General features: G+C 37.1%; 4 protein-coding genes across 4 annotated transcripts; all 4 read left to right on the plus strand.

The window, feature by feature from the left end:
* Positions 1-29,035: 29,035 nt before the first annotated feature.
* On the plus strand, positions 29,036-31,890 carry LOC105439118. The gene is made up of 3 exons (XM_011667713.2): positions 29,036-29,335; positions 31,231-31,329; positions 31,817-31,890. Exons 1-3 carry the CDS (start codon positions 29,053-29,055, stop codon positions 31,888-31,890), a joined length of 456 nt encoding a protein of 151 aa, XP_011666015.1. The 5' UTR covers positions 29,036-29,052.
* A 16,304-nt stretch (positions 31,891-48,194) lies between these two features.
* Positions 48,195-50,992, plus strand: LOC105441999. Its single transcript, XM_030976451.1, has 3 exons — positions 48,195-48,483; positions 49,768-49,860; positions 50,860-50,992. The coding sequence occupies exons 1-3, from the start codon at positions 48,198-48,200 to the stop codon at positions 50,958-50,960; spliced, it is 480 nt and encodes a 159-aa protein (XP_030832311.1). The 5' UTR covers positions 48,195-48,197; the 3' UTR covers positions 50,961-50,992.
* A 1,815-nt stretch (positions 50,993-52,807) lies between these two features.
* Positions 52,808-71,018, plus strand: LOC115920761. The gene is made up of 4 exons (XM_030977350.1): positions 52,808-53,018; positions 66,149-66,465; positions 68,819-68,911; positions 69,857-71,018. The coding sequence occupies exons 2-4, from the start codon at positions 66,171-66,173 to the stop codon at positions 69,967-69,969; spliced, it is 501 nt and encodes a 166-aa protein (XP_030833210.1). The 5' UTR covers positions 52,808-53,018; positions 66,149-66,170; the 3' UTR covers positions 69,970-71,018.
* A 16,455-nt stretch (positions 71,019-87,473) lies between these two features.
* LOC115920709 lies at positions 87,474-96,433 on the plus strand. Its single transcript, XM_030977189.1, has 7 exons — positions 87,474-87,577; positions 91,389-91,585; positions 92,369-92,429; positions 93,344-93,448; positions 94,117-94,254; positions 95,152-95,208; positions 95,711-96,433. Exons 2-7 carry the CDS (start codon positions 91,497-91,499, stop codon positions 95,987-95,989), a joined length of 729 nt encoding a protein of 242 aa, XP_030833049.1. The 5' UTR covers positions 87,474-87,577; positions 91,389-91,496; the 3' UTR covers positions 95,990-96,433.
* Positions 96,434-133,135: the final 36,702 nt, after the last annotated feature.

Below are 133,135 nucleotides of genomic sequence, written 5' to 3' on the forward strand. Positions count from 1 at the left end.
CCCCGCATATTACATTATGTTCTTTGTATACTTCCTTGTTTCATGTCTCCTTGAAAATATCATTATCATGATAATGTAGCAGTACGTGTAGGTGTCAATTCAAAACTTAGTTTGTTCTATATGATTAGCAAATATACATTTCTGCCCGGTTAATTCACATCTTGTGTATTTAAAAGGGAAACTGAGATATCTTGACGTGATAATTTAAGGTTGCTAGAAAATATCTGGAGAGCATAAAAGTGTTTTAGCGCGAACGTATCGCATAGTTTATTTTTAATGTTATAAGTAGTTTAAGTTCAGCTTAGTACAGTTCAATTCAATTCATCGATTTCATACAATACAAATTTGCCTTGTAAATTGCTTTACAATCATCGTAATGAAAACGGCAAATACAGAATACAAACAATACACGAATTTACAAAGCTAAAATCATTTTAACATTTCAAATATTAAACAAGTAAATAACCGAGGAAAACATAAAAGGAAAAGATTCATATATTTTGTCAAATACGGATTTTTAAAATAAAAAAGTCGAAAAGTGAAGCTGGTACATATTCATCAGGGTATGTTCAAACTTAGACTAAAAGGCATTTCTGGAGTGTCTGATTGTAAAATAAGATTTTATTTACATTTTAAATACATTTATAAACTACAGACTTACATTATGTTAAATTCAAACGACAGTATGGCAAGAAAATAATATGTACATTGTGTATGAATTAAAACGATTTAACATGCCTAAATTGCAGGTAGTATAAAATGCGTTGACGTGTTCGACCATTAAAAGTGTCAATTCTAATTTAAAATCAACAACAAATTTTAAGGCATTTAATCCCTAAAATGGCGACGTGGTGTGGGCAAGTTAGTGGGAATAAGTGAAAAGTCAAACAGCTTTCTTTTGTAATAGATATAAACATTTTCAATTGTTTGAACTGGTTCCTGCTCAAACAAGACTACAATAATTGAGATGTTGTAAGATAAATGGGTTATATTCCATAAATACATTTTTGCAAGGTATAACTGAACGTAGCTTAGGCTGCGTTCATGCTTGATTTTGAAGGCAGAATGAGCGATTTGTAACGCTCATCGTAAACGCTCATCGTAATCGCAGTTCCACGGTGCACTGTTCATGCTCACTTCTCCAGGCAATTCTCCTTGGGTGGCCTTCAGCTGGATTCGCAAACCTGTGTGCGCATGCTACGTAGACCCACTAGAGGTCAGTGCGTTGACCACATTTAAACGCGTTTACAAATTGTAAACGCATCTTTTTGTGAGTTTACGATGGGCGATCGTGATCGCCGTCTTTCGGTGATTCTACAAAAGTGAGCATGAACGCAATCGTGTTTTAAACTAAACGCGTAACAGATGCCTGATTCTGGCCGTCAAAATCAAGCATGAACGCGCCCTTAAACACTATGCCGATATATATACATATTTTTCCATGAATAATATTAACATGTTTTGTCCAATTTGGACTTTCGTCGATTATGACGCCAAGGAAGTTTATACTATGAAACTTTTCAATTTCAAATATTGATCATTTCAATTGATTTTTTGATAGTGTCGGGTATTTTAGCTAAACGAAATATTATATATTTTGTTAAATTCATATTAATTGTTTACCTATTGACCTTCAGCCAATCGGAAACATGTCACACAGACATGTACACAACAATCATTTCGTTACCTGGGAAATGATTGTCAAATACATTGTGCACGCATGTACTTTCGAATTTTAGAGTCGTTTGATTAATTATACCATTGTTTGTATAATACTGAAATTGGATAATCAAACCCTTTGTAATTCAGTCTGTATTTTTTGGTTTCATCCGTTAGATATTTACACAGGGTAGCCAATGTGTATGTGCACTGCGACCCATATATATTTTTCGTGATATTTATAAAGAGTTCAGTTTATATTGAGTCAAATGAACCCATGAACAAATGCATGAATAGTTGATATTGAAGGGAAATTCAATCAATGAATTCTAAATAGTCGATTCTTTCGAATCATTCACAAATTAATAGTCATGTATAACTGGTTCTATGATTAATTAGATTGCTTTAATATTATTGGTCATGTTTTTTTATGGACAGTGCAGTATGGCATTGGGACAACCATTGAGTTGATTCCTGAAAGTCATTCGCAATCGTGTTATACATTGTTGGCAGATTACTATAACATGAGAGGTCACAGAGATCACGTATACAACTTGAACAAAGGAACAGATGCCTCTATTACTAATACTTCATTATGAACTGTATGACATTATCTGTGCTAAAGATGAATCGGAACCATCTTATCCTCACTATCAAGTTGGCGTCATAAAGAACTCGGGGTTTCCCACATGATTGTTCTGTATTCAGCTATTGATGATAGCAAACACATCAAAGCAGTCACTCGTAAATGGTTTACAAAAAAGTGTATTATATGTTCTTTTAGATTCATTAGCTATTATACTTTATTAGATAAATAAAAATGTTCCTATATAAGACTCACCAGTTTCCTATACCAATATTGAAATTGTTGTATCTAAGGCGTTGGCCTTTCTCTGTTATCCTGTAAGAAATTCATAAAATAGAATAGCGCATTTTACTTCCAATAATATAAATGTCTATTTGTAATTTTGTTTGTATTTTCTTACCCGTTCATTGTGTATATAATGTGCTTTCATTGTCATCTGTTGTTTATTGAAATCACGTTTATTTCAGTAATATTTTGCGAGTGATCCATGTATACTTAATCAATGTCTCGGAAATTATTGTTTTTATTCAATTATAAATCACACTTTCTGCGAGGGTAGATTATTAACAATGACTGTAAATATTTACGTATATTCAAATAAATGTTATGTATTACAGTTTATAAATGATGCCTACATGTTTCGTCAGGAAAGGTAAAATTGTGTTGAGATTAAAAACCAGATGAAATATTAAATCAAACAATTTTGTTTCAAAGCTTTATATTTTCTACAATTTTAAGTTTTTTTTATTGAAGAGAACTCCAGTCACTAATATTTTGCTCCTTTCTTGTTTATTACAAAGACTTTTGAGAAAATCAAAAACCAAAGTAAGGCAACTGTAATAGCCCTATCCTTCAGCTTTTCCTTGATGCAAACATTACAATTAGAAATTACGTCATCCGATAATGGGTTTTATGGGCAGTGCTGTATAGCATTGGTACTTTACTTCAATTGATTTCTTTAAAGTCTTTTGCAATCGTAATATACCTTGTTAGCAAATTTGTGTTTCAACATTTTTCGACTGAAACAAGAGAAGTCACAGAAATCTCGTATGAAAAAACGTTTAAAAAGAGAAAAGTTCATTCTATTATCCATGCTTCGGTGTGAACTGTAAGACGAGATCTGCGCTAAAGGTGAATAGGGACCATTTTATCTTCACTATCTATTTGGCGCCATAAAGAACTCAGTGTTTCCCACATGATTGTTCTGTATTGAGCTATTGATGATAGCAAACACATCAAAGCAGCCATCCATGCATGGTTTACAACAAAGTTTATTATGCTCTTGTAGATTTGTTTGCTATTATACTATAGTGAAAAATCCCCTTTTCACAAATATTTGAATAAACAACATTTATAATGGCACACTGATATCAAGGTTAGTTATTATTGGGTCAAAGTACATTGAATATTAGTTTATTAATACAAGTCAATAAGCAATAACTCCAGATGCCATGCAAAGTCCGAATAGCAAATCGTCTACATTCTAAACAGCTTTGCTGACATTTTCAACACTCCTTTTTAAACTTATTGTGAGTATGTGATGTGTTTGTTTATAGATTATTATTCTATAATGTAGGCAGGAGTAATGTAAAATAGTCATGTAGCCAGGAAAGTTTTTTATCAATTTACATTGACATGAGCCTGAAAAAACAAAGCGTAGTTAGCGAGCAAGTTAACGTTTCATATGCACGTTTTTATTATGCTCGGGACGTATTTAGAAGTGTGTGTGTTTGCTGGAAGTGTTGCACGGCAAAGGGTATACTATATATTATTGTTTATTTCATCAACAACATATTTGGAATTATTACGCCAGTTTTGCTCGGATAGTTTTTTCTATGCAACCAGTTTGCTACTCGGTTCGATTGCTTAATATTGCCCACGAGGCTTACAGAACACGAGAACGACAGCTCTAAAGATCGGCGGTTATGGCGCGCCATATGCCCAATAACCCCGAAAAACAAGGTTTATCGAGCGAAAAACAAGGTTTATCGAGCGATAAACCTTGTTTATCGTGAGAAACTCTGTATATCGACTGATAAACACAGTTTCCCTCGATAAACAAGGTTTATCGACGATAAACAAGGTTTATCGATAAACAAGGTTTATCGATAAACAAGGTTTATCGAAAAACAAGGTTTATCGAAAAACACGGTTATTCGTATTCGTCAGGAGAGGGCGCTTTTTAAAGTTGCACCCAGCTCAGAGCACTGCTCCGCACGTGCGCTTTACACCGTAGAATATACCAACACTTGCTCGCGCTCATGACCACGATCGACATTTTCTGAGTGGAGGTATGGCGATCGAAGTATTCTTAATTCCAGGCTTTTTCCCCAATTTGTGAAATGTTATGTTTGTATAGAGAGAGAGGAGATATAAATGAGAGATGGAGGAGATAGAGGAGAGATAGAGCAGGGATAGATGGATGGATACAGATGGAGAGATATATAAAGGAGAGATAGAGGAGAGATAGAGCGGGGATAGATCGATATCTCTCCTCTATCTCTCCTCTATCTCTCCTTTATCTCTCCTCTCTCTCCATCCATCTACCCTGCTCTATATCTCCTTTATCTCCATCTATCTATCCCTGCTCTATCTCTCCTCTATCTCTCATTCATCTCTCCTCTCGCTCCTTTATCTCTCCTCTCTCTCTCTCTCTCTCTCTCTCCATTCATTACCCTGCTCTATATCTCCTTTATCTCCATATATCTATCCCTGCTCTATCTCTCCTCTATCTCTCATTCATCTCTCCTCTCTCTCTCTCTCTCTCCATCCATCTACCCTGCTCTATATCTCCTTTATTTCCATATATCTATCCCTACTCTATCTCTCCTCTATCTCTCATTCATCTCTCCTCTCTCTCCTTTATCTCTCCTCTCTCTCTCTCTCTCTCCATCCATCTACCCTGCTCTATATCTCCTTTATTTCCATCTATCTATCCCTGCTCTATCTCTCCTCTATCTCTCATTCATCTCTCCTCTCTCTCCTTTATCTCTCCTCTCTCTCTCTCTCTCTCTCCATCCATCTACCCTGCTCTATATCTCCTTTATTTCCATCTATCAATCCCTGCTCTATCTCTCCTCTATCTCTCATTCATCTCTCCTCTCTCTCCTTTATCTCTCCTCTCTCTCTCTCTCTCTCTCCATCCATCTACCCTGCTCTATATCTCCTTTATCTCCATCTATCTATCCCTGCTCTATATCTCCTTTATCTCCATCTATCTATCCCTGCTCTATCTCTCCTTTATTTCTCATTCATCTCTCCTCTATCTCTCCATCCATCTATCTCTACCCTAACTCTCCTCTATCTCTCAATCTATCTCCATCCATCTATTCCTGATCTATCTCTCCTCTATCTCCCCTCTATCTGTCCTCTATCTCCATCTATCCATCTCTACCCTATCTGTGCTTTATCTGATTGTATCTCTCCTCTCTCTCCAACCATCTATCTCTACCCTATTTCTCATACCGGGGGAAATAGATAAAAGGGGAGTAGGCAGAGAAAGAAAAAGGAAAGAGAACGGGGAAAGAGAGAATTAGAAGAAAGAGAGGGAGAGACAGAAGGGTTATATTGAGAGGGTAGGAGAAAGAGAGAGTGAGAGAAAGAATGGGGGAGAGTGAGAGAGAAGAGAAGGGGAATACCTTGAAAGTTTGAAAGAAAGAGAGGGCTAGAGAGAGATATATAAACATAACATTTCACAAATTGGGGAAAAAGCCTGGAATTAAGAATACTTCGCCATACCTCCACTCAGAAAATGTCGATCGTGGTCATGAGCGCGAGCAAGTGTTACGGTGTTGGTATATTCTACGGTGTAAAGTGCACGTGCGGAGCAGTGCTCTGAGCTGGGTGCAACTTTAAAAAGCGCCCTCTCCTTACGAAATACGAATAACCGTGTTTTTCGATAAACCTTGTTTTTCGATAAACCTTGTTTTTCGTCGATAAACCTTGTTTATCGAGGGAAACTGTGTTTATCAGTCGATATACAGAGTTTCTCACGATAAACAAGATTTATCGCTCGATAAACCTTGTTTATCGGCGATAAACAATGTTTTTCGGGGTTATTGGGCATATGGCGCGCCATAGGCGGTCCCACAAAACCATTACATCATGTACGGTTCTAACGTAATAAACAAAGTAAATTACGTTTCATAGAAAGGATAACATGGTTAAGGTTTCTTGTTATATATGAACTGATGATTTCGGGAGGGAAAGTTCAATATTGATATATTTTGTATTTAAAATATTTTGATAACGCATTATACTGTAACCTGGAAGAAATTTCTGCCCCAGGCATTGTAGGGGTGCGATGAAGTGAGCATCACTACGTACGGGTACCAAAGGTGATATACAAGGCTACTGAATTCACCTAAAAATTGATTTCTAGAAATCCTTTGTGATTATCTTCCCAGCTTACCATACTTTGAAATATAAGTTATTTGCATAATTGTTTTAAATGTTTTTTCTAAAATGATAACTTACTAAAATTCAACATAAAACAGTTGGTTACCTTGTACATTTATCATGGGGACGTCAATTCGGAAAAATATTGAAAACATACATTTTTCAACAAGATATAACACGATTGCAAATTACTCTTACGAAATCAACTCAAGGCAAGGCCCAATGCTATACTGTACTCCCCATAAAAACCATGATCAGATAAGGGAATGTCCTATAGTAATATTCGGATATATGAAAAGGTGAAGTACACAACTATTGAAGTTGACTTACTTTGATTTTTTTCTTTCAAAAGAAACTGGGGTTTTAATATGATATTGATGATAGTAAACACATCAAAGCAGCCGCTCTTAAATGGTCTACAACAAAGTATATTATGCTGTTGTAGTATCTTTAGCTATTATACTTTTAGAAAAAAGGTTCCCCTATTCACAAATGTTGAAATGAACAAGATCTATAATGGCACACTCATATCAGGGTTGTCGGGGCAAAGTACATCAAATATTAGTTTATCGATACATTGTCAAGTCAATATTTACAATAGCTTTAGGTACGAAAATCTGAAGAGGTAAAATCTTTTCCAAAGTCATGTTGATAGCAGGATCGGAATTGAGAAGAAGTAATCATAATGACCACAGACTAGTGCACTGCAGTGACAAGACTCACACTGATGTGTAGCTAATTGTTTCCCCTCTGACTTGAATGCCCCACTTTAAGGCACGTGATTATTGGAACCTCAATCAAGAAGATTATCAAGACTTGGATTCATATTCAATAATGTTGCGAAATTCTTCAAAAATCGGATCGTAGACGGATGGCATAGTTAGCAGTGGGTTGTACTTTCTACATTTACCAAACTTCCCCCAAAAAAGCATTATGGCGAGAAAGAGAGAGAGAGAGAGAGAGAGAGAAAAGAGAGATAGAGACAGACATAGAGAGAGACAGAGAGAGAGGGAGAGAGAGAAAGATATATATATATATATATATATATATATATATATATATAGATAGAGAGAGAGAGAGAGAGAGAGAGAGATAATAAGGGGAGGGGAAGGGGGAGGGGCTAGGTCACATCGCCCTTAAGCTACGCTGGTAGCGATCTTGAGCAAAACTAAACACTCTAGAAAGCATAGATTTTGTCAATCACTTCCAATCCGGACTTTATTGATTGCTTGGTTTATATGAATTCATTTATTTAAAAGCACCCCCCCCCGATTGTGCAACCGCCGCCCCTAAAAATCAACTAGATTCCAGACCCTACCGAATCTGACAGTCTTTCCTGTGATATCACAAGCATATTTCTAGAATTCCGCAAAGCTGAGGGCGGTTGCACAACCCCATCCTACAATAGACGATGATTATTATGACCATGCCTTTAAACTCTTGCTCAAAATAGATTTCACGAAATACCACATTTCAGATAACATTATGTGTTGCTATGTCAGACATATTCTAGCAAACGATTCTCATATCGATATAACAATTCCCTGTTTGGGACCGGAAGAGTGTTAACTCTGTGTTTAAGTATATTAATTAACGCCCTTTTTGTTCTAAACATAATGATAATGTTAGAGTGAAAATGCATCAATTCGTTCGTTTATTCAAATCATTACGTTATTCTGTTATTACATTTTTAAATATGTATATTTCTTTTCTAGCGTCAGTACTTCGCAAGTTGTGATGGCAGACATTTTGACTGACAGAATTGTGCAGAAATTGTCAAAACTGATTGATCCCGGGCTTCTCAGCCCAGAAAACTTTAGCGTAGAGCTGGGATTCAGCAAAGCCGATGGCAATGCCGCAGCGATAGGGGCCCATCTCACCATGAATCAACATGGCGCATTCGACAAACTCCTCTCCAAGTATGTTATGAAACATGGACGGCAGAGTGAAAGTGCACTGAATCTGAGAGGGCTCTTTCTAGAGAGTGGAATGAAGGACTGTGCTAATTTCGTCAAAGATGGTTTGTATATTATTTTGTTTAGCATGTTAATTTATAACTGAAGCAACCACATAGTGATGATAAAAATTTACTGAGCTCAAAAATAAGGTCAATCATTCATTTCATATAATCAATTTTCAACACACTGGTCAAGATGTGACAGAACTCTTAAAAAATAACGAGTCAACATTTAGCCTTCAATACTGGTTAATAAGGTACCTCTTTATTTTTTTCTTAAATTATCGTCTGCATGCATAATGCTTGTTTGGAGGACATGACGTAAAATCACTGTAAAGTATTATGTAAAAGGGAAACAGAGGTTAGACCAATTTGCAGAAATATTTTCCAAAACAAATCTCGAAAAAGAGTCGAGAGAGTCATTTTCCAGTATACATGATCCGACAAGAATGGACAAAGTGCATGATTTGAAATGTGTGTAATTTCTCAACATGAAAGAACAAAATGCAGACAAATGTTTAAATACAGTCCTCTTGCAAATAAAATTATGAATATTTTTTTTTCCGATCAAAAGTTTGAAGTTGTTTGCAAAGTATGTCCAGCTGCTTTTGGAGAAACGATGCAGAAAAGTGAGAAAATGGCAGTAGAATAAACAAAAAACCGATCGATATCAATTTTCTTCAAATTTCAAGTCATTCGATAGCAGGATGTTATTAATTATAGTTCAATGACAGTCAATTGCGTAGCGTGGGCTCAGTCATTGGGGCCACCAGCTTTTAGTCTGCTAACTAGATCATCTTTTGTCTACCTTTAATTTAGTCACTGTAGCCTTTTAGGGGTTAAACAGTTATGTGTCATCCCAATCCGAAACTCATCAAAGAAAATTTGTATCTATCCCTCGTAAACAGAAACGTACTAGCACATTTTCGAGTTTTCATTTTCAAGGACATCTTGCCCGAAGTCATACAATCCGGACCCCAAATATTGCTAGCGAGCGAGCAAACAATGACACTTTTATTATGGCAAAAATTATATCTTTTACACAGCAGATAAAATGAAATATTATATATATTCAGTCATCTCGTTGCCAGGAATCATCCTGATTCATCAATTTTGGGAGAAGTGAAGCGAACGAGGGGGGGGGGGGGGACACGTTGTTGTTACTTTTCTGCTGTACGATACATCAAGAACGCAGATCGGATCACCTCTACACATTTTTCGATAATCATGTATTCATTTAAGACTTATCATGTTGTCCAAACGTTACACATCGACATAACACATGCAGTAATATCTTGAAGAGCAATTTCGAGAAATATATATCCTTAAATTATCCTGCTATTTAACATTTTTCCCTTTTCCTTCATCATTCCCTTCGCTCTCACTTTTTTTTTTGCTATTAGATGGGGGGACACGTGCCCCGTGCACCCTTGTTGCTACGCCACTGTTGACAATACCGTTTTAATTAACAAAAATTAAATCTGTATTTGTCATCGTTCTCAAAGTGGATGAACACAATATTAAAACCAAAAAAATGGAGGATAGAGAAAAAGACAGAGAGAATGCGAGGGGGCGAACGCAGAATGCGAAAGAAAAATATTATAGATCGAGGGAGAGAGACGGGAGAGAAAGAAAATCATTTTTTGTTTGTTTTTTGTTCCTCTAATGAGGTGTTTATTTACATTCAAACATCAAAATAGAGTTGTGAGAACAAATACAATTGACGCACAATGTTATCAATAGAAATCACATATTTTTTCTCAACTATACAATATTTTGCTTCTTTTCATCTAAAGTGCTCGTAACAGTTTCTTTGGCAACCTCTGGTCTGGCTTTTCATGCTCCTGATTAACAACAATTATGATTTTGATTTCTCTTTCAAATACGTATCTTAATTTGAAACGGTAAATCCATACTTATACCGGATGACTAACATTTAGTATATACACCAGAATGCGATCGTTGTTACAACGTCTATCTCTCTGTCAATATTAATCTTAAGTAAACAAGATATATCCATGACAAAATCAATATTAAAAGTGTACTTCACAACATGTTTGATATAATCATGGACCTATTACGGATGGACATTCATCGTTTTCTTAACGAATTCATTTATTATTATTATTATTGTGATTGTCTCCGTCAATGTCGTCTCAATAACATTCCGAACATGTTTCTTCACTTTGATCTCATGATGGTCGCCGCCAAAAAGCCGGGACAGAATCAAGATAGTGATTTTACACATGTTAATCTACATGCGCAGAAGATAATTACTCGCCTAAATCATGGAAAATCGATGTGCAGTTCTGGCTTATAATCGGAAATTGTTGTTCCGTGTACTGTATTTTATTTTGAAAAACATGTTGATATATTAGATAGAATTTATTGTTGGATTAGTTGTGATTTAAAATCCCGTTTTCCCCTATTTCCTCATAATATTCCAGAGTTACAACACACAGGGTTTATAAAGATCATGGCCTTCTAACTGTTTTATAAGGTCATAGGTGTGTGCGAAAGTTTGCGAATCAGTAATAATACATTTTTTATCACCAAAATCGTCTGCTTTTCAACTTTGCTGCTCCCCATTGAGGATGCTTTTATTTAAGACACACTCTTACAGAGCACACCATCCAAACAAAACCCAAGAGAGGGAAACTGCTCCTTTGTCAATGACCGAAAATTCTTACGCAGTCGTTATTGTTAAAACAGCTGAATGTTCTCATTAAGATGCACATAATCAGAAGGCGGCGACTATCATTGGATCAAAGAAAGAATCACGTTGAATGTCCATCCGTAATAGGTCCATGATATAATCAAAGACATTCTTAATCTGTTCACATTCGATAAACACATGCACTGCGTCCTCTATGACATGGCACTGGGGACAGTATCTGTCGTCTGCTAATCCCCATTAATTTTGTAAAGATTGTTTCTAACAGGTAGTATATTGTACAGCAGTTTAAAATTGAACTCCCTTAAGGCACTGGTTTTTTTAACTTATACCAAATGTGTCCACAAATGGGTCCAAAATGAAATTATGTTTACTCACTTCAAACTTGTATTTTTAGGATCAGGACTAATCATATTTTTGAGAAATGCAAATTCTGGACCTTAATCTATCTCCTTATTTATTCACCAGATATGAATACTTTGAGTTTTTACAATTTTATTGTGAACTATAGCATATCTAATAACTGTGATATAAAATTCATTTGCTATTAACTACACCTTTAAATATGTTGGGTCTTTAAGAATATGTTTCAGAGATTATTCATGCAAATTGTTGAGTTTCTATCTTGAAAAATACAGATTTTGTATCCCTTGAAAGTGAAAAATAGCTCTAAATTAGGGTTTTGACAATAACAAGTTTTTATTTCAATAGGTAAAATGCTTATTTCTTAGGTCAAACTTATTTTATTATAACAACTGATGATATAAGGTAAATACATGCAAACAAATTGGGAACCAGTGCATTGCCTAATAATTTTCATATGGCACACCACTGATGTTTCGGACGTTACACACTGTTAACATTATAACTTTATTCAAGTTAATTGCTTTTCTTTAGGTATTATTGACCTCAGTTACATTAATTGTTTGCAGAAAAATACTTCTGTAACATTTATGGAAAAAAATTGTGCAGTTTTAATTAGTTTAGCACATATATGTATACCAAGTTTGTCTTCATCGACCACTCAATTTATGTAAGGTATATTATTCATTTCAAGAACGTGTACCGGTAGTTAAAAATGCTTATGTGATCTAACAGAGTGAAATATGAAGCTAATAGCAATTGTAGTCATCAAAACTCCTTAGAAAATTCACTTAGAAACATACTCTTTATTGCATGTTATGAACAACAGTGTGAAATGTATACTATGGCTTGTTTCGGATGTTACACGATGTTAACATTTCAATGAGATCATCAATTTCTACAAACTCTACAATATAGATGTTTAATCAGCTTGCTAATGTTCTTTGCCTTCAACTATATAGTGTGTCATTCAATAATATCACTAACACATACATGTATGTAAGCACTGAAACATTGACAAATCTTTTAAAAAATAAAACTATAAAACAGTACCCCCAGTCATGTAAGTACGGTAATAAGAAATAAGTGAATCCTAATGTATGTACATCTCGAGAATGAGACATTTTTGATGTATTTTAAAATTGTGTATGTTTTAGGTTATAATACTACTATAGTAACAATCATCCTTTACCACTATTTGTATTAGGAGGCTGTTTCAAACGACAATATGTTTTAATGCTCTTAAATAAGTATTTATTTATTTATTTAATTGATGACCGATTGATGAATGGATGGATTGATTGGTTGGTCGGTTGGTTGGTTGACAGATCTTAACTCTTGCTTGCCTATATTACAGGTGACAAACAATATACAGTGTAGGTTAAACATGTACCGTATTTGCCGGCGATAAGGCCGCAGCGCCGCACCCCCAACTTTGACATTTCGTAGAGGAAAAAAAAACAAAAACGGACAGCCCATTTATATTTCACACTAGTGTAGGGTTGCGGTTCTAACAGATAATTCCTAGCACTTTTAACACAAAGGCAGCCCAGCAGACATGTTGTAGGATTGATAACTACTAGCTAACTGACCAGGTTTTAATGTGTAAAAGCATTACAGCATTCTATGTAGCATTCCGCATACATTCCATGCAAAGTAGAATAAACAATAAATATTCATATAGTCCCATACAAGTATAAATCAACATCACAAAGTATTCTTGAATTATCAAACATAAACAAAGGGTATATATTGAATATTCATAGTATATGTAAATTATACTATATAAGCTTGACTGCATCAGGTGAACATTGAAACCAATGAGAGAGAGAGAGAGAGATAGACAGATGAAAGGATGGTGGATGAAAAGGGTGAATGTGAATGAGGGATGACCGATTAATATGAAAGGGATGAATCATGGATATGAAGGGGAGTTTCAGAAGTTCAAAATAAATCCCTACACTAGCTTATACATTTTGTATGTATGCATACATTTGAGGAAGACACTACATGTATATGTTTAGGATCATTAAATAAGGTATTACTGGTAATGCCCTTTTCTTTTATACATGTAAGTACTTTCTACACAGATTAGTTACATGTACTGAGTGCCCTTTTTAAAAGGTATTTTCAAATGAAAATCCATATTTCCCATAAATTAAAAAAAAAACATTTTAATTTGCTTGATTTTATCAACTTTATATACCTGTATCATACCCGTGTCATGTACATGTACACTGGGTATTGCTTAAGTGGGTGATTTTGAGCTTTTGTAACCTACTAAATAGTTTAGATTGACCATACAATCTTTGGTTATATGACATAATTTGGAACAACCTCTGTAAAAATGAAAATGTGATGATTTGCAAACACACAGCAGTGTAAATAGCAAGAGGAGAGGTTGAAAAATTGAAATTTGCTATTCTCACATCTATCTTTGCCCCTCATTTGAACTAGTTAAAGTATGAACATGTCTGTTAACAGTTTAATGTAACATCCGAAACGTGCTAACAGCATAACAGAAAGTGCTGTTAAAATGGCTGAATAATTTTTATGAGTCACTTTTATTGAGATTTTTTCTGATAAATTACAATTAAGGATATACTAAAGCAGCCAGGAATGCCTTGCACCACAAAGTGTGGCTTCAATATTTATGTTTTATAAGTTAATTTTGCAGAAAATTTAGATATTTTACGGAAAATTTAATTTGTTTGCATCATATTTCTTCATATTTTTATATTTAGATCTAAATGAAATTATCAAAATAGTGTTTTTAACAGGAGTGTGCATTGTGAAATCGTAACTTGCACATATGATCGAAAATTAGTTGAAATTTGCAAACTATGTCTTAACAATCAAATAGTGTAACGTCCGAAACACCCTTCTTGAGTTTACACAAAATTATTGTATTTGAAAGACCTGATTTGTGTTTTGACTTGTGTTAAGACTTATAACAACTTATTTCATAATGATTTATTCACTCCAGATACCCTCAAATATGGATTATCATCATTTATTTGCTATTTTTTTGTTTCGGACGTTACATTTGTTTCGGACGTTACAACTGTTAACGGAAAATTGGTTTTAACTATAAAATAGTATTGTTATGATGTATTGCAAATTTCTTTTTTTTGGTGGGTAGCCGCCATGAAATGTTTAAAAAATGTTACGAACGATAGGTCCTGCAGTTCATATATTTTCTGCTACTTCAAATTGAAAGTTGTTTCGGACGTTACAAAATTGTTTACGGAAAATGAGACAACTTTTTCAAATTTTGAATATATTTATAATATAAGCGCTACTACAATTAAATTATATTTTCTTTTAATTTAATGACTTGGAGTAACTAATAAGCTTATTCAAACCATAAACAATCTCATTAAATGATTGTTCTAGTGGGTTAAATGAGGGCCTACATTGTTTACGGAAAATGTAACGTCCGAAACACCTTTTTCAATTGCACTGTTCTATCAAAATACAGGAGTTAATTCAGATTACTGTTAACTTTCTTTAAGATCCACCCATGCTCATTAATCATCAATAGAAAAAAAAACATATTGCTTGTGGGTATATATTTTTTCGGCTCCAACCAAAAAGGTATGTGAATTTTGTTACAAAATTCCGTAAACAATTGGCTGTTCAGGGATACCTCATGCACATAAAGCAACGCTGAATGTTTTTCGTTAAGCTATGGGAGGTTAACCTAGGTCCATGCTACAATAAAAAGTTGTAACTGATTTCTAATTCTTTATCTTTGTAAAGTTTCAGGCTGTCAAAGGGTCATTAAGCTATTTGGTCATAGTTAAAAAAAAACAGTGCCTTAAGCGATGTTCCCTTGTATATGTTAAATTTCTTTTGAACACTGAGGACCAGTCAATATTTCTTGGTAGTATATTTTCCCCAAAAAGACAGCATCTGTTGTTGTTGAATGTATGTTTAAAAGATATCTGATTGTAGAAACGTTTGCTGCTTACGTCACTGATAGGTAAGGACACTCTTCCAAATTTAAATAAGGAATTCCAAGAGAGCGAGTATTATATACTGGTTCAGTTTCTTCCTTTGTAAGATCACTGAACCATATCTATGGAATAGCTTTCTTCAATTTAGTATAATCGAATAAAAGATTTTGCTTGTTTGTTTTTTTGTCTCAAGGCGTAATGACAGGTCTTTAATAGACAAAAAAATTCTTCTTCAAAGAGGTCCTTTAGATAAATTATTCCACAACCAAACCAAACTGCGTAAAACAAAGACTTCGTATTAAAAACAATATCCTTGTTATGCCATACTATTTGCCTTTGAACAAAATATATCTTGCTAAATAAATTACTAATTGCGGATATAGTATCGAAAATAATATCGCTAGTGATATTCGTTTGTCTCGCAATGTGGTCAATAAGGAATCTAAAAGATCACGACGTTTCGTATGCTACTGCGATACTTCGCAGTACGAAGTAACGCAGTAGCATACGAAACGTCGTGATCTTTTAGATTCCTTATTGACCACATTGCGAGACAAACGAATATCACTAGCGATATTATTTTCAAAATATATCTTGTACAGAATAATTTTCACTACAAGTAAAACCTTTCACATAATTCCAGGCTTGTAATATTTCTAGATAGAAATCAGTGAGTTGCGATTTCTGGACAGCGAATAATTTATGGTCATAGTTACAGTTTAACAGAAGATTTACGCCACCGAGCAAATCAAACCAATAATTACACATATTTTTCCATGGACCTTTACTGTCATCCGAAAATCAATATTTGGTTCTTAAACCATTACAAATATTTTTGTATTTTTATCTCCAGAATTAGTGAAGTTTAAAATTCCTTTCCTGTCAGACGAAGAAACACTCATGGAAAGGGAAAAACATGCATCCCTCCCGAACGCTCCTTGCGGCACACCAGGTAATCGTATTGACAACTTTTTATTTCTCTCACAAGCTTCATGAGATAACCACAAATTTCCACTATCACAAAAAAGGCGATTTGCCACTATCATGCAGCCGAGCACAGCAACAGGGAGTACCTAGGCTACGCACCACCCATTACACAATGTGGTGGCAATATGGGCTATGAGGAAACAACATGTTTGTTCAGGGAATGTAACAGCTTATTTGTCTTATCATCAATAGTTTAGAAAAACGGACTTCTCGAGGAAAAATGTGTTTTGTTTTTGTTAGTACAGATCAAATCGGAAGGGACCTCACAAAATATATGTCACAGAGTTGCCAATAGGGTTTGATTGATCGCAACTTTAACAATAAATAGTTTTCTTATTTTTAATCGGAATTTGCTCAAACTTTTACTTACCTGTTCCTGTAATGTTCTGCCTCTTTACAAACCAACTCAATATCAGAGTGGACGTCTCCTTTATATTACTTATTTATAAATGTTCTATACATTTTTGTGGATTGTAGATGAGGGAGCAGAGGCCGTTGGTGGTTCTAAAACTGGTGCAAAGACGAAGATAGCATGTAAGGATCCAGCTTAAATGCCTGATGACGGTACTGACGAGAAAGTGGAAACATAAACGTCCAACATTTTGCTATTTTTCATTTACTTTTTTGTATTACATAGTGTAGATAACTATGGGGTGGAGGTGAAGTACGCCAATAAAACGGCCTACTGCGGCAAGCCCCCAGATTCAAATCATTACATTTAACTCGACATACTTTTCAAGTGATTGTAAGATTATTAATTACCTTGAAGCTATTAATGGACAAGCTATTCAAAATTAATGAAATAAAATGAAAGAAATTATAGTCAAGGAGTGTTATGAGTATTATGGTACAGGGAAAGAATGTCAAATATCCAAATAACTTTTTTTAAGCAGTATACAAACTACAGAATACTAAAAGGGAATGGGGCTGGTGCAGACCCTTATTTTAATGGGTTTTTTTAATGGTCGTAGGCACCAAATTTGGAAAATAATGTCAGTCTATAGGGTACATCTCTACCCCACACTAAAAACTTTGGAGTCGGTGTACATTTTTTTTGTCATTGCTAAACCAGTCCTTTTCTATGTAATTCAGACGTAGTTAACGTTATTTATGTGGTTTACAGTGTAAAAAGAAAACACAGACAGACATGTAGTCATCTGTACAAATAAAATTTGAGGACTTATATAATTTGCCAACTTGCGTGGTGTCGTGGCATATTTTTAGTTTTACCTTGTTTTATTAGTACACATTGAAATTTACTTTCTACATCTTCTCCACCTTCTTCTTCTTTCTTCGTCTTCTTCTACTTCTATTTCTTTTTCTTCATCTTCTTCTTCGTTTTCTTCTTTATCCTCTTCTACTTCTTTATCTTCTTCTTCTTCTTCTTCTTCTTCTTCTTCTTCTTTTTCTTCTTCTTCTTAATTATTTTTCTTCTTGGTGTGTACATGTGTGTGTATATGTGTTAATGTGTGCGTGCGTATGGGTGCGTGAGTGCGCGTGCGTGCGTGCGTGTGTGTATGTGTGTGGGTGTTTTTCTCTTTGAGTGTGTGTGGGGATTATTGGGTATATTACAACTATACGGTAAAGAAATAAGCAAACATTTTGTCAGAGCAAGGAGCACAGCACTTATCAGGAAACACCCTTCTCAACAGGACGAAAATCAGACGACATTTGTTAACTCTTTTTTTAGAAGGGGAGGGGGCTGTGAGGGTGTTGAAATGTTTTAGCTAACCGACACAAATTGAGGCACTTGACATGCTTTATGTCTCTTCTGTGGGATGGGGAGAAAAAAAGTCAATGTTATCTTTTTCAAATATTGTGTGGGTAAATATTGTGTGTATTAAAGTAAGGATTATCATAATAATACCTATAAATGATGAATGTGACCATGGTAACCTCACCGTGACATGAAACAGTCCTCCTATCTTCGTCTTCTTCTGTGTGGATTCTGAATAAGCACTGTAACGAGGCGTGCTCCTGTCTACATCATCAGTCTCATGCATTCTGCAGAATCCAGGCTCTTAGTATTGGTGGTGCAGTGTCTGTGTTTCCGTTCATTCATCGCTTCTGCAATTATATTTGACCTATAATAGCGTCCAATTTTTTTGGATAAAGATCATTGTTTCAATGTGACATTAAAATATGAAATATGTGGGACTGTATCCCCCAAAAATTTATTCCGCGCCATTGCTCGTAAACACATCACAACATATGACATACCCCCTGCAACGCAGTGGAACATTCTAAGAAATGGAGAATTTACTATCTGCAAAATGCATCTCGTGAATAATATAAGATGTAACTTATCCTATCCTTAGGACTTCAATACATTTGTAGATCATAATTTGTTGCATTCTCATTCAAAAAGAAAACTAGTTTACGAGTATAAATAGTACTTTTTTTCTCGATAATTCAACAAAATATACTTGCCGCCGCATACAATATGACGTCATTGCCAGCTGATTGGCTAGTTTAGTAGTAACGCCAACCGAGCTACCAATGCGCTGTAGCAGATCTAGCGAGCGAAAATGCGACTACCGGAGCTATGTGCACTATTAGTATACGTTGGCGCCATTTTCTTTACACAGTGAACGATCTGGTAACAAGACTTCAGAATATTTCTCGTATTCTGCTATCATAAGGTGTCTTTCTCGCTTATTTCCGCAGTTTACATCATTCTGCATCAGGGTAAGTCTTAAATTTGCTCAGCGTTCAAGAAATTAGAAACTAAATAATTAAGTAATCGAGGGAAATGAAAATTTTCTAATTGGGCGTTTTCCCCATTACAAACTGTTTTATGCATTTGGCCTTTTATCATAATTCACGTTCAAGTAGAAAGCGTGTCATTGTTATAACATGCAAACACAAAATCGATATTTTACAAGTTATTAGTATGCGCCCTGTGTTAAATGTTATTCGCATAGATAGCATACCGTCTGTTGAATGCCAGAAGGGTGATAACTCTTTATTAAAAAAAATATAGGTCTTACATCCCCCTGGTTATAAGCCTATGCTATTAGGTTGCTGTAATACGAGTAATCGATGAATTAAACACATACTACCTTATTTCAATTCGAGAACCAAGAAAGACGCCGGATTTTAAATATGATATGTTAAAAAGCTATTACATTGCTCTTAAAATGTGATTTAATCCACGATAATTTGAGCCATAGACTGCTCTGTGCCATGCAGAACTGTAGCAAATCGGCCATTGATTTGTGTAGACCCCCCAAGTTCGATTCACAAGCATCAGTGAGTGTTATATTCAAAATTTCAAATTTGAACACTTTTATAAGACTTTGGACCCATTTCGAAAATCCCCCGATACTTTTACAATGACTTTTTGTTTGTATTATCTGTCAGATTTCCATAGCAGACGTTCATACCAACATAACAATGAGCGTCACACATTTATTAAAAGTAGGGTTCATATAAAAACGGCGCTCAAACTTTAACGGTTGAAAATACGTTCGAATTGTTTTGCAACTTCTCTACTTGCCAAGGATGATGTTCTGATTGCATTAAATGCATTAAAATAATGTTTGAAATTGATAATTTCTGCTAATGTGAATAGAGATAAAAAATTAAGGGAGAAAGAGAAAGAAAGAAAGAAAGGGAAAAGAGGGAGAGAGAAGGAAGAGAGAGAGAGAGAGAAAGAGATAGAGGTAAGAAAAAAGAACGAAAGGCAAAGAGAGGGAAAGAAAAACGAGAGAGAGAGAGTTGAGATAGAGAAAGAGGGAAAGAAATAGAAGGAAAGAAGGGGAAAGAAAGAGAAAGAGAGAGAAAGAGAAATAACTTGAGAAATACGTTTTCATAGCTTCTATAATTAATGTGACAAAATGACAAAATATCTTAGTCTATCCTCAAAGAAATCAACAAGCCACTCATATCTTGGCCTTAATATATTGTTCAGACCGATTAAGAAATTGCGAGGGGCCTTTATCCCCTGAAGATTGGTTTTTCAACACCAAGTCATAATTGCCATTAGAAGTTCTATGCCACTGGCAATGCCACGTCGGAAAAAAGGGGCACATGTTGTAAAAATCTACATTGGTTACCTTCAAATTCCTCATTGAAATTTCACATTAATTTTTCCAAATAATTTGATTTTAATCTTTTAAACTAGAATGTACATATACATAGCACAGTTCAAGGTACAGGATTCCATCATAAATGCGTTGATAAATGCTGTCCAGACTTTAAAGTCTTAACAGCATTTATCTCCTTACTGTACCCTGAACTCTATTCAGACTTGTCTCTGGAAACTGGCAGCTGGGCAGACGGAGAGAAACAAAGTGATTAGCGTAGCGTAAAATGGCGCCAAAAGACCTTGTTATCTACGGCATGGGGAATCCCCGGAATTATTGTGATTTGCAATGCCTATACAATGCCTATATTATAGGGCACCTCAAAGCAATCGTTCCAAAGCAGATATTCCTCCTGTGAATATAAAATACCGTGAACAATGACAGCGATGAAATAAGTCCCCGTGCTCATGAAATTTAGCTCAAACTTTAATCTTCTCATGTCGATGGCAATGTTATCATACTGATGGAGGTAATACAATCTTATGATTCAATGATTATGTGTGAGAAGAGGACGAATTGTCAATCACTGAAAAGCACAATCCTCTTATTTAAAAAATGGTCATTGATGTCAAATCAGAGCGATGAAAATTAAGAAAATGCGCGGATTGATTAAGACTACAGTAACTTCGCTGATTATGACAGCCTGTTCGGAGAAATATTCTTAAATTTAGACAGAGCAATGTCGCGTCATCCAGAATGTGGAATTCCCCATGACCCACGCACATCTGCTCCGATGAGCAAACACCACACAAAAGGGCATTGATCAATATTGTTTTTTAACAATAAAAAGATTCTACTCCATGCTTTGTTGTGTTCCATTGCACTGTTATCTGGAGTATTTATCAAGAACAAACAATATTCCCATTAGAAATAGAAACTGACGTCATTTTATACATAGTTCTGGTTTTGCTGGTCATGTTACATTATCAAGTGGCATGTTATATTACCTGCATAAATACATATTTATATCGACTCTGCTAGCAATTTTCAACACTTTTTCATGAGTAACTTTTATACCATCCTTTATATCATATATTAAATAGCGCTTGATTTTTTAAACAGAGGATATTCTTTTCCTTAAATGTGAGGGTACTACGTTTAATGATATCACTGTTGTGTATGACGATGTTATCTTTCCCTTCGTCATTCAACGAACATATCAAATTTGAGTTTTTCCTCAACGATTGCACAGTATAGTGTTGTCCTATAATTTTTAAAAGGTATTCAGATGGAAAAAATCCTGGCTAGAATTTTTTTTTATTTCTTTTTTGTTTACCCCATCCACTTAATAGGAAGCAATGGCGGGTTTCATGGATGAAAACATTCTAAATGACGGGCTATTGATAAAGATATCCTCAGAAATTAACGGCGTCACATCAGCACAGCTAAGCGTTTTTATGGGGTTCAATTCTACGCAGGGTAACAACGATCAAATTGTGAGTTTTCTTCAACTCAATCCTCAGTCGGCGTACGAGAGCTTATTTTATCAATTTGTAAACAAGCATGGCATTGATAGAACGAGCGCGCTGAAACTGCAGCTTATTTTCCGGGAGAATGACATGGGCCTTTGCGCTGAAATCTTTAGAGAAGGTATGTGAAGTCCTATCATTTCGGTAGGAAGGAATTCCTTAAATGCTGTGAGCGTCAAAATCGGCAGCCTAACATATAGCCGGATAATGTTGGAGCGCCTTGAGGACCTTGCAAAGTCGATACGTGCGCTATATAAGAATCCAATATTATTATCATTATTATTATTATAATTTAAAACACAACCTTATTCCTTGATTGCTTTTCCATTGCTTTCTAAATAATTAATTCATAGGTTTGATACAATGTTCAGATCTTCTACAGTCATATAAGACTTTCATCTTTCGATGTCAGTTTTTCGATAATACACAGGCCTTAAAAAGCGTGGATGTATGTCTAATATTTGAACTGGAAGGCAAAGCGATCAATAATCCTGTCATTTAGGACTATACTTAGAATCATATTGACACTTTAGTAATGTGATGTAAATCAAATCAAGGGAAAATAACTTTCCTGAAATTTGGAAGTAGAGATAGCTTGATAAGAGAATGCATGTTGAGAGGATAATCTCGGGAGAGACAATTAATAATTGTAAAAGTTTTTTAAATATCTAATTTCTCTAGAGTTAACGAGGATGAATATTGATTTCCCTGACCATGTTGATGCAGCTAGTTAACCTTCTGCCCACTGGATTTTCGTGGTTCTTGGATTACGTCTATTGGAATGAGAGAATTTTGTAGTCACCGAGTTAATGAACTTTGACACGACTGAAACTAAAAGATCCCCACATGTTATTCATCTTCTTTATACTTCCTTCTTTCATGTCTTCTAAAAAATATCATTATCATAAAAGTACGTGAATGTGCCAATTTAAAAGACTTTAAGCCTATGTCATTAATCTTTTTCTATATGATTAGCAAATAAACATTTCTTCTTAGTTATTTCACATTTCCTGTGTTTAGAAGGAAAGTTGAGATCTCTTTAGGCGATACTTTTAGGTTGCGAGAAAATATCTTGAGAGCACGAAATTATCACACAGTTTATTATTTATGTCATTAGTATTTTGAAGTTCATTTTTAGTTCAGTTCAATTTAAATATTTCATAATATACAAAGATATAATGATATATAATAAAATTTGTCTGAGAAATCCCATTAGAGGGCCAGTGGCCTGCAATAAAGACAGCGATTCCCCTTACAATCATAAATGGAAACAGCAAATATAAAATTCAAACAAAGCACAAAACGAAACGATAAGCATATTACATTTCAAACATTAAACAAGTTAAAATAAAGAAACAGAAGAAAAAAAAAATTATATATATTGCTAACGATTGTATAGAAAAATAGAAGTGTGAAGCTAAAAGATATATATAAGGGTTTGTTTAAACTTAGACTCAATGGCATTTTTGGCTAATATAATTTTAAAATAAGACTCAAGAGCATTCCATAGTTTAATATATTTATAAAATACAGAGTTACATTGTGTTAGATTTATGCGGCGATATGGCAAGAAAATATTAGGTTTATTTCATTTGTTAAATAAATGTTTAAACATGCTATTGCATAATATATTGTCTCAAACTGCAAGTAGTAAAACTTTGACGTGTTCGAACATTAAAAAGTCTAAATTTCAATTAAATATTATCAAAAGGTTTTAAGGTATTTAATTCCTTTAATTAATTATTAAATTTTAAACAGCGACTTGGTGTGGGCAAGATAGTGGGAATTAGTGCAAAGTCGAACAGGTACAATAATTGAGATATTGCAAGATAAAGGGGTTATATAACATAAATACATTTTTTGCAAGGTATAACTGAACGTAACCTACAAATTATACCGATATATATATAGTTATATGACGCGAAGGAAGTTTATGCTATGAACCTTTTCAATTCAAATATTGAATTGGATAATAAAAATATCCAAATATATTCAAATATTGTCCATTTTAATTGATGTTTTGATAATGTCAGGTATTTTGGCTGAACGAGATATTAATTAAGCTATAAAACAATGTTTCTTGACTAAAATCGACCAATTGGCTATTCTCGTTTGAAATTTATATATCACAACTACATATTCTGAGATTTTCATGGTGACCGTCGCAGCTGCCACTGTATGGCCGTAGGCGCTATTTGAAAATTATCGAAATATACCGGGAGCACCGGTAAATTTTGATATTCAATTTTTCTCGAAAGCAGAAGTCTCTTAGGGGCTAACTTTTTTTTAGTGCTTAAAACACATCCACAGGGGCATCTAAATATTTCAAAACTGTGAAGAATCTTTATCCAGCCATTTTTCCAAAATTTTCCAAAACTTTGTATTACCTTTAAATGTTGACCTCGAGACTAACAGCACACGGGGCCGACAGCTCTAAAGATCGACGGCACCGCGAAACAATGACATCGTCCGTGTAAAAAAACGTTTCATAGAAGTTATAACATGGTAAAGGTTCCGTGTTTGTTTATGACCTGATGATGTTAGGGGTAAAGTGCAATATTGATATTTTTTAAAATTTATATCTAAAATGTACCGATAACGCATTATTCTAGGAACCTGGAAGTAATTTCTGCACCAGGCATTGTATAGGGTTCGATGTAGGGCGCGTACGGGTCCCATATGTGATTGACAAGGCTTACTAATTCACCTAATGTTGATTTCTTTCAAGACTTTGTGATCATCTTCCCAGCTTACCATACTTTGAAATATAAGTTCTTTGCATACATTATTTGAACACTTTTTTAATGTGAAAAACAAATACTGCAATAAAGCCAAGTGAAAGCCATTATGGAAATAATACATGATTTTGACCTGCTTGATATGGCGTCATACCCACCTATCGGAAATGAATACATGAATGTCAAAAGATATGAAAATCAGAAGTAGGATTGATTTTTTTCTTTAATATCTCTGAAAGTCTTTCATCCTCTGTTGTTACGAGTGGCAGTTAGTTTTAATAAAATCTATTACTAAAAGAGGGCCCGGCTTCTGTAAACTGAATACCTCGCTTTTATTCGATACAAATTAATATAGTTAAAGAGATCAAATATTACATAAATTTTATTATGAAAGGAAATGTTAACTTAGACCTTTTTCAATGTTGGGAGTTCCTAAAATATAAAATAATTAAAAAGTTTATGCAAATTTCAAAAGAAAAGAAAAACGAAAACCAGAAGGAAATGCAAAATTTAGAAAAAGAAATAAACGATTTAAATAATAAGATTCCGAACAGGTTGGATGATGAATTAGTTAGTGAATTGCAGGATGATAAGAAAGAATTCGAAGTGTTACATGAAGGAGTTGTACGTGGTGCAATGTTGCGATCAAAAGTAAGATGGATTGCAGAAGGAGGGAGAAAAACTAAATATTTTACAACTTTAGAAAAAGAAATTATCAACAAAAATATATATTACGGCTCCAATCTGATAAAAGTATCATCTGTGAATCGAAGTATCATCTTTGAATCGAAGAAACTTATTGAAGAAGAAAGGACTTTTTATGCCAATTTATATTTATCTAAAGAAAATATGTTCTATAACAATGATGTACTATTGAATAACTTAGATATACCATGTGCAAATAACAATAAAAACAATGTTTTGGGGTCAATGATCTCAGAAAAGGAGTGTTATGATTCTATTAGTTCTTTTTCAAATGACAAGTCACTAGGTAGTGACGGGTTACCAATTGAATTTTACAAGACCTTTTGGAATGAAATCCAATCTTTATTATGTTCAGTTTTTAATGATTGCTCTGAAAGAAATATATTACCCCACTCAGAATGAGAATAAGTATTATTACGTTGTTACTGTAACGGCCCTCCATCTTAGAACGGGTCCTGGATGCTGGAGGGCTGGCCTGTCCCTTGCCTCTATCACCGTCATCTGACGAAGAGTTTGCCATCCTGACTAATGCGAGCGGTTTCTATATGGCTTGTAGTTTAGAGGCCCGGACGTGGCTCCGTTTTCCCAAAGTATATGGGGGTGGAGATGAGAGGTGTTTTGGATAGCTGGATGTGTATTCTCTATGAGAGGGTTATATTACGTTAGTCTATGGAGACTCAACTAATTACACGTTACGAAACGATGGATTGTTTAACTGTATACTTTAATAATACAAACATAAGTCAACATCTCCAACACGTTATCATAGTTAACACCGACACCGATTACCTTGATTAATCTCAACAAGTAGTAAAGGCAGGGATTGCCTTTTGTAGGAACTCTATTTCTCGTTTCCAATCCTTTTCCTTATTTTAGCTCAGTTGGAGCGGAGCGGAGAGTTCGCTATCTGACTACGACGAGAGCCAGCGTCGAAGTGAAGAAATCATCGTTAAAAACCGCTATTTATAGGCTCCGAGAGCTGCTTTACGCATGGTGCGTCCGTAATCGCGCTCTGAACTCTTACGCCCCAAAAGCTTACTACGCCCTCTACGTTTTCTGCAAGATAACTATCTGTAACGAGTAACGAGACTACAATGATAGTGGTCCAAAAATGCCACATTTGTTATGTTGCAATCGAGCAATGAAAATGTCATGGATCAAACGATTCTTAGATGAAGAAAATAACGGGAAATGGAAGTATCATTGAAGAAAAATATGTATTTATTTGAGATTATCTTTTGTGACAATGTGATTTGCAAATAAAACTTATCAACAAAAAAAAAAAAAAAACAAAAAAGCCAAATGCCTTCAAAGTGCATGGTTTAATGTTCTTATTCTTATTTAAGACATAGTCTAGTGCTCTATTAGGACCAAAAATTGCTAGGAAGGTAATTTTAGACCCCAAAATGTGTGAAATTTTGCCAATACGATCATACCAATTCAGCTCCACCTTATACAAAATACAGTGGTGTGCGGCTGGTGTGCGTATTATTACCAACACGAACAAGCCAATATCGGCATTGGCTGGAATAAATTGTTCAAGGCGTTATCTCGTTTTTTCAACGGCTGGTTCAAATTATTGAATATTTGTGGGGCACCACAAATATTGGAAATCGTTATTTTATGGATATTTCAGCCGTCTCTGAATCTATTATGATCAAACAAAGATTATTTTGCCACTTAAATTGTATGTTTTTTTCAAATATGACACACATTTTTTTAATTATCTCACACAAAATATTTTGTGTAGCGCCCTCTGCAAAAAAAACTCAACTAGATCGATCCCTTTAAGTCAGTCACAAATCATGGATTTAGACTTTTAGCCGATCTAGGAAGGTATTTACAATATATTTAGGTACGAAAATCTGAAAGGTAAGTTCTTTTCCAAAAGTCATGTGGATAGCAGGATCAAACATACAAGGGTAGCCTACTTTGAACCTTGAGAAGAAGTAATCATAATGACGTCAGACTAGGGCATTGCAATGGCAAGACTAACTCTGATTTGTAGCTGATTTTGACATCCTCCCCCCCCCCCCCTCTGACTTTAGTTCTTCCAAAATCGGGTCGTAGAATGATGGCATAGTGTGCAGTGGGCAGTACTTCTACACTTACCAAAATTCCCCCAAAAGCATTATGGAGAGAGAGAGAGAGAGATAGACAGACATACAAACAGAGCGAGGGGAGAGGAGGAGGGGCTGGGTCACATCGCCCTTATTAGCTACGCTGGTGGCGATTTGGAGCAAGAGCATACTCGACAAAGGGTGCATCAAGTTTAGATCGTTGTTTTGTCAATCATTTCCAATCCGATCTTTATTGATTGCTTGATCTATATGAATTCATTTATTTAGAAACATCCCCCGATTGTGCAATAGCCGCCCCATAGAATCATCTAGATTCCAGACCCTACCTAACAGGGGCGGCGATCCCGGGGTGATGGGGGACACGTACGTCCCCCCTCAATTTTGTTAGGGGGGGGGGGATTGTCCCCCCTCAAAATTAGAAAAAGTGCCAAAAAATGTATAGCAAATACTGACTAAAGATGGCAACACACTTTTAAGCTTTCGAGGGCCCAAGTGTGCAGCGTTTAGACAAATCAAAACGCAACAAATCTTCCCACTCGGTAGCTACGCTCCCTTGCATAATATCCTTCAAAATTTACAAGTAAATACCGAGACAATTGAAGTGTGAATAAAGTATATTGCTTGTCGTTATACTATAGTTTTTCAAAGGAATGTGATTTTTTAATACAACAAAACTTGTGAGGGGGTAGTCATTTCCGTCACCTTCACCCCTCTCATTCACTATGCTCCCTCACACTTGTGTACTGAATGGGGGGGCGGGGCGGGGGGGGGGGGTTGGGAGCAGTTCCCCCAAATGAAATTCAAACGTGGTTTATTTCTAATTCGATACCAGTGATTTACTAATGTTGTTGAAAGGTCATATAAGATTGCAGTTTTTTTTTCTGCCCCCCCCCCGTTTTTACTCATTATGCCACTGCTCCCTCGTCCCTTGCATTTCGCCCCCCCCCCGGTCATGAAAAGAAATCGCCGTCCCTGCTACCTAATATGACAGTGTTTCCTGTGAAATTACACCCTGCAGATGAATTAAGCATAATTCTAGGATTCAGTAGAGTTGAGGGCGGTTGCGCAACCACATGCTACACTAGACGATGATTAAAATGACCATGCCTTCGAGCTCTTGTTCAAAGCAGATTTCATAAATTATCACATTTCAAATTACAGTAACTGTAGCTGTAACATATTCTAGCAAATGATTTTCACAGCCCAGAAGGGTGTTAACTCAGTGTTATTATTAGTATATTAGTTAACGCTCTTCTTGTTCTAAACAAAAAGATATCTTAGAGTGAAATTGTATCTATTCATGCGTTTATTTAAATCATAACATTAGTCTATTATTACATTTTAAATATGTATATTTCTTTTCTAGCGTCAGTACTTGGCAACTCGTGATGGCAAAAATTTTGACTGACAAATTTGTGCTGGCATTGTCAAAACAGCTTGATCTAGCGAATGTCAGCCCGAGACAGCTTAGCGTATTTCTGGGATTCAGCAAAGCCGCGGGCACTAACGCAATGGTTGCGGGCAATCTCACCATGAATCCAGCTAGCTCATTCGACGACCTCTTTTCCAAGTATGTTATGAAACATGGACGGGGGAGTGTAAGTGCTCTGAATCTGAGAGGGATCTTTCTAGAAAATGAAATGAAGGACTGTGCTGATTTCGTCAAAGCAGGTTCGTAGATAATTTTTTTCAGTATGTTAATTTACAACGGAAGCAACCAAGTGATGATAAAATTTACTGAGCTCAAAAACAAAGCTAATCGTGTACTTCATATAATCAATTGTCAACAAACTGGTCAAGATGTGGCAGAATTCTTGAAAAAAATAACGAATCAACATTCAGCCTTAAATAATGATATCATTAACTGCTTAATAAGATATTTTCCTCTTTATTTTGTTTTTCTTCAATTATTATTTGGAGGCTATGACGTAAAAACACTGTAAATTAATACGGAAAAGGGAAACAAGACAAATTTGAAGAAATATTTTCCCGAACAAAACGAGTACAGGGAGTTATTATCCTTTATACTTTTTTGTCAAGATTGAATAGATTGCATGATTTGAAAATGCATATAATTTAAAGATGAATAAATTCTCAAAATGGGAGAATTTATGATCAAACTTTTGACTTGCAGACAAACGTTCAAATGAAATTATGAGCAATTATTTGCCGATCAAAAGTTTGAAATTGTTGTCAAAGTATGTTCAGCTGCTTTTGGAGAAATGATGCTAAAGGGTGAAAAACAGCAGTAGAAGAAACACAAAACCGATCGATGTTAATTTTCTTCAAAATTTAAATTCATTTGATAGCATGATTATTTTAATTTGAGTAGAATGACATTCAGTGGCGTAGCTTGGGCTCAGTCATCAGGGGGCCACCAGTCTTCAGTCTTTAATCTGCTTCTAGTTAGCTCCTCTTTTCTCGTGCCTTTATTATTAAATTTGTCTTGTTTCATTGTTTATTTTTGTACTGTACTTGTATTAGATTGCAAATAACATTGCAATTTTATTGTATTATATTTTCCATGGGAAATAAAATCATTTGAATCTCATTTGAACTAGATCATCTTTTGTCTACCTTTTCTTTAGTCACTGTAACCTTTTAGGGGTTAACACGTTTACTGTCACCCCCATCCAAAATTCATTTAAGAAAATGTGTATCTATCCTTCGTAAACAGAGACGTACTGGCACATTTTCGAGTGAGGGCCGTGCCGAAGTCATACAATCAGGATTCCAAATATTGCTCGCTCACTTCGCTCGCGGGCAAACAATGATACTTTTATTATGGCAAAGATGTTTTGTTTACACACCAGATAAAATGTAATATTATATATTCAGTTATCTTGTTGCAAGGAATCATCCTGGTTCATACATTTTGGGAAAAGTAAAGCGAATGAGGGGGAGAGGGGACTCTTTGTTGTGGCATAAATGATATATATGAGGTTATATTTTGGCACCATACTGCCTGAATCATGACGATATTAAGGCAGTGAGGTGTCCAAAATTGTCTCTTTCCCCCGAATCGATTTATCTTTCCTGCTCTACGATACATCAAGAACGCATGCCGGATCACCCCAACGCATTTTTCGATAATCATGTAATGCACCTCTTACAATAGATTTCAATTAAGACTTATTATTTTTTCCCCAACGTTCACGTAATTGATACAATAATTTCTTGAAGAGCAATTTTTAGAAACCTCTCTCCCCTCGCTATCACTTGTTTTGCTATTAAATTGGGGGACACGTGTCCCTGTGCCCCATTGTAGCAACACCACTGATGACAGAACAGTTTTAACAATTATTATTTCATTTTGTTTAATAATTAACAAATCTTAAAACTGTATGTCATCAAACTCAAAGTGGGTAAACAATATTAAAACAATTATGTACCCTAAGATAATTGGAGGAAAGAGAAAAAGAAAGAGAGAGAGAGAGAGAGAGAGAGAGAGAGGGGGTGAAAGCGAATTGCGAAAGACAAATATTATAGTTCGAGGGAGAGAGACGGGAGAGAAAACAATCAGTATTTTGTTCTTAAACTATTACAATTTTTTTTTTTGTCTCCAGAATTAGAGAAGTTTAATATTCCTGTCCCGTCAGACGAAGACACACTCATGGAAAGGGACAAACCTGTATCCCTCCCGAACCTTCCTTCCGGCACACCAGGTAATCGTACAACTTTTTATTTCTCTCACAAGCTTTATGAGATAACCACAAATTTTCACTATCACAAAAAAGGCGATATGCCACTATCATGCAGCCGAGCACAGCAGCAGGGAGTACCTAGGCTACGCACCACCTATTACACAATGTGGTGACACTATGGGCTATGAGGAAACAACATGCACTTTCAGGGAATGTAACAGCTAATTTGTCTTATCATCAATAGTTTCGAAAAGCTGAATTCTTGAGGGAAAATGTTTTGTGTTTATAAGTACAGATCAAATGGGAAGGGACCTCGCAAGATATGTCACGGAGTTGCCAATTAGGTTTCGATTGATCGCAACTTCAAAAGTACATAACTTTTTTTTTAAAATCGGAATTTGCTCAAACTTGTTTTTCTTCTATAAAAAAAACAACTTAATACCATGGTGAACTTCTCCTTTAGTTTACCTATTCTCTAAATTTTCTTTACATTATTTGTGGATTGTAGGTGAGGGAACAGAGGCCGCTGGTGTGGCTCAGACTGATCCAGCTGACCATCTTTATGAGGAAATAGAAACATGAACGTCCATACAGACCATACTTCTTTTATACGATTACTTTTTGTTAAAATAGTGTAGATAACTTCATTAGTTTCACTTTCCAAATCTAATGATTGATAAAAATACAAAGCTTTCAGGACTTTTGAACAGTACTTTATCACCATAATAATGCACTGAACTGTGTAAAAGATCTGTTGATATTTGTGGATCATTAGGTACCAACTCCAAAGTGCCTTATTATGACCTTGGTCCTCACTTAAGTTTTGTGAGAGCAACCAACAATGATGGCTCCTTTTCTCCATTACATGATTTCATGGATCACATCTGTATTTATTCTGTCAGGATCTGTACGGCTTTATATACCAAAATCAATTCATGATCAACTATTAATATTTTCAGGTGATTTGAAATCATCACAGTTATAAACCTGTGAAATTTAAAAGTTAGCAGTGTCCTCATATTCAAATTATGCAAGGAAACCCGTTTACCTGCTAGACTTCACTGTCAGACACTATTGAGTGACTGACTGGCTTTTTTTTCTTCTTTGGTAATAACATACATGAAAAGAGTTGTAAAGAGTACATGAGCATTTGTCTACATCAATAACCCACTTCTTGTGATGGCCAAGATTAAACTGATTGAATCTTTGCGCAGCATAAAACGTATGACCATTCAGTACAATTGTCTGAAAATCAAGACTATTACTTTTGGGCTCTATAGCCCTAAACTCGATTTGACAACTAATAGTCGTTATTTTCCCACTTGAAGACATTTTCAAGCCCCACCTTTTTAGGGAAGTTATAAATTAGTATTATCTTTCAAATGCAGTTTGAATTTAACTTTTTCATTTTTTGCGCCTGCAAATGGGACATAGTACCTTTAATGGACAAGCTAATCAAAATGTATTTTTAAAAATGAAATAGATTAAAGTAAAGAAGTGTAACAAGCAAAATAGTACAGGCAAAGATTTTCAAACATCCAACAATTTTTTTTTCAGCAGGCTGTATTAAAAAAACGGAATGCTAAAAGGGAATGGGGCTAATGCAGACCCTTATTGTAATGTTGTGTTGTTGTTGCTATGATCATAGGCTCCAAATTCCGTACATTTTATCGGTTTAGGGTACATGTCTGCCCAAATGTAAAAGCTTTGGAGCCGGAGTACATTCTTTTTGTCATTGCTAAACCAGTCTTTACCCATGTCATTCAGACGTAGTTCACTTTAATGTGCTTTACAGTGTAAAAAACAAAAAAACATGTAGTCATCTGTAGAAATTAAATTTGAGAATTTACATAATTTGCATGGTGTCGTTGCATATTTCTTGTTTTACCTTGTTAAGTACACATTGAAATTTACATTCTTCATCTTCTCCACCTTCTCCTTCTTTCTTCATCATCATCTTCTTCTTCTTTGTCTTCTTTTCTATTTGTTTTCTTCTTCTTCTTCTTCTTCTTCTTCATCTTCTTCTTCTTCTTCTTCTTCTTCTTCTTCTTCTGTGTGTGTGTGTGTGTGTGGGGGGGGAGTTATTGGGGATATTACAAATGTAAAGATAAACAAATAAGCATAAACTTTTGTCAGAGCAAGGATCACAACACTTATCAGGAAACACAAAGACTTTCAAAATAATTTCATCCGTCCAAACTCAGACAACAATAGCATATGAATGCCGTCTGTTCTTTGTCCGGCTAACCCAAACGCAAAAGAATGGATCGTTCGTTTAATTTTCAAAGCTCCCTGTTTACAATGAGCTGCCTAACAGATTTACTATCTTTCCGGATTGCACAATATTTTTCATCGTCCCTGCTATAAAGGGATCATAGGCCTATATGCAAGTTTTTATTGTGTTGCATTCCAAATTCATTGTGGTCTCTCCATCTCTCTCTTTTTTTCCTCTTTCTCTCTCTCTCCCCCTCTCTCTCTCTCTCCCTCTCTCTCCTCCCCCCTCTCTCTCTCTCTCTCATCTTTCTTCCTTTCTCTATATGTTTCCCAAGTTCTCTGCTTCGTCTTCCTCATACATGTATCATGTATAAATCTGTATGTGTGTGTGCGTGTTTTTTTTTTAGGGGGATGGTAGTGCGTTTTGTTTGGGTTTGGTAGTAAGGCAGTGGCGTAATGAGCAAAAACGTTTATTTATTTTTTATTTTTTTATTTTTTTTGGGGGGAGACAAAAACTCCTCATCACCCTTACTCTTACATGCAGGCCCTGCTGAACGTTTTTCAAAGTGGGGTCTAGGGGCAAAGCCACGGCGGGGGTCAAGGGACGGAGCCCCCGAAGCTCAAGGGGTATGGGCATCAGTGGCGGATCCAGAAATTTCTTCCCGGGGGGGGGGGGGTGGCACAAAATGGCAGGGGTGAAATATATGTACAACGATGAAGCGACAGAGCGAGGCTTTTAGCGGCGAGGGATCGGAGCGACCAAGCGGGGGTGGGTCTTGGAGGGGGTTCTGACCGCCTCCCCGAGTAGGAAGCATTTGCAATTTTAGAACCACATTAGACACATTTTCAGGCACTTCCTGGAATAATAATTATGACGTAAAATTGCTTTCTCCTACCCCCTCCAAGAGAAGGGATCTTTTGCAATTTGAGAACCACATTTGGCGCATTAATGTCCACCGGCACTTTCTGGGGGAAAACGAGGCCTTCTGATTGGTTAGAAGTTAGAGAAAGTGATCTGTAACATCGTGCTTCGTTACTGCATAATGCACAAAGACGGTGGTCCGGTACTTCACCAATAGTACTTGCAAAAAATATATCGTGTGTATAAACTGTGTTGTTATCAGGGGCGTCGCTAGACCTTTTTCAGTGGGGAAGGGGGGGGGGGGTGTAGACTGTTGAGGCTACCGATTACCGACAAAACTAGCCACCAATCATGATTACCGACAAATATATTAATGCCAATATCCCAATGTACATAAATTTAACCCTAAACCCCGGAGCCAGGAACTAAGTTTTTTCAGTTTTCCCCCTCCCGCGCGAAGCGCGGAAGCTTTGACACTTCATTAAATTATTAGAGAAAGAAGACGATCCGTTGTACCGTTTTCGACTCTTAATTCTTGTTTCGCCCCTCCCGCGCGAAACGCAGAAGCTATGACATTTCATTCAATTATTACTCTTAATCCTTGTCTGGATCCATTTTCGCCCAAATCAGCGCGAGGCGCGGAAGCTTTCACGTTTCATTTAATTATTCATATTGCTCCGGTTGTCTCATTTTCGCCAGCACAAACGTAGCTAGTTCGCCGTCTATAGAACGTATATAGCAGACGGCAATCGGCGGATCAGACGACACTTGATAGTGATTTTGTATGTGAGATTGCTTTGCTAAATATAATATACAAGAACCTTTTCCATATCTTTAAATTATCATTGATATCTAATAATTAAACAGTTAGTAAAATAAACCTACCAAACTACATAAAACAATGAAATACTTGACTGAAAGTAGGGGAGTTTGATGTGGTGCACAATTGCACCCCTCTGTTAATAATCGAATAGTCATGGTGTGTCATGAATATTTATGTTTTTGCTTACCTTGGCAAAATGTTTGCCTATACTAAATGGAAAAATTACGGTGGGGGGTTGGCTGAAGTGGACATAATGAACCAAGCAGAACTGATCTATGATAATTCATGCTCCTTATCCTTCGTGTGCTTGACCTGTAATCTTACAATTGCGTGGTAAATTGCGTCCAAAGTTCGACTTGTTACACATGCGTTATATATGCAATGGCGGGGTTACAAAAACGCTCAAAATCGGCAAGGCGACTGCACGGTCACCGTACGATTTACGTGCGGAGTCTGCGGAGACTGTACGGCTACTGCACTGAAATTGCACGATTTCCGTACAATCTCCGAGCAGCCTTTGTACGGATTGCCCCAGCCTGCCACACAGAATACAGGAAAATGTAAACATAATGTCCATAATGTAAACACAAACATCGTAGCCCGTAGCCTCTTACGATTCCCCCCAAATCGCACGAAAAATCGTAGACTAATTTAACATAGGGCACCCGGGTCAAATGTAATCCAGGCATAATGCCTAAGTCACATTTGCTCTAGGGCTAGGATACAGCGACCGTAGGCCCCCGAAACTGAGAGATACCTGCGGCGACCGCAGAGGATCTTCGTTGGCCTCAGTGTCACTTTAGGGCGTTTCCCTATCTTTACAGGCCGTACGGGTCGCCGTGGGATTATAACCGGGAGTTATAACCTTTTTCAGTTGTATGTTTACCGTAGGAATTAGATAATAAGACACACCGTAGCCATGCCGTAGAACGGTTCCACGGCGACCATACGTCGGGCGTACGGTGGCATTGCGGCTACCTTTCGTCTGCCTTGGTATTTGTCAAAAACTGTACGGCCGCCGCAGGGACGCTCTAAGGCGACCGTGCGTCATCACGTCAATGGCCGTACGGCAGGCGCAGGTTTTCTGTCTCTTCAAATTCAAAATACGCCGTGCGTCTACCCTAACATATGCGACTGCAGCATGCTACCGTATGTAACCGTGGGAATGTTGCGGTTGCCCTATAAATGCTATAGAGTACCGAAGCTGTGACGTCATATAAATCTATTTTTAGAATTTCTCAATTTTTTCTTCATATTCCGAAAAAGCATCAAAAATAATGTCCAAATGTCGAAAACCAATTGAATATGTTAAGTATAGGCTGAGATATGACCATCTGAATGAATATATTTCCTATAGGAACTCAGTGTTATATGCTCTGGCTCCTAACGGTTAGGAGCCAGAGCATAAAACACTGAGTTCCCATAGGCAAACTTTTTATTCAGATGGCCATATCTCAGCCAATACTTAACATATTCAATTGGTTTTCGACATTTGGACATTATTTTTGATGCTCTTTCGGAAAATGAAGAAAAAATTGAGAAATTCTAAAAATAGATTTTTTGATGACGTCACACTTCACCACTCTATTGGCCGTAGATATTTAGACCCCACGGCCGCCGTGGCTAGGCATTAGGGATATCGTTTGGGTTATAATAATGATGCAAACCCATCTTTTATCAACCCATCGTTGGCTCATGGACCTACTACAAATGGACACTGATCCATTCTATAATACATTCATGCACCTGACTCTGTCAAAAGTATCATAATGACATTCCAAACATGCTTCAAAGCTTTGATCTCATCACGACCGCTGCCAGTCAGCCATACAAAAAATACGAACTGTACCTTGAAGAATCTACAAAATGCCTGCGCAAAAGAAACTGAATCGCTTAAAATCACGGAAATGCATGTGCAGTTGTGGCGTACATATGAATATTGACGTATATGAAGTTTTCAATAGGAAATTAGAAGTAGTTTACAAGAGAACCTGTAAATTTTGCTGTAACAAAATGATTTTAACTTCATATTAAAACTTATCCTATCCATTTCCAAGCAATAGAAGGTAATAGGTTAGTAAATAATATCTATTTTTTAAAGTTTGGCAAGTTCAGATGTATGTCCACCAGTGTCCAATTCTTTAATAATCAATCTAATATCACACAAATTGTCATAATTTGGGGTTCACTGCTCCTCTTACTGGTCTTAAATCACGATACTTTTCCTGAAACTACACTCTGGGCCCTGGCCCAGCGAAAAGAATCTGAAGAAATGTAAAAGTTCTTTTGTCTGTGATGATGCGTGTTTACATAATGAACATTGTCGCGTCAAATGAATGTCCTCATCAACATACACATTAGGGACTTTTAGATTTGCGTGGACTAATAAGTATGAATTCCATTCAAGGCAGTGCATTAAAAGGACGTCGACCGTAGCAATCCACATTGTCTTAAGTTCGTGCGAATCTAAAAGTCCCTGATATCAGGTGGCGGTGGTCATGATGTGATCAAAGAAAGACTCTCATTATTAGTCCGTCTGTAGCAGAGGCTATGGTTGGCTCACTCGGTAAGGTCTGGGTAAGATAACCGGGCAGATAATCCAAGATAAGATGAGTAGTGGGGTCGAATCCCAGTTATCATTTCTTCCCATTTGTTTGCCTTTAGAAAAGTGAGGCAAAGCAACAACAACAAAAATTGATTGTGACCTCCTTGCAAGCCGCTTTGATTAATTAATATGATGGCTTCTGTAATTTTTATAATCGTACAAGCTGATTTTGAGGTAAGTTGAACAAAAGAGCATTTCCAAAATTAAGACGGGGTGAAATGGGTATTTTTGCAAGCTTTTTCAGTCTTTTTAAAATAATAATAATAATAATAATGGTGGCTTCTTATATAGCGCACATGTCCGTCACGTTGTGACGCTCCTGGCGCTGCCCCGATTATTACCCTGGCTTTAGCAAGGCAGCCACTGCGGCGCTCTAGCATTTCAAGGAATTAATTCCTGCCAGGTACCCATTTACATCACCTGGGTTGAATGTGGCAAATGTAGATCAATGTCTTGCAAAAGTATCATAGAAAAAAAATGTCCTTTGAAAAGGATGGCTATTCAAATGCCCTCATAATTCGAAATATGACAAGTAATAGGTATACGTTGTTGGATCAGACTCATGCCACGTTTAGTGTAATCCCATATACACATTTGTATAAACACAGTGCATGACTGTGACTTACAGCCTGAACGAGTCAATTTCTTATAATTTTAATGATTCCAAATCCCATGGTATTTTATGTGCTACATGTCTAATCTTTTCGAACTGCTTCCACAATTTTTTTTCGCAATGCAAAAGCCTGACCAGGACTCAACCTTACCTTAATTATCATCATTTAAGCACGGCAGGTTTGTATTTGGTATTGCTGTATAGGTTTAAAGGTAAAGACCAGTAATGGTCATGCGATTGCATTGTGAAAGAAACGTTGTGGAATCGATCAGAAAAGGTTGATCATCTAGCATATAAGTATTGGTGTGTACTGCAAGGTTCTGGAATCATCAAAATGATAAGAAATTTGGCCCATTCTTCGTAAAGTTACAAGCACTATACACATAAATATGTATATGGGACTACCCTATATCTCTCACACACCAATAGATATACTAATTTACCAAATATATCAATTAGTAGGCGGTTTCCCGGCAAAATTTGTATCATCATGTATTAATCAAAACATATTCTTTCACATGATTGGTAATAAGAGCTTCCATTTCATTTTTAGAAATTGGGGCGTTTCCAATACTGGTCTTTACCTTTAACAGCTATTTCATACGCAACAGACTAGCCTAATAAGGGAACAATGAGCTGAATCCCCGTTGATATTGGGGTACCGTGGAACGAAAAATATTTCACCAGGATAAAAGATGACGTAAAATGTGACATAGAAATAACATTGAATATGATTGGAATGTAGGGCGTTGAATACATAACCTACTTTTAAAAGTTAATTAGACTGGCTTGCATTGATAATGTTTTTCAACATGCAAGTAGGTAGTTTCCGGCAACTAGAAGAGCGCTTACCCTAGTCAAAATAAAAAAGTGTAGAACTATTTGCGGGAAAAAAACCCACAGAAAATATATTTAAAAAAACAACTCTGAATACATATTTTTTCATCTATCTTCTATTCCAGATCATAGCCTATTAAATGTATATACATGTATTTTAAAACATACTTTCCGTTCTTTAGAAGAAGAAAACAGTCTTGTTTTGTAATAAATTCTATAAAATATAGGGAAATATAGAGAAAATAGCCAACAAAATATGTTCGCACGTTTAAAACGACTAGGGAATTAACGTACGGACAACGCATTCCATACAGATGAGAATATGCTATATGTACCGAACAGATGTATACCGTCCATCGTCCGAATCTTTAATTTAGCAATGGCTCACCCCCTCGTCCTCCTCCTCCTCCTCGTCCTCCTACCACTTCAACTGCTGCTACTGTTACTACTTATAGTACTACTATCACTACTACCACTACTATCAGTGTTACTACTACTACTACTACAACTGCTACTTCTACTACTACTACTACTACTACTACTACTACTACTATTACTACTACTACTAATACTGCTACAACAACAACAACAACAAAAACAACAACTACTGCTACTACTGCTGCTGCTACTACTACTACTACTACTACTAATTCAGATTCTGCTTCCTGTATTTTTTTCTTTTATACAAAATATTCTTGAACCAAACAAATTTATAACACGCTTATGACCACCAAAAACATAAATTGAATGATGAAATATTAGCTGGAACTTAGAGCAACTGGGGCATGTCCGAGTGAAGGTTGAAGCCTTTGTGTTTCGCCATGTTCCCTATAATACAGTCAATATTCAACAGGATGCATTGCTGTTTATAAGGCAATGAATAGTATGATATCGGTTTATTGTATTCGTATGGAGCTCGCTGTATAGTTGTCGAGCTCTCCAATATACTTTGTTCTTCTCGTGCAGGGTGTAGAGAAGGTAAATATGGCTCGGTGTAAAAATGTCAGTGGAAAAAATGTCAGAGGTAAAAATGTCAAAGGAAAAAATGTCAGAGGTAAAAATGTCAGAGGTAAAAATGTCAGAGTTTAAAATGTCAGAGGTAAAAATGTCAGAGGAAAAAATGTCAGAGGTAAAAATGTCACAAGAAAAAATGTCAGAGGTAAAAATGTCAGAGTTTAAAATGTCAGAGGTAAAAATGTCAGAGGTAAAATGTCAGAGGTAAAAATGTCAGAGGTAAAAATGTCAGAGGAAAAAATGTTAGAGGTAAAAATGTCAGAGGTAAAAATGTCAGAGGTAAAAATGTCAGAGGTAAAAATGTCAGAGGTAAAAATGTCAGAGGAAAAAATGTCAGAGGTAAAAATGTCAGAGGAAAAAATGTCAGAGGTAAAAATGTTAGAGGTATAAAATAAAAACAAAAGCATGTGACAAGTTTGTTATGTTTACACCCGGGTTATATATCAGGCTTATCGAAAAAGAACAGCGAGGGATATTCTGCAGTCGTTATTTCACCGCTGTCTTATTGTATTGTATTAGTTAAGTCTTATTTTGAGCGTATACCAAGGTTGTAGTCTTTGTAGAGGAATCTTGTACTTTGAAGAATGCTATCAGTTGTCTGATGACCGCTGGCAATGCGTGAAAGTCGGAGTACACCATCCATGTCCCATTAGTCTGCCTTATTCAATATTTATATACCGGTATATTATGTTTTTGTATAAGCAAATGGTACTGGTACACTGAGCAAACTTCTGGGGAAAAAGATTTCTAAAATCGAGAAGTTTGACCATGTTTTATAGGCTGAGTTGTCGCTCCATGGTGTAATCATTAAAAAAAAAACAAGGTTATTTAATAAAAGGATCATGCGACAAATAATCAGATATCTATGAACCTTTCCCCTCCTACTTCTCCTTCATATTTGAAGATTGTTGGACATTTTAACTGCGTGGCAATGTCTACTATTATATGTAATTTCCAATAAATGCATATTTCCGACAATTCCACTTTCTTGAGGGCTTGGTATTTTGATACTCTGAAACAAGCAGAAAGCCATGTTATCAATGCTAACCGCACCATCACATTCCCGAAGTGCGCGCGTTGCAATAAAATATTGTCGATTACTATTGCGGTATTACGGAAGCGTTAAAGTGCCATTTTACTTGACGACATGACGAGATATTCTATCTTGTCAAGTTGACTTAATATTCATATCATGTCGACATGTAAAAATATTTAACTTACCATGTAGACTTATCAACTTTTATTAGTCGACATGGCGAAATAAATTATGTTGCCAAGTCGACTTCACAAAAAGTTCATGTCGTCATGGCGACATAAATTATCTTACCAAGTCGACTTCCCAAAAAGTATCTGTCGTCATGGCGAAATAAATTATCTTGCCAAGTCGACTTCTCAGAAAGTATGTCGTCATGATGACATGAATTATCTTACCAAGTCGACTTCACAAAAAGTTCATGTCATCATGGCGACATAAGTTATCTTGCCAAGTCGACTTCCCAAAAAGTATATGTCGTCATGGCGAAATAAAAATATCTTGCCAAGTCGACTTCGTAAGAAGTACATGTTGTCATGGCGAGATAAAATATGTTACCGAGTCGACTTAATAACAGTAGATGTCGTCTTGGCGACATAAATGATCACGTGGAGACAGTTTTAAGAAGTCACTAGACCTAGACTAGTCGACTGTGAATGAACTACACGTACGAACGCTGCATGAAATAGTCGTCACACTACATATCTCGCATGACGACATATACTTTTTGGGAAGTCGACTTGGTGAGATAATTTATGTCGCTATTACGAGATGAACTTTTTTGTGAAGTCGACTTGGTAAGATAATACATGTCGCCATGACGACATGAACGTTTTGTGAAGTCGACTTGGCAAGATAATTTATTTCGCCATGTCGACATTACTTTTTGGGTAGTCGACTTGGTAAGATAATATATGTCGCCATGACGACATGTAATTTTTTAGAAGTCGACTTGGTAAGATAACTTATGTCGCCATGACGACATGAACTTTTTGTGAAGTCGACTTGGCAAGATAATTTATTTCGCCACGTCGACTAATACAAGTTGATAAGTCGACATGCTAGGTTAAATATCTTTACATGTCGACATAATATATACATTAAGTCGACTTGACAAGATGAAATATCTCGTCATGTCGTCAAGTAGAATGGCACTTTAACGCTTCCGTACGGTATAAAATAGTCTGGGAGAAAATCAATAAGCAGCTTTGTTACTCCGATACAAAGCAGAAAGCCGCCCATGTTACATCAATTAAAGAGAAAGTTGAGTTCTGGGGAAAGGTAAAAAAAAATATTTGTGAGCGTTCAATGCAAGTGTGATAGAACATCAAAGAAAAAAGTTATTCCCTGAAAATCTATTTCAAATGACTTCATATCCCAGATATAACAAGTAACATCTTTGTATGCCTGCCCGATTTGTATGCCATATGTTTGTGTAGTCCCATATCAATATCTTTCTGTGTACAGTGCTTGTTACTTTACCAAGACTGGGCCAATTTTTTTTATCATTTTGATGACTCCAAAACCTTGCACTACACACCAATACTTACATGTTTATGCTAGATGATTAACCTTCTCTGATTGCTTCCACAAAAAAATCAATTTCAAAATCTATTTTCCACATTATATTATCCTCAGGACATGTACGATATACGACACATACATTTAGAAAGGAATATAATAGACTAGCCCATGCAGTAGCTGTACGTCTCGACATTCTGAGTGATAAAAGTGCTGAGATATTATGACGGCACTCATATGTTTTGCTTGTACCTCTGACATTTTTACCTCTGACATTTTTTCCTCTGACATTTTTACTTCTGACATTTTTACCTCTGACATTTTTACCTCTGACATTTTTTCCTCTGACATTTTTTCCTCTGACATTTTTACCTCTGATATTTTTTCCTCTGACATTTTTACCTCTGACATTTTTACCTCTGACATTTTTACCTCTGACATTTTTACCTCTGACATTTTTTCCTCTGACATTTTTACCTCTGACATTTTTTTCTCTGACATTTTTACCTGGCACCGGTAAATATATCTAGGCAATGTGATTTGAATTTAATTTTGATCTTATCTCTGATATTGTAAATGGATTGTATTAACATTTAAAGCGGTCATATTTACATGGACTTATTTTATATAATCCTCTCAATATATAATAATAATAATAATAATAATAATATTTTAGTCCACTCCAAATTTTATTAAACCGAAATTGGAAATTCTTTTTGTCCAATTGATCGTGAGCCCGGCAGCCAAACGCCAAACAAGGTAGCAGCAACTCCCGTCTTTTAACGTCTTTTAGTATGACGCGGCCGGGGTTCGAACCCATGACCTCCCGGTTGTGAGGCAGATGCTCTACTGACTGAACCAATATATATATGTATTTTATGTATGTGTTTGATTGGAAATGTCAATATATTGTATATCATTTTTTATATGATTCGCATTTGTGAAATATAGTTGAATTGAATTGTTCAACTGCATTCTACAGTAATGTTAATTAATTCATGCATTCCAAGATTGATATTTACGAAGAACCATCGTTGAAACCAGAGGATGCAATTTGGGACAATGCCCCCGGTCATTTTTTTCAGCAGCATCGCCACTAATTATTTTTTCTCTCAAAAGGAACTGCACATAATATAAACAGACACAATATCTGAATAAAGAGGTAGAGAGACAGGGAGACAGAGAGATAGAGTAACAGAGATATTCGAAATGGGTGGTATACTTTGATGCTGCATCAAATAATTGTTTTTGATTGCGATTTTTTTTTCTTTTCGGGCACGAATGGTGAACCATGGCTTATCATGTGGAAACGAAACTTAAACAGTACAACCTGAATAGCTAATAAACGGTGGAAGAAATAGACCAACATATGAATTATCCTATCAACCCCTGTAAACAAAAATGTTTTTAAATCACGACCTTATTACTACACCTAGCACAATAATTTAACAATGACAAAAACTGGCAACCCCCCCCCCCCCGCCAACAATGTTTGTTATGAAAATTTACATCAGTGACTATGATATCTATGCACTGACCCTGCAGCGGAAACAATTGAAAATAGACTATGTGCACACCCTGTGGTTGGTTTATATATACATATTCATTTCAATGACGTCAGGTTGAAAAGTAACTGCGAGGCTTAGGAATTATCTTCTACCTACATGTATCATGCCCAAAGCTTTTGTTGGAAAGATTCTCTCATACACTTTAGTGGGGAATCTTGTAGATTTATGGGCAAGACTTGAATAAATCTCTCAGGATCAATAATTTATTAGGTATGTGTGTCTATAAATTGAGCAGTTTATAATGAAATTGATAATAATGGATTTAAAATAAAAGAAAACACAGATCACAAATATAAAATAGATTCAAAATATTCTAAAAAAGATTGTTGAAAATATCAGCAAATCTGTTTAGTAATTAGACGATATGCTTTTCAAATTTTGCATGACATCTAGAATTATTGCTCATTGCCTCATTGACTTGTATTGATATACTAATATTTAATGTACTTTGCCCCGACAAACGTGTTATCAGTGTGCCATTATACATCTGTTTTATTTCAACATTGTGAATAGGGGATTTTCCCCACTAAAGTATAATAGCTAAAGATTCTACAAGAGCATATTGTAAGAGCACAATACACTTTGTTGTAAACCATTCATGAGTGGATGCTTTGATGTGTTTGCTATCATCAATAGCTGAATAAAGGGCAATCATGTTGGAAATCCAAGTTCTTTTGAAAAAAAATTAAAGGAAGGCAACTTCAATAGCCGTGTCGGTCACCTTTTCAGATCTGCCAATACAGTGTATTACAATTATGGAAAAAATTCCGTCATCCGATCGTGGTTTTTATGGGCGGTGCAGTATGGCATTGAGACTTCCCTTGAGTTATTTTATTGTTGGAAAATGTATGTTTTCAATATTTGTCGAATTGACGTCTCCATGATATATGGGCTAAACTACTCTTTTATGTTAAATTCCAGTAATTTATCACGTTAAAAAAAAAATGTATGCAAAGAACTTAAATTTCAAAGCTTGGTAAGCTGGGAAAATGATCGCAAAGGCTTTTGGGAAATCAACCCTAGAACTTCAGTAGCCTTGCCCTTCACATTAGGAAACCGTACGCGCACTACATCGCATCCCTACCATGTCTGGTGCAGAAATCGCTTCCAGGTTCCTAGCAGTGGCGTAATGACCAAAAACTTGTGGGGGGTCAGAACAAAATCCTTATCACCACCAAGTAGAATAACGCAGGGGCGGCGGAGCGCCTTCCAAAATAGGGAGGTGGCAACAAAAAGGGCACTTTCTGGAAGAAAAAAGGGCACCTACAAAGGAAAACATCAACAAAACCTACATAATTTTTAAACATTGGTATATACTCTTACATCGTCATGATTGTGATTACACTTCCAGGGATGATATCAATATTTGTTTCTTTCTTTACGTGGTACAAGATACTGTCTAATTAGGGAGCATACTTTGCAGTTAGGTGTAAATATCTAAATATTAATTTTCGAGCGAGTGAAGCGAGCTAGCAAACAAATTAAGAATTGTGAGGTCCCAGTGCAAAAAAATTACATCTTATAAAGAACACCAGAAAAAAAAACCCTGATGAGTATTAAACACAATCTAATGAAGACAGACTGAAAAGTTCTTTTATAAGTAACATAATTATAACATCTATAAATGCGATTGAGCTGTAGGGGAAATTAAAGAAAAAGGGGCTCTAAAGCCGCTTGAATTAGGGGTGTATGTTATGGAGAAAAGAAAAGTAGGCAATTATCGAAAGGGAAAAGGGCAATATTAGAAAAAGAAAAGGTGCTCGTGTCAAAGTAAAAAGGGCGATTGTCAGAGCCTTCAGAGGTGAAAATGGCACTCCTTGCACCTGAAAAGGGACTCAACAGAAATGAAAAGAGGCATTTGAGAGAAAGTAAATGGGGAATCTTTTGGAGGATAAAGGCACCTATCCAATTTTAATAGGGGCATTTATGAGATGTTAAAAGGGGCATTTTGAAAAGGGGAAGGGGCTCAAAAAAAAAAAGGGGAGGGGGGGGGCACGTGTCGAAGTAAAAAAAAAAAAAAGGGGGGGGCAAACATAGGAAAGGTGAAAAGAGGAATTACTCGCACCTGAAAAGACGTACTTACCAGAGAGGAAAAGAGAGGAAAAGGGTACCTGCAAAAAGTGGGTGGCACAGTGCCCCCCCCCCCACGGTGGCCGAGCGACGTCCAAAGTGGGGGGGGGGGGGGGCACCAAGATCACTTTCTGGAAAAAAGGGCACCTACAAAGGGAAATCTCAACCGAAAATAGCTTTGGGGGAAATTGCTGTTAGTCGCTTGAAACTAGGGCGCGTTTAATGATGAGAGGAAAAGGGGACACTGATCAGAAAAGAAAAAGAGCATGTGCCAAAGTACAAAGAGTAATTATCAGAGGTGAAAATAGGGCACTTCTTACACCCTCAAAAAGAGGCACTCACCAGGGATGAAAAAAAGTCAGTCCGGAGAATAGGAAATGGGCATTTCATAATCGACGGGAAAAGGGGCCCCCATCAGTTTTTGATAGGGGTATTTATAAGATATTATTATATATTGTTAAAAGGGATATGTTCAGAGGTGAAAAGAGGCATTTATCGCAACTGAAAGGGGGCAATGACAAGATAAGAAAAGGGACACTTATGTGAATGAAAAAGGGGTACTTGTAAAAAAGGAAAATATGCATCAGTTTAAAGAAATGGGCACCGATCAAATTTTAAAGGGGCATTTATCGGAGGTGAAGGAGGCACTTATAGGAAGTGAAAAGAGTAACTTCTCGTGCCTGAAAAGGGTAATTTACCAGAGAAGGGGTACTTTAATATGGGAAGTGGAAGTGGCTCTTTTTAATGGAGCACTTATCATTAAGAAAAGGAGCACTTATTAGAAAGGAGAAAGAGCACATTTGATAATATAAGGTGCGCTTATCCGAGTTAAAATGGGGGTAGTTATTAAAAGGGGAAGGGGAAATTCTTACAAAGGAAAAGGGGCACTTGTCAAAGTAAAAGAGGCACATACCTCTCAGATAAAATAGGACAATTATCAGAGGTTAAGGGGCACTTATCAAATGTGAAAAGAGGCACTTCTCGTACCTAACTTGGAGCACCTACTTTAGATTAAAAGGGCACTTATGAGAAAGGAAAATGGACACTTATTGCAAAGGAAAATGGGAACTTGTCTAAGGAAAAGGGGCACGTGTCCATGTAAAAGGGGCACTATTCCTATGTAAAAAGGGGCACTTTTCGGGTGCTTTAAAAATTGGGGGGTACTGTGCCCCCTTGCTTCCTGCGGGAGGGCCGCCTTTTTTCCCCCAGCCCCACTGGGAGTGCCGCCTCTGGCATAATGGGCACAAATGAGAGAAAAAAAACGGAAATTCATTTCATTTTAGCAACATTTGTAAATCACTTGTTTTCGAATTAGAAATAAACCACATTTGAATTTTATTGGGGGGGGGGCGGGGTCAACTGTCCCCAAGTCCCCCCTCCATCAGTACGCCAGTGGCACCTAGTATAATGTGTTATCAGTACATCAGTACAAAATATATCAATATTGCAGTTTGCCCCAAACATCAACAGGTCATAAACAAAACGAACTGTTTAGCATTTTATCATTTCTATGAAAGCCTTTATTGATTGCTTGATCTACATGAAATCATTTATTCAAAAGCATTCCCTCGATTGCGCAATCGCCGCCCTTGGGTTCCAAACCCTACCTTTTGTTCTAAACATAATGTTATGTTAGAGTGAAAATGTATCCATTCATTCGTTTATTTAAATCATAATGTTATTACATTACGTATATTTCTTGTCTAGCGTTAGAACTTCGCAACTTGTGATGTCAGACATTTTGACAGACAGAGTTGTGCAGAGATTGTCAAAACTGATTAATCCTGGGAATATCCGTGCAGATGACTTTAGCGTAGAACTGGGATTCACCAAAGTCAAGGGCAATGCCGCAGCGATAGGGGCCAATCTCACCATGAATCAACCTGGCGCATTCGACAAACTCCTCTCCAAGTATGTTATGAAACATGGACGGAAGAGCGAAAGTGCTCTGCAACTGAGACAGATCTTTCTAGAGAGTGAAGAATTGAAGCCCTGCGCTGATTTCGTCAAAGCAGGTTTGTAGATTTTTTTTTTTAGTATGTTAATTTATAACGGAGACAGCCACATAGTGATGATGACAATTTAATGAGCTCAAAAATCAAAGACAACCATGCATTTCATATAATCAAATGTCATCACACTGGTCAAGATGTGACAGGACTCTTGAAAAATAACGAATCATCACCCAGCCTCCAATATGATATTATTTAACTGGTAAGAAGGTCTTCCCTCTTTAATTTTTCTTCAATTTTTTTATTTAAAAATGTGTGCAATTTAGCGATGAATACTAATTATCAAGTGAGGACGTCTTGCCCGAAGTCATACAACCCGGATCCCAAATACTGCTTGTGAGCGAGTAAACAATGACACCTTGATTATTGCAAAAATTATATTTCTTACACCAGATGAAATGTATATTTTATATTCAGTCGTATCGTTGCCATGAATTATCCTGATTTATACATTTTGAGAGTAGTAAAGCAAACAAGGGGGGGGGGGGGGGGGGAGAGAAGACACTTTGACGTGGTATAAACTTCATTTAGATTGAAGAAAAACACAATGTATAATGTTATATTCAGGCACCATACTGCCCGAATCATGACGATCAAATTACATGTTAAAGTGAAACGAGCACATAGTTTTACTCTGTCTCTATTCCCTTATTTATTTATCTCTCCTGCTGTACGATACATCAAGAACGCAGATCAGATCAACTCAACGCATTTTTCAAAAATCATATAATGCACTTCTTACAATAAATTTCAATTAAGCCTTATCTTGTGGTCTCCTACGATACACGTTTACCAAATACATGCGGTAATATTTGGAAGAGCAAGTTTGAGAATTCTATATCCTTAAATTATCGTACTATTTTACGTGTAACCACTTTTCCATCATATCTTCCCTCGCTCTTATTCTTTTTGCTATTATATTGAGGGGGCACATGCCTCGTTCCCCCTTGTAGCTACGCCACTAAAAATGAATTATTAATGTGTTTCTTTTTTAATTTTTTAATTTTTTAATTTTTATAATTAACATTTCTAAAACTATATTGTTATTGTACTCAAAGTGGGTAAACACAATTTTACAAAAAAATATGTACCCTAAATGAAAATGGAGGAAAAAGAGAGAGAAAGAGAGAGAGAGAGAGAGAGAGAGAGAGAAATAATGAGAGGGGCGAAAGCGGAGAGCGAAAGTAATGAAATTGTAATTCGAGAGAGAGAGAGAGAGACGGGAAAAAAAGAAAATCAGTATTTTGTTCCTAACCCATTACAAATATTTATGTTTTCTGTCTCCAGAATTAGAGAAGTTTAAAATTCCTGTCCCGTCAGACGCAGAAACACTCGTGGACACATCTGTACCCCTCCCGTCCCCTCATTGTGGCACACCGGGTAATCATATTCACAACTTTCTATTCTACCCACAAGCTTTATGAGACAACCACAACTTTCCACTATTAAAAAAAAAAGGCGATTTGTCGCTATCAGCCGAGCACTGCAACAAGGAGTACCTAGGCTACGCACCATCCATTACACAATGTGGTGGCAATATGGGCAATGAGGAAACAAAATGCTTTTTTTATGGGATGTAACAGCTAATAAGCAAATACTTGCCGTTGGCGAAGGTGATGGGACAAACTATAAATTCTGAGGCGATCTGGATGTAGCTATCTTTCCGAAGCGAAGCTGAGGATAGATAGCGTATACATTCAGATCGCCGAGGAAGTGATAGTTTGCCATCGCCTGAAACCTAAAGGTGAATATTTGCTTTTATATTCCACATCGGAAACATTTCACTTCTTCCGTCATTGTAGAGCTAAGCAACAAGTCATCAATTAACATCTAGCAAACGGTGTACGAAACGTACAGTGTATGCAATATGGTGGTGTGACCCTAGTTCGCGCGTGACCAAAGTTCGCGTACTAACACTAAAAGCGCTTAAAGAGGATAGCAATACGCAGCGTTTACAATTAGAGTGCGTTGCACTGTGTAGATAGTACTACTATCTACACAATGCAACGAACTTTTCTTCTTCCATCAATGGTGGGCGAATTATCTTTCATCACTTGACTTACTTCTGACCAATCGTAGAGCAAGATTCTTATTAGGTGGAATATAATTTATCTTATCATCAATAGTTAGGCAAAACGGACTTCATGAGGAAAATTGTTTCGTGTTTGTTAGTACAGATCAAATGGGATGGGACCTTGCAAGATATGTTACAGAGTTGCCAATTTAGGGTTGATCGCAACTTCAAAAGTACACTCTCTTATTTTGTTCGGAATTTGCTCAAACTTTTTCAGTTTCTACAAAATTCTACAAAACAAAATTATTACCTTTAGTTTACCTTTTAATTTTCTAAATAGTTTATACATTATTTATGAATTGTAGGTGAGGTAGCAGAGGCCGCTGGTGGGACTAAAACTGGTGCAAAAACGAAGAAAGTATGTCAGGATCCAGCTTACAAGCCTGACGAGGAAATGGAAACATGAACGTCCATCCTTTTGTTATTTTTGAATTACTTTTTGTTTGCATAGTGTAGATAACTTGTCGTGAAATCAAATACCACTTAATTGCAATGCTTGTTTACTTAGTCACACGGTATTACAGGAGGAAGATTGTCTACATAAATTTGTAATTGTTTGGAGCCATAACTATTCATGCTATTCATCTAGTATTTATATGTATGAATATGAATGTATTTGTCGTATGAAAACGAAATTAAGATTTGTATTTGTATGGAATTATTTACATTGATGTGTATGTAACTATCTATTTTGAATAAAAATCTGTAATGAAAAAATATGGTTAACAAAAAATTTCTGCGTTTGTGTGTGTAAGAGTGTGTGTGTGGGTGGTGGGTGTTATATATTACAATATACGAATAGAAATTAGCGGGCTTTTTGTAAGAGCTAAAATGAGACGAATTAGAAGTGAATATGACTGTGAGCAGGTATTACCTTGCTGTGTATGGTGTGTGTGTGTGTGTGTGTGTGTGTGGGTGGGGGCGGGGGGCTGTTGGGGGTGTGCGAGGGTGTTCTTTGCCTGTGACTTTATGTTATTGTGGTGTGTACACGTATATGTGAGTTCGTTCGTTCGTTCGTGCGAAGAATATCAGGGAGTACATCATCTAGATAGGAAGATCCTTATTAAGCCAACATATTGTCTCATCATCGAGCTCGCGAAGTCCGGAAGCGCCGTGGGGGGATTTGTAGATCGGACAAACATCGATGACATGGTCCATAGTTTGTGCATGTGAGAAGATGTGTGAGTTGCAGATGGTAGTGGTTTGATTTTTTTTTTATATTATAACTGATTTCATTCAAATTTTTCGATCGTTTTTTAGGAATTGTACATGTATTGAGTTATTTAATTAATGTTATTATAATTACAAAGAAAATTATTTGTATTGTTTATATATTGAATATAATGCAAACAAAAATTACGGGAACAAATATTACCCTTGTATCTTCTTTGTAGTTAATCTTGGGGATGGGCGTTGTTGAGATTGGAATAACGCCATTCAGGGATAGACACACTCCTGCCTAATAATTGAGTTATGAAACAATGTGACTATTTACCCCTGAGCAGTTCTCAAGTAGCCTAATTATGATTTAATTGGAATGTCTATTACTTATAAGGGGTGGGATGCAATTCTCTCATAGTAAATTTTCTTCAGGTATGCCCTACAATTTTTAAGCTTGTCGGCAGATCGCAGAATGAGTGAACTTTTATTTTATATTTATTTATTTAAACTTTTTGTGGGGGGGGGGGGGAGTAATAAAAAAAAGAAATTGAAACTCTGACGATCAGTTTCACCCTTCTCAGCTGGACGAGAATCAGACGATCTTTTTAATTCTTTTTTAGAAGGGGGTTGGAGGCTGTGAGGGTGTTGAAATGTTTTAGCTAACCGACAAAAAATTGAGGCACTTGACATGCTTTATGTCTCTTCTGTGGGATGGGGAGAAAAAAAGTCAATGTTATCTTTTTCAAATATTGTGTGTGTAAGTAAGGATAATGATAATAATACCTATACATGATGAATGTGATCATGGTAACCTCATTGTGACATGAAACAGTTCTCCTATCTACGCCTTCTTCTGTGTGGATTCTGAATAAAAATTGCAACGAGGCGTGCTACTGCCTACATCATCAGTCTCATGCAGTCTGCAGAATCCAGATTCATTGTATTGGTCGTGCACTGTCTGTGTTCCATTCATTCATGCTTCTGCAAATATATTTGACATACAATAGCGTCCAAAAGAAAACTAGCAAAATATACTTGCTGCCGCATACAATATGACGTCATTGCAAGCTGATTGGCTAGTTTGGAAGTGACGTCGACCGAGCTACTTTTGCGCTGTAGCAGATCCAGCGAGCGAAAATGAGACTACCGGAGCTACATGCACTATTAGTAAACGGTTGCGCCATTTTCTTTACACAGTGAACGATCTGGTTTATACCAAAGACTTCAGAACATTTCTCATAGTCTGCTATCATAAGGTGTCTTTCTTGATTATATCCGCAGTTTACATCGATTCTGCATTTCGGTAAGTCTTAAAATTTGCTCATCGTTCAAGAAATTAGAAACTAGTAATTAAGAAATCGAGGGAAATTATAAATTTGTAATGGGCGTTTCACCCATTAAGAACTAAGAGATTTCCTGTTTTTATTGTTTATGCATTTGGCCTTTTATCATAATGCATATTCAAGTAGAAAGCGTGTCATTGTTATAACATGCAAAAACAAAATCAGTAGTATACAAGTTATCAGTATACGCCCTGTGCTAAATGTTATTCGCATAAATATCATACCGTCTGTTGAATGCCGGAAGGGTGGTAACTCTTTAAAAAAAATAAAAGAACTACATCCCTCTGGTTCTGAGCCTATGCTATTAGGTTGATGTAATACGACTAATCAATGAATTAAGCACATACTACCATATTTCAATTCGAGAACCAAGAAAAACGCCGGATTTGATATATGATATGTTAAAAAGCTATTACATTGCTCTTAAAATGTGATATAATCCACGATAATTCGATCCATAGCCTGCTCTGTGCCATGCAGAACTGTAGCAAATCGGCCATTGAATTATGTTGACCCCCCCCCCCCCCATGTTCGATTCACAAGCAACAGTGAGTGTTATATTCAAAATTTCAAATTTGAGCACTGTTATAAGACTTTGGACCCATTTCGAAAATCCCCCGATACTTTTACAATGACTATTTGTTGGTATTATCTGTCAGATTTCTATAGCAGACGTTTACACCAACATAACAATAAGCGTCACAAATTTATTAAAAGTAGGGTTCATATAAAAACGGCGCTAAAACTTTAACGGTTGAAAATACGTTCTATTTTTTTTTGCAACTTCTTTACTTGCCAAGTACGATGTTCTGATTGCATTAAATGCATTAAAATAATGTTTGAAATTGATAATTTCTGCTAATGTGAATAGAGATAACAAATTAAGGGAGAAAGAGAAAGAAAGAAAGAAAGGGAAAACAGGGAGAAAGAAAGAAAGGGAAAAGAGGGAGAAAGAAAGAAAGAAGAGAGAGAGAGAGAGATAGGGAAAGAAACAGAGGGAAAGAAGGGGAAAGAAAGAGAAAGAGAGAGAGAGAGAGAGAGCGATAGCTTGAGAGATGCGTAATCATGGCTTCTATAATTAATGTGACAAAATGACAAAATATATTCGTCTATCCTCAAAGAAATGAATAAGTGACTCATATCTTGGCCTTACATATATTGTTCAGACCGATTAAGAAATGTTTAACTAGAATATACATATATATGCAACGTTCAAGGTACAGGGTTCCATCATAAATGCGTGAATAAATGCTGTCCAGACTTTAAAGTCCAAACAGCATTTATCTCCTTACTGTACCCTGAACTCTATTCAGACATGTCTCTGGAAACTGGCAACTAGACAGACGGAGAGAAACAAAGTGATTAGCGTAACGTAAAATGGCGCCAAAAGACCTTGTTATCTACGTCATGGGGAATCCCCGGAATTATTGTGATTTGCAATGCCTATACAATGCCTATATTATAGATCACCTCAAAGCAATCGTTCCAAAGCAGATATTCCTCTTGTGAATATAAAATACCGTGAACAACGACAGCGATGAAATAAGTCCCCGTGCTCATGAAATTTAGCTCAAACTTAACTATTCTCATGTCGATGCCAATGTTATTATACTGATGGAGGTAATACAGTCTTATGATTCAATGATTATGTGTGAGTAGAGGACGAATTGTTAAACACTGAGAACCGTCATCCCCCTTTAAAAAATGGCCATTGATGTCAAATCAGGGCGATGAAAATTTTAAAAAATGTGCGGATTGATTTTGACTACAGATTGAAGTGCATCACATAATATTAGTTTATCAATTAAACAAAATGAACCAATACAGTATCTGCAGTAACTTCCCTGATTATGATAGCCTACTGTATTCGAACTAATGGCGTTAACTTAAGACAGAGCATTTTGGCGTCATCTAGAATGCGGAATTGCCCGTGACCACAGCACATCTGATTCGGTGAGCGACACTACAAAAAAGGGCATCGATCATTTTTTTTTAAACAATAAAATATTCTACTCCATGCTCTTTTGTGTTTCATTTCAGTGTTATCTGGAGTATCTATCAATAAAAAAGATCTCCATTGAAAACAGAAACTAACGTCATTTAATACATAGTTGTGGTTTCGCGGGTCATGTTACATTATCAAGTGGCACGCTACATTACCTGCATAATTATAAAATACACACATTTCATGAGTAAGTCCTGGATGCGTTTTACGTTCTCATTCGATTCTTGTGTGATTTCATACCGTCTTTGCTGAGTAATCTTTATACCATCCTTTAAATAGCGCTTGATTTTTTAAACGAAGGATTTTTTTCCTTAACTGTAATTGTACTACTGGTATTGATATTCCCTTTGTGTTTTACGATGGTATTTTTTCATTCAATTAACACACTACATCAACTTAGAGTACTTCCTCATAGATTGCACTGTACAGTGTTGTTCTATGATTATACCAGGGCAACCCTGATTATACACATATTCCGATAAAAATATTCTTGCGAGAGATTTTTTATATATATATATTTTTTTTTTACAGCATCCACTTAATAGGAAGCGATGGCGGGTTTCATAGATGAAAACATTCTAAATGACGGGCTATTGATACAGAAATTAACGGCGTCACCCCAGCACAGCTAAACGTTTATATGGGGTTCAATCATAGGCGCCAGAAGTGGGGGGAGGGGGGGGGGGGCAAAACGCATTTTTGCCCCCCCCCCCCCCAAAAAAAAAAAAAAAAAAAAACAAAAACAAAAAAAAACGCCCCCCCCCCTCAAAAAAAAAAAAAAACAGTAAAGGAGTAAACATGGTTTGTATTTTTAATCCAAAAGAACGTAACAATCATAAAAACCTGAATTAAATCACATGTACAATTCCATTCAAAGAAAAAGGAAAGTTCACAGGAATTAAATTTCATAAAAATTGCGCATGCCACCTATACGGTATTTTAAATGGGGATATCTATAATAGCGATACGCGCGTATCGTGGACATATTGTGCGAGAATGGGAAAGCGTGTCCGTTTTTTTGTTATAGGGGTGAGAAGACATGAGCCCCTGAACGCTGGCGTACTGATGGGGGGGGGGGGGGGGAGATGTATTTCTTATTCGAAACCAGTGATTTACAAATGTTGATGTTGTGACATGATTTTCCGGCATTTTTCTCCATTTTTTTTCGTAAGTCATACCTTTTTATGCGTTTGTTGGAAAAAAGGAAATTCCCAAATTACAGTCAGGCAAAATACGCTTATTTGGAAGCCTTTATGTCATGGTCTGCAAAGTGGCTGGGCTCGAACCCCCCCCCCCTCCTTTTTTAAAGAGTATGTTAAAGAGAAAAAGAAAGAAAGACGGAGAAACAAATAAATGACCTGCCAATGTCACAACTTAAGGTAAAAAAAATGCTCATCTGACCGTAATTAAATGCTTAAAACCCCAGAGCTTATGGGGGCTTCGCCCCCGGACCCCACCAAGGGACCTAAGGCAAGCGCGTAGCCAGGATTTCATTTTAAGGGGGGGCGGTAGTGAGCACGCGAAGCGTGCGCATCACTTACAGAGCGCGCTCCCTAGGGCCGCGGGTGCAGGGAGGGGGGGGGAAGCTTTTCATTGCATTATTAGAGAAAGAAGACGATTCGTTGGACCGTTCTCGACTCTTAATCCTTGTTTGCAACAAGTTCCCCTTCCTCCGCGCATAGGTCTGACGTTTCATTAGATTATTAATACAAGAAGACGATTCAATGTACCATTCTCAAACGACTCTTAATCCTTGTCTGAATTCAGTTTCCCCGAATCTCCCGCGCGAAGCGAAGAAGCTTTGACGTTTCATGAAATATCAGAGAAAGAAGACGATTCGTTGTACCTTTCTCGACTTTTAATCCTTATCTGAATTCAATTCCCCCCTTCCGCGCGAAGCGCGGAAGCTTTGACGTTTCATTAAATTATTAGAGAAAGAAGACAATTCGTTATACCGTTCTCGACTCTTAACCCTTTTTCTTCCTACGTCCGCTTCCTTTCTTCTTTTTATTTCTCTCTTCTTTTTTTTTGGCCGGCGTTTTTTTGGGGGACGACCGCCCTCACCGCCCCCCTGTCTACCCGCCTGAGTCCTAAGGCGGGCCCCTGGATGCTCATCTGACCGTAATTAAATACCTAAAACCCCTGAGCTTCCGGGGGCTCTGCCCCTGGACTCAACCAAGGGCCCTAAGGCGGGCCCCTGGATGCTCTTCTGACCGTAGTTAAATATTAAAACCTCTGAGCTTCTGGGGGCTTCCCCCTTGAAACAAGTCAATTGCCTTACAGAGGGCCCCTGGATGCTCATCTAACAGTAATTAAATACCTAAAACCCCTGAGCTTCCGGGGGCTCAGCCCCTTGACCCCCTGCCGAGGCTCATGCCCTGCACCCCACGCCAATTTACGCTCTACCTGATCGATGTGACGTGTAAGACGTGGTGGTAATGCAGCTTTTTCGTCTGCCCCCCCCCCCTTCCGGACTTTTTTTCTCATTACGTCACTGCCCCTTGAATGTGAGCCCCTGGAATGTTTGCCCCCTGGAATGTTTGCCCCCCCCCCCAATCCCAAACTGCTTCCGGCGCGCCTGGGTTCAATGCTACGCAGGGTGACAACGCTCAAATTGTGAGTTTTCTTCAACTCAATCCTCAGTCGGCGTACGAGAGCTTACTTCATCAATTTGTCAGCAAGCATAGCACAGATAGAACGAGCGCGCTGAAATTGCGGCTTATTTTCCGGGAGAATGACATGGGTCTTTGTGCTGAAATCATTGAAGAAGGTATATGAAGTCCTATCACTTCTACTTTAAATACAATTTTAGGTTTTTAAGAAAAATTACTACGTTATTCCATTCTACGATTGCTTTACCATTCTCTTAAAAAAATTAATTGATAGGTTTGTTACATTGTTCAGATCTTCTACAGTCATATTATGAGACTTTTATCTTTCGATCTCAGTTTTTCGATAATACACAGGCCTTTAAAAGCGTGGATGTATGTCAAATATTCCTCTAGACAGTTATAGACTGGAAGGTAAAGCGAGCATTTAGGACTATACGATACTATACTACTATACTATATCTTAGTATTGATGTTAATAAAGGGAAAACAAATTTTCTGAAATGTTGAAGTTGGGACAGTTTGATAAGGGAATGCATGTTGAGAGGAAAATCTTGGGAGAGACAATTAATAATTGTATAATTCATTTTTATATCTAATTTCTCTAGAGTTAACGAGGATGAATATTGACCCCCCTTACCATGCATGTTGATGCAGCTAGTTAACCTCCTGCCCACTGGATTTTCGTGGTTCTTGGATAACGTCTATTGGAATGAGAAAATTTTGTAGTCACCGAGTTACTGAACTTTGACACGACTGAAACTAAAAAATCCCCACATGTCATTCATCTTCTTTATACTTCCTTGTTTCATGTCTTCTTGAAAATATCATTATCATGATAATGAAGCAGTACGTGTATGTGCCAATTTAAAAGACTTTAAGCCTATGTCATTATTCTTTTTCTGTATGATTAGCAAATAAACATTTCTTCTTAGTTATTTCACATTTCCTGTGTTTAGAAGGAAAGTTGAGATCTCTTTAGGCGATACTTTTAGGTTGCGAGAAAATATCTTGAGAGCACGAAATTATCACACAGTTTATTATTTATGTCATTAGTATTTTGAAGTTCATTTTTAGTTCAGTTCAATTTAAATATTTCATAATATACAAAGATATAATGATATATAATAAAATTTGCCTGAGAAATCCCGATAGAAGGCCAGTGGCCTGCAATAAACACAGCGATTCCCCCTTACAATCATAAATGGAAACAGCAAATATAAAATACAAACGAAGCACAATACGAAACGATAAGCATATTACATTTCAAACATTAAACAAGTTAAAATAAAGAAACAGAAGAAATCTTTTAAAAATATATATTGCTAACGATTGTATAGAAAAATAGAAGTGTGAAGCTAATAGATATTTATGATGGTTTGTTTAAACTTAGACTCAAAGGCATTTTTGGATTGTATACTTTTAAAATAAGATTCAAGAGCATTCCATAGTTTAATATATTTATAAAGTATAGAGTTACATTGTGTTAGATTTATACGGCAGTATGGCAAGAAAATATTAGGTTTATTTCATTTGTTAAATAAATGTGTTAACATGCTTTGGCATAATATATTGTTTAAAACTGCAGGTAGTACAACTTTGACGTGTTCGAACATTAACAAGTCTAAATTTTAATTTAATATTATCAAAAGGTTTTAAGGTATTTAATTCCTTTAATTTATTATTAAATTTTAAACAGCGACTTGGTGTGGGCAAGATAGTGGGAATTAGTGCAAAGTCGAACAGGTACAATAACTGAGATATTGCAAGATACAGGGGTTATATAACATTAATACATTTTTGCAAGGTATAACTGAACGTAACCTACAAATTATACCAATATATATAGTTATTTTTCATGAACATTGTAAACATGTTCTGTCCAATTTAGCCTTTCGTCGATTATGACGCCAAGGAAGTTTATGCTATGAAACTTTTCAATTTCAAACATTTTAATTGATGTTTTGATAATGTCAGGTATTTTGGCTGAACGAAATATCATATATTATGTTATATTCATATTAATTTGTAACCTATTGGCCTTCACATGTCACAAAATACACGTAAACAAAAATCATCTCGTTTAAAACTAGGGGATGATTGTCAAATACATTGTGCATGCATGTATTTTCGATATTAAGAGTCGATTAATTAATTATACCAATGTTTGTATAATACTGAAATTGGATATTAAAAACTGGTGTAATTCAGTCTGCACTTTTTGTTTGATCCGTTAGATATTCATGGAGTTATGGGTTAAGTTAATATTGAGTCAAGTGAACTCATGATTAAATGGATGAATAATTTATGTTAAGGGAAATCAATCAATGAATTCTAAGTAGTCGAATCATTCGAATCGTTCTCAAATTAATAGTCATATGATGATGATGATGATGATGATGATGAACAGCATTTGTATGGCCAGGCGCGCCGGAAGCAGTTTGGGATTGGGGGGGGGGGGCAAACATTCCAGGGGGCTCACCTTCCGAGGGCAGTGACGTAATGAGAAAAAACGTTCGGAAGGGGGGGGGGGGGCAGACGAAAAATCTGCATCACCACCAGTCTTACATGTTACATGCAGGTCCCGCGGAACGTTTTTCAAAGTGAAGTATTAACGATCAGGTAGAGCGTAAATTGGCGTGGGGTCCAGCCTCGGCAGGGTGTCAAGGGGCTGAGCCCCCGGAAGCTTAGGGATTTTAGGTATTTAATTACGGTTAGATGAGCATCCAGGGGCCTCTTTAAGGCCATTGACGTGTTCCAGAGGGGGGGGGGGGGGAGCCCCCAGAAGCTCAGAGGTTTTAATATTTAACTACGGTCAGATGAGCAACCCGGGGCCGCCCTAGGGCACTTGGTGGGGTCCAGGGGGCAGGGCCCCCGGAAGCTCAGGGGTTTTAGGTATTGAATAATGGTCAGATGAGCATCCAGGGGCCCGCCTTATAGGGCCCTTGGTGGGGTCCAGGGGGCAGAGCCCCCGGAAGCTCAGGGGTTTTAGGTATTTAATAATGGTCAGATGAGCATCCAGGGGCCCGCCTTATAGGGCCCTTGGTGGGGTCCAGGGGGCAGAGCCCCCGGAAGCTCAGGGGTTTTAGGTATTTAACTACGGTCAGATGAGCAACCAGGGGCCGCCCTAGGGCACTTGGTGGGGTCCAGGGGGCAGGGCCCCCGGAAGCTCAGGGGTTTTAGGTATTGAATAATGGTCAGATGAGCATCCAGGGGCCCGCCTTATAGGGCCCTTGGTGGGGTCCAGGGGGCAGAGCCCCCGGAAGCTCAGGGGTTTTAGGTATTTAATAATGGTCAGATGAGCATCCAGGGGCCCGCCTTATAGGGCCCTTGGTGGGGTCCAGGGGGCAGAGCCCCCGGAAGCTCAGGGGTTTTAGGTATTTAATTACGGTCAGATGAGCATCCAGGGGCCCGCCTTAGAGCCCTTGGTGGGGTCCAGGGGGCAGAGCCCCCGGAAGCTCAGGGGTTTTAGGTATTAATTACGGTCAGATGAGCATCCAGGGGCCCGCCTTAGGGCCCTTGGTGGGGTCCGGGGGTGGAGCACCCGTAAGCTCTGGGGTTTTAGGCATTTAATTACGGTCAGATGAGCATTTTTTATGCCTTATTTGTGACATTGGCAGGTCACTTATTTTTTCTCTCCGTCTTTCTTTCTTTTTCTCTTTAACATACTTTTTCAAAAAGTGAGGGGGGAGGGGCTCGAGCCCAGCCACTTTGCAGACCATGTCATAAAGGCTTCTAAATAAGCGTATTTTTCGCCCGACTGTAATTTGGGAATTTCTTATTTTCCAACAAACGCATAAAAAGGTATGACTTAAAAAAAAATGGAGAAAAAATACCGGAAAATCATGTCATAACAGCAACATGTGTAAATCACTGGTATCGTATAGATATACCCCCCCCCCCCCATCAGTACGCCAGCGTTCAGGGGCTCATGTCTTCTCACCCCTATAACAAAACCAAAAAAACAGACACGTTTTCCCATTCTCGCACAATATGTCCACGATATGCGCGTATCGCTATATCGCTATTATAAACCGTATAGGTAGCATGCGCAATGTTTATAAAAATTTAATTCCTGTGAACTTTCCTTTTCTTTGAATGGAATGGTATATGTGCTTTAATTCAGGTTTTTATTATTGTTATGTTCTTTTGGGTTAAAAATACAAACCATGTTTATTCCTTTACTGCTTTTTTTTTTTTTTTTTGGAGGGGGGGGGGGGGGCGTTTTGGGGGGGCAAAAATGCGTTTTGCCCCCCCACTTTTTTGACTGGGGGGGCAACTGCCCCCCCTGCCCCCCCACTTCCGGCGCCTATGTGTATGGCGCCATATATCTCTTAAAAAGAACATTCAAAGGCGCGAGCTCCTCCAATAAAATTAGCATTTAAATGTCTGAAGGAAGATGTGAGTTTTGAGTGAAGCTTTGAAGTGGTCCAGGTTGTCAACTTCGCGAATAGATGATGGGAGGGAATTCCACAGGCGAAGAGCAATAGAGGAAAATGCCCGGTCTCCATATCCCTTGAGATGAGTAATGGGCATCTGGAGAGTAAGGCCAGGTTAGCGAAGTCCAGGGCGAAGATGACGCCGCTCGATTAAAGATGACACACATATAACTGTTGCTATGATTTATTAGATTGCTTGAATATTGTCGGTCATGTTTTATAATGGACAGTGCAGTAAGGCATTGGGACAACTCTTGAGTTAACTTCTTGAAAGTAATTTGCAATCATGTTATACCTTGTTGGCAAATTGCTTTTTCAATATTTGTCGACTATAACATAACAGGCCACATAAATCACGTATAAAATCTGAAAAATAGAAATGTAGATTCTAATATCGATACTTCATTATGAGGTGCATAACATGATCTGCGCTAACAAACAAATCCACTGTGCACAAATATTTCAATAAACAAGATCTATACAGGCACAGGCTGATATCACGGTTGTTTATTATTGGATCAAAGTACATTGACTATAATTATATCAATACAATTCTATAAGCAATAACTCCAGATGTCATGCAGAGTCCGAATAGCATATCGGCTAATTTCTAAACAGCTTTGGTGACATTTTCAACACTTTAAGAAAATAATTGTGAGTATGTAATGGGTTTGTTAATAGCTTATTACCCTATAATTTAGGCAGGAGCCATGGCAAACACAACACGTTGTTAGCGTCCAAATTAGCGTTTCATATACACTTTTTTATTGTCTTCGGGACGTTTTAAGAACGTTATGGCCCGAATTCACAAAGGAGGTTTGTCGACAAACCTCCTTTTGTTTCGACAAACCTCCTTTTGTTTTTTACAAACCAAGGTTTGTAAAAACGCGTCGAAACGCGTCGAAACGCGTCGTATGACGTACATAACCTCCTTTGTGAATTCGGGCCTGTGTGTTTGCTGGATTGTTGCACGGCGAAGCGTGACGTGTGTCTGCTCGATGTCATCATATTTATGTTTGGAAGTATTACGTCAGGTTTGACCGAATTTTTCTTTCTATGCAACCGATTTGCTTGTCGGTTGGAATGCTTAATATTACCATTAAGACTTAAAGCCCCACTGCACTACTTGTAGCTACTTGCGCCTTCTATATAATAAACAATGCATAATCGGTGACCTTTACGTCCCCCATGATCCTCTTTTCTTATGTTAATTGAGAGGTGATTTGATGAGATAACCACCCGTCCAGTGACCTTCACTATGAACATGTCTGACAAAGAAAGCGGACAAAAGGGTGATATAATCCCTCCTGTACACTAGTACAGATGGGCTTTAAAGGACACGAGGCCGAGAGCTCTAAAGATCGACGGCGCTGTGGAACCATGACATCATGACTGTATGGTTCTAACATCCATGTGAAATACGTTTCATAGAAATAATAAAATGGTAAAGGTTTTGTGCTGTTTATGAACTGATGATGTGAGGGGTAAAGTGCAATATTAATATATTTTGTATTCAAAATGTACTGATGACGCATTATACTAGGAACCTGGAAGCAACTTCTGCACCAAGCATCGTATGGGTGCCATGTAGTGCGCGTACGGGTTCCAAATGTAATGGACAAGGCTACTGAATTCGCCTAGGATTTATATCTCGAAAGCCTTTGCGATCATCTTTCCAGCCAGAGGCGGCGGAGTGACTTCCAAAGTGAAGGGGGGGGGGGGACACCAACAAAAAGGGCACTTTCTTGAAAAAAAGGGTACCTTTAAAGGGAAATCTCAAAGCGAAAATATACAATTTTTTAGACATTGGTATATACCCTTATATTGTGATTACATTATCAGAGACAGTTTAAATATTTGTTTCTCTTTATACATCATAATGAAATATAGCTTAAGCATCATACTTTGCAGTTGGGTGCGATGGTCTGAAAATTCATTTGCGAGCGAGGAAAATTTTAAAGATTTGTGAGGTGGCAGTGCGAAAAATAACATCTTATAAAGAGGGGGAAAAAACAATCCCTATGGGGTTATACGCACATTCTCATAACGGAAGACTGAATAAACCTTTGATAAGTTACATAATTATAACATCTATAAGTACAAGCGAATGTGGCGAGCGAGCTTTGGGGGAAATTGCTTCTAGTCGCTTGAAATTAGGGGCACGTTTTAATGATGAGAGGAAAAGGGGACACTTATCAGAAAAGAAGCACTTACATGTCACAGTACAAAGGCTAATTATGAGAGGTGAAAATGGGGCACTTCTTACACCTTAAAAAAAGAGGCGCGCATCTGGAATGAAAAGGGATTTTATGAGAATAGGAAATGGGCAATTGTCGACGGGAAAAAGACACCCATCAGATTTTGATAGGAGCATTTAGCATTTAGGAAAGGGGGCACATGTGAAAATATAAGGTGCGCTTATCCACAATAAACACGGGTAGTTTTAAAAGAGGAAGGGGCACTTTTTGCAAAGGAAAAGGGGACCTTATAAAAGCAAAAGGGGAACCTCTCAGATTTGAGTAGGGCAATTGTCAGAGGTGAAGGGGGCGCTTATCAAAAGTGAAAGGGGCGTTTTTCATACCTGAAAAAGTGAACTTAATAGAGATTTAAGAAGGCACTTATGAGAATGGAAAGGGGAAGGGGCACTTTTAGAAATAAATATGGCACTTGTCATAGTAAAAGGGGCACTATGATGTAAAAGGGGCACTTCTTACAAAGTTAAAGGGGCACTTAGTATGTAGAAAGGGGCACTTTTGGGGTACTTGAAAAAGTGGTGGGGGCACTTTGCCCCTTCCCCCCCCCCCCCCCCGAGTGCCACCTCTGTAAGAATTCCCAGCTTACCATACTTTGAGATATAAGTTTTATTTTGTCATACATTAATTGATTTTTTGTTGTTGTTATGTTTATAAGTCAGTCCCAAATTATGCATTTAGACTTTTAGCGGATTAATGCAGAAATTTACAATATCTTTAGGAATGATAATCTGAAAAAATAAGATCTTTTCCAAAAGTTATGTGGATAGCAGGATCGGAATTATGAAGGCACTTTGAAAACCACAGTGCAATCACAGTGACGTCAGACTAGTGCACTGCAGTGGCAAGACTACTTCTGAATTGTAACTGATTTTGTCACCCCCCCCCCCCCACATCTGACTTAAAGATCCCACTTGAATGCATATGATTATTGGAATCTCAATCAAGAATATTATGAAGGCTTGGATTCATATTCAATGATATTGCAAAGTTCTACACAAATCGAATCGTATACGGATCGTATAGTGTACAGTGGGCTTGTACCATTTGTAGTTCCCCCCCAAAAGCATTATGGCGAGATATATACAAATGTATATATATATATAGAGAGAGAGAGAGAGAGAGAGAGAGAGAATGAGGGGAGGGGAAGGGAAAGGGGAGAGTGAGGGGCTGGGTCACATCGCCCTTAAGCTACGCTGGTGGCGATCTGGAGGAAGAGTAAACACTCTTGAAATGGTGCATCAAGCTTAGATCGTAGATTTTTGTCAATCACTTCCAATCCGGACTTTATTGAGTGCTTGGTCAATATGAATTCATTAAAAGCATCCCCCCGATTGTGCAACTGCCGCCCCTAAGAATCAACTAGATTCCAGACCCTACCGAATCTGACAGTGTTTCCTGTGACATCACACCATGAAGATGAATTCGGCAAACCTGAGGGCGGTTGCACAACCACATCCTACAATAGACGATGATTATTATCACCATGCCTTAAGCTCTAGCATTGCTCCAAATTGATTTCACAAAATACCACATTTCAAATCACAGCATAAAATATTATGTTGCTATGTCAGACATATTCTAGCAAATGATTCTCACAGCATTTTAACAATTGTCTGTTCGGGACGAGAAGGGTGTTAACTTTTTTTTTAGTTACTGCTTTTTTGTTGTTCTGAACATAAGAATAAAATTATGTTTGAGTAAAAATGTATTCATTCATGCGTTTATTTAAATCATAACGTTATTCTATTATTACATTTTAAATATGTATTTCTTTTCTTCTAGCGTCAGTACTTCGCAACTTGTGATGGATGACAGTTTGGATGACATTTTGACTGACTTATTTCTGGTGAGATTGTCAAAAAAGATTTCGATTGTGAATGTCACCGCAGTCGACTTCAGCACATACCTGGGATTCACCGCAGCCGAGGGCCAAGCTGCAGCGATGGGGGCCATTAACAGTATGAATCCAAGTAGCTCATACAATACTCTCTTGTCCAAGTTTGTTTTGAGACATGGACGGAAGAGTGAAAGTGCCCAGAATCTAAGAAAGAGATTTCTAAAGAATGGATTGGGGGACTATGCTAATGACATCAAAGCAGGTTTGTAGATTATTATTTAGTATGTTAATTTATAACGGAAACGACCACATAGTGATGATAAAAAAATACTGAGCTAAAAACAAAGTCCATCATGCTTTTTATTCTTCTACATACCCCTTTACAATTTGTATAATTACACCATATTCAAATCTGACAGTTGCCCCTTTTTCTTCAATACATGCCCCTATTCCGTAATAAGAAGTGCCAATTTTCCATTTTTTATTAGTGTCACATCTGATAATTGCCCTTTTGTATTACTTTGACACGCGTCCCCTTTTTCTTTCTAATTTTAATAAGTGCCCTTTTATCTGTTGATATGTGTCCCTTTTCCTTTTCCTTTCTCATAAATGTCCCCTTTTTATGCCTCCGCCACCGAAGGTGGTGCCGGAGGCATCATGTTTTCGGGTTGTCCGTCCGTCCGTACGTCCGTCCCGTTTGACCGTTATCACAATATCTCAAGAACCATTTAAGATTTAAACTTAAGACTCGGGAATAGTATTTATCACCATAGGAAGACGATCTGATTAGATTTTGGAGTACGTAGGTCAAAGGTCACAGGTCACAGAGGTCAACTTATGAAATTCCTTGTATTGAGTTTGTTAGCGCGATATCTCAAGAACCATTTGAGATTTAAACTTCAAACTTAAGGATAGTATGTATCACCATAGGAAGACGATCTGATTAGATTTTGGAGCACGTATGTCAAAGGTCAAGGGTCACAGAGGTCAACTTATGAAATTCCATACATTGAGATTGTTATCATGATATCTCAAGAACCACTGGAGATTTAAACTTCAAACTTAGTGATAGTGTGTATCACTATAGGAAAACAATCTGATTACATTTTGGAGCACGTAGGTCAAAGGTCAAGGGTCATAGAGGTCAACTTATGAAATTCCATACATTGAGATTGTTATCATGATATATCAAGAACCACTGGAGATGTAAAAACTTCAAACTTAAGGATAGTATGTATCACCATAGGAAGACGATCTGATTAGATTTTGGAGCACGTAGGTCAAAGGTCAAGGGTCACAGAGGTCAACTTATGAAATTCCATACATTGAGATTGTTATCATAATATCTCAAGAACCACTGGAGATTTAAACTTCAAACTTAATGATAGTGTGTATCACCATAGGAAGACAATCTGATTAGATTTTGGAGCACGTAGGTCAAAGGTCAAGGGTCACAGAGGTCAACTTATGAAATTCCATACATTGAGATCGTTATCGCGATATCTCAAGAACCACTGGAGAATTTTCACTTCAAACTTAATGATAGTATGTATCACCATATCATAATATCTCAAGAACCACTGGAGATTTAAACTTCAAACTTAATGATAGTGTGTATCACCATAGGAAGACAATCTGATTAGATTTTGGAGCACGTAGGTCAAAGGTCAAGGGTCACAGAGGTCAACTTATGAAATTCCATACATTGAGATTGTTATCATGATATCTCAAGAACCACTGGAGATTTAAACTCCAAACTTGTTTAAATTGCTCTATGGCGGAGGCATCATTTTCGACTGCGCGCAGTCAAAATTCCATCTAGTTTTACCTCTTATAAGCGTCTCTTGAACATGCACCCTTTTTCGTTCTAATGAGGACCCCTTTTCTTTTTTTATAACAGCCCCTTCCCCTTTTCAAAAATGCCACTTTTTACCTTTGATAATTGCCCATATCAAAATCTTATAGGTTCCCTTTTCCTTCGACAAATGCCCATTTTCCATTATCATTAGTGTCATTGTTAATCTCTGGTGTGTGCCCCAGTCAGGTGCGAAAAGAGCCCCATTTTCACCATTGAAAACTATCCTTTTTACCTTGACATATGCTCCTTTTCTTTTATACTGTAATAAGTGTCTTTCTAATAAGTGCTCCTCATTCCTTTTTCCATAACATGTGCCCCTAATTTAAAGCGCCTAAAAGCAACTTTTTCTTTAATCCCCTCCCCCAAAGCTTGCTCGCTACGCTCCCTCACAATAATAGATTGTGGTTAAAACCCCATCAGGATTGGGTTTTTTCCTCTTGTAAAGATGTAATTTTTCGCACTCCGACCTCACAAATCTTGAAAATTGTAATAATTGACATTTTTAAAACTGTATTGGCATCATATTCAAAGAGGGTGAACACAATTATATTAAATATATACCCTTAGAAAAAAGGAAGGAAAGAGAAAAAGACAGACAGAGAGAGAGAGAGGGAGAGTGAGAGAGGGAGAGAGAGAGAGGATGAAAGCGGAGTGCGAAAGAAAACAAATTATAGTTCGAGAGATATAGACAGGAGAGAAAGAAAATCAGTATTTTTTTCATAAACCGTAACAAATATTCTTGTTTCATTTTCTCCAGAATTAGAGAAGTTTATAACTCTTGTCCCGTCAGACGCAGAAACCCTCAATGACTCACCTATATCCCTCCCGAGCCCTCCTTGTGGCACACCAGGTAATCATAATTATTCACAATTTTCTATTCCTTTCACAAGCTTTATGAGACAACCAGAACTTTCCACTATCACAAAAAGGCGATTTGTCGCTTTCAGCCGAGCAATGCAGCAAAGAGTACATAGGCGGGGGCCCGGGCCCCCTCCCTAGGCCCCAAAAATTGTTTTTTTTTTTTTTAAAGATGATAACGTGATTTTTACCTTTAAAAAAGAAGAGACGACCCGCCTTGTAATAAAGAAAGTAGGAAAATGTATATTATTTTGTGTTGTTCCAATAGGGGGGGGGGTGTTGATTAAAACAAATAGAGCTCCATTAGCCCCCCCCCCCCCCCCGTTGAGCAATAACTAAATTAAATAAAAGAGACATGAAGGGAAGAGCAAAAAAAAAAAAAAATTGTCCCGAAATTTGAAAATTGGACCGATTGACATTTCGATCCGTAGGGGGGGGGGGGGGGGGGGGGGGGGTGGTGGGGTAAGGTCACCTTTTTTAGGTCATCCATTAGCATAACCTTTTCCCCTTTTTTTTAATTAAAAAAAAGAAACACTAAAAAAAAATGAGGGGGGGGGGTTGACCCCAACCCCTCCTCCTGCGTACGCGCCTGTGGTGGCAATATGGGCAATGAGGAAACATAATGCGTTATCAGGGAATGTAACAGCTTATTTATCTTATCATCAATAATTTTCTTTTTTTGTACAGATCAAACAGGAAGGGACCTCACAAAATATGTCACAGAGTTGCCAATTAGGGTTTGATTGATCGCAACTACATAATAATAAAAATACATAATTTCTTATTTTTAATCGGAATTTGCTCACTGACTTTTCACTGACCTATTCCTGTCATCTTTCTGCTTCTATTAAAACCAACTTTATATCAGAGTGGACTTTCCCTTTATTCGAACTATCTTCTAAATGTTCTATATATTATTATTTTATGTGAATGGTAGGTGAGGGAGCAGAGGCCGCTGGTGGAACTAAGACTGGTGCAAAGACGAAGTCACCGTGTAAGGTTCCAGCTAACAAGCCTGATGAGGGTACTGACGAGAAAATGGAAACATGAACGTTCATACTTTTGTAATTTTTCATTCACTTTTTTCTTACATAGTGTAGATAACTTCATTCATAGTAGGAAACTCTCTTTCACTTTCCCTTCCCAAATCTAACAATTAAGAAACAAAAAGATAATATGATGTCGTAAAATCCAATCACCTTAGCTAATAACAATGCTATTTTACGTAGTCACACGGTTACAGGGAGAAATTTTTCTGCGCGAATTTGTATTTGTTTGAGGCAATAACTATTCATGCTTGTCATCTAGATATTAGTAAATAAATTGTTGGTATTTTTTTCTGTGCATATTCCGTTTTTTCTATTTAAAAAAAATCCATCAAATGTTGTCGGATACTCCGTCCTCTCCTCTCGAAGCCTGGGCCGGTATTCAATTCAATACTTAGCATAATTAAATGGCTAAGTTAAGTAATTTACTTATCTAGTATTAATAAATGCGCGCTGATATAATTGTGCGCAGGTTATAATACTGCGTAAGAAAATCAAGGCCTCCAAATAATTGGCTTAAGTCTGGTAAGGAGTTGACTTAAATATAGGGTAAAATACTTAGCCAAAAGTTTGAATTAAATACCAGAATTGGCTAAGTATTTTATCTAAGCCTAATACTAGATAAAAAGCTTAAATTCTGTACTTAAGTATTGAATTGAATACGGGCCCTGGTGTATATATATGGCATTTGAATGTTTTTAGTTCAACGTTTTCCTTTTTAAAATTATGTCACATTTATTGTTTTCAATCTGATAATGAAGTAGGCCTTTTGAAAAATTAAAACAATTATATAAAAAATAATTTCTCCATTGCTGCTTATAAGCAGCAATGGAGAAATTATTTTCAATCAAAAGTTTTCATGACTCTAGAACAGTACTGTAAGCTTTGGATCTGTAGTGCTTTTGCGTTTTAACCACAATAATGCACAGAACGTGTGTAAAACATCTGTGGATATTTGTGGATCATTAAATGCTATCTCCAAAGTGTCTTTTTATGACCGTGGTCCACACTTTTTGTGTGTGATTAGACGTAGAGAGCAACCTACATTGATGGCTTATTGTCTCCATTGCATGATTACATGGATCACATCTGTATTCATTCTGTCAGGATCTGCACGGCTTTATATACTAAAACCAAAGCATGATCGACCATTATTAATTTCAAGGTGATTTGAAATCAATGACTCTAATCACCCCCTCCATTTAATCCATACCTTTTGGCGTTTTTGTGTTTTTACAAAAACCAATACGAGTATCGACGATTGGACGGGTAAACCTGCTAGCCCAACATCCGCACCAATGAAACGGCCTACTGCGGTAAGCCCCCAGATTCGAAACATTGTTTAACTCGCATGTTTGTTACACGGCATTTCCTGACAATTTTCGACATACTTTGCAATTAATAAATAGTAAGATTATTAACTAACTTGAAGATATATAATAATGGACAAGCTAATCAAAATGTATTTTTAAAAATGAAATAGATTAAAGTAATGAAGTGTAACAAGCAAAATAGTTCAGGCAAAGATTTTCAAACATCCAACAATTTTTTTTCAGCAGTATTAACAAAACGGAATGCTACAAGGGAATGGGGCTAATGCAGATCCTTGTTGTAATGTTGTGTTGTTGCTATGATCATAGGCTCCAAATTCCGTACATTTGATCGGTTTAGGGTATATGTCTGCCCAAATTGAAAAGCTTTGGAGCCGGAGTACATTCTTTTTGTCATTGCTTAACCAGTCTTTACCCATGTCATTCAGACGTAGTTCATTTATTTATGTGCTTTACAGTGTAAAAAACACAAAAACATGTAGTCATCTGTAGAAATTAAATTTGAGAATTTACATAATTTGCATGGTGTCGTTGCATATTTCTTGTTTAACCTTGTTAAGTACACATTGAAATTTACATTCTTCATCTTCTCCACCTTCTCCTTCTTTCTTCATCATCATCTTCTTCTTCTTTGTCTTCTTTTTTCTATTTCTTCTTCTTCTTCTTCTTCTTCTTCTTCTTCTTCTTCTTCTTCTTCTTCATCTTCTTCTTCTTCTTCTTCTTCATCTTCTTCTTCTTCTTCTTCTTCTGTGTGTGTGTGTGGGGGGGGGGAGTTATTGGGGATATTACAAATGTAAAGATAAAAAAATAAGCATAAACTTTTGTCAGAGCAAGGATCACAACACTTATCAGGAAACACAAAGACTTTCAAAATAATTTTATCCGTCCCAAACTCAGACAACAATAGCATACGAATGCCGTCTGTTCTTTGTCCGGCTAACCCAAACGCAAAAGAATGGAACGTTCGTTTAATTTTCAAAGCTCCCTGTTTACAATGAGCTGCCTAACTATTTTTAAAAAAATTTACTATCTTTCCGGATTCCACAATATTTTTCATCGTCTCTGTTATAAGGGGATCATAGGCCTATATGCAAGTTTTTATTGTGTTGCATTCCAAATTTATTGTGGTCTCTCCATCTCTCTCTTTTTCCCTCTTTCTCTCTCCCTCTCTCTCCCCCTCTCTCTCTCTCTCTCTTTCTCCCTCTCTCTCCCTCCCCTCTCTCTCAAATTTCTTCCTTTCTCTATATGTTTCCCAAGTTCTCTGCTTCGTCTTCCTTATACATGTATCATGTATAAGTCTGTATGTGTGTGTGCGTGTTTTTTTTAGGGGGATGGTCGTGCGTTTTGTTTGGGTTTGGTAGTAAGGCAGTGGCGTGATGAGCAAAAACGTTTTTTTTTTTTTTTTTTTTTTTTTTGGGGGGGGGGGGGGGAGACAAAAACTCCTCATCACCCCCACTCGTACATGCAGGCCCTGCAGAACGTTTTTCAAAGTGGGGTCTAGGGGCAAAGCCACGGCGGGGGTCAAGGGGCGGAGCCCCCGAAGCTCAAGGGGTATGGGCATCAAATTTCTTCCCGGGGGGGGGGGGTGGCACAAATGGCAGGGGTGAAATATATGTACAACGATGAAGCGACAGAGCGAGGCTTTTAGCGGCGAGGGATCGGAACGACCAAGCGGGGGTGGGTCTTGGAGGGGGTTCTGACCGCCTCCCCGAGTAGGAAGCATTTGCAATTTTAGAACCACATTAGACGCATTTTCAGCCACTCCCTGGAGTAATAATCATGACGTAAAATTGCTTTCTTCTTCCCCCTCCAAGAGAAGGGATCCTTTGCAAATTGAGAACCACATTTGGCGCATTAATGTCCACTGGCACTTTCTGGGGAAAAACGAGGCCTTCTGATTGGTTAGAAGTTAGATAAAGTGATCTGTAACATCGTGCTTCGTTACTGCATAATGCACAAAGACGGTGGTCCGGTACTTCACCAATAGTACTTGCAAAAAATATATCGTGTGTATAAACTGTGTTGTTATCAGGGGCGTAGCTAGACCTTTTTTAGTGGAGAAGGGGGGGGGGGGTAGACTGTTGAGGCTACCGATTACCGACAAAACTAGCCACCAATTACCGACAAATATATTAATGCCAATGTCCCAATGTACATAAATATAACCCTAAACTCCGGAGCCAGAAACTAAGTTTTTTTTCAGTTCCCCCCTCCCTCCCGCGCGAAGCGCGGAAGCTTTGACACTTCATTAAATTATTAGAGAAAGAAGACGATTCGTTGTACCGTTTCGACCCTTAATTCTTGTTTCGCCCCTCCCGCGCGAAACGCAGAAGCTATGACGTTTCATTCAATTTTTACTCTTAATCCTTGTCTGGATTCGATTCCGCCAATCCCGCGCGAAGCGCGGAAGCTTTCACGTTTCATTTAATTATTCATATTGCTCCGGCACAAACGTAGCTAGTTCGCCGTCTACAGAACGTATATAGCAGACGGCAATCGGCGGATCAGACGACACTTGATAGTGATTTTGTATGTGAGATTGCTTTGCTACATATAATATACAAGAACCTTTTACATATCTTTAAATTATCATTGATATCTGATAATTAAACAGTTAATAAAATAAACCTACCAAACTACATAATACAATGAAATACTTGACTGAAAGTAGGGGAGTTTGATGTGGTGGTGTCTTAATCGAATAGTCATGGTGTGTCATGAATATTCATGTTTTTGCTTACCTTGCCAAAATGTTTGCCTATACTAAATGGAAAAATTACGGTGGGGGGTTGGCTGAAGTGGACATAAGGAACCAAGCAGAACTGATCTATGATAATTCATGCTCCTTATCCTTCGTGTGCTTGACCTATTATCTTTCAATTGCGTGGTAAATTGCGTCCAAAGTTCGACTTGTTACACATGCGTTATATATGCAATGGCGGGGTTAAAAAACCGCTCAAAATCGGCACGGCGACTGCTCGGTCACCGTACGATTTCCGTGCGGAGTCTGCGAAGACTGTACGGCTACTGCACTGAAATTGCACGATTTCCGTACAATCTCCGAGCAGCCTTTGTACGGATTGCCCCAGCCTGCCATACAGAATACAGGAAATGTAAACATAATGTACATAATGTAAACACAAACATCGTAGCCCGTAGCCTCTTACGATTCCCCCCAAATCGTACGAAAAATCGTAGACTAATTTAACGTAGGGCACCCGGGTCAAATGTAATCCAGGCATAAAGCCTAAGTCACATTTGCTCTAGGGCTAGGATACGGCGGCCGTAGGCCCCCGAAACCGAGAGATACCTGCGGCGACCGCAGAGGATCTTCGTTGGCCTCAGTGTCACTCTAGGGCGTTTCCCTATCTTTACAGGCCGTACGGGTCGCCGTGGGATTATAACCGGGAGTTATAACCTTTTTCAGTTCTAGGTTTACCGTATCAATTAGATAATAAGACACACCGTAGCCATGCCGTAGAGCGGTTCCACGGCGACCATACGTCGGGCGTACGGTGGCATTGCGGCTACCTTTCGTCTGCCTTGGTATTTGTCAAAAACTGTACGGCCGCCGCAGGGACGCTCTAAGGCGACCGTGCGTCATCACGTCAAAGGCCGTACGGAAGCCGCAGGTTTTCTGTCTCTACAAATTCAAAATACGCCGTGCGTCTACCCTAACTTATACCTGGATTACATTTGGCCCGGGCGCCGCACGATAAATTGGTCTACGATTTTTCGTGCGATTTTGGGGGCATCGTAGGAGGCTACGGGCTACGATGTTTGTGTTTACATTATCTACGAGCATCGTGCCATTTCTTGTATTGGCCCTCGGAGGAGACCGGGACACATCCGTACTGAGGCTGCTCGGAGATTGTACGGAAATCGTGCAATTTCAGTGCAACACCCGTGCAGTCTCTGCAACCTCCGCACGGAAATCGTACGGAGCTCGTACAGCTTCCGTGCAGAGGTTGCGCGGAGAAGGTGCGGTGACCGTGCAGCCTCCGTGCCGTTTTTCGGCGTCTGTTGCACCCATGTTCACTGAAAAATCATGCGTTTGCTGCACGATCAGCGTGAGGCCTCCACGCAATGCCCGTGCGGGGATTGTGCAATGCCACCTACGACATGTCTACGGGCTACGGGCTTTCGATTTTTCAAATTTGTTTAACTCCCCGCGAAACTAAATCGTAGTTGCCGCGGAGCCCGTGAATCCGTACGAAAATCTCACGGCCGCCTCCTGCCTCCCCACGGAGGCCGCACGGAAAAGGGGATACGGGCAGGATACGGGCCCCGTAGACTAATCGCAAGCGACATGTAATCCAGGCAGTATGCGACTGCAGCATGCTACCGTATGTGACCGTGGGAATGTTGCGGTTGCCCTATAAATGCTAATGGCCGTATATATTTAGACCCCACGGCCGCCGCGGCTAGGCATTAGGGATATCGTTTGGGTTAAAATAATGATGCAAACCCATCTTTTATCAACCTATCGTTGGCTCATGGACCTACTACAAATGGACACTGATCCATTCTATAATACATTCATGCACCTGACTCTGTCAAAAGTATCATAATGACATTCCAAACATGCTTCAAAGTTTTGATCTCATCACGACCGCCGCTAGCCTTTAAACAATTGCCACATGTCTGATAGACGCCGAGCGACTAAAAAGAGACTAATCGCGAAAATCTCAGTGAACGCCAGTGCGAATTGCCCAGACAAGTAGCCTTTATCAATCTGGTTTTGGATTTCTTATGTTAACCTTTATTTCCGACTGGAATTCGCTTCAGAAAATGGAGCGTCCAATCAGCGAACGTATCCTCGCACGACGTCAGCATATAGTATCAATCACACACACACACACACACACAGTAAACTCTACGTAGTGCGAACATGGACCTATATGCCTACTATGAACTATTACGTACGTGCTAAGACCACATGACCTTTACATGGAACGAATCACGAACGAAGCCAACTGGGAGATCGCCGTTCTGATTGGTCAATAAATCCAAAGTAGGCGTATTTGCATGCTAATATGTATCTATGAATAATTCATGCGGAGCAGTGAAACCTACATTGCAAAAGGCCTCGTGACATTCGTCACTCGGTCGCGCGTTCACCCGGGGTATCTAGACTCATCTCAGCCGCTTAGCCAGAGTCACGAGGCCTTGTCAAAAGGATAGACCGCCGCCAGTCAGCCATATAAAAAATACGAATATGAAGAATCTACAAAATGCCTGCGCAAAAGAAACTGAATCGCTTAAAATCACGGAAATGCATGTGCAGTTGTGGCGTACATATGGATATTGACGTATATGAAGTTTTCAATAGGAAATTAGAAGTAGTTTACAAGAGAAACCTGTAAATTTTGCTGTAACAAAATGATTTTAACTTCATATTAAAACTTATCCTATCCATTTCCAAGCAATAGAAGGTAATAGAATAGTAAATAATATCTATTTTTTTTAAAGTTTGGCAAGTTCAGATGTATGTCCACCAGTGTCCAATTCTTTAATAATCAATCTAATATCACACAAAATGTCATAATTTGGGGTTTACTGCTCCTCTTACTGGTCTTAAATCACGGTACTTTTCCTGAAACTACACTCTGGGCCCTGGCCCAGCGAAACGAATCTGAAAAAATGTAAAAGTTCTTTTGTCTGTGATGATGCGTGATTACATAATGAACATTGTCGCGTCAAATGAATGTCCTCATCAACATACACATTAGGGACTTTTAGATTATACGTGTAACGTCCTTTTAAGGCAGTGCATATAAGGACGTCGACCGTAGCAATCCACATTGTCTTCGTGCGAATCTAAAAGTCCCTGATATCAGGTGGCGGCGGTGCACCAAGGATGTAAAGTCAAGAGCATACACAGCCCTGGTTCGACCGCAGCTAGAGTATGGCGCTGAAGCCTTGAATGAACCCCCACACTTCTGTTGCTGCCGAAGGTCTGGAAATGGTACAGAAAACAGCTGCTCGTTTTGTCTTCCGCGACTACCGAAGATCCACGTCAACTACAGGGCTTGTTTCCCAGCTGGGATGGGATAAACTGCACACACGTCGTCTTCTAGCACAAAGCACCATGCTCTTTAAAATACACCACCAGCTAGTCAACATTTGTCTTCCTCACCTCATAACCAAAGCTACATACATCAGCAGAAGAGACCACACACTCAAGCTCTCTGTTCCTGAGGCAACAATAGACTCCTACAAGTACTCATTTTACCCCCGCACCATTCGCATCTGAATCAACTACCATTCACTGCAGTTACTGCCCCAACAGTTGCTGCTTTCCAGATGACCGCCCTCCCTGTCATCAGAGGGTTGGAACCTGCTGTAGGTTCCAGAATGCTGCAAATCATATAGCAGCATGATTTTTTTTTTTACTTGCACGTCACTGTTTTACTGTATAAAGTAATTGTACACCCTTTTGTTTTATGCACCTTCACCTGCTGTCACAACACATCCCATCCCAGTATAGCTTGGAAAAGCTGCTTCAGGGATTACCTCATCAAGTATCAAGTATGATGTGATCAAAGAAAGACTCTCATTATTAGTCCGTCTGTAGCAGAGGCCATGGTTGGCTCACTCGGTCAGTTCTGGGTAAGATAACCGGGAAGATAATCCAAGATAAGATGAGTAGTGGGGTCGAATCCCAGTTATCATTTCTTCCCATTTGTTTGCCTTTAGAAAAGTGAGGCAAAGCAACAACAACAAAAAGTCTAATTGATTGTGACCTCCTTGCAAGCCGCTTTGATTAATTAATATGATGGCTTCTGTAATTTTTATAATCGTACAAGCTGATTTTGAGGTAAGTTGAACAAAAGAGCATTTCCAAAATTAAGACGGGGTGAAATGGGTATTTTTGCAAGCTTTTTCAGTCTTTTTTTAATAATAATAATAATAATAATAATAATGGTGGCTTCTTATATAGCGCACATGTCCGTCACGTTGTGACGCTCCTGGCGCTGCCCCGATTATTACCCTGGCTTTAGCAAGGCAGCCACTGCGGCGCTCTAGCATTTCAAGGAATTAATTCCTGCCAGGTACCCATTTACATCACCTGGGTTGAGTGTGGCAAATGTAGATCAATGTCTTGCCAAAGTATCATAGAAAAGAAAATGTCCTTTGAAAAGGATGGCTATTCAAATGCCCTCATAATTCGAAATATGACAAGTAATAGGTATACGTTGTTGGATCAGACTCATGCCACGTGTTTGTGTAATCCCATATACACATTTGTATAAACACAGTGTATGACTGTGACTTACAGCCTGAACGAGTCAATTTCTTATAATTTTAATGATTCCAAATCCCATGGTATTTTATGTGCTACATATGTCTAATCTTTTCGAACTGCTTCCACAATTTTTTTTCGCAATGCAAAAGCCTGACCAGGACTCAACTTTACCTTAATTATCATCATTTAAGCACGGCAGATTTGTATTTGGTATTGCTGTATAGGTTTAAAGGTAAAGACCAGTAATGGTCATGCGATTGCATGTGAAAGAAACGTTGTGGAATCGATCAGAAAAGGTTGATCATCTAGCATATAAGTATTGGTGTGTACTGCAAGGTTCTGGAATCATCAAAATGATAAGAAATTTGGCCCATTCTTCGTAAAGTTACAAGCACTATACACAGAAAGATGTATATGGGACTACCCTATATCTCTCACACACCAATAGATATACTAATTTACCAAATATATCAATTAGTAGGCGGTTTCCCGGCAAAATTTGTATCATCATGTATTAATCAAAACATATTCTTTCACATGATTGGTAATAAGAGCTTCCATTTCATTTTTAGAAATTGGGGCGTTTCCAATACTGGTCTTTACCTTTAACAGCTATTTCATACGCAACGGATTAGCCTAATAAGGGAACAATGAGCTGAATCCCCGTTGATATTGGGGTACCGTGGAACGAAAAATATTTCACCAGGATAAAAGATGACGTAAAATGTGACATAAAAATAACATTGAATATGATTGGAATGTAGGGCGTTGAATACATAACCTACTTTTAAAAGTTAATTAGACTGGCTTGCATTGATAATGTTTTTCAACATGCAAGTAGGTAGTTTCCGGCAACTAGAAGAGCGCTTACCCTAGTCAAAATAAAAAAGTGTAGAACTATTTGCGGGAAAAAAAACCCACAGAAAATATATTTAAAAAAAAAACTCTGAATACATATTTTTTCATCTATCTTCTATTCCAGATCATATAGCCTATTAAATGTATATATATGTATTTTAAAACATACTTTCCGTTCTTTAGAAGAAGAAAACAGTCTTGTTTTGTAATAAATTCTATAAAATATAGGGAAATATAGAGAAAATAGCCAACAAAATATATTTACGCACGTTTAAAACGACTAGGGAATGAATGTACGGACAACGCATTCCATACAGATGAGAACATGCTATATGTACCGAACAGATGTATACCGTCCATCGTCCGAATCTTTAATTTAGCAATGGCTCACCCCCTCCTCCTCCTCCTCCTCCTCCTCCTCCTACCACTTCAACTGCTGCTACTGTTACTACTTATAGTACTACTATCACTACTACCACTACTATCAGTGTTACTACTACTACTTCTACTACTACTACTACTACTACTACTACTACTACTGCTACTTCTACTACTACTACTACTACTACTACTGCTACTTCTACTACTACTACTACTACTAATACTACTACTACTACTAATACTGCTACAACAACAACAACAAAAACAACAACTACTGCTACTACTACTACTACTACTACTACTAATTCAGATTCTGCTTCCTGTATTTTTTTCTTTTGTATTTGTATTTATTAACATTTATTTCCTTCTCAACAGCACAATATAAAACACAATGTATATATACATGATATATGTAACAATTATTTCAACATAGAGTATACAGTAATTAATTCAGATACGGAAGGAAGCTGGAACTTAGAGCAACTGGGGCATGTCCGAGTGAAGGTTGAAGCCTTTGTGTTTCGCCATGTTCCCTATAATAGAGTCAATATTCAACAGTATTCAAACAATATTCAAACTCTGCATGACATCTAGAATTATTGCTCATTGCCTCATTGACTTGTATTGATATACTAATATTCAATGTACTTTGCCCCGACAAACGTGTTATCAGTGTGCCATTATACATCTGTTTTATTTCAACATTGTGAATAGGGGATTTTCCCCACTAAAGTATAATAGCTAAAGATTCTACAAGAGCATATTGTAAGAGCACAATACACTTTGTTGTAAACCATTCATGAGTGGCTGCTTTGATGTGTTTGCTATCATCAATAGCTGAATACAGGGCAATCATGTTGGAAATCCAAGTTCTTTTGAAAAAAATTAAAGGAAGGCAACTTCAATAGCCGTGTCGGTCACCTTTTCAGATCTGCCAATACAGTGTATTACAATTATGGAAAAAATTCCGTCATCCGATCGTGGTTTTTATGGGCGGTGCAGTATGGCATTGAGACTTCCCTTGAGTTATTTTATTGTTGGAAAATGTATGTTTTCAATATTTGTCGAATTGACGTCTCCATGGTATATGGGCTAAACTACTCTTTTATGTTAAATTCCAGTAATTTATCACTGACGTTAAAAAAAAAAAAAAATGTATGCAAAGAACTTAAATTTCAAAGCTTGGTAAGCTTGGAAAATGATCGCAAAGGCTTTTGGGAAATCAACCCTAGAACTTCAGTAGCCTTGCCCTTCACATTAGGAAACCGTACGCGCACTACATCGCATCCCTACCATGTCCAGGTTCCTAGCAGTGGCGTAATGACCAAAAACTTGTGGGGGTCAGAACAAAATCCTTATCACCACCAAGTAGAATAATGCAGGGGCGGCGGAGCGCCTTCCAAAATAGGGAGGTGGCAACAAAAAAGGGCACTTTCTGGAAGAAAAAAAGGGCACCTACAAAGGAAAACATCAACAAAACCTACATAATTTTTAAACATTGGTAGATACTCTTACATCGTCATGATTGTGATTACACTACCAGGGATGATATCAATATTTGTTTCTTTCTTTACGTGGTACAAGATACTGTTTAAATAAGCAGCATGCTTTGCAGTTAGGTGTAAAAAATTAAAGATTTGTGAGGTCCCAGTGCAAAAAATTACATCTTATAAAGAAGACCAGAAAAAAAAAACCCTGATGAGTATTAAACTGAAAAGGGACTCAACATAAATGAAAAGAGGCACTTGTGAGAAAGTAAATGGGGAATCTGTTGGAGGAGAAGGGCACCTATCAAGTTTGATATGGGCATTTATCAGATATTAAAAGGGGCATTTTGAAAAGGGGAAGGGGCTCATACAAAAAAAGGGGGGGGGGGGCACGTGTCGAAGTAAAAATGGGAAAACATATCAAAGGTGAATAGGGGAATTTCTCGCACCTGAATAGACGTACTCACCAGAGATGAAAGGAGAGGAAAAGGACAGTTATTAGAAAAGAAAAGGGCATTTGTCCTATGTAAAAAGGGGCTTTTTGTGGGTACCTGAAAAAGTGGGTGGCACAGTGCCCCCCCCCCCCCCCCCCACACGGTGGCCGAGCGAAGTTCAAAGTTGGGGACACCAAGAAAAAAGGGCACTTTCTGGAGAAAAAGGGCATCTACAAAGGGAAATCTCAAGCGAAAATATACAATTGTTTAGACATTAGTATACACCCCTTCAATGTGATTACAATTATCAGGGATGATTTCAATATTTGTTTCACTTTATACACCATACAACATATTGCTTAAGCATTATGCTTTGCAGTTCGGCTTGATTGTCTAAAAAATTGTTTGCGAGCGACCGAAGCGAGCTAGGAAAAATGTTAAGATGTGTGAGATCGCAATGCGAAAAATTACATCTTATAAAAAAGAAAACCCCAATCCTAATGGGTTTATAAGAACATTCTCATCACGGAAGACTGAAAAGGCCTTTGATAAGTGACATAAGTATATCACCTATGGATGCATGCGAGCGTAGCGAGCAAGCTTTGGGGGAAGTTGCTGTTAGTCGCTTGAAATTAGCTAGGGCGCGTTTAATGATGAGAGGAAAAGGGGACACTGATCAGAAAAGAAAAGGAGCATGTGCCAAAGTACAAAGAGTAATTACCAGAGGTGAAAATGGGGCACATCATACATCCTCAAAAAGAGGCACTCGTCAGGAATGAAAAAAAAAAGTCAGTCATGAGAATAGGAAATAGGCATTTGTCGACGGGAAAAGGGGCCCCCATTGGATTTTGATAGGGGCACTTATAAGATATTATTATATATTGTTAAAAGGGATGTTTTCAGAGGTGAAAAGAGGCACACCTGAAAGGGGGCAATGACCAGATATAAAAAGGGACACTTATGTGAATGAAAAAGCGGTACGTGTAATAGAGGAAAATGTGCATCAGTTAAAAGAAATGGGCACCGATCAGATTTTAAAGGGGCATTTATCGGAGGTGAAGGGGGCACTTATCTGAAGTGAAAAGGAGTAAATTCTCGTACCTGAAAAGGGTAATTTACCAGAGAAGGGGCACTTTTGCGAAGGGGAAGTGGCTCTTTTTTCTAATGGCGCACTTATCATTAGGAAAAGGGGCACTTTATATCAGAAAGAGAAAGGGCACATGTGCAAATATAAGGTGCGCTTATCCGAGTTAAAATGGGGGTAGTTATTAAAAGGGGAAGGGGCACTTCTCACACAGGAAAAGGGGCACTTGTCAAAGTAAAAGAGGCACGTACCTCTCAGATTAAATATGAAAATTATCAGAGGTGAAGGGGGGACTTATCAAAAGTGAAAAGAGGCACTTCTCGTACCTAACTTGGCGCACCTACTATAGATTAAAAAGGGCACTTATGAGAATGGAAAATGGACACTTATTGCAAAGGAAAATGGGAACTTGTCTAAGGAAAAGGGGCACGTGTCCAAATATAAGGGGCCCTTATCAGAGCTGAAAAGGGGAAGGCTTAGTCTTACAAACTAATAGGGGCACTTGTCAAAGTAAAAGGGGCACTATTCCTATGTAAAAAGGGGCATTTCTTAAAAAGTTAAAGGGGTAATTTTCCTATGTAAAAAGGGGCACTTTTCGGTGCTTGAAAAAGTGGGGGGCACTGTGCCCCCCCTTGCCCCCGCGGGAGGGCCGCCTTTACCCCCCCCCCTCCCAGCCCCACTTGGAGTGCCGCCTCTGGCATAATGGGCACAAATAAGAGAAAAAACCCGGAAATTCATTTCATTTTTGCAACATTTGTAAGTCATTGGTTTCGAATTAGAAATAAACCACGTTTGATTTTTTTTTTTTTTTTTTTTTTTGGGGGGGGGGGATCAACTGCCTAGTATAATGTTAAATAGTAAAATATATCAATATTCAGTTTGCCCCAAACATCATCAGTTCATAAACAACACGAACTATTTAGTATTATATCATTTCTATGAAAGTCTTTATTGATTGCTTGATCTACATGAATTCATTTATTCAAAAGCATTCCCTCGATTGCGCAATCGCCGCCCTTAAGAATCATCTGGATTCCAGGCCCTACCTAATTTGTGTTCTAAACATAAGAGTATGTTAGAGTGAAAATGTATCCATTCATTCGTTTATTTAAATCGTAATGTTATTATATTATGTATATTTCTTTTAGTAGCGTTAGAGCTTCGCAAATTGTGATGGCAGACATTTTGACAGACAAAGTTGTGCAGAGATTGTCAAAACTGATTAATCCTGGGAATATCCGTGCAGATGACTTTAGCGTGTACCTGGGATTCACCAAAGCCGAGGGCAATGCCGCAGCGATAGGGGCCAATCTCACCATGAATCAACATGGCGCATTCAGCATACTCATCACCAAGTATGTTATGAGACATGGACGGAAGAGTGAAAGTGCTCTGCAACTGAGAAAGATCTTTCTACAGAGTGAAATGCCGGACTGTAATGATGTAATCAAAGCAGGTTCGTAGATTAAAAATTTTAGTATGTTAATTTATAACGGAAACAACAACATAGTGATGATCAAAATGTACTGAGCTCAAAGATAAGGTCAACCATACATTTCATAATTGTCAACACCGGTAAAGATGTGACAGAACTCTTTAAAAAATAATGAATCAACATTCAGACTTCAATATGATATTATTTAACTTGCAATAAGGTATTCCCTCTTTTTTGTTGTTGAATGAATAATGCTTAATCGGAGGCTATGACGTAAAATCACTGTAAAGTATTATGTAAAAGGGGAACAGAGGCCAGACCAATTTGCAGAAATATTTTTCCAAACAAAACTCGAAAAAGAGTAGAGGGAGTCATTATCCTGTATATATTTTCTGACAAGAATAACAAAAAGTGCATGATTTGAATTGTGTGTAATTTAGAGGTAAATAAATTCTCAACATGGGAGAAAAATATCAAAACACTTGACTGGCAGACATATGTTTAAATACGGTTCTCTTGCAAATGAAACTATGAATAATTATTTGCCGATCAAATATTTGAAGTCGTTGCCAAAGTATGTACAGCTGTTTTTGTTGAAACGTTTGTTGAAACGTTGCAGAAAAGTAAAAAAACTGCAGTAGAATTAAACCGTTAAAGATATTTTTGCTTTTTGTCTCCAGGATTCGAGAGGTTGAACATTCCTTTCCGGTCAGACGAGGAAATACTCATGGAAATGAAAAAACCTGTATCCCTCCCGAACTCTCGTTGCGGCACACCAGGTTATCATATTCACAACTTTCTATTCCTCTCGCGCAAGCTTTATGAGACAACCAAATCTTTCGACTATCACAAAAAAGGCGATTTGTCGCCATCATCCTAACACTGCAGTAAAAAGGAGTACATAGGCTACGCACCATCGATTGCACAATGTGGTGGCTATATGGGGAATCAGGGAATGTAACAGCTAATTTATCTTATTGTGAATAGTTTAGCAAAACGAACTTCTAGAGGATTTATTTTTTATTTTTTAGTACAGATCATAATGGGAAGGCACCTTCAAGATATGTCACATAGTTGTCAATTCGGGTTTGATTGATCGCAACTTCAAAAGTACATAACTTTCCTATTTTCAATCGGAATTTGCTCAAACTTTCACTAACCTGTTCCTGTCATTTGCCTGCTTCTATTAAAACCAACTTAATGCCATGGTGGACTTCTCCTTCAGTTTACCGCTATTTCTATTTTGGGGGATTGTAGGTGAGGGAGCAGAGGCCGCTGGTGGGACTAAGACTGGTGCAAAGAGGAAGATAGCATGGAAGGATCCAGCTTACACGCCTGATGAGGATACTGGTGCAAAGAGGAAGATAGCATGTACGGATCCAGCTTACAAGCCTGATGAGGATACTGACGAGGAAATGGAAATATAAACGTCCATACTTTTGTAATTTTTCATTTCCTTTTTTTACAAAGTGTGTATAACTTCATTGGTAGGAAACTCTCTTTCACTTTCACTTCCCAAATCTAATGATTAAAAAAAAGAGGATAATATGATGTCGTGAAATCCAATCTTCTTCTTAATTCTTCTTCTTCTTGGTGTGTACATGTGGTAGGTACGTGTGTTTGTATGTGCGTGCTTGAGTGCGCGGAGTGGAGGGTTAATTGGGTATATTCTACAAATATTCGGATAAAGAAATGTTATTATACACACAAATGAACAACTAATGGAAATCAGTTTTATTCAGGATAATTTTTGCTAATTTTACCAAAAAGATCCAGAGACACTAAATTGTGTGAAGGTCAAACGATTATGGCAATTTATTAATGATCACTTCGATTTAGTTGAATTAAGGGACACGGAGTGGAAAGATGTAATTTTAGGATTGTCGGGTATCTCGAATAGAATTAATTAAGTGTGTGAATACTATTATAACTGTGTTGAAAAAAAATTCAAAATCAAGGGCAGAAGGTCATTTACCTTCCAGTGTTAAAATACAGAAAAATTATTACGGATTTTACAGAAGACGAAAAGTAACTAGCAATCAAGGTAGGCAGGTTTTCATTGCATTACAAAAAATGTGACTATGTATGTGAGCAGGCAACCAGTACCTTGCTGTGCATTTGGTGTTTGTATGTGTATGTTTGTGCGGGGGGGGGGGGGGGGTTGTTGGGGGGTGTTTGAGGGTGCTCTTGTCTGTGACTTTATGTTATTGTGGTGTGTACATGTGAGTGTGCATGTGTGAGGATGAGTGAGTTGCAGACGGTAGTGGTTTTGTTTGGGATTAGGTAGTAAGGGAGGGGGTTTTATTTTTTAATTTTTATATTATACTAGTAACTGATTTCATTCATTTTTTCGATCGTAACTTATGTATTGTACATTAACTATTTATAAATTTATGATAACAAATAATTGTATTTTGAAGAATTAATTGTATTGTTTTTATTTTAAATGAAATACATATAAAAATTAAAAAAGAATATAACCCCTGCTTCTTCGTTTGAGTTAATCTTGGGGAGGGGTATTTGATTAATGCCATTCGGGTCTAGATAAACACTACTGCCTAATACTTATTTTATGAAACAATATGACTATTTACCCCTAGCAGTCTTTAACTAATTGTAATGTAATTCCAATGGCCATTGATGGCCTCTTTATAATTTTCTTCACATACCTTTCAGTTTTAAAGCTTGTCGGCAGTTCGCAAAATTAGTTAACTTTTATTTTCTATTTTATCTTTTTTTTGGGGGGGGGTGGGGGTAGGGTAATCAAAAAAAGAGTTGAAACTCTGACGATCACTTTTACCTAATCCTTTTTAGGTTTTTAGCTAACCGACACAAATTAGGGCACCCTTTATATACCCGATGTCTCTTCTGTGACAAAGGTAAATGTAAGCTTCCCCAGCCCAGGCAGAACATGGATCGAAAGGCCTATCCTTCATTCATATTTAGAGCCCCTCTGCACTATTGTTTGGCCAGGGGGATTAGACCTCCCTGCAGGGTCACTGACAAGTAGTTATCTCATCAATTCAGTTCTCAATTAACACAAGAAAAGGGGGTTTATGGGGACCAACAGGCACCGATTAGGCATTGTTTGCTATATAGAGGGCGCAAGTAGCTATAAGTAGTGCAGTGGGGCTAAACATAATACATCGAGGGTAGTAGTACACGTCCTCCACTCACGTGAATTGAAAATACTCTCGATCAGTACCCTCTCGATCTCTGCATAAATTTGAAGTGCGCCATCTTTGTCCAATAAAAGCACAGCATTCCTAATTTTGTCGTTCGGCGACCGGAATGGTAAGACGCTTATTTGGTTGCTATGTCGGATGTTTGTGTCATTTAACGGAGAATTTAAGGTATGTTTGTGTCCTTGTCATAGATATCACTATTTTGCTGATACCAGGGTATAGATCAAGCCAGAAATAGAGGGTGATGATCCAGAATCGTGTAACGAATAAAGCTAGACTCACACAATGGTCCGATACGTTAATGTTTGCGTTTGTAAAATTGTAATTGTAGAACTAGATCTAGACTCTATTTAGATCTATGACCAAATTGTCTTCTTCCTTCGTTTCTTCTTTTAGAACTTTAGATATTGCTATAGACTAATGGAAATTAGTCAAATTTCACTATAATTGTTGCCAGTTTCGTCGTATCTGAATTTTTCTCTCTTTCTCTTAATTTCTTGGTAAAATTTTTTGTTTTCCAATCTCATTTTCTATTTTTAATAGACTCTAAATTAAATTTTATTTTTAAATTAGATCTAGATCTAGGGGAGAGTGCCCAGTATTCGGTCACTTAAAGGGAAATCGCTAATATTTTGAATTCTTACCTCTTTTATTTGGCAATCTACCCATCAAAAGAAAAGAAATTTAGATCTAGACTCTATTCCTCTAACAGGATTTTATAGTCACTTAGAATAGATCTAGTCTAAGGTCTAGTCTAAGTTAGATCTAGTCTATAGAATAATGATAAGCAAAATACTTCTAAAGAAGACGCTAGACGGAGCATTTTTCTGCCCAGAATTCGGTCGCGCCGAATAGAATTCGGTCACGCGATTTGTGCGTGGTACATGTACATGTATCTCCGTTGCCAAGAAGCGTAGCGTATTTGCGCACTATTTTCACACAATTGCGCGATAAAGCACTGAATGTCAATGCGTTGACCGAATACTGGCCGAGCGCACTCCAGCAAAGCATAGAGAGTCAATGCCAATGCGTATTGACCTCTAGCACTGCATGCTTGCTGTGAGGCGGGTATTTTTAGACCCATACACAAACACACACACCACACAATATTGCATAGACTGTACACAATCATGTCGATGCAGCTGTAAGCAAAGTTTGACACTAGACTTACAATTTGAATTTTTAAATTATTCTTTTTAACATCAGTAAGTTAAAAAAAAATGTATTGGCCGAGCGATACCGCATGGCAAGGGTATCGTATAAATACCTCTTGCACATCGGCAAGTCATTTGTCATTTGCAAATTCGCTGCGATGGAGTGAACAGGGAAGTGATTCTCTTCCCACACATACTAAATTCATTGCGACAGCACAAGTAGTTTTTTCGCAATAGAGTTATATGGCTATGCATGTTAGCGCATGTGCTAAGAGAACGCGGAAGTGCAGAAAGTTGTGCGACTCTGACCAATTTCGAGCCAAGTTGGAGATCTTTCCGGGGCCCTAAATCTGATTTAATTTTGAGAGTTAAGAAAAGTTGTTCAGCTGCCTGATTTGTGGAAGTTTCGTGGCTCATAAATTATTTTTTAAATTGTTACAGCTGTTGAAACGGCTGTCTGACCGAATACTGGGAATGGACCGAATACTGGGCGCGCTACCCTAGACTAGCCTTAAGGGCTCCCTCGAAATGTTTTTTATGATATTATTTGAGGGAGCCTTAAACGGCACCCATAGGGTCCCACAAAGAGGTAGGTAAACAACAACTGAAATGTGTCCAAAATCATACTTTCCCGCACCCGACCAATATTGGACAGTGGCTTTGATAAATTTTTTTGTAATTGTAGTCCTAATTACCTCCTGAATTTAAAAATCAGAGGTAAATATAATAAAATAAAAGCAATTTTCTTACCAGACCGATACAGCTCAGCTCCCTTTTCATGTGTACCGTGTGAATTCACGATCTCTACACAATGGTGATGACCTCTGACTGGCACTTCGTAAATGTGCTGCTTCCGTATAATGCGCTGAATAACACTCATACAGCGCATTATACGGAAGCAGCACAATCACGGAAGTGCCAGTCAGAGGTCACTTTTTGTATTCTGGGTTTTAACTGATATATATATATATATATATATATATATATATATGATATTATTAATAATTTGTATCATTATGCAATACAGTATTCAAATACATTGGCCTGGAGAATATTATTCCCATATTTGTATATCGGCTATGAACTGGGTAAAGAATGTAAATTGGAATTACCCAAGTTACTTTGCTCCAATGCACTCCAATGCCCTACTTTTTAACCCGTTATGACAAAAGACACAACTTTTTTTAGCATAAGTTTGTATTTTTCACAACTCAATATTCAAGTTTCTCTTGGAGCTCTTGGTGCATTTACAGGGGCTTTAATTTGTATTCATTAGAAATTACAATTTGTGCAATATACAACACATTGAGTTGAACTGGGTAAAGAATGTAAACAGTGACAATTATTCAGTTACTTTGCTCCAACGCATTATTTTTCACGTTGTGAAAAATTTGACAACGATTATTTTTGCACAATTTTGTATTTTTATATATCTTAATATTCATATTCTCTATTGGAAGTAAGAAATAAGAAATATTTGTGCAATAAACAGCACATTGAAATGAAGAATACAATGTATTTATCCCCTAATTAATATGAACTATACACTTTTTACCTTTTTGTCTATAAAAAAAATACCCACAGATTTGTATTTTTAATGTTTTAAGCAATACCATTCTCTAATGTATTCAGATTATATGCAAGTGTTTGTGTAGTGCCTGGAGATGAATGATCGCATTTGCCTGCCGAGGATTGCTGTGTTTTGGTGTTCGGGGTGCGGATTGCAGCGTGCATTAGTCTTTGCTGGGCTGGACGAGCATTATAGCTTGCCCAGTGTAGCGGCGGCTGATGTATGCGGTCCGCGCCCTGGCTATTTGAGTGCAGTGTCCCTCGGCGGGCGAGTGTGAAAGCTCTATGGTATTTCCATTCGACTGCATTTGAGTGCATTGCGGAAGTGACCTATTTGTATCTCATATTATTATGTGAATGTTCTTTGTAAATTTGTTTTGTAATTCATGTTGAATGTTCATTTCAGTTTTTAACTGCCAGACACGAAGATGTTAATAAAATCCATTTATCTATCTATCATCTTATTCACAGTAAACATGTAAAGCCAAAGGTCACAATTTTATGGCTCGCAAAGAGTCTAGCTTGCTGTGCCAACCTCACAGACAATTACAATGAATTAGACTTTGATTATTTTTTGCTTTGCCTCACTACTTATAGAGGCAAAAAATGGAACTGAATAAATACTTAGATTCAAACCCATTACTACAACGTTTTATTACACTGTTCTTACCGATTGAGCTAACAATGTTTATATGGTTATTTGCATGATAATGATAACCCTATCACTAACGGTTACCATCCTTAGCTAGACTCTTAGCGAGGTGTAAAAATTGTGACCTTTACTGTGAATTGACTTCCGCTCACATCAAAGTCACCTGTATATTGTATGGTGGGGTGTCCAAAGTTTGCAGACAAATTAAATTAAGGAATGCGATATTTGATCCAGTATTTCTCATATTCTACACAAATGTATTTATATCAATAAGTACCAAACTTTAAACTATTAGTAATGGGTGCGACTAGAAAAAAAATCAAAAGAATTCTGTCGATATCGACATGTCAAAATTTGATGTTAGATTGGTATGCGCTGCAACTGAAGAAAAGGTAACTAGCCGATTTTCAAGAGAATCAGGCAAAAATTTGCCTTTGTTTTTTCTGATGGTTGGAAAGAAAATAGATTTAAATTTCATATATATGCTATAAAGAAAAACAAAAAAAATTGTTGTCAAACATCAAATATATTGGTGAATTTTAAAATGTAAAATGATATATGAATGTGAATTTATATCAGTACTTTTCTTTATCACCCCCTCTAGATGATGTCTTACACCAAAGTTCTCAAACTTACCTACACTACATGGAGACTAAGAAGAGGCTTTGACACTGCCGTTAATGATATTTAATCTCTGAGCATCTTAGTTACCATGGGGCACGGGGCTAGTACCACCGGTGTGAAGAAGGTTGCCCTTATCAAGGAGCAGGGGGAGCAGGATCCTAATGAATCCAGACCTGTGTAAGTGATAAGCTTTGTTTGTTCTTCCATACTCAAACTTTGCAAAAAGTTGCGCTGAAAATAAAGGCAACCAAGGAGGAGGTGAGTTGGCTCAGTCGGTAAAGCGTCTGCCTGTCGAACCAAAGATCCCGGGTTTGAATCCCACCTGCGTTGTGTGTTAACAATGCTCCTCCCCTTGTTCATAGAAGCAGGCTATGTTAAGTGAAAAACACTCCGGATAGGACGTTAAATGGAGGCCCTGTGTAGAGAAGAGTCACTACCTTTGCACGTTAAAAACCCACTGCACTTTTCGTATAAGAATAGGGAGAAACCCTGGTGTAGTGGTCCACCTGCACACACCCCAGGAAGGAAAGATAATATTCTGTAAAGAGGTACTGTATGTACTCAAAATGGAAGAAGAAGAACCACACCTACAGAAAAGATTATTCCATATCATTTGGAAAATGTTTATTTAAAAAGATTTGCCTTTTTTAATTTTTTTTTTAATTGTTTTTTATTTTCATCCTTACAATTTTTGTTTCACCTTTCGTTTATGTATCTTGTATGGTAGGTGTGAACATGTAGTTTTAACTTAGCAAAATTGTGTCCTCTTTTTCTTCTGAAATATCAGACTGTACCATAGGCAAATTGAAGGAGTATGGTTTTGGTTGCAACAGCATCTCAAGTAATCCTTTGAATACTGACATTATATTTTACATATTACAAACTCCAAAGATATGTGGGTTAAAAAAGAATAATGTTGTATCAAATTGAAAAACAGAATTTTTTTTTTTTCTTTCTCAGATGGACAAGATCAAACTCAGATGGCTGCATTGTGGAGAATCTCAACTCCAGTAAAACCAAGGTATATTCTACACATTGATTTCTGATGGTCGTGGTAGGATAAAATCTTTCTTGTTAGTTTAAACTATGAATTTTGTAGAGATTGGTGGAAATGAAGAAAAGCTTGCCTTACATGTACTGTATGTAGGTAATTGTACATTTCACCTGCTGGAGAAAGTCAGTGTTCTTTTAAGAGTGTTTGTACCAAAGAAATCTACTAATTCTTTCAGTACCATATGTTTCAGCTTCACTCAAGCTTAAATCTAAAAGCAGAGTTTTGTTTAGTCTTATAGGGCTCATTCAGATATGACCCTGCAAATCCGCAGCGTTTTTTTTTGGTTGTGATGACCTACAATTTAATACGCTTCACAATTCTGTATCTTATATAACACAGAGCCCATTGAAAACGCAGAAGTTCATTGTTGAGTGCAGTTGCCATTCATTTACATGTTAAAAAAACGTGACAGCTTTTTTGTGATATCTGAACAAGTCTGTAGAAATACTTATCTTTTCCTCTTGAATTGTTGTTTGTTATTTCATGAAGCCTGAGGTGCAGAAAACACAGTTGCGCTAGGATTGCGCCTGTTCTTTTTAACCGCACATAGCTTAGATCTTCCACAGCACTGTACATATATATATCTGCATGACCTCAAAGTACGAAGATACACCAACAGCATGGTGGCCTGTATTTCAACAGAAGAAGTAGAAGAAGCAGTCCTTGTTGTATTCAATTTCAAACAAATGAACAGGAAATAAACTGAACCATGCTTCAGAATCATGCCTAATGATTTATTCTTTTGTGACATCTACTTCTAAATTGATGGCATAGATAGCAGTGGTTTGTAAAATCTACATACAACTCCTGTTCTGCATTGCATAACCATTTACGTGTGCCTCCATTTCAGTTGTGTGATTTCTGTTTGTATTACATTACAGGTGGATCTACTGGGTCAGCAGGTCTCAGAATATAAAGAATTATTGAACGCATCAGAGATCAAAATAGAGGAAGCAGTGGACAAAGCCAATATTCTAGAAAAACAGGTCGGTTTTAATCTTCATACGACTGTACTATTTGTCATTTTAACTCTTGGTTCCATGTTGTACTAACTCAGTTAAATCTGACCTTTGGTCTAAAATCATGATTAGCAAAATGGAACCTTTGACGTTGGACAAACTTCCTCTGTTAAACCTGATTTTGAACAAAATCCTAAACCAGGTGCTGGGTTTAAATTTGATTTGATTTGATTTGATTTATTGGTTTGTAGTAAATTGTAGTAGATGTTCCTGTAGACTAACATGCTTTGTGCTACTATGAACCATTAGCCTCAGCCTTAGGAGGAGCAAACATTTCATCCTACACTGAATCCATATTAACACTTTTGTGGGCCTTGGTTAATGATAAGGGGTGTGGGTATTGTTGTTTTAAGGCGGTAAAAAAATCAAAGGTTCATGTAGAATGGATGCATCTGTTTTCCTTCATTTTAAATGAAGAAGTTATTGCAAGGTAGATGATCATCACACTGCTATGAAAACCTCATAAATTATGGAAATTTCCAACAAAACATGTCTGCTTTGCTACAATGTTTCATTCTGTGAAAATAGCACCCATTACAAAATTCTTTTAAATTCGTGGGTTTATGGTTCATAGAGGGCCAATAACTTTAAATAATTATTATCAATGATTTTAATGTTAATCATTCCCTCTGTAGCTTGCGGAAGTGGAGGGAGTCAACTTTGAGTTGACCGACACCGTGAGTGACCTTCAGCAGCAGGTAGAGTCCCTTCAAGCCAACTCAGGGCCAGAGGTCAACAGACAGCTAGAGGAGGAGTTGACCACTAGCGACCAGGTATGTGATGGACAATAACAAGATAAATGATTTCATTAAAGGGATCCGGTAATTTTGTCTCAGATTCTGAAACAAAATCCTGGATTTAGCTCATGCTGCAATGATAATTATAAACCTTTTGGTCAGTCAGGAACCCCATGATTTTTACAAGCCGATCGCCTGTCTGATTATCAAGATATTTATGATTGGAAATCGAAACCAAATTTTGTGTGTGGCAAACGGTTTTCATAACACTACAGTCTATTGGGGAAAAGGAGTATGGTAAAACCGGTCACTCAAAGACTTTTACTTTTTTGAGGCACTTCCTGATCATTTTGAAGCGCGATTTCTTTAGGGCTTTAATATTACACCATATCACAGACACGGATATCATGTAAGGCTGTGCATCTCAGATTTAACACTGTTAAAAGATGCCTTAACAGATATATGTGCAAGTAGGAAAGGGAAAAATTTACCCCATGTCTTTTTGGTGTCATCAGGTTTTAAGAACTTGTCATCATAGATACATGTACAATTTATTGAGACTTTTTTCCTTTTCCCCTTTTGTTTAATCTTGATGCATGCAGTGTCCTCAGATAATATAGTTTACATTTCGTGAACCAGCTTTAAATTTCAAGAAGAAAGACAAATGTCCTTTTCCTAAATGTTTTGACACACTGTTTTTAATGTGGGTGAGACCTCGGCACTCTGTTTCATGATCAGAAATTTGCTCAGACCCTTTTTCATCAAAGAGAGATGTTAAAGCCTGGGTTATGATTATGCCTTATGTCAGCTTTGGGGTTTGGTGTTATTTTGTATATTTGACTAGTGTTAGAAACTAGACTCAGAGCACATATACCTGGAGCACATATATTAACCTAGATGTTCATATCCGGTTTTTTTACCATTCCAATTTAGCAAGTTGAGAAGTTGGAGATGCATATCAAGTTATTAGAGGAGCAGATGGCTAGCATGGTAAGTGACCTTTTAACTTCTACAAGAATTTTAGGAAAGGTTTTTCAGAGGAATAACCACATCCTTTAATTTTCATATACAACATGAAAGTGTGGCAAAATATACTAGATGACCTCCACCGTAAATTCACTTGGGTGAGATTACAGAAACATTGGTGAATTGTAAAATGGACACATCATGTTTTTTTTTCTTCAGTTCAACCCAAACATATTTTGCTTCAACAACAGTGCTTCTTGATTTGAAGCAGGTCAAGAAGTAATGCAAAGGATGGTTTAGGGGGATTAAGATAAACATTTTATTCAAATAACTTTGTGCCGTCACAAAAAATAAAATGATTTTTAAATGTGATATTGACTTACATTGACTTTCTTTGAAGCGTTGATCTCTTAGGACAAATATTTTGCAGTTATTTTGCATGTGAAATTTGTATATCATTTATCTAGAAAAAGATTGCCTTTCACTATGATTATTTTTCACATTTCACTGTTATTTACATCCCCAGCGTTCCAAGTTTCGTAAAAAGTTGAGGGCAGCAAACACTCAGGTGACAGAAGCTAAACAAGAGAGCTCTCTCAAACTGTACAGCCTCAAAGACCAGATTAAACAGATGGAAGAAGAGAACCTTAAACTTACAGGTCAGACAATGGCATCTTTGAACCATTCTGATTCATATTTCTTTGTTGTGTATGTATGTATGTTTGTATGTATATATCTATCTATCTATCTATCTATCTATCTATCTATCTATCTATCTATATATCTATCTCTTTATAAATGTTAATTGTTATTGCCATTCATAATTGTAACCGCTGCCTTGAGGTTCAGGTTCTCTTTTGAATCTAAGGCTAAAGGAGCAAACCCTAACAGAAAACCATGCCACCGTGGCTGCATTGAGGTCGATTGACGATAAAGAACTCCCGACATCCTTCGACTAGTCACTGCAGGGTCTAGTGGTTCACACCCGTCCTGGCTTGTCCTTGCCGGTGTGTGAAATTGCCACCAGTTCCCAGAGAGAGTGCCGTTAGTGACTTGCAAGAGCTACCGGTACTTACCCACCTTTGCAAGCAGCCTTCATGAAAGTGAAGGCGGTCATTGTTGCTTTGCAACAGACAGCTACTACTACTACTATCTATCTATCCATCTTTCTGTCTATCTATCTATCTTTCCGTCTATCGATCTATATATGTATCTTTGTCCCATAGCTTGGTGGCCGTTTGGGCAACAATGAAGTGGACCTTGAGACACAGGTTCTACCTATCTTTCAGTCTTCAGCTGTTCTAGTTAACTGCTCAAAGTCAGCTTCATATCATTCCATGTCCTAGTTGGTCTGCCCCTCTTTCTTCTCCCATCACTTCCTCCCTTCCAAGCTATGCTTCCATCTAGTTACATGCCTAAACCACTGTAATCACAATTGTGACGAGGAGATCATGTTCCCCTATACCATGTGAGTCAAAAAAAAGTTTACACCTAGAAACTTGCTAATTATTTTAAAAATCATCTATGAACAGTAAATTATTATACATTTTATGAAAGAAGGTTTTATCCCAAATCATTTGGTATCATTTTTGTTTGGTATGTGTTCACGCTTGGATGAACATGAGGCGTTGTTTGCGAGAGTGCAAAAATCGACTTGCGCCAAAGTGATGCCTAAAGCATGTATTATGTTGGGATTAGCAGAGTGACAGAATGAATCGAATGTATGCTTTATGCAGAAGCAAAGTTATAAAAAACAAAACACACGCCCACAAATGTTCGTTGATAATTGATATTCAATATTTGATATGTGGCATGATCAATTTTGTTAGGGATGTTATTTGGATTTGCAAAGACCGAAGTGATACCCAAATCCCAATTTTTTTATTCAAACATCACACAAGCAAATTTGGAGCAAATCAAATTTTGCACTCTCGCAAACAATGGTTCCTATTCATCCAAGCTTGAACACATACCACTCAAAAATGATACCAAATGATTTGGGATAAAACACTCTTTCATAAGATGTATAATAATTTACTATTCATAGATGATTTTTAAAATAATTAGCAATTTTTTAGGTGTAAACTTTTTTGGACTCACACTGTATACCGGTACATGTAAACTCTCCATTATCTCTCTCACTTTCTTTTGGATGTTTGCAAAGTATGGTGGAAATGCATTTCAAAATTAATCAATGAAAGAATTTATTGATTAAATGCTTCTGATGTGAGTTATAATGTGAGTTAGAATTATCATACATTTGATGATAGATGTACATCAGTATATGAATATCTATTTATTTCATAATAACTTATGAATGTAAATGTAGAACTAATTTTTGTTCTTAATACGCTTTATCTATTCTACTATTGTATTTTAGATTGTATTAATCTGAGAATATTGTGTTTCTATGTCTTCCTTCATACTTGTTTCAAACAGAACGTCTTGATCGAGCCAACAGTAGATCTAGCGGGATGGAGCCATCATCAAACCAGATGGGTGGTGAGGGTTCCAGGATGATGGTCATTCTTGAGCTGTCTAACCAGGTCTCTGCCCAGGAGGATCAGATCATCCAACTACAAGAGCAGCTGCAGGGGAAGGACAGGACCATCAAGGAACTCACCAATCAGCTTGAGCAGGAGAGGCCGACCAGTCGAGCTCCGAGTGAAATGGGTAGCAGGCCACCCAGCGGGGCTACCAACAGGCCCTTGAGCGGGAGGAGTCATCAGCGTTCCGCAAGGGATGGGCGGATAGAGTCTAGCCATCAGAGGGAAGGTAGTGGAAGAAGTGTGAGGTCACTGTCAGGAGAGTCCTCTGAAAGAGTACAAGATGATGAACGAGACACCATTGGGGATCATCAAGAAGTTATAGGGAAACAAGTCTCTGATAGTACTGTAGGAGGATATGATCATGATGAGATTCCTAGGGATACAGAAAGGATTTCATCAGGTAAATCTAGCAAAAGAAGACAAAGCTCATCTCGAGAGAGAAGAAAAAGTGGCAATCAAAATGAAAGGACAAGTGTTGATGATAGGAGATCTTCAGAAAGATCTAGTAGCGCAGAAACTAAGGAAGGTAGTAGTCATAGGAGGAAAAGAAGTACTTCTAGGAGTAAAAAGAAAGATGCTTCTGCTGTTGAACTGTCTAAAAATGGCTCTGAACTCCAAGGGAATTTGAATAGCGAAAAGGAAGATCTGAACAATACTGAAACCCTGACAAGGGATCAGATCAGAATAAGCTCAGCGGGAAACCATGATTCAGCGTTCCATAAAAACTCAGAGGAAGGGACAAAGAGCGCCCCCACTAGTGCTGGAACCAGTCGACACCGCCGGAGATTGAAGGTGGCACAGCAGCGGGCCTCTTCACTTGAAACTGTGGACCACAGCGGCTTGACTTCTTCTCCCAAGCCACCATTCAGACCCGACGCAAACCTTTATGAGCTGGACTCTGGGGTTGGTCATGATTTGGGGGTTGGTCGTGATTTGGGGGTTGGTCGTGACTCAGGGGTTGGTCGTGATTCGGGGGTTGGTCGTGATTCGGGGATTAGTCGTGACTCGGGGGTTGGTCGTGATACAAGTCCTGTGTCTGGTAGATCTACAAAGGCATCTGATCTGGAGTTGGATGATCTGTTGCAAGAACTCATGAGCGATGAAAGTCCTGTGGACTCGGAATGGAAGAAGAATGCAAAGTCCAATAATGGGTTTGGGATTTCAGAAGAGAAAATACGGAACCTTTTATCTGATAGGACGACCTAATGAAATCTACATTATTATTGGTTAATAGAATGTGCTGTTCAACATTTGTTTAAGAGTCTGTTCATGTATCTAATTGCATCTATTCTGAAATGTTGGAAAACGCAAGCCACAGGCAGAATGGTTGTCAGTAAGCATATTTACATACAAATATGTCTTCTCTTGTGTTAGTCTTTGTTTCTTACTGCACTTAAGTAAGTGCAATCAGAATCAATTTTAGCAGTAGTGTGTCTTAAATGACATCCTCTTTCACATTGTAATACAATTTAAGTGAAAGTTTGCCATCAAATTTTTGGCAAATTTGGGGCTCCCAACAATTTAGAGGGCCTTAATTTTATTTTATTGTCAAATGTGATAAGATAATTTGCATTAAAGGTATAGACCAGTTCTGGTCATGCGATTGCATTGTGAAAGAAACATTGTGGAATCGATCAGAAAAAGTTGATCATCTAGCATATAAGTATAGGTGTGTACTGCAAGGTTCTGGAATCATCAAAATGATAAGAAATTTGGCCCAGTCTTGGTAAAGTTACAAGCACTGTACACAGAAAGATGTGACTACCCTATATCTATCCAGTCCAGATAGATATAATAATTTACCAAATATATCAATTAGTAGGCGGTTTTCCTGCAAAATTTGTGTCATCATGTAATAGTCAACATATTCTTTCACATGATTGGTAATAAGAGCTTCCATTTCATTTTTTGAGAGGGGGGCGTTTCCAAAACTGGTCTTAACCTTTAAGAGGCAGAAAAAAAAAGAGAAACAGAATGTTAAAAGTTTGAAATAGAATGGACCAAAAATTATGAATGTTGGAAATATGAGATTTACTAAAGTCTGTCCAAATCTCAAATTTGGCAGTTTGGTCAGGGGATTATGACATAGTCGCGGATAACTCTCCAGTTTGTTGTGTACAAAAAACAAACTCCCAAATTTCTGTTTTTCTCCTACATGCCTTCTTCCTTGGGGCAATACTCAAAATATATTATGTATAGCATAATACATCCTCTAGAGAAAAGACCCTCCTGAGTCTTAAATTTTGGGGAAAATTGCAATTTTTGTAATTTTTTTGTGTTGGAACAAATGAGAAAGTTGTTCGTCACTACATCACAAAGGCTACGGATTCAGCCAATTTCAAAAGCCTATACCTATAGTAACTAAAAAATTTCAAAAGTTCATAACTCTTTCATTTTTTGTCAGATTTCTTTCAAACTTTCACCAGTCTACTTTTCTGCTTTTTCTGCTTTTTCTGCTTTCCTCTAGAGTGTATTGCCATCAAAGATGATTTCCCTGCAATATTATGGTGATGTGCACAATCATTTTCTCTAAGAAAAGAAACAACCTCATCATGATAACATTGTATGAGTTGAGAAGTAACATCATTTCAAGAAATCAATTAAACTTGAGATACAAGGGGAAAAAACTGCAGTTCAAATATCAGAGTTTCTGATATTTCTATATAGTTAGGCAGTTTTGGAATAATTATATTGCATTTTACTGGAGTTAGTCATTATCTGCCTTGACACATCAGTGTTTCACAATTTGGTTACATATAGTTAGGCAAATGATTTAGCCATATCAAATTCAATCTGAGTGTCTTTTATTAGGCAAAACTCTGACCTTGTAATCCTGAATATTTTTTTTTTGTATACAAGTGATATTTATTACTCTGTTAAAATTCAGTTTTTTTAAAGTTTTCATTTCTTTATGAACTTGTAAACAGATGCAGCTACCCAGTACAGCAATTTGTTGTAGGGGTAATATTTGAAGCTCATATTTGTGTACCGTATGGTGACAGGGAACCCCTTATGTCATGATCAGTCATGTTTTGGTGATTGGTGCAAATCAATTAAAAGATAAATAAATCTGGAAAGTGGAAACCTTTTATAGGAAAACTTATTAAGCCATGAAAGAGTAATTTCAGTCAAGTTTGCTTGCCTCTAAAGTGTACCAATGACTGTGCCCTGTATGTTTTGAGCCCAATTTAAATATACTCTATTCCAAACATGAGCTTCAAATAATTGTTCTGTTAAAGGTAATACAAAGTTTTGGGAAATTTTGAAAATTGGGTGATTAGTGATTCTTTACAATTTTGATATATTTGGATGCCCCTGTGGATGTATTAGAAGCACTACAAAATTTAGCCCCTAAAACACTTCTGCTTTCTTGAAAAATTGAATATAAAAATTTACCTGTGCTCCCGGTAAATTTCAATAAATTTCAAAAAGCGCCTACGGCTGTACAATAGTATCTGCGATCATGAAAATCTCAGAATATGTAGTTGTGATCTATAATTTCCAAATGGGAATAGCTAATCGGTCGATTTTAGTCAAGAAACACTGTTTTATAGCTTAATTAATATCAAGACCTTGAGAGGGAGCTATACAACATAAAGAGTGTATTATTTACAATGTCATTACTTTAGACTCGATTTCAATCGCGATTACGATCACTGAATATTGTAGGATCGTATATGCTTCCAATATGTTCATTTGAATCAAATTTATGACCCCATACCAAAACTTTGTATTGCCTTTAAGAGATATTGCAAGTTTACACTAATCTAAATTAACATAATAGCAATTTATGAGTAGACTTGTCGACGCAATCTTATGTGCTCACAGAGAATAAGGCCCGCACAGAACCCAAGTCTGAGTTGGGTTCCATGTGTAGGGTTTTATGTTAGATTTCTTTATTTCCTTCAGACCTTCATACTCTCTCATCGTAAGCCTATAGAATGCCGGGTGAAGTTTTTTCCTCAAAACATGTGCATGTGGTGCAATTGTATAGAAACTTAAGGCCAAAACCACAATTTGTGTGAACATTCTGTCCATCAAACAAGCTTTTTCATTTAACACAAATTGATGTACTAAATACTACCCTGAAGTATTCTGATCATTCTCACTTTTATGTTCCTTTGTCATTACTAAAAAAAAAACATTTATATTTTCAAAGTTTTATAGCTATTTTGCTATTTTTTAATTTATAAGAATTTTTTTGAGAAATGTGAAGCTACATTGTAAGTGAGGATAGCTTTTTCTGTTATTTTGTTAAACTGCACAAATTTATTCATCAAGCTTTGATATATAATTTTAACTCTTTATATTCATTTTACCTTTGATATAATTCACTGTGAGAAGGCCACACACCATATTCCGTCCATTAAAAAAAACCATTTGTATGTACATTTAAACTGTATTCCTTTGACAATTCAAAAGCCTTGTGCCGATTCGGATTGCTTCTGATCATTAGCACAAATTAATCGAAATGTAAATAAAAATTCAAGTTATGTAGTAATAAATAGAAACCTTGATATTTTGTAAAATTCAACAAGCCATTTGTATTGTAATTTGTGATCATCGTTATAAAAAGAACAGAAATGTAAGAAAAGCATTTCTTTTAAAAATGTTAAACCTTTATTTCTGAAACTTCCTGCATTGCTCGCTGTAATTCTTTTTTTTTATTGTGTTTGCTTAAAAACATGTAAAATAATGATAATAATGGCCATTGTGCGGTGAAAATTGAAAATGAGAATTGCGTATTACATTTAGAAAAAAACAAGATCGTGATGATGATAGAACAGGTCTTTGTAAAAGATCTCATTGGGCTTTAGAAAGTGCGAGAAAGAAGAAGAAAACAAGTAGGGCAGCTGCAAGAAGATGTCATTCAGTAGTGGACAAACAGATACGGTTTTCAGTACAGTTTTGATTTTCAAAAAACACAAAAACAAACAAACAAACAAACTAAAATATCGGTTATACATGTCCCGATTTTTGATTAATTGTTTATATAGCTACAGATAACTTTTGACAAGAATGGCTTGATATTAAGTATACATGACATGTGGGCCTATATGGTTCATTAGAAGGACAACAAAATATTCAAATTCATCTGTAGGAATCGTGATTAAGTTTTCATAAATCAATGTTTACTATACTCTTGAATTTCAATCTTGTCGACATATTTTGACCGCCCTTCTTTAATCATTGGCACATTGCATAACTTTACTCGGTCCCCGCTCCAATTTTAAACACATCTCACGACCAAAAAGTGCGCGCAACCTTACTTCCATATTTCTATCGCTGGTCGAACTCGCTCGATGAAATATATATACATGTATTTTAAATATCATACGGACCTCTAATTGGAATAGCGTTGCTAAACCTTCACCCTGTTCTCATAATAGACGTCATCTTGTCGACCGTGTATAGTCAAGGCTGTTTTGACACTAAGGAGAAATGTAAAAACAAAATAAGTAAAGAAAGATCACCACTCGTAATGTAACACACGAACCTCTATAACTCAAATCTCGATCGGCCGCTCACACGTTAAAAACAAAGCTGGTTGCGGTAATTGACAAAATGCATGAAAGTCACCCGATTGATTTTTAAAATTGGATTACAACGGAATCCCTTTTTTCCGCTCTCCGTCTTTTTCCCCACTTTTTCTTGCCCGACTTAATTATGATGCGCGAAATGATTTTCATTATTACATCTGGTGGATTTGTAACGATTAAAACAAAACAAAATGTGTGTGTGATACAGCGACGGTCGAGCATTAAACGCATGTTGTTAACATTCAAAACCTCTATCGTAGGCAATCTAATATTGTACATCTAAATGTACAATGTCTCCATTTAAACCAAGTCGCGAAATGTTTTATTTGTTTTTGCCCGACATAATAAATGATTTTCATCATTACATCAGTTGGATTTGTAACGATCCAAAAAATATATTTTATGTTTTACAGCGCCGGTCAAACATTAAATACATTTTGTAAACATTGAAGATATCTCCATTTAGGCCAAGTCGCGATTTTTTTTCATTATTATTATTATTATTATTTCTTTTATTATTATTATTTATTTATTTATTTTTATTTTTTATTTGTTTATTTTTTTATTTTTATTTTTTTTAATTTTTTTTATTTATTTATTTATTTATTTATTTTTTTTTTTTTTTGGGGGGGCTCTATTTATGACTTATACAAAGCTGCTGATGAGCCGATCATTTTAGATAACATAATTAACATTTCATTTTGTTGATAAGCAATATTTTATCTCTCCGAAAGTAATGCTCAATAATAGTTTTGATGAAGTCCAACCCTTCAAAACAAAATAAAGAAATCAAAACAAAGTATTTTCAGATTTAAAGGAAACCTCACCTCAAAGAATAAATGCAGGTATTCTGAAGAGTGAGATGTATTCCGGCCCTTTCATATAAAATATTCCTTACGGAAATGGACAAGAGATATATACAGGAAGATATTCTTTGCAAGATGTGATGCCTTTTAGCATGACATGGGCGTAGCCATTTTCTTGAAAATGTGTCGTACTTGGTGAAGTTGTACATGTATCATGCACAGTGGCGTACGCAGGTTTTTTTCAAGGGGGGGGGGGTTAACATTTTGAAATCGGGCCAAAAATTTCGCAACGACTCAGCCAGCCGCTGAATAAGCGGGGGGGGGGGGGGTTCCAGAAAAACGTATACATTAAAAAAAACTCAAGGGGGGTTAACCCCCCCCCCCCCCCTGTGTACGCGCCTGATCATGCACCAAGCTTTAGTCGGAAATAATTTTTAAATCAATAACAAGACATTTACTTGTCAATGGAGAAAATCATAGCTGAGAAGGTAGAAAATACCCTTTTTTGAAAAATATATAACAGGGTAACAATTGTTACTAATTCAGTTAAAAAATCTAAAATATAGCAGTTGACCAATCTATTTCATTAAATGAGAAACATTTACCCGAGAAGAGCACCAACGTATTTAAGCAATTTGTGTTCTGGCAATTGTAGTACAAATGATAGCAGCAGGTGAATGAAATGCTTCATCACCACACACACCTGGGAAGGAAGCATCCATACATTTGAATACATTAACTTGATAAACAACCTCACATAGTGCGTCACCTTATCAAGAAAACGGCCATGTCCATGTCGTGCTGAGAAACAAAATTATTCTTCAATTATGCCTCTCTCATACACTTTGGTGGCGATTCTTGTAGATTAATGGGCATAAATATAATCAATCTCTCAAAATAAGTAACGTTATTTCTTGGGGTGAGGGTTCTTTTAAATCGAATAATGATATTATAACAATGTGAAAGGAAGGATATAAAATCGTCAAATTTCAAACCATATTCCTTCAACATTGGGGATTGTAATTGGCATTTTGACCGGCGTTTACGTCTTCATCATCATCATAATCAACATCATCATCATCATCAACATCGTCATCATCATCATCATCATCGTCATCGTCATCATCATAATCAACATCATCATCAACATCGTCATCATCATCATCATCGTCGTCATCGTCATCATAATCAACATCATCATCAACATCGTCATCATCATCATCATCATCGTCGTCATCGTCATCGTCATCATCATCATCATCATCACCATCATCATTATCATCATCACCATCCTCGTCACCATCATCATCACCATTATCATCATCATCATCACCATCATCACCATCACCATCACCATCATCGTCATCATCATCATCATCGTCATCATCATCATCATCATCATCACCATCATCATCATCAACATCGTCATCATCATCATCATCATCCTCATCGTCACCATCATCATCATCACCACCACTGTCATTAAAAACTGTTATCATCAAAGTTTGAATACGACCTTTTACGTCATCGCGCGGGCTCGCTTAGCTTTCCATTGTCAGTGGCCAAGGGTTCCGGGGAAAGTTACAGTCTCTCGGGCGACGTTCAACGAGTCACCGAGAGGGGCGTGGCTAGGATAATTTTGAATGGTGGTGTCGGCCAAAACTTTCCGAGACATGAGATCATAACAAAAAGAAAATAAGAAAGAAAACAAGAAATTAATAAATGAAAGCCATGAATTTGTAGAGTTTGTTTACAATATCAATATCAATATCCCGTCTTTGCCGACAGAAAATTGAAGAAGAGTGTATGCGTTTCAGGCGTGGAACTTGTGATGCAGCCCCCGAGGATTTTAAAGCTCCGATATTCGGGCAACCCATACCTCATGTTCGGGCAGAAAGATAGCTGGATATCTTCATATTCGGCCAGCGAAGTGCCCGAAAATGTATTCTTTCCACAATAATGTGTCTTTCTTTTTTTGTTGCTACAGCACTTGCTCTAAAAAAAAAAGAGAGAGAAAAGGGAAATTTTTATTCGGGCAAGAGGCGTCAGGCCCCTCACAAATATGTGTCCGTAGGCCTGCGGTGAAAGGGTGTCTCCTCAATCGACGTCTAAATCAAAACTTGGATCTGCTTTGGTTGCCGAACGCGGCAAAGATTGCCATGGTACTTCCGTTGCAACATCATGTATGTTGGAGAAAATGTGTGCCCTAAGCTAAGGGAAAACATATTATGCTAATAATCAATCTATTGAGGAAAAAAAAGTTTATCCATTCATTCAGTACATGATTCCAGTTTCATTCCACGGAAAAAAGGCTTGCTTCAAAGAGCACCATTCAGGCAAAATACAATATGAAACGTACACATCAAAACAAGACATGTCAGAAAAGTAGTAAATGACTTTAAAACTGATTTACTGTTTGAAATATTTAGTTGAAAAATAAACTAATGTATAAACGAATGGACGAATTGAAAAGAAAGCAGCAAATAGAATAAACACTTTAGAAAATGAGCAATAGTTGAAAATAGTTGAAAAGAGGCTAAAAGTAAAATCTGCAAAATAAAGTTTATAAAGTTTTAATTTATTGTCCATTTAAGAATGGAAATTCGTGATATTTACATGGTATATGGATACACAAATTGACATATACATCGTAGAAAAAGACAAATTCAATAAAGTAATCTTGAGTCGACAGGAAACAAAGCAAAACAATGAAACATAAACATAGATATTATAGTCATGCATCGTAAAGGATATAAAATAATGTTTGGGAATAAGCTAACAGAACATGCGTGCATTAAAACAAGATCCCAATATGAATGACTGTATTTAAAAGGATAGGCAATTCAACAACTTAAAAAGTAAAATGAATTCATTATGTTATAACAAATTTACTGAAAACGCAAGCAAAAGGGTTATGGATGTAGTCAAATTAAACTTAAGATATTTAAAAAAAAGGTTTCATTTGATACCAAATGTTACTCATCTTTCCCTTGAGCGATTTTTATCAAAACTTTCCTTAGAAAGAAGGTCATAGGATTCGCAAAGACAGACTCTAACACTTCTTCGTAGATCACAATCTTAGTCTCACCTGTACGTAAACTCTCACGAACGACCATGATTAATCCAGTGGGTTTCTAAATCTTTCTTTTCATAGTATAACCGGGAATTGACCCTGCCTTTTAGACTAAATGCATAAAGTCCTGCTATCATTTTGTGCTACATGAAGCAAAGGAGAACAAAAAACAAAAAACTGTCCTACAAATAAAATCCATCTACAAAAATTAAAACCATTAGTCGAAGGACGTCCCTGGTATATAGATATACGTGAAGGATAAAGGAAAGTGTGGGCTTGGATGTAAAGAGCTTTATGGACGCATGCATTACACGTGGCGGCGTATGCCATTAATGACTCAAAACCGATCATGTATACAAAAAGTGCAAAGCGTATTTGAAGCGATCGGTAATTAACCATTGTGTCGTTGTTGTATCGTTCAAGTAATTAGGCAAACCGTAACAGGATAATACTTTTTTCCAGCTCCATTTTTATTTCTGGCTTGAACCTCGTTTTTCCTTAGTTTGACCGTAGGATGGCATTTCGTGTTGTATTATTGAAAGCTTGTCTGAAAGATGGTATTTTTCGGTTAAAGAGTGATTTTGAGTTCAATGAACAGTATGAGTAAGTAAAAATGGTTCATGAAAAGGTTTTACAGATAATTTTATCTCGCGATTGATCTGATACTTAAATGACTTGAATTAAAATTAACTGAACTGAAAAATAAAAGATGAACTGTAACTTTGTGTGCAATTAAAATAGTTGTAATATTTTGTATTACATTATACTTTATTATATTATATTGTATTATATTACATTATTTAATATATTATATCACATAATATTATATTGTATCATATTATTCTTATCAAGAAGATAAACATGCGAATACCAGGGCGGATCCATGATTGTCAAATATTATTTGGGGCATCCCGCCAGCCTTTTCAGACTCACTCACATGGGGAAGAAGAGGGGAGGGGAGGATGAATTTGCAACTCCCGACATTACTTTCCCTTCTTTCTTCTTTTGTGTATTGCTCTCTTTTCCAAGTGGGGGGGGGGGGGGGGGGCAGCCGTCTCTATCCTCTAAATACGCCCGTGGAAGGTATCCACAAAAACTTAGTGAACTACATTTCGAACATGTAAACATTGTTGCGCAATTTTAGCATGGGAATCTTCAAAAATGTGTTGCGTTCAGCCAAACTCTGCATCCAATTCCTGAAACCTGACCAAACACGGCATCCAAGCAAAATATGCCAACTACATTGAAAGGTAAGCATGATCAAGAATAGTATTCAGAATGGCAGAATTTAAAGAGGGATGTACCACTGGTAATGAAAATGTCAGATTTAACTCCGGCCGAACTAATCTCACATGTACCCACACACTGATCGAAGTTGCCCATTTTGCGCGGACTGTCACTGTTCATTTTCCGTGCCTGTAGAAACGGGGCATATCTTGCGTACGATTTCGGGTTCGCCCTGGCAAAGTCCGTTTGGTTGGCGGTCGGATGGCCGACCAGGATACGGCTGGTCGGTCGAAGTTGATAATGATGATGTGAGCGAATTCAATGAGGATGATAAGTTTGACGTGCCTCGCTGGCTGATCAGTTTCGATTTGCATCACTTTGCTCCGGCTTTCCGGTAAAATGGGGGTCAACGAATTGTGTAGCTGATATCTAACGAAAATACATAAATCAAAGCGATCATCAAAATACAGATGAAATGAAACAACAGAAGAGCAGAGGAAGACAATACAAGGTTTTGGGCAAAATTATTGTATTTTTCCTAGGTAACCGCTCATTTTTATAAGCCCGTTTTTAGTGACAAAATTGTGTTTACAAATGTAAAAATGTTTCAGAAAGCATATTCTTATGTAAAGTTGGTCTGTTGATGGCCGAAAAGCAAATAAATCAATTCTTCAAACTATTTTTTGAAAAAGATTTGCTCATTGGAGATAGGCCTATAATTTTTTTTAAATAATGAATGTAATCAGAAAAAAAGTGTATACAAAATAGAAACGGAGGGCTTAATTCATATCGAGTACTAGCATGCAACTACGATACAGATGCTCAATAATCTCCATATCTGATTGTGCATGTAAAATATAAGTAATATTGAGTAACTCAGCCCACACCGCGCCACAGTGTATGGTTTATAATCTACAAACTCTCCACTCATCAACCAACCAACTAACCACCAAACCAACCAAACAGCCAACCAGCCAACTAGCGAACAAACGAACTAACCGACCAACAAACAAACAAACAAACAAACCATTCAACCAACCAACAAACCAAGCAACCAGTAATTGAATGAACTAACCAACGAACCATCCATTATATCCAACCAATCCACCAACCCAAACCCACCATCCCACCATCCAGCCAACCATCTAATAAACCAACCAACTAATCGACCAACAACCCAACCAACGCACTGACCCACCAACCAAGCAACCAACCATCCAACCAAGCAACCAATCAATATTGACCATTAACCCACCATCCCATCAAATGACCAACCCACCATGTACCCAACCAACCAACCAATACCCCAAAAAACAAGTGAGAGGTAGACCCGAAAGTGAAAACAAAGTCCCATCCTTTTTAGAAAGCGCTGCTGAAGACAGATTTTATTAAATTTGGTTTATTACACAAACTTAAAGTTGGCATGTGCACATTCTTAATCATAACGAGAACTTGAGTTTCACATTATGCATTCATAACTGAAGTTTTACATTTGCTTTTTAAAAATAATTTCTCTCTATAATAACAGCTTCTCGAGATAAAAAGTTATCGTCAAAATAATCTCTATTTGAGAGATTGTGCCATTATACTTATCATGTTACTGGATTTGAGAAGTTAACATCGAAAATGAAAGATGTTATAGTTCACAAATCCCTGAATCTGCAAAACGTTTGTCGGACCTAAACAAGCTATATGCATCAAGTCATATTAAAGTTACGTTGCAATATTTTTGTATGTATGGGATATGAAGAAGAATAACACAAATGTAAGAAAGGTAAAGAGAGAGAGAGAGAGAGAGAGAGAGAGAGAGAGATGGAGATAGAGAGAGGGGGAGAGAGAGAGAGAGAGAGAGAGAAGGGCGAAGAGGTTGGTATGAATGTGAATAGATATGAATATCAAATGTGTCATTTGTAATTAGAATTCCATTCATTTGAGTTCAGGTTTATTAACATTAATTTCAATTAAATCTGAATTAGATAAAAACTATATAGAGAATAAGAATTGTCCTTTCAAGATTCATAGCAAAATTTTAATTGCTATTCATATAAATTATTGTACCTAATATCAACTTTATTCAAATTGGCAATAATAACCATCACAATTTGGAAACTTATTCGAAGGCATACGTTGCTTTTTCAAATGGAGCAAATTTCAGAGGGTACATTAAAAAAGAAAAATCGGTCTTGTTTCTATACTTGTTTCAGAGTTCATATGAATGCAAATTCCACATTTCAAGGGGTGCCAAAGTTCTAGCTACTTTTGGCATTTCACAGTTTTAATCTCAATAGAAGCTTTATACTTACTGGATCGTAGTAGGTATGTATTGATATTTTTTTGCGCCAGAAAAAAGGGAGGTAGGATCATGTAGGAAGGTAATGTTCGGACAAAGATATATGAAAATTACCGATGGAGGAAAAGTGGGCTCTGAAATTTGCCGCTTAGCTGGTAAAATACCCTAGCTAAACGGCAGTCTGTCGCTTTAGGGATGAAGCGAGTCCCGGCCTTAAGCTTCGCGCCGCGAATATAACGCCGGTTCGGGGTTAATATCAACTGTATCATTTCAGAAGAGAGAGGTAGAAAAGGTCCCTTTTTATAGAACCAGAGAAAGATAGGAGAGATTTAGACAGCTACTTTATTTTGATGAAATTACGGAGGGTAATATTGCTTATATTTGCGTACTATGAGTTTAACATCAAAAGTCGACATTGCACGGTCTCAAATTTGCGAGGATTTCGGTGTCCCGGGTTTTATTTAAATTCAGCCCACGTAAAGTACATGATGAAATACCATCTATGTCCTCGTGAATACAATGTCATATAAAACAAACAGCACAATGCACTATTCATGGCCTTATTTTACTTGCTTACTCTTCTTCGACTTTATTCTTTCTTTATTTTTCTTACCGTATATAATTCTGAGAGCCAACTTTAAGAGCTGAATTAATGATTTATGAAGTGACATTGTCACATTACTAAACACAAATTACTTTAGACAAAAAATATTAAACTCTCATCTTTACATTTGTAGCAGAAAAATTCGACCGCAATCAATATCAGCCTGTTATCTATTCATGACTGGGGACCTTTTTATATTGCCATAGTCATGATAGTAGGCCCTCATTTCTTCTCTACGAATTGTTTGAATTACCAAGAGTATATTGTAAAAATAAAAGATCAGGAAATTAAACTCACAACGTAAATGGTGCCCTATTGAATATTTAATATGGTCACCGAGGCACGCGTCCCGGTCATCGTAGATGGAGCGTAATACACTGTATTTACCTGTATAAGAAATCATACCCACACATATTTTGAAGACAACGTTGTTTTAATTTTCAATGCATTTTTATGATATACGATTTCAAAACGCAACTCCACTACTTTATTCTGGTATGAAATAATGGTATAAGGTATATTATATGCACGTTTCAGAAACTCGCAAAGAATAAAATAGGAAGTTGTACTATTTGATTAAGCTTTAAGACATCTAATCGTAACTGCACCAAGAAGGTACAATAGTCAACATTTAGAAACATGTTTAAATCTTGTATTTTCGAAAATATAAACTAAAAAAAATAAAAACCACATCCGATAGTCATGAAATTATAATAATTCTATTTGAATTCAGATCGATATTAGAAGTTCAATTTCGATGAAGTGAAATAAATGAACACGCATGAATATATTTTAAAAAATGCCCATTATCATGACTATAATAATAAGTATTGACATAGTTTGTTAAATTAAATTTTGTCGTTTGGTTTCGGCGATGATTCGGATGAAGTTCATCAGAGATGTGGAGAGAGATATATAGAAAAGGAGAGATAACGAAAAGGAAGGACAATGTACAAATAGAGAGGGAGAGAGGGAAAGTGAGAATATAGATTTTTGTTTGCATCGCTGATCATGCCATCCATGAGTAACTTCAAACAAAATAGTACACAAGACCCTTAATTAAAAACGACGCTGGTGTATTTTGATTCTCCCTCCCCTCCCCGCTTTCCCCTTTTTGTACCACTCTATCTCCCTATCTCTCCGACCTTATTAATGGTGATTTAAAGTGTAGCAAATCTTTTGTTGTGCGTTTGGCAGAGCAAATATGCACGCGTGCCGATTTTGACAGGAAAGTTGGCATAGTCGTGCGCCGATGCGTGTCGCGGGTCTTTTCTCCGCTCTGCCGGACAGTTCTGAGTATAATCGCGGAGGTTTAGCTATACTCCGTGGTGGCTTAAACGGAGACGCCGTGAAAATTCGCAGTTAACAGCCAATTTCATTGTTTTCCTTCCCCCTCCTCCCCTCATCCTTCTATGGTTATCGACCGTAGAAGAGATACATGGTCACGCTTGTCTACTTTCATCGCTCGCGTGCCTAAGCCGTAAAAACAGAATCAGGAGATACGGCTGTAAGCTTAACTTTCCAGAGCCACGTGCGGCTATTGTTAGGAAAAGGTGGAATTATCGTTGCCCACAGGGACACGCGCAACAAAGAAAACCCCTGTTTCTTTCATGATCATGATAGTTATCTTTCCTTTATCATCTCCTGGCATCTCTCCTCCCCCTCCCCTCAGTAACCCTACAAATGACCGCATCTATTCTCTCCCTCATCGCAGCCCCGTGCGATAAGGTATAGATCGGTGTTGTAATCGTATTGACTTCTCCCTTCTAATTTTCATTCTATGGTATCGGAAGTTGGAAGGAGGGGGCTGCATCTGAACATGAATACCATTGTGTAGGCTCCATCCTCAGATCCCATCCTCCGCCGGATAAGGACCATTTCCCCCGAGGCGATGAAGTAATTGAGGACAAAAACTGCAAAATATGATTCTGAAGGAAAGAAAAGAGGAGAAAACGGCAAGAAAGTTCAGTGCTGATTTCTTTGGTTAATCTATTTCTCAATTCGAAAGATTTGTCCAATCCTTGATGGAAAGATCTTTTCAATTATCCTAACAAAACGAGGTAGAGATAGAGATGCACGCTCTAAGATTTAAATTGGCATTGGTCCGGAAAGTCGTAAAAATAAGAATGGGTTTATTTCTGTCTTTCCTTTCTTAACTTTTCTCATATTTTAGTTTCTCTATTCCCATTATGCAAATGGTAATTTCAAATGTTTCTTCGTTCCAGAGGAAATTGAACCCTCTCGATACTGATGAAACAAAGACAATTATATCTTTATGAGATAAGCAGATAAAATACTTTTGACACAACCGACTATCAAAACTTTAGAAATGGAGATATATATTTTTTCTCTTCTATTTTCCCTAACTCATAGACTGAAGTCTCATTAAAATGTTATATTCTAGATACTTGAGAGGCAGTGATGAGAATCAGTTTATTGACATAAACAAGATGGTGAAGGATGAAAATTGATCTTTAGCTTCTTATGAAGATTTGCTTTGTATAATCAAGCAAATAGGTTTTGATTTTTAAAAAATTGTTCTATTTTGTTCTACTCTACAAATAAGAAGCACTTTGAGATTTTAAAACTTACCATCGATTTGTCAAGGAAATGATTAACTTACGAGTTCGCAGAGTGTAAGGGTATGTCTGTGACAAAAATTATCACTGAAGGGTATATTATTTGTGTCTTATTCCTGGGATTTTAAATAAGAAAAAAAAATCTTGTACTTTGAATAGATAAACATTATGTTAAAATACTTGAAAATATACATTTGTTGACGGCAGGATATGTTCCGTCACAAAATTATATGAAAATGGAACATGAACAGTATTTCATATATTATAATGGTTGAGACAAAAATGACAGCAATATTGTTTAACATGCAGTTTTTTTAATTTCTGCGAAAAATTTGTTTTTGTTTTGTTTTGTATACTGCTTTACATTTTAGCTGCTACAATGTTTGGGAAGTGATACAGACGAAATAATTTAGATGATTCATATATTTATATAGAATATGTGTGTCAATCCACAGACACCAACATAATTCTGGAATTTAGATGTCATTTTGTCGTTGTCTTTTAAAAAGAAAACATACCGCATATTTCTTGCAGAGTATCATTAATTAGGTTTTCTGACAAAGTTGAATTGCAAGTTCTAACTTATTTCCGAAACGGGACAACGACGGCCATGTTAAATACTCTTATACGGAACCACGTTCCAGTTGATAACTGTTTCAACACGTTCTCTACACTTTTTGCGGAATGGTGCTAATAGAAGCCATGCTCTATTGATTTTAGAATTGATCTACGCTATAATGACCAGATACACGTGCATTTCAAAAGGGTATAAATGCAAAAATGTTTCTGGTAATTAATGACTCGCGTAGTTGTTCTTGCGTGAAAGGCAATGAAAAAGGTCCTTTTATATATTTTCTGTAACTTTTCTTTGTTACGCATCAATGCCATCAGATACAAGCCTAATGTACTTTTGGGTTTGAAACCACAAATGACTCATCAAGTTTCAATTAGGGGAGTAAGCACAATTCGGATTTTTCATCCAGAAAAGGGCTCGGATTGTATTTGTAGAAACGAGAGTAAAATGCGGTGGTAATGTGCGTGGACGCAACTCAAAATAATACAAAAGCATTTGCTTATAGAGACGGTAGCGCTTCGCTGTAATACTTGCAAGATAAGGCAGAGATTCCTTGTTCTTTTTTTTGCCCTTGTTTAAACAATTTTCTTTCCAATCAATTAGTTGTGGATATCGTTTTATATTCAGCTCAGCTATTCAAGACTCTTTATTACAGAAAGTTTAATGTTTATGGATTTCCAACTTTGATGGTCTTACTGCAAAACATTCAGGAACATCAAAACAAGTTAAATATGGTTTGTTTTGTTTTTACTTACGGGAGCAATCATGTAGCAGTTTGATTAAAATCGCCTTTTAGGGTCTAAATCTTGTGTAGAAATCGAATTCCTCTGGATGACATGCTAGCAGTGTGATCAGCCCGATAGTTTCGGGTGGGTTGAGTGTCTGATTCACGCTGAGAACCCATCGTCGTTCTAGTATGCGTGATAGATTCTTTCTCGTGTGTAGTATCACCATGGTCAAGAGGAAGAAACATAAATTGATCAAAATAAAATCCATCCATCAATGTTTCAATTAATATTGGACCAAAGAGTACTATCGTTATGAATGTATTCATTCATCATCAACACCATCAAATCCAACATCACCACCACCACAACCATCATCATCATCATCATCATCATCATCATCATCATCATCATCATCATCATCACTACCTTAATCAAACGACATTTTCATTTATCTCAGTCTTATCACTGACATTATGAGTTAACATTAAAACAAACAAACACATATCAACCATTTTGGGTGTCATCAATTCAGATTTACTTTATCGTGGAACCTGACTAACCATTAGATTAAATTACATCATATTTATACATGTAACAAAAGTGACAATGAAACTAATAATAAAGGGCATAATTCAAAATAAGCATTATTTAATATTTTTTTAATGTTGACTAAAGATGGTATTGTGGGAATCATTGTGATAACAGATGATATTTGAGATAATATTCTGATCATGATTATGACAATAAAAAGTGAAATTGAATTGAACAAGGAATATTCCTAGATCAAAATTTTGTTTATTTGTAACATAGATAAAGAAATAGATAAAAATCAATGTAAATACAAGGCAACCTCTTGGAATTCTATCTTACACAACTCATATAGCTCGTACATCACTGTAAGTAGTAAATCATGGTACTTGCATTCATCTTAACAATGACATCAGTATCTATAAAATTGTTCTCTTTGGAAAGATAATTGACAATATTTGAAGAAAAAAAAAGGATTGTAAATATCAGTTTGAAAGACACAAGTAATTGTTATAGATCTTGTATATTAGGAGGGAAAGATTGAGAGGGTGTGGGAAAGAGAGAGGAAGAGAGGAGAGAGAGAGAGAGAGAGAGAGAGAGAGAGAGAGATAAAGAGAGAGAGAGAGAGAGAGAGAGAGAGAGAGAGCGCGCGGAGAGAGAATGGGAGAGGGGTGGATGAAGGGGGAGAAGAAGGGAGGGTGGAACGGAGAGAAAGAGAATCACACAAACCTGGAGTGGTTGTTGCGTAACAACCGTCGGCTGAACGTAGGCCGCGTCGATACCGAGGTGAGAGAGCTCTACGAGCCAGGCTTGCGGAAGCGATTTTCTCGCTTCCAATAATATTGCTAATGATGCATTCAATAAACACTTCATAAAGAACGACCATGTTTCATCGGGAAGCGGTCCTTGAGATGGCATTACAAAATACATTATTTTAAATCAGCTTTACATATATAAACGATCTGGTTTGATGCGGATTTTAATGAAAAATGCAACTTGATATTTTTAATCGGGAATGATAATAACAGTGAGTAACGAAAACTGGAAACATTGAAGGTAATAACATTGTTATGATTACATGATGGACTGACTGACTGACCCCGATCACCACTCCTCTCTCCCCCTCTCTCCCCTTTCTCTCCCCTTTCTCTCTCTCTCTCTCTCTCTCTCAGACACACACACACACACACACACACACCCACACACACGCAAACACACGCACACTCACACCCACATACATACGCACGCGCGCACTCCCTTCTTCTTCTCTCTCTCAAGTTTACCTGTCTCTGTCTTTGTCTCTACCTATCTCTCTCTTTCTCTTTCTTCATCTCTCTGAAACGTTCACTCTCATCATGCTCACTCATGTCAATCCTTGAAGAGAGTGATCAATAAATAATGATGGATATGATCATAAAATGATTCTTGTAATGATAACATTGATCATGAAAATAATGTATTGATCTCTATGCATAAAGTTGACAAATATTATGAATAATAATGACTTACGAATAACCAAGAGAAAAATATTTCAAAGACGCCATACAACTATGAAAAGTAAAAAAAACCTCAACAAAACCGACAGCTTTGGCGTATCAATATTACGTCGAAATTACAGAGCAAAACAATATGCTTCAAGACTACACTCCAACATTACTATGCTTAACCACATCCAGAAAAGACTATGGAAATAAAGTACCTTAGTTTGTTATAATAAGAATAAGTAATTAAATATCATGATAAAAACTGACTATATTTGTTCAGAAACATATAGACAAATTAAAGATAGACAACATTAGCAAAATTATTAAGTCCACCATATAGGCTGAAGTTAAATGTATACATGAATGGCTGTCTATATTCAGAGTTAATCCGATTAAGTTGATGTATTTTGATCAACGTCTAATAATCGGCCCGTGAGAATACAACTACTTTCTTCATCTTCATAAACCTAACGAGCAAACATGCTGGGAACACGGGGAGGTGTTCGGCCGGCGCTTGCGACAATTGGGCGTTCTTTCTCTCACTTAGTCGTCTAATTTAAGTCATAAGGGCAGACACCTCGGCCGTCTTTAAGGGGGAAATTAAAGCCAATTGGACGGACAAATAATCTAATCTGATGTTGGAATGAGACAAAATGAGCATTAATGAATCGAGGCTATGCTCTCACAACATTCCCTGGTACAACAAGACCCCGTTTATTATGGTAGAGTCATTTTGACAGTCATTCATCTACAGGCAAAAAGTATCAGACTGACTTGTGCCTCGACATGTGTCACTTTAGATACAATTATGAAGAATGACATTGTGGACAATCAGGTTTAAAAAGGTAATTATTGGTATTCAGATGACAATAACAATACACAGGTGCTTAATAATGACTTTATAAGCGAAATCGGGGTTCTAAACAATTGTAAAACATCACTTTTCATTTTTGTTTTTGTTAATTTCCAAGTCAAGCGGATTCATTTCATGTAAAATAAATCAAACTTCATATCAGTAGTGTCGTATTTTAGCCAATCCACCACTTTTTTAAATTTGCTAACAAACTTCAAGAAAAAAATACAGAAAGAGAAGAACTATAAAGAAGAAAGAAAGACAGGAAGAAAGACAGATAAAAGAAGAGTAAGGAGGGAGAAATGGTAATGAAATGCTATGAACAGTGAGTCTAAAGGAGGGGGCCCTAACTTTGAAATCTATTCACGGAGAAGTTGTATACTTTTCTTGATGACAAGCTCGCCCCGACCCAGCCAGCGGTGAGCTCATGATGAGTCGTCGGCAAACCCCCGGCGAAGCTTTCATCTCCGCGTCGTCCCTCTTTGCCCTGTGGCTATATCTCATTAAGCGCCAATACACGGCCAATGATACGGCTAAATAAGAAGACATCTTCAGCCTCAAAAGTGGGCCAGTGGAAGAAGAGAGGGATTTTTTAAGGGATCGCTTTGTCCTCGTATCTCTCAGAAAGCCAAGAGTTATACAAAAACCAATTAGTCGTCTTGAAAATAATAGGCGCGTTCATCCCATCTCTCAAAATTCTCCCCTTCATTCCCTAACTCCCTCTCTCCATCTCTCTCCTACTTTTCCTGTTCCCTATTTCCTCTATATCCCTCAGTCTCTTTGACCAATGCCATTCACTATTTTCTGAATTTATTGGATAGTGATTTTCTATTAAACCTGAAATAAATCAAGATAGTCCGTTCTTAATAGAATTGGGCCCATTCATGGATTTAACCGGTCAGACTTCAGTCGGATGCTCTCAAGACGTCATTGTTTGGTTATGACGAAAAGTTGAGAATACAAATACATCACCCAAAATAAATATAGGCCTATTCGGGACTTTAGTGAAAAAAGTAGATGTCGTTGTTTTCCAAACATGTTTTCCAAACATTATTTGAGCTGTTTGGGTACGATTTAGCTTTAAAGATCTACATGTAAATCATAAGTATTTGTGTGTGTGTCGAATTTCAGTTCCTGATGAATGGAAGCGTGATTCCCAGTTATTATTATGGTAATGAAAATCTATGTCATCATGCTTGTGTAAAAGTGTATGTATTTGTTTATTTTCCTGAGATAGTGGCTACAGACTGTCAGTAGTAATCATTGAATATGATCCCAATGATGATACTTGTTTTGCAATGGCTAGTTGAATTGATGTCTGAATACTTCTAGACAGCTGCATCCATAGCGCCAGTAGCGGGGAGGGGTGGGGGGAGGGGGCAGACAAAATAGTTGCATATACTTACTTTGCATTACAACGATAAGCTTTCTAGTGCTCTAAACTGCAAACTTTCAGCATTCTAAAATAAATTTATTCGTGCAAATACCAATAAGCGTATTGTTTCTTATTAGTTATTATTGTAACAAATTATGTCTACAATAGGCACCAATACAATAATTTGATCCCTCGTCAATATATATTTTGCAGTAACAATAAGTGCTCTAAAATGCAAAGTTTGACCATTCCAAAACCAGAATTTTCTCTCTTATTTGTTGCTACGCTCGGTTACATAATACATAAAGCAGTGTATGCTTATTTGGTATACTGCTGAACTCCTGTCTCAAGGGCAGAATTTTCCCTTTTCGGGGGGATGGGGGGGGGGGGGGAATCGTTTCTGCCCCCTGACCCTCAAATGTAATGTTTGTTTCTCTTTAAAGGACTCGATATTGTAATAAATCGATTGACCATTCATATTACTCACTGTTGCAATTTATCGATTAGCTATTCATATTTATGTCAAGATGCAAAAGTGTTACACGAAAATATCTGACTTATCGTATTTGCATTTATCCATTTTTACCCTCTCAATGGGGCCCCTAGGAGGGGAAAGAAAACTTCAATAAAGAAACAAGAATATTTCGAGAATTTGCCTCAAAACATAATAAGCTTTCTCTGGCAACAAAATACAAACTTAATAAAAAAAAACTTAATTTTAATGTTAATTGTAAACTCGACATTTTTCGCTACGCTCCCTCGCAATTCATTAGATGAAACATTTCTTGTAATTTCATCAACCCTCTACCACAAGGCCATCGAAAGCTTAGGAAGGGACGGGAAGGGATTGAGGAAGGTGCTATACACGTAAAGAGGGAGCTTTGCCCCGTCCCCCGCATGACAAAAAGGAAGATAATTAATTAAATGACATTAATCAATTTGCAGTACAACCCTGGAAAAGATTTCTGGTGCTTTAAGATACAGAGTTTTAACATTCCAAAATCATTTTTCCCCTTACACCCTGTCGCTTATATGCATTTAAACAGAAGCAGTATTTCTTAAAACTTTCCTGTTGAAACATTCTTCGACAAGGACCCCGGATTGTGCGGGTAGAGATTCCCTGTACAAGGGGGAGGCAAATTCGTTTCATCCCGCCAGACATCGACATCACAAATGCATTTAAATATCTTGCAATATACATGTAGATAAGCTTTTAAGTTAAAACTTTCAAAAACGTTAATTATCCTCTCGGTCGCTCCTCTCCCTCGCATTATACTATATTGACCGTTTCTTATCATTGTACAAACTGGCCTGTTTACCATGGGCGCCCAAAGCCGGGGAGGGCGAGAGGATTCCTCATTCTAATAAAAGGGTTGGGGGGGGGGGGGAGAGAACAAAAACTTTTTCCTTCTCTTGCACAGTCCTACTTGTTTTACATGTATGCAAATCATTATTTGGAAGTAGACTGATTTTGTTTGTGTGTGTTTCATACTGTACTTATTACACTTTTCAATCTGACAATTTTTTTTCTCGCTCGATCGCTACTGTCTCTCGCGTAAAAAGAAACTTACTCCCGAGTTATATGATCCTGAGATTTATAGAAGCTCTAATTTGTTTAATAAGTATGTGTGTTATGAGAATAATGATATAGATATGCTTAAAGTTGGTTTTGTGTATTAAACGTGCTAAGGAACCAAATAAAGTCGAATTCAAATACTACAAAAAGAGGAAGGCCAAAATCGTATTTGAAAGATTCAAAACATTATTCTTTGGAAATATTATGTAAGAAAGGAGAAATTGTGTATGTTTGGGCGAAGGGGTTATAAGAAGGTAAAAAGCGTAGCTACTTTTCAGAGCTAAATTTGTTGGGAAAAAAAGCTGGAATAGTTCCGGCGCGACTAGCTGCATCACATACACGCTCTTGATATAGACAATAATTTGGCTCCATTTTGTTAACAGTTTCTACTTCTTTTAAGATACGTTTCATTTACTCTACGTTCTGCTCTCGCTCGATGCACAACTCATCCAGAAAGTATCACAAGCAAAAGTTCATGCGGCGAATGTTAGCGGCTATCGCTATAGCAGCCCTCTGATAACTGCGCGAATGACTTGAAAGAAGGTTAGAATGACGTCGGTTAATTTTTTCCAGGGACTACTATGATAAAAAAAAAAAGAAAGATGAAGAAAGGTGATCAAGATTCGACTCATATCAACCTTAATTAAGGCAAATTTTTTGTTCTATGTAATACAAATTTATTATTGGAAATTCATTTAAAAGGACTTCATTCCCAAATCTCTTCAATATGGTAATTAGGGATGATGCTAATAAAAGTTATTAGTGGTGAATGATATGCACCAGTATCCTAAAGTTTCAGAAAACAGATGTCTAACCGGCATTCTAAAGTACTTATCTGTGGCGAGGGTTGGTCATAGCGTGTATATGGCATACACACGCATCCAAAGTCACATCCACCGTAAAGAAGCACGTTTGATGTGTAACATAAACTTGAATAGTCTTTGAATATCTAGTTTAACAAAATAAACTTGGTAAACAAAATTACAAACACTTGCTGAATATCTGCAGCCGCTAAATCTGTGACTCTAAACTAAATGCATTTCCTATTATCTTGACCACATTTGTTTGTAAGATATCATTAATATTATTTGTATTACAAAAATATACAGCATACATTAATTGGATTCCATTATTTAGTGAGTGACCGATACAAGAATTTAAGAGGGCCTTTAAGAAGTGACTGGTTAGAGACGTGGAATGACGGTAGAATGGAGAGTTTTATATTGTGGCCTGATACATCTCTCGACGTCATACTAAATCGATCTAATCTCAACCTCGATTTCATTAAATGTTAATTAAGATTCACTGCGCGTGTTTTCTGCAGGGTTTAATTAACTCCACATTGTTTCACATCTATAGACAACGCGTGTCACTTTGATTTTGATCTTTTTATTTAATGGGGACGAACTGCACTCCATCTCTACTACTTCTATCTCTCTCTCTCTCTCTCTCTCTCTCTTATTATATCTCTCTTTCTTATTATCTCTCTCTCTCACACACACACAAACACACACACATAGACACTTTTTTTTAGGCACGCGCGTGCGGACACACAAACAAACACACACACAAACGCACTCGCACGCACATACACACACTCCCTCTCTTTTTATCTATCTATATTTTCTCCTTATTTGTCTCTGTGTGTTTTTTTCTGTCTGTCTGCACTCTTGTCCTCTTTTCGGTTACTTTTGTATTCAATCACAGATTATGAAAGTATACACACCCACACACGCACACATACGCTCACACACACTGATTTTTAGTAAAGGAATACGTATGATATGGGTTAAAATCAGTACATTAATAGATAAAAGGTAAAACGCTTATTATATCTTTAACACCATTTATCATACTTGATTTGCTTTCACATGAACATCTCATTGATACAATATTTAAGAATGTTAAATTCACATATAAGTTTATACACATTTTGTTTTATAACAAAAATTACAAGAGAGAGAGAGAGAGAGAGAGAGAGAAAGAGATTTTCCAAAGGAGAAGTGTACAAATGAAAAAACGTCATATATATCCGACCGGACAGCCATTCCCTACGTATAATGTAGCCCTATCAACCTTTCAGGCTCAATTAAGATGACTGACGGTTGATAAGGTATGTCATCTTGCCCAAACTATCTATAAAATTTAAACCAATATGTGTATTGTGTGTAATTGTGTTTTTTTTACAGACGTATATCAATCAGATACGATTATTTACGTCTGGGGACCGAATTTTAACGTCACCATCCGAAAGACGTGATGCAGTTTCGAACCTGTGTCCTTGGCTGAATCAATAATTAAACACAAGAGTTTAAATAATAATAAATTATACAAAACCAAGACAATGGGTTTGTCTACTTGCATTAATGGGACTCATGAGGGCATTGAACACACACACCCACACATACGCACACGCACACTACAATTTAAAAATTTAACACCAATCTGGCTCTCCCCTGACGTTCTTCCACTCAGTGAGGTAAAAACTATTATCTAATTTCATACGTCTTGGGATGGAGATGAAGGAGCAAGCAAGGAGGAGGGAAAGCCCCATCTGAGGTGTGAGAGGCTAGGAGGAGGGCGACTAACTATACATGGCAGCTTTCATTTGCACCTAACAAATTACTGATTAGATGCCGAAGTGAGGGAGACTGGCTCTAACTCGGTTAAATATGATACCTACTTAGGCCGGTTAGCCCCGTATTAAGGCCCTTTATACAAAGATTATTAGTGTGAGTGTCTCAATGAGCAGGATACACATCTCCAGGCCATTATCCAATCTTCAGCAGTCATTAATATTTTCGAAATAGATTTCTGCTTTTGTGACACGTCCGACCTTTGTGTTGCTTCCTTGATTTACGATAGCCGGGTAAAAAGGGAAAGGACAAGACAACAGAGGGGAAAACCTAGAAGATAGGATGACGAAACACCTTCTTTCTACATCGTGTGATAGACTTTTAATGAAGAAAAGAAAACAGATTTACAAAACACAGATGCACGGCAATTGCGAATGAATAATTAAAAGTTAGTGTTCTTGAATTTGTTTTGCAATGGATTAGTGTAATAGCTAACGCCTAATTTCAAAAAGTATTTCATCGAATGAAATACATTGTTTTGTGTCAAGTCACCGTAATGATATCATTCACATACTTTCAAATATCGAGTTTTTATATTCTGACTAAAAAAACTTCTCATTATTTCTTGGACCCGTACCAATGATTACAGAGAGTACGATCAATTTAGAATTACATGAATGGCCCAGTTTTTCTTCGAATGGAGTAGTCCATGAAAAGTGCATTGAAAGATGACACAACGCGACCCTTTCTATAATTTTGTTTAAAATCTCTTTTTTTCGTTCGTTCCCTCCTTTCTTCCGTCTTTCTTTTTCTTTTTCTTTCTTCTTTTTTTCGTAACTTTCGATCATTATGGCTCTAAAATATGATAGTGATGAGCAATAAAAAAAAAACTTCCATCTAATCTACAAACTGACATTATCTGTCTTTCTTATTCTTCTCCTGAATCCTCCTTATCCATCCGTGTATTCTCTCCTGAGTTTTCTTTCGTCCCTCTTCTATCTGAGATAGAAAAGAACAAAAGTCCGAGGATATTTTGTTGAGCGCGAATATTGCAGATTGATATCAAATAGAATCTTTGAACACCCATGTAAATTTAGAAAGCAATTAAGGAAAAATAATTAAAATACACAAACATGTCAAAACGATTCAGTCTCTTATTTAGAATTGAAACATACATTGGAATCATTCTGCTCTGTATTTACTGGAAACTTTTGATTTAAAGCCTAAATTATTTTTTGTTCTTTCTTCCACCCTGCCTACTACCCCACATTTGGTCTATAATCCCTTAGCTTGTTTATAAGTAAGCTAAAACAATGAAGGGGAAAATAATTATCGAAAGCCCTTGACCTGCCTTTCTTTTCTGTCTTTCTTTATTTCTTTTCCAGCTTAACCTGGTTAGTTTTCAGTTCTTCTTTACAATCACAATCCCCCTGCTGATCTTTTCCCCCTCCTCGTCTTTCTTGCCTGTCATCCAAAGTCGAGATCAATTGAGAATGCATCCGAGGACGGAGCTAAATGGATAAATAATGGCCGGGCATGAGTGTCGGCGGCTTTTCCATAATGCTACAAAGGAGCTTGATTTCGCTTCAATTTCAAATGCCATAGGTTGAAGTCAGCTTCAACCCCGTGGCATTAGTCAAAGTCCAAATTTTGTTATTTTCCCTTCGATTCATTGGCAGTTTGTCAGACCTAATACCCAAGAAGAGCTAACTTTAGTATCTTCTCTCCCCTTTTTTTACCATTCTCCCACCAAGTTACTTTTTCCTCCCATTTCTACTATATATTTGTAAGACTCTGTGGGCTTTGTAATTTTTCGTCCTGTGCGTCATGACAAATGTTTTTTCACAGGTAGGCAAGATAGATTGAGGAGCTGGGTTCATATTCACGGCAATATCATTTTTCTTCCAGACCTTCGATAATTCTCGGACATTCTTGCCAGCTGTAATGGTGCGTTTTGATGTTATTTGTTTTGACATCAGACAGCAATGAAAGAAATGTTATCTCCATCCGTGAAGATGTGTGCCCGTATCCCAATGATTTATCGATGCGGGATAAGAAACGAATGCAATTTCATTACTTAAATACGGCAGTTATTTTTCAATTCTATTTGATATTCAATGCGGGATAACAATCATGTTTTATTATTACTGCGCTTGTAAGTTTATTCTTATTCATCTCACAAGTTATTTTTAAAGAATTATCTCGACACAAAGTCATTACCATTTTTAACGCCAGACACTCATTCCTTTCTTCCTTTTACATTCTACAATTTCTTTTGTTCCCTTTTTGTATTTTTCTCACATTCTCCTAAATTTCAGTGACTTTTACAATGTAAATTAATGTTTACATCAGATTTCTAATATTTCGCCACCATCACACAGAACCAAAAATGTGATGTTCTTTGAGTAGCGTGTTTAATATTTGTTTGCTTGTTTCATAGATAATACCTATTCATAATACCTCAGAACGCAATTTTTATGACATATTTCGTAACCTCTGTTTTTTTATTCGTTGATTGTTGGGGATAGAAAGGGGGAGAGGTCAACAATCTACACAAAATGCCTTTGGGCGATTTTCTTAATGAAAAATAACGTTCACATATATCATTTAAGCGACGTATAAATTAAAATTGAAGACAAAAAGACCCTTCTAAGTTTCGTTGTTCATGTACACCGCTGGAAGATTTGGCCGTGTATTGTAAATAAAAATCCACACATTCTTCCCGCTCTATCAGCAAAACAACATTGTTCTGTGAATGTGTAATTCTACAAATCCATAGCGATACAGCATACTATCTTTCCCATGCTATAATTCAACCATTCTCCCGATCGATCTCATGTTTGGCTTTATGCTGGCTAGACGTGGACATGAATGATGTATGAGAGGGAGAAGCAGAGCTTATACCAAGTTTTACGAAAGAATTATCGCTAGGTATTTGTGCAAAAATGAATTCTAAACAATAACTGATTGCTGGCCGGTCCGACGATTACTCACAACAGTCAGAAAAGTAATTCATTTTGCTTGAAAATTTGATTGCTATTGACTGTAGTTTATCCGTGGAACTCCGTCGCGGAGTGAAGATAGAATTGATAGATTGGCGACTAGACAGCACAACATGTTATGGAGCTAAAACATAAACACACACTCAAACACACTTCATTTGAAATATGCTGAATGCTCCTGCATCACTTAACAACAGTCCGGTTCTGAATATTCTCAAAATATGTACTCAGAGAACTAAATTCTTTTCTGTTTGCCTTTAAGAATTTTGTTTATTTCCTTCTTAGTCTGATTTTTGGTGAGAATTTAGCGTTTCATTTGATAATAAATTGTTTCTATATAATCATTTTTGTTAATAATGAAATATATTCGAAACAATCAAAGAAGCGATGAGCGCTACAGTATGATTGACAGAGTTTCCCCACGTAAGAATTGAAGTAGTATTTTCATGCAGGCATGCATCTCAACGGATATTTGTGAAACAGAAAGAAAAGGAAATCATTATAGCTATGACATTTACAAAATATCAATCTTTCAGTAAATACAAGGACAAACATTTTCCGCAAGGACTGACCCAGTGGCGGGATCGAGACATGCTTTAATGGGGCATTCGTTCCCCCAAATCAAAGTTATAGCATCAAGTTTTTTTGGCTCCTATACAACTGTTATTTACAGCGGTGTAGTTTTTGTATTATGCCCCGACCTGAAAATGTTCATCGCCCTCAGCTTGCTCCCTCACTACTATGTTTTTTAGTTGGATTGGCGCAACCGATCATCGCAGATACTCTGGCCAAGGTGACATTTAAAGACAATTTAGGGGCATGAAAAATCAGTAAGACCCAAATTTGTAAGTCCCAAATTAAGTTTTGTGATTGTTCCATTCCAGAAAGTCACAAATATGTCATGAAAAATAAGATTTGTTTTCCTATTTTGTCGAAAACTCTGTATTTTTCATGCACCAAAAACACAAGTTAAGTTATATTGGGTATCACAGATTTATCAGATGAACACGTTCTTGAAACAAACAAACAAAAATAAACAATGATAAGCCCAATGATTTTGAGAATGCTCCATTGCTTTTTTGTTCGTTTTTTGTTAGAAATTAAGACCAAATTTATAAAAAAGGAAATGGTTAAACATTTAAAATTGCTCATGTATATTCAAAGTTTGCTTAAACCGATCAAGTTCAAATAACGTTCTATGTTGAACTTTGTAATTTGTACTATTATGTAATTGGGTATTTACAAAATGTGCATCAATCATATATGAATATTTACATCTTGGGGTCTTTCACGTCATCATCCGGAAGTTTTGACTCGGTTTCGAACCAGGGTCCCTCCAAGTCAGTTTGTAGGCGAAGATAGAGACCTGACCAAGTACATGTACCGCTAGACTAACTCAAATATCCCCACTAAATAAATATATTTCGAAATCATATCCATGTGCTTGATGTGAAGCTTTTTGAACATATTTATATATATTTTTTGTTTGGCATTATATCTGTCTCGATCTACCAGGTCTCCTGAAAATAAAATCATACCGATGTCAATTACATCATTTGGTGGGGAAAAAACAGTTCATATATTTATATCCAATTAAACTAAATCTCCAAAAGGGAGATAGGGATATTTAAAACAAACTTTGTACATTTAATAGAGAGAGAGACAGAGGGGTGCAGATTACTTATCAAACATTCAGAAATATTTAAGTAGTACATTTCTTTTGTCTTTAGACACAAAACCGCGGATTTTCATTTTAGATTTATGACTGCATAACTTCCAAACTAATAGAATGTAGGTATCTAAAACCACTCTTCTTGCCTTTTCATACCCATACAGGCCTCTAGCTTGGCGCCGAGTTGGTGGGGAAGGCGAATCCCGCCTCACACTCGTCAACTCTTTACGCAAAGCAAAGATCTAGCGAGATAAATTACCAAGCAAGTCATCGTTTAACCCGTGCACTTCCCAAGTTAGACCATGGAAGCGTCTCCTTCGCCGGAGTTTCGGCGTCTATACCCAGCTGAGAGGCGTGACTCAAAAAGATGTCTGTTTTAGAAAGCAACGCAACGCTTGTCATTAGTGTCACAAGAACGAGATTCGGCATGATAGGCTATTTTGTTATCTGATGGTTGAAAATCATATCGTCAAAGGTTTAAAGTTTTTCCTTTTCATACATTTTATCTTTAACCAAATTAAAATGGTGAGCAATCTAGTCACGATTATGTTTCCCATGACGAGCAAGAGAGCTCAAGTACAGGACCTCTGATATAATTATCCTTCACTGTCTACAGTATTCCGCAAAGTGTATCAAAATAAATAAGTAATCTTTAATTTAGTATTACAGTATGCCACAATTAGCAATTTATGTTGTTCGTTTAATTACAAACAAAAAAATTACTTCCGTTAAACAATCATGGAATAATGCACGAAAAATGATTTGAAGAAATGTTATTTGCATCCCATGATACACTTATACACAGGTAAATCCAGTTCTATTCATTTTTAAACGTGATAGAACCTTTACGTTTGGCACTTCAGTTCTATGGTCCATAGCATGGTATATGTGCATATTAAGTTGAAACTAGCTCTTCCCTACATACATTGTAGAAGTTGAATATTTGGGTCTGTTTTAGATTGTAGGAAAATCATCACTGAAATGTTTAAAGAAGATTCACGTTGGGAAATTTTCAATAAAAAGCACTCATATAGACTCAACAGTTCGAACATTTCATAGATAAAAAATAAATAAATAATACATTATTGAGGATTAATTAAGGAATTCCGTTCCATAGGACTATATATAAAATCTTGGTTCCAAATCTTTTGAACATATTTGAGACGTAAACTTTCAAGACTGACATAATTATCGTTGACTCCCGCAGATGATAAAGGAGACGATACGTTTACATCTACGTGAGATCTTAAAGGGTTAATCCGGCAAGTAAAATTGACGTTATACAATCGCTCATCCCAGCGCATATTTTTGTGAAGGTATAAACTCAATGAATGATAAAGAGGTTAGAATAATAGCATAGTTGCCAAATTGTGTTCCGCACCACTTTCTAAATTCTTAAACTATGCCCCTAAAGATGCAATAGATTTGGGTGATATGCCGTGAAAAGAAAAAGGCTAGATTTGCTATTAATCAATAAATGTATAATCAATGTCATAATTGCATACACTCATAATGTTTGGATCTGTCAGGTTTTTTTTAATTGTATCATGAACTTATGATGATGTAATAGAAATGTCCTAGGCCTATGTGCAGACGTGCTGTGAAGCACATATTCTGTTAGTCTACACGCGGACAGAGTGTGTAACGATGCTAAACAGTGTAAACAAATTGTGTCATGACTATCAACACCATGAACATATACCAAATTCTATATGTGGTCCCACAGATAATAGTATGTGGAAAAAATAATTTAGTAAAGAATATTTGAAATACCTAAGACTTAAATAAAATTATTATTTATATCATTGTATTACCTTTTTTTAAAGCCATTCTTTATTGGTGAGCAATTAATTTTCAATGCTTGAATGTACATTGGACAAAAAAATGAATGGATAAATTAATGTATGTATGGTGCGTAATATGCAGACACAGTTTGTCACTATGCCAAACTAAATAAAGTAAATATGTAAATAAAGTAAGTTCACATTGTCTACAAAAATAGAAGCGCACCAAAATCCCATGTCTATTGTCAATTAGTTATGCACTATCATTGTAGCCTGTTTGTGGATCCAGTGTGTCTCCATGCTAAACCGTGTATAACAAAGAGTCCTAAATCCTATGTGTTTCCCCACTGTGGTGCATGTAGTCCATATGCGGACACAGTGTGTCACCATACCGAACAAGTGTGAAAAAAGTTTTTCCCCTCTGTCTACACTATGAACATGTTTTAAATTACTGGCAACATTGCGGTTTTGCTCTCATTCGTCACACTTATGTGGTGCTATTACAAATCGCAAGTCAACCCTAATGTGACACACGATTTCTTAATTCTAAACGGTGTGCATGAATCAAGACTATAGTAATGAACACTGTGAAAGTATATCCCTTTATGAGACGTCAGATAATGCAGTGTGTACACATTATCAACACTGTGGATATGGTGAAAATGATTCAAATTAGTATCTTGGGTCACATACTTGATTGTTCTTAGTTTGGACACAGTTGCGTCACTATATGAAAAAGTGGAAACATAATGTATTCACATTGTCAATATCATTAAAGTGATGGCGCACACACTCTTTATATATACATCTGTCTCCATAGACTGTGGTATTTTAAAAAAGGCATTTATTGAATAAAGTCTTTTCACACACACATAAACACATTAACATACACCACAAAAACCAACAACAAGCAAATTAACAAGAATAAAAAATTAAAAAAACATTACGAAACAAAAAAAAAAATACAATGAGAAATATCGAGTGTTAAATGGGAATGCCACATTAATTTTTTTTTAGTCCTGGTTGTAGAAAAGTGTTTTTTTTTAGAGCGTCACTGGGATATCGACTCCTTGTACTGAATTGTTTTACTCTATATTTTGTTTTACTTCCATTATACAACAATTAATAATCAAACATTAAAGACTAGGTAAGGTTATTATTCCTATTTTCGTCTAAAAACAAATCTTTCTTTATACTCATCTGTAAATTTACTGTTTATTTACCTTTGGTCAGTGTCAACACTAGATAAGGACTTTTCCCTCTTCTTCTAAATACTAGTTATACTTATGTAGACATCACGCATGCGCTCGATGATTGTTGATCTCCTTTGACCAAACGAGATATCAGGCGGTGATATCCATGAGATAGAAAATAAAAAGTAGGGCCGAAAGTGAAGCTTCTCCATCAAGATGGTTGATTTCCAATTTGTTAGAGGATTTGCACTTGTTTAGAATCTCATCACTAGCCCCAGGGCTCAAAACGATTTTCTTCTACTCTCGTCCCTCTTTGCTCTATTTCAGCGCGCATTGCAACTTTTTTTTTCTTTTTCTCTCACTGCTCTCTTCCCCCCTCTCTACCCCTTTCTTTCAATTTACTCTCATGCAAACTCAGGCGACACGAAGCCGCCCTCGAGCTTGCCTTGCGGAAATGAAACGCGGGTCTCACGGAAGCCCACCCCCATTTAAAGTACGTCTGATTTTCCAATGTTTTTCAAGGAACCGCTCTTGCACGCTACCATAGTTCCCCCATCTACCTTTCGAAAACGTGCTTTGGATGCGGTATTGGGCCAGGGTTGCAGAGCCCCGAAGCCCCGCTTTTTCTACACTCCCGCGCGCGGTAACAGGAAGCTATGTATCATCCTGTACGCTATTAAAACTCCTGCGAGAGTACCTTCTCCTCGTTATAGTGATCATACATAGTCTTGGTGCAACAGACCTTTCACTTTCCCTTGTCTATCCTCCAATGACATATTTGTCAAAATATCATAACAAAATATTACAAACGACTGTACGTAAGGCTTCGAAGTTATGATAAATTCCAGTCATAGTGCCCCTTTTGTACTTCATACTTTTATTCTGGCAATGTATTTCACCCAAACCCTCTATGGCACGATACACTATGTGCTGTACCTTGCCGAAAGTCATGGTTTATCCACAACCACCAGAGTCATCAGCATAAAAAAGAGCATAGTATTTAAAACAAAAATGCGTCTTTTTTTTCCCTTCTAAACATGAGCGCAGTGGCTCTCTCCATCTCTGAGCCCGCCACGGTAATACACACAGAGAGCGCACCGCTACGGCGCTGATGCATTAAATTTCGTGCTTTAATGCGACCTAGTGGGGACGAAATTGATTTCAGAATTAGCAGAACACGTTCAGGGGGAATAAAATCTCTTTTAGATGGGTTAGGCGGTAATGGTAAGATGGATGCGGGCTGGAATGAAAAGTGACGCGCGGTGCCTCGACGTCTGATCTAACGGGGGAACCAAGGCGAGCCGAGACGATCGCCTTCTCATATCCGCCTCAGCCACCGAGTCATTTACTCATACTAACTTACCATCAGAATGGAGTGAGAGAACGTCTTCAAAAAAAGAAAAAAGGAATTCTCTCCTGTAGAGTAGGATGAAGTGAAAGATGAAGAGTGAATAAAATGGAAAGTTTGAAGAAAAGAAGAGTAGAAAAGAATAGAACAGGTTTCTTGACAAAAAAATGACAGCAAATTTTAAGCTGATAATGAAGGTATTAAAAGTATAAAAAGAACGACATATATTTTAAAAGTTTAGTCTTTTCCCAAAGTTATCGTAATTATCCTACATGAGGAGGTGAAAAGAAATTATAATTGCCATTTAGCTTCTACTAGTTACTAGGACTGCAAGATCATGAGGCTGAAGAAAAATATTCAGACAAATCTGTATTTTTTTAAAGTGTACATGCCTGTTTACTTTACAAAAATTGCTGGAAAAGCCTGATACCAGCACAAAGGGTCCATCGATATCTTCTCACTTTGTTCTGATAATTAAGGCCGTGTTCAAAACGCCTACTTGTCATATTCCATGAGCTACATAGTTAACAAAATAAGTAAACCGAAAAGGCATCAACTACACGAATAAAACTTTGGCCTCAAGCCTCAGT

This window comes from Strongylocentrotus purpuratus, unplaced genomic scaffold, assembly GCF_000002235.5.
Source record: "Strongylocentrotus purpuratus isolate Spur 01 unplaced genomic scaffold, Spur_5.0 spur5_scaffold_9, whole genome shotgun sequence".
NCBI lineage: Eukaryota > Metazoa > Echinodermata > Echinoidea > Camarodonta > Strongylocentrotidae > Strongylocentrotus > Strongylocentrotus purpuratus.

Excerpts from the sequence above, each read along its gene's own strand:
- LOC115920709 (XM_030977189.1), top strand. The coding sequence starts at position 91,497 with ATGGGGCACGGGGCTAGTACCACCGGTGTGAAGAAGGTTGCCCTTATC. Across the intron at positions 91,586-92,368 it reads CCTAATGAATCCAGACCTGT|ATGGACAAGATCAAACTCAG; the intron begins GTAAGTGATAAG and ends TTTCTTTCTCAG. Across the intron at positions 95,209-95,710 it reads AGGAGCAGATGGCTAGCATG|CGTTCCAAGTTTCGTAAAAA; the intron begins GTAAGTGACCTT and ends TTACATCCCCAG.
- LOC115920761 (XM_030977350.1), top strand. The coding sequence starts at position 66,171 with ATGGATGACAGTTTGGATGACATTTTGACTGACTTATTTCTGGTGAGA. Across the intron at positions 66,466-68,818 it reads TGCTAATGACATCAAAGCAG|AATTAGAGAAGTTTATAACT; the intron begins GTTTGTAGATTA and ends CATTTTCTCCAG. Across the intron at positions 68,912-69,856 it reads CCCTCCTTGTGGCACACCAG|GTGAGGGAGCAGAGGCCGCT; the intron begins GTAATCATAATT and ends TGTGAATGGTAG.
- LOC105441999 (XM_030976451.1), top strand. The coding sequence starts at position 48,198 with ATGTCAGACATTTTGACAGACAGAGTTGTGCAGAGATTGTCAAAACTG. Across the intron at positions 48,484-49,767 it reads CGCTGATTTCGTCAAAGCAG|AATTAGAGAAGTTTAAAATT; the intron begins GTTTGTAGATTT and ends TTCTGTCTCCAG. Across the intron at positions 49,861-50,859 it reads CCCTCATTGTGGCACACCGG|GTGAGGTAGCAGAGGCCGCT; the intron begins GTAATCATATTC and ends TATGAATTGTAG.
- LOC105439118 (XM_011667713.2), top strand. The coding sequence starts at position 29,053 with ATGGCAAAAATTTTGACTGACAAATTTGTGCTGGCATTGTCAAAACAG. Across the intron at positions 29,336-31,230 it reads TGCTGATTTCGTCAAAGCAG|AATTAGAGAAGTTTAATATT; the intron begins GTTCGTAGATAA and ends TTTTGTCTCCAG. Across the intron at positions 31,330-31,816 it reads CCTTCCTTCCGGCACACCAG|GTGAGGGAACAGAGGCCGCT; the intron begins GTAATCGTACAA and ends TGTGGATTGTAG.